Raw genomic sequence first — 126,463 nt, 5'->3', positions numbered from 1 at the left:
TCGTGTCTTTAAAATGACCAGACCATTGGTCTAAATACTCTATAGAGGTCTCATAAAAAGTTCCTGCCACTTCTTCAACATTCTTTCTACTTGCTAATCCTTCATCTTTAAGCGCACCAACAAGAACTCTTACCTTATGTGGTAAAAACTTGTGAGACAACTTATCTGAAAGCTTGTCTTTTAGCTCACTGATAGCTTCCATAACCTCTGTTGCAGAAATTAGCTCACCTTCAATTTTCAATACTAGTTTGTGGAAAGAACTGGCTTGTGTGAAGACGAAATTTAACCACACCTCTGAAATAGGATCTTCAAAGAAACGTCTTAAGGAAACCGAAATTTTGTTAGACTTAATTAGTATGATTTCAGTCCTTGGTACATGTCAAGCATTCTCTTCACTGCCGGCATGAGTGCTAACCACCTTATTTTGCTATACCCAAGGACTTGTTTGTACTCAATTTCCACAAAATCACAGAACTCTTTCAACTGTTCAACTCTGATTGTGTAGATATAAAAGTGAGAGTACACCTTAACAATTATGTTGTCTACATCAATAGGTAAACAATCACAAGAAGACTGTATTACATTATGTATAATATGAGCACCACATCCTATACCAATTAAGTCCCTACCCAAAAAACTGTCCCGTTTCCTGAAAGTATTGTTAAGTCCTTTCCTTGCTGACCCTCCAAAATTAATGTTTGTATCATCACCACAAAACCCGATGATTTTACTTGCAATATCATTTGTTACTAGCAGTTCTTCGAAACATTTCACAACAATGTCTGATGTTTCACCGGGTTGAAAATGAAGGTCCAGCAGTTTCACTTGAACACCGTCATAGGGGTCATAAAACTGAACAACAACCGGGAACACTTTAACATTCCCGTGGTTCGAGGCATCCGTTAGCAGTGTAAAGCAATGTGCCTGTCCGAGTTGTTGTTTGACTTGTTGTTCAGATAAGGGGGCAAACACTTTTGTAATTACACATTCAAATTTTGTCCGTGCACATCTGAATTTGGGCTCGAAACATGTTTGGAGAAGTTTTGAAGCGCAGTCACATGAGCGAAAGCTTTGATTTTCTTTAGCTGTATGGTAAGCTCAGGCTCCTTCAGCAGCTGCGATTTCCAAGTCCTTGGACGTAGGTGTTGCACTCTTGAAAAAACTCGTCATTGCTTTGCTTGAACTTGCAGTACTTTCAGGAGATTTATGTTTGGTAGCTTGCAAATGTTTGGTTATATCATGTCCACCGCCATGTGCAACGCTAAATGCCGCCCCACAAGACTGACATCGAACATCACTGTCGGATATTGTTCTCTTAATAAATGGGAATTTATTTTGTAAATCCGTATTAAATATGCATTTGCGTTTAGGCATTTTGCAGTCACAGATAATAAACCGAACATTCAAAACTACACCACATCAAGCCAGGAAGCAGGAACTATTGTGAAGTCTGAACGAGAAACGGAAGTTCGGACGTTTCGAGTATCGATATCGTAAACAATGAATCGTTATACATAAACGACTTTCTACCAGTTTCTACTGAAGTGCGGTGTTTAAAATTGTCAATCTGCAAATGGGGATATTTAAGAGTGCCCAGAATTTTCGAGGGGACAGCGGGACAGAATGCGAAACTGTCCCGCCGAATCCGGTACGTCTGGTCAGTTTATGTATAACACTTACATGACATGAATACATCCACAGCTATGTGAATAGAACATAATTAACTAAAACTAAATTTCATTTTTTGAGAAACAAGAATCAACAGAAGTGCTGATGTATATCTTTTTTACTTCCATAAAACTTGGTCTTACTGTGTTTCTTATCAATATCATCTGTCAAAATACGTAATCTCATTGACAGAAACATATAAATCTGCATCGTCCCTCTGTTATATTATGATTACATGAAATATTAAACTTAATATACTTAATCACAGTTGTAGTAAATTACCTTAAGCATTTCCTTTATTACGAAAGTAGTTACCAGGACTGCGTTTCTGAAAGGTTACCCCAGCATGTTGACAAACATTGAATGCCTCGTATGTTGAGTGCATTAAATTATGTTTGCCAGCTGTTGTTATCCATTCACGTGGTAATTTCTTCACATATGCAACTAGAGTGATGTTCTTAGCTACTCTGACTAGTTTATGGATAACCCATGCAGCAAAATAGTACAAAGTGGTAGCAGTGGTGGATGTGCTGGTGATCATTGGTTTAAGAGGAAGTACAGCTGGACAATCATCCGCTACTAACACTAATCAGAACGAAAAAATGGAAGGGACTCGACACTTCGAAAAATGAAGGTGTCGATCAAAGAAATACAAAGGACATGAAGTTCGTAGAAATGAAAGACTCCCCTAAAACTACCAGGGGCGGAAAAAAAAACAAGAGTTGACCAAGGGACGTTGGATGGGATAGAAGACAGTGAAGAGCCAGGCACAAGTAAGTGAAAGCAATGACAAGACATAGCTAAGCGCCTCGTGGACGTCAACCAACACTCCGAAATCGAGTCCCTTTTTTCGCCTTTCAGGAGAGGCAGGGTACAGCGTGGATGCATTATACCGCCCCCACAAAATGGTACAAAGTGACATCTGTATAATGTTTATGTCGACATCATTTGAAAACTGATGATCGCAATTTGTAGGGCTACAGTCTTCATTTGGCTTTTGGCAAGAAAATAATTCAAGGTAATACTCATCATATTCCTCATTATCCTCGTCATCAAAGAAGCAGAAGAAGAAGACCGAACAAGTGGCTGTGCGATTTGAGTCACGTAGCTATCAACTTGATTTCCAGAGGTAGTGGCTTCGAACCCCACTGTCCTCAGCCCTGAATATTGTTTACCGTGGTTTCCTATTTTCACACCAGGCAAAAGCTGGGGCTGTTCCTTAATTAAGACCACGGCCGCTTCCTTCCCACTCCTATCCTTTTCATATCCCATCGTCTCCGTAAGACCTATGTATGACGGTGCGACGTAAAGCAGATTATAAAAATAGAAGAAGAATACTTAGGCATTTTGTGAATATTGGGCTACACTTATCCTGTCTCACTTTTATAGGAGTGGTATAACACTTGTGGTAAACCACTTCGAACTAGTTTGCTTTCATAATCTTTACCCCCTGTGGGTGCGGTGGTAGAATAACACCCACGGTATCTCCTGCCTGTCCAAAGAGGTGACAAGCAGAAGCGGATTGGTGACCACGGGGCCCTTACCTGAGTGCTGGAATTTTTTCCACTTAATTGTGTCCTCAATTAGCGTCCGTGTTACGGATATTGGAATACTTTAATTACACGTTCTGTGCGGGGGATGTTTCGCTCTCCTTGCTGCAATTTTATTTTATATCAATTTACATGGTCATGACGCTTACAGTGTCAAGGATGACACAATGTGGACACACTCTGACCTCGTTATCATATGGCCACGATAAAATGTCCCGCTCATCCAATGCTCTCTCGCTTCTCACAGGGAATCCTAAAGACTTCCCGTCATCGTTATATAAAATAAGGCACAGTAGATATTTGTTATGTTCCATTCTCAACTTCCGTGAATTTACTGGTGAGTAAGGTGTTGGATTGGACTGCATATTTTTCTGGTTTCATTTTGGTAAATCGGTTGAACTTATAATAGATCCCAGAAAATCACTGGGCAGGGGAATGCAATATTTTGAAAATCTTCTCAACGTAAATGTGAATGTTTCTGTCGATGTCGCGAAAACCCGAGCTCATCAGGAGGACAAAAAGTCTGTGAAATTAGGCTTGAAGAATTGGAGACGATGGTAAATAATCACCATTGTCGTAAAGCAACTGTAATGGATTAAATTAGACCTAAAATGGTGAAGTGTATTGGGGAGGCGGGAATGAAATAGCTTAATAGAAAATTAAGGTTATCATGGACTTTTAGTAAGGTACCTTCAGATAGGACGAACGCAATATCTGCAAGCAAGGGGACAGAAAGGGCTGCAACAACTGTGGAGGTATTTCATTGATAAGTTGTTCACTGGCAGTTTGGAAGGGAGGATTCGATCAGTAGTTGAGAGTATGTTGAATGAAAACCAGTGTGGTTTCAGACCACAGAGGAGCTGTCAAGATCACATTGCCAATATGTGACAGGTGATTTTAAGAACGATACTAGAGCAATAAGCTGCCATTTTTATGTTCCGTATATCTAGAAAACACGCCAAAGTACCAGAGAAAAGTTGTTCGCCTTACAGCGGACTGCGGGATTGAGGGTAGGTTATTAAAACCAGCCAAAGCCATTTATCTTGACAAATGGGCAACGGCGAGAATTGATGCTAGAATGTTTTCTTGGTTCACCTTTGTTGTTCATAGTTTATATGGATTATCTACTGCTGGATGCTACTTAGGTTCCAAAATGGGTAAAATATAAATATGTAAATAAATGCTATGTAAATTTTAATCTTATACCAGTTGTATAGTATTATTAGAAGTAATTTCACATACCGTACTGTATATGAGTTGACTATGTTTGTAAGATATTATAAGTAGAATTTTGTAAACAATATAAATTTATTAAGGATGATGTGTGTGTTTATTAGAAAAAATTATTAGCGTAAATTGTATAATATTGTATTCTAGGAAAATTTTCTTCGTCTCCTGTTAATTTAAAATTTAGTGCTTGACAATAATGTATTTTAGTGTACCATTTGCCACCGAGGTAGACACCTCATTTGCAAATAAAGAGATTTTGATTTTTGAAAGATATAAAGTGACCAGGAGGAATTCAGTTATATCGAAATGTAGTAAGCATGTCGACGACTTGGCTTTAATGGCAATAAGTAGGAAATAAAAATTAACTTTTCCAATACTAAGGTGATATCAGTAGGTAAGAAACCTAAGAGAACGGAATGTAAATTTGGGAATACGTACTTGGAACAGGTAGATAATTTTAAGAGTTTAGGATGTGTGTGTCTTCCCAGGAAGTGTGCAGCGAATCTAATGCAATGAGTTCGCAGTTGCAATCAAGAGTATTCTGTTAGAAGGAAGTCAGCTCCACGACGAAATTATCTTTAAACCGGTCTGCTTTCAGACCAACTTTGCATTACGGTAGTGAAGACTGGGTGGACTCAGGTTATCGTATGCATAAGTTCGAAGTGAGAGACATGAGAGTAGCAAGTGTAATCGTTGGTACAAACAGGTGAGAATAATGTATGGAGGGAACTCAATGGATGAGACTGTACGCATGGAGCGACTACGGTGGTGGGATCATGTGAGGCGAATGGAGGAGGATAGGTTTCCTAGCAGAATGGGGGGTAAGCGAAATAGAGGGAGACCAAGACGACGATGGTTAGACTTAGTTTGTAATAATTTAAAGATAAAAGTTATAGAACTGAAAGCGGCCAAATTCTTAGTAAAATCACAGAGGGTTGCAGACTAAACGCTGAAATGCATAACATTAACAGCACGGCCAGCTCACTCGGCTGGACTGTTTTTTCCAAGCAACAGATGTTTAGGGAATTATTATAAAATAAATGTCATTAATTAATTGTGTTTGTGCAATTATTGCCAGTGATTTTTGTGTTAGCGGTTATAACGTGTGTCTTAGTACTTCTACGCTAATCATTGATATAGGCTACTGTATTTATAATCTTATGAATACAGTTGTGGGGAGTCCGCTGTCTGTAATGTCATTTATTTCGCCATATTTTTATATATTTATCCGTTTTCGGTCAACTCAAGATCGTATCAGTAGTGTTTAGCTTTCGTGTCTGTTTGTTTAATTGTCTGTTTGTCTAATTGTCTAATCTCGACAAAACTTCATATATAGAGTCTAATTATCCAGGGCAGGTTTCGATATACGTATCATTTAAAAATCCTTGAATAGACTGGGTTTACAGGAAGAACACAAGGGTTTTTTCAATTTTCTCTTGCACTATTGATTGTATCTCAATCAAACTTCATATTTATGATCTACTCATCCAGGAGCAGGATCAAATATGAATATAATTTAAAATACACTCAATACACTAAGGATTTATAGAAAGACGACAAGAGATTTATTTTCAATTTTATCTTACACTACTTATTATATCTCAACCAAATTTGGTATTTGGTGTCTATTCATCCAGGAGCAGGTTTCAATATACATATCATTTTAAAACCACTCAATAGTCTGAGGGTTTATAGGAAGAACAGAAGAGTTTGTTTTCGATTTCCTCTTACACTGTTGTAAATCTATAGGCTACAGTATATGCGAAACGCCTTAATTTAAAATAATATTGTTGTTATGAGAAAAATTTCGCTTACTCTTTAAACGACGGAGAACATTATTATTTTCCACGGGCTTCATACTATACTGCCAGTGACGGACACTCTCGCAGAATGATCCATAACAGGAGAAAATCAAACGACGCATTATGCTTCGCTCGGCTTGAAAATTCGCACCACCTAATGTAACTGAACACCGAGGAAAATGAGGTAGAACTTTTCCCTTTGGTGTCTGCCCGTCTGGTTATCTATCTGTTTGTATATTCATATGCATATGATGCATATGCATATGATGTCGTGGTAATCACATGGATTTGGTATTTATAGGAAGATTACTCTCGAATATTTTCGTGAACGTTAGGTTTATCGAAAGGCTGTATATTACAAACGTTTAAGGAGAGGTCATTTACGTTCCTTTATGTCATGCACGTATTTATCGTACGACGGATAAAAACGCAGATGAATACGAAAAATGGTATTTTTAGTCCAAGTCCCGTGGTACATCTCGTGCAAGGTGGGCAACGAGAAAAAAAAAACCTCTAGAGCCATTTTATTCTTTTCGGTAGGCCAGATATTAAGGGAGGTATCATCAACGTTAGACCGCCACGCCAGTGGTCAGAGATACTATATGCAACCTGAGAACCACGGAGAATTTCGCACAACTACGAACCAGGACTGTTCCGTACAATAAATTCAGAAATCGTCCTCATTCTCCCTCCCTCGACTTTGTTTAGCTTAATCATATTTCGCGTTACTGCCACGCGCTTTCGTGGGGAAATATTTTAACATATCGCATTAAACCTGTGAATAGAGCCATGTTACTTCTCATACATTCCTGAAGGAAACATGTAATCCGTTGCAAATTCACGTGCGAAGAACAGATACAAATGCTGGTTATATATAAAATTGCCCTCTTCATTTCACCTACTGATCACCTTTATCAGAACACTCCTCCGTAAAGCGACCACACTTACTGTACAAGTAGGGAGCTTCCACTGTGTCTTCATTAGCTAGAAAGAATCTCCGCGATCGCAATTTATAAAGCATAGGAACTTCCAGTGTGGGCTAGTCGCATTTCTGTTCCCCTACAATAATACGGTATCTTCCTTAATAAGGCAAGTGTGATTGAATCTGATATCCTTGAACAAATCTGGCAGGTCTGTACTCTGCAGGGTACTGTAATCTGAAATCTTATGGGGATACATTTCCACTACAATGTGGGCACCTACTAAGGGAGGGTTTCAAAAAATTCCACATCTAAGGGGGGTGAAACGGGGATAAAACCCTGAAAACCCAAATATTCATTACTCCGAAACCGTTCACGGGACAAAGTTGAAATTTCACTGAACGATTCCTCCTTTATGTACTAGAAATGAAATAAGATAATTTTAGAAAAATTTTCAGCCCTTAAGATTTAAATGGGGGTTAAGAGCCGAAAACGAAAGTATTTATATCTCTGAAATCGTTTGATATACGAGGTTGAAATTTCACATGATGATTCCTCCTTTTTGTCTTGCATTTCAAGTAAGATGCGTTCTTAATACAATGCACCAGTAAGGGGTTTTGACCGGGATGTGAGGCCTGATGAGAAAAATAATAATTTCTCTGAATCTGCATGATGTACAAAGTTGAAATTTTACATGGTGTTTCCTCCTCGCTGTCTTCAATTGTGTGTAAGAATTGGTCTTAAAACGATGCGCTCGTGAATTGTTCTGACCTGGGTGAGTCCTGATAACAAAATATTACATTTTCTGAAACCGTTTGACTTACGAAGTTAATATCTCACGTCATTGGCGCTCTTCATTCTTACATTTAAAATAACAAGTGGTTTTAAAACAATACGTCCCAAAGGGATTTTGAATATTGGTTATTAGTGGGGATGGTGGTGAGACCTCATGTCAAATATATTCATTTCTATGAAAGAGTTAAACTTACAAAGTTAAACATTTCACCAGTGGCGGCTCGTGATGATAAAAATAGGTGGGGCACGTTCAACATATTAGGAACACTAGGAATCAAATAAATTAAATTAATCTTACCTTTTTATTTCTTGCATATAAAACTGTGATTGTAGGTTCTATTTTTATCTTTGAACACTTGATTTATGCTAAGCTCTGGTATTGGTCGGCCCATTTCTTTAGTTAATAATCTGTTTTCGTAATTAAGCGAATTTGTTTGAGAGAGAGATTTATTAAAGAAATAAATCGTCCGTCCTCCAATGAGGGTGACCATTTGGATCCGTAATACAGTTTCAATTCGAATGGAGTTTAAAAATATCCAGAAATGAAGATTTAATCGTTGAAGCTGTTATCTTCTTTTTTCCCGGGGTTAGTGGGGGAGAAATGTCAATGTCAATCACGTCCTCAGGTACAGATGGAAATGAATGATTTGCGGAGTCCCTGTATTACTATTTTTTCTAACTCACAGAATGGAACTTTCAAGTTTTGTAGGAAGTTCGATGTCTGACTAGGGAGGGCGCCTCTTGCTCCGAATAGCAGGCCTCTGACAATCCACCGATCGATAGGTATTTTATACTTAGATGAAAGGTAAGGCAAGCATGGAATATAAATAGCTTGCTTTTCTAGGTCCACATCCCGAGCCTGATCCAGGTCCCTTTCAAAGCGAATGGTGGGATCTAAGACCACCTCTCTGTTGATGGCTACGATGTCCGCCCTCCGATTAGAGTCATCGGTAGAGATGCGGTGAACCTCCTCGTGCACCTCCCATCCACGCTGACTCAAGCCTTGAGCAATCGACGATCTTACACGGTGGTGGCGGTGGTTGCGCATTAGTTCAGTGCTCCGGCAGAATCCCAACACATGTCCAAGGGTTTCTGTCTCGTTGCAGCCATTTTGGTTGTGTTGAATGACTGCGGTGAGGTTGCATGTCATCTTCACTGCATTCATGTATTCAGAGGAGGACAGAGGTGATTTATGAGTCATCCAGGAGTTTGCTTTCGGGCAGTCTGAATATAACACTACTCCTTTTCCTTTATGTGGTAGCTGACACCACGACTGAAAGGATCGATTTCTCATAATTTCACGTAGTTTCCTTCCGTCAATCTTCGGGGGGAGACTTTCCTTTTATATATCAAGTCTGTGGAGTGCCATATCTTGTTCTTCAGGTAACTTCCTTACGTATAGTTAAGTAGCTCACTTGATTCATTTTAAAAACACTTATGCTCGCACAGGAATACACTCAGATACATCACACTAATCTTCACACATTTTGCAATGAACATCGACACCGATGGACACGATTAATCTAACAGACGTACAAGGTAAGCACAGGTTTGCTATAAACACTACTTTTGCGCGCGTTAATAATACATGTGTCGACAAGAAAGTAGCTAGGTGCTATCTAGTAGGCTGTAGGAGAAGTAAGTTCAATATACGAACTAGCGGTGAAGTGTCTCGTCGTAGAAATACTGTGACCGGGTCAATGGAATTTGCCATAACTCCCTTCACCCCTCACAACTCGCAGAATGAGGGGATGATGTTCAGGTATAAGAACGAGTCGGTCCAATCCAGGATTAGACCTTTACTATGTTGCCTAGTTTAGTCCAGGGCTGCTAGAACAAGAACAACCACGGTGAATCATAGCCTCTTGAACTCACTGAAGATGGTCGTGACACTAATCGTGCACAATGTTTTTCTGATTTTTATAATAGTTTTAATCGGTCGAAGGGCACGTGACCATGTGACCTAAAGGCAGAACCGCGCCTGCATTTCACATGAGTGGTGCTCCTCACTCTTAGATTTGAAGTAAGAAGAGGTCTTGAAGTAGTGTAGTGATTTTGACTGGAGGGGCAAGTCGTTGGTGAAGCTCCGTGACGAGAATAATTTCTCTGAAACCCTTTGAAGGGGTTGATATTTCACCTGATTTTTGATCATCTATGTCTTATTTATTTTTTTTTTTTTGCTAGGGGCTTTACGTCGCACCGACACAGATAGGTCTTATGGCGACGATTTCTTATATTTTGAATAAGGAGTAGTCTTAATACACCCCTAAGGCCCGGTTGTATAAAGACATCTGACTGGAGATCAATTAAGAACTTAGTTCTGAAAATGAACTGAGATTACGACTTCATCGCGTTGTATAAAACTGAACTCGGTTTACACATGTGTAGTTCAAATGTAATCGGAGTTCAAAAAATTGGACGTGGCAACACCGCAAAACAAATGAAATACGAAATAGCTCGGCCCGTTGGATAATACTTAAATAGTGGGATTGACCTGGCCGTGACTGTCAACAAATGAAATACGAAATTGCCGTGACTGTCGAAGAAGGAGAAGAAGATAATATTGTAATCTCGCGAAGTAAACATGGAAGGAACTTCACACAGAAAGAAAAGGGCGATCTGGTGGATATTGTACTATCAAGGTACTAACATATAATATAAAATAAAAGAACCTATATGGTGACATCAAAGTTGAAAGAGAAAGCCGTGACTTGTCAATGTTAAAGAGCTCTCCAACAACCATTTGAAAACTTACTGTAGCATAAAACCTAAGAGTTGTTAGGAACATACACATGGGTGACAGGGGATAATTTATTTGACTAGGTTTTTGTAGTGTGTCCCTTAACTTTAGTTCCAGTCGTTCCACAACATCTTTCGATAAACGAAATCTTATTTTGAACATTTCACACAATTCAATAATCGGATTCCGTCTGTGCCGAAAGACGCGAGGAGCTCGTTGTAAAATCAACTCTTCATCAGACGAAAAGTCGGAATAATCTGACATCCCTGCTAAAGAAAATGTATATGCTTTGTTTTGTAAACTTGAAACATAATAGAAAACTAAGTAAGAACATGTTGGTATAACAGTAGGCTATTGTTTATATGATATTCACATAACCTCACTTCTGAAAATATCGAGCGATCTTTAGCATTATTTAACTACTAGCATTCAATATATTTATAACGCACCTCGACATTATTAAGGTACGGTATTCTTACGCATATACGATACAAGGAAACACTTCTCAAGTCTTCAGGTCTAGTTCAATGTTTAATATGAATGATAATGATCTAAGTTCAAGGAGATTAACCGACGAATATTCGGCAGTCAAATCTGAACTTAGATCAAGACGAGATGATCTTAGGTTAGCGTTTATACAACGGAAAATCGAAGTTCAACTTGACTGGCAGCCATTTTTCCTCTTTAAACTCAGATCAAAAGTTTTATACAACCGGGCCTAAGGGGATTTGATCGGGGGTGGGGCCTGATGACAAATATATTCATGTTTCTGAAATCGTTTGACATACAAACTGAGGGTGAGTTTTACAGGTTCACCCAACGTTGAACTCTCCAAAACTGGAGACTTTTAAAGATAACTTTAATTTCAAAACCGTAGCTTTTGCATCCGGGAGATAGTGTGTTCGAACCCCACTGACGGCAGCCCTGAAAGTGGTTTTCCATTCTTTCCCATTTTCACACCAGGCATACAGTATGCTGGGACTGTACCTTAATTAAGGCCACGGCCGCTTCCTTCCTACCCCAAGGCCTTTCCTGTCCCATCGTCGCTATAAGAACTATCTGTGTCAGTGCGACGTAAAGCAAGTTGTGAAAAATAAAATAAAAGCTGTAGCAAGCACGGGTATCTTGCTAGTCAGTTATACTCTATTTCGTTCACAAAATTACCACAAGTATCGGCGTTACGTACAGTTCTCTAATACCTGGACTGAGGCAGTAGCTACTGACCAGGTAAGCGCAGATTAAGTTACATTGTAGAGATGAAAGATTGTGTTAGGTTCTTCCCAGTGTTCAGAATTTCCTCGTTATTAACAATTCAGTGGAACTTCAAACACATTGACGGATTCAGTTTCAAAATTTGTTGATTATTCTGCAAGGTGGTACAAAGAAACAATCGTATAGACTCAGCTACCGAGACGCATACCTTTTCAAGTGGTGCCATCTGGCTGGCATTGCTATCGATTTCGACATTCTGATTGTGATGCTATCTAGCAACGAAAGTGGATTTATAGTGGAATGAAGCTAATTTACTTATGTCACGTGACACTTCGTTCTTCTCCAGATATCTGTAATATACCCATAACAATAACATATGGTGTTAATATATTTGACCGTCCTTCGAATATTGACTACCTTATAGGGGATCATCAATCGGACACTACCACTGAGGCAGCTTAGTCAGGTGGTTTGCGTTAACTATTGGCAACATCGTGGTCACATGTCAAGTACCTCACGATATGCAGCTGAACGAGGACGATCGTGGGAATTGATGTAGAAGTTCTGAACGATTTTTCAGAGATGTATCATTGTTACCTGAATCACTGACTTCTTTTCCGCTGTATTGAAGGGATTTCAGTTCCATCCTGACCAATATTAATTAAAACAATATTGATTTTTCTTCAGGCAACACCATGCTGCTCTCTCTAGTTTTACTGGCGATGATTATAGAGTCATGGACCGTCTCCACGCAGTGTGACCGGTCCACAATTTTGAAATTCTCGGTGTCCAGTTGGAGGAATGAGTCGGGTCATCGGCTTGTAGCGGTGAGTATACGGGACCCATATTTCGTCCCCTTAGCAGGTTGGGACTTGTAGAAATTCAGAAATATTATGGATAAGGCTAGAAATTGGTATGTATAGTATCGAATATATTCTCCACTTATGGGAAAATTACAATTAAACTTTACAACGTAAAGTAGTCAATATTTGAGAAAAACATAAACACTATAAAAACCAAACTACCAAAAATGTGTTCGTAATTTCGTCCCTCACCAAATTTATGAAAATTACAATTAATTTTAATATATTTTTCCTTTCTGTCTTACCAAATACGTTCCCTATAATGAATTACTTGAAGGCTGCTACAATAACTCACGCCAGCCACCTCACTGTAGCGATTACACGCCAGGAACTACACAACACGACTGAAATGCAGTCCAGTACTGTATTTCGTACACATATCAGAGCTCACTCTTGGAATAACAGGCTCTTAATTCGAATGCTGCACTAACTCAGCTTAGCATGAAAAATGAATCCTCCTTGTATATGGAAACTGAACGTGGTGCACACAACTCACTCTCACAATAAAACACCGGGATGAGGTTACACGTGTGGGCGTGGCTAAACATTAGGTACTAGCGTTCAAACTGGAAATCCCTAGGGGGACGAAATTAGGCGCGAGGACGGGATTTGGGGTACCTAATGCACGTGCGTGAGTCAATCAAAGCTCATTTCGTCACATTTACATGCTATAAAAGAATCACATCCTCAGATAAAGGCTATTTGTTCATTATTATTACACGCACATACATGCATACCTACATACATACATACATACATACATACATACATACATACATACATACATACATACATACATACATACATACATATTCATTATAGACTGTTATGCCATTCAGCATTCAGTCTGCAAGCCTCTGTGAATTTACTGATCGCCGCCAAAATCCTCTCTTTGTCCTCGTTCAGTTTTATATCTCTTATCTTTAAATAATTGGAAAACGAGTCTAACCAACGTCGTCTTGGTCTCCCTCTAACCCTCTTACCCTCCATAACAGAGTCCATTATTTTCCTAGGTAAACTATCGTCCTCATTTCGACTCACATGTCCACACCAATGAAGTCCGTTTATGCGTACAGCTTCATGCATGCAGTTCATTTCTAACTTAGCCTTTATTTCCTGATTCCGGGTACCCTCCTGCCTTTGTTCCCACCTGTTAGTACCAGCAATCATTCCCGCTACTTTTGTGTCTGCTACTTCTGCTTCTAGCTTATGAATAAGATATCCTGAGTCCACCCAGCTTTCACTCCCATAAAACAAAGCTGGCCTGTAAACAGATCAAGGTAATGATAGTTTGGTCCGGGAGCTGACTTCCTTGTTCACAACTGCGAGCTCACTCCATTAGCTTTACTGCATCTTGATTCAATCTCACTTACTATACTACCAGCCTGAGAGAACATACTTCCTAAATAATTGACATTATTTACCAGTTCCAGTTTTGTATTCCCGATCTGACATTCAATTATCTTGGTTTTTTTTTTTTAACCTACTTCGTCTTAGAGAGGCTAATTTTCATACCATACTCGTAGCATCAAACACTAGGCTGCCTGCTTTCGGCACAATCTGCCATTAAGACCATGTCGTCAGCGTAGGCCAGACTGCTTACTATATTTTCACCTAACCGAATCCCTCCGTGCCACTTTATAACTTTCAGCAGATGATCCATGTAAAATATGAACAGTGAAGGTGAAAAGGTACAGCCTTATCTAACCCCTGTAAGTACCTTGGCCGTGCGGTTAGGAGCGCGCAGCTGTGAGCTCGCATCCGGGAGGTAGTGGGTTCGAATCCCACTATCGGCAGCCCTGAAGATTGTTTTCCGTGGTTTCCCATTTTCACACCAGGCAAATGCTGAGGCTGTGCCTTAATTAAGGCCACGGCCGCTTCCTTCCCATTCCTAGGCCTTTCCTCTCGCATAGTCGCCATAAAACCTATCTGTGCCGGTGCGGCGTAAAGCAAATAGCAAAAGAAAAAAAAACTGAGAAATTATGCTGTCAATTCTCATTGCAGCCCTATTATCAACATAAATTCATTTGATTGATTTTAATAATCTACCCTTATTCCTATAGTCCCTATTGTCATTTTTATTATTATTGTTGCGTGTCAGAGCGTTGATACAATATAAATATACATAAACATACACATTACAATCACACAAAATACACGGCATTTAACAGATGTACAGTATATTTCGTGCGGTCACACTATGTCCATCCAACCAGCAACGACAGCAAATCCTTCTTCGGTCGCTTGAACGAGGTCTTGAAGTGTATACTAGGGTTGCCACCTGTCCCATATTTTACAAGACATCCCGTATTTGAGGTGAAAATTTTGCGTCCCGTAGGCCTATTATGAACTGTTGTCCCGTAAAAACGAAGTCCTGTAACAATGTCCTTGGACTGCATTTCATCCCGCTCAAATCTGAATGTTGGATCGAAAATGATGCCTTTGTTAGATTTAATATCAATGACTACAATGTCCGCTCGTTTAATGGAACTCTATTCCTCCTTTCACTTAACCACGTAAAGTACAAGATAATACATATATGAAAGAAATAACACTCTGTTATAAAACAACTAAGCAGAATAACAAATTTGGAGAACACATAATAAAGAAGGAAAGCTCAACAAGTACGATAAATAGAAATCCGGAGCATAAAGGTAAAAAAAGAAAGAGAAAAGCCATAATGATAAAAAGTAACATAGAAATAAAATATAAGCAATGCATAAACAAAACCCAATACATAATAAAGTAATGGAAATACAACTGTGGCCATAAATACTGATCTATGTACATGAGTTAAAAGCTAAATATTACGTACGTTTACACTACAGGAAATGCCAATGTTACCAGCCTACCTACCACAACCACACAAACTATCATTCGTCACAAATCACACGGAACAATCAGGTTATCTCTACACGCAGTCTTGAATTCTTTTTATTGACTTAGAGCTGGGTGTGAATTTCAAAGTCTTGACCCAGCCACAATGTAGGATTTATTGTATATCGAACCAGTCACACAAGTAATCGGCTGCATTTACAACTTTCTACGTCATCTCCAGTGTCCGAATTCATTTAAAATATGCTTACTTTTCTAATCCTGTTATCCACTTTCCGTAGAGTGATGGTTGTATATAACTTACATAACTGAAATGCGCATGCTCGTTTTATACTTCCATTGGATACAGGTTCAAAAATATGCCCAATATATGTTATCAACGAGCATTTACGTATAGCATTACGTGATAAGGATATCAACCCAAGGTTGTTTGAGATTATAACAAAATGTGTGAGTGATTGTCTGTATTGTGTAATCAGCGTTCACATAGCATTAAGAAAGTTTGAAGATGGAGAATAAATTGCCCTGAAAGCAATGAGAAGTTTCAGTGAATTCACCATGTCAGAAAAATCGGATACAGTATTCATATCACCTGTGCATTTTCCTAAAAAATGTCAGGAACAGTAGGCAATGGAATGTCACTAACTGCTCATTTTGAACTTAATCTGAGTTTCAACGTGGAGGAAAACTAATCTTGAGAATGCTACAATTTATTATGCTCTATGGGGAAAGATAATTGGTTTAAGCGACGGAGAACGGGCTCGAAATTCTGAGTTTAGTTTTGTGCAAGTCCTTAGTGAAACGTGGACTTGTTCGAGGAGGTTAAATTTAATCTAGTATTTTATTCGAAGCAAATTCTACGTAAATGGCAAGTTACTTGTAAATTTTCTTTGATGCGTTTCGGAAAACCTGATAACTGTCCCTAATCTTGGAACCAACAGAATAAGAGCTGCAATATTTGGAGTTTTGCGCTTATATTCTGAAGAATGTTATCAACAATGTGTAGTTGTACTGTAGAAGCAGTTAACTCCTTAAGTCTCAGGGTCAGATATGAAGAAACTTATGTTACCAGATGGAAATCTGTAGGTGTGCTATCGAGAAAAGCATTCCTTGACATAGTGAAATCGCAAGAGGTTGAAGAAAAACTAGCTGCTGATGTAGTTCTTGATGTGCTAAATGGAAACTAGGAACGTGCATTAACTTAGTAGTGGTTACTTTTTTACATATTTACCACCAGGGACAGGTAAAACATTTCACTAGACACTGCTACGTATTATCAGAGGAAACAGGTTTTCTAGCTACACCAATCGTCTGCCGGAATAGCTTGCACACTTTTATTGTAGAAAGAAATATTTATCCTGCATTGCTTGTTATTGTCACTCATACCTGCAGCGTAAAGCCAAACATATCTGAAGAAACCACCCTCTTGAATACAATATAAGTTATGAAGGATGAGACTCCAGTAATGCATGTGAATGCATTGTTTAGCGAAGGTCTGACGTCTGAATGGTCTGAGCAACATATCGATAAATTCTGTTGCAAATTAATCGTACTAGGTGCGGATTTACATTCACTCGGTAATAACTAGCGGTTCACGATGTCTGACTGTTGTAGGAGTTGGCATAAACAAATTCAAAGTGGTGAAAATTACCTAGGAAATGCACTATGAATTCTTAGAGAAAAAAATCATCATCAATTTAAAAGTAGGAGAGGACAACGCTGGAATGACAATTATGACGCCTTCAAAATTCTATTCAGAAGTACCACACATATTTGAACAATATTGTACGGTGACACTGACGTTACTACTGTCAGCACGCAGCGCTTCAAAGGAAGGAAGGTTCCTGCCACAGACTAACAAGGATACCATAGCTGACTGTTTCGGAAATACAAACCAGTTTGAAGTTTATGAAGTAACTTGTAGGTCAACTGAATAAACTAGCGGACACTGTAGTCATTGATAGGAAATCTAACAAAGGCATCATGAGTGAGATGAAATGCAGTCCAAGGAGGTTGTTACAGAACTTCGATCATACAAACAGAGAGGGCGCTGCCGGCAGAACACGCGCCAGGACAAATATCAGTTTACTTTGGGTATTTATGCTGAATATGCTGAAGACCGACTCCAATCTTCAGACCTTAATGCTATTCTCGATCGTTCCAAGATGGCGAATCGAGTAGGCGGACATGTTGGAAATGAGGGTTTGTTTTGGTTTGTTCTTATCGTATGTAGTCGGTGTAATTTAATTAAATTTGACGATAGATGTTAGTTTATTTGTAGAATATAAGTGTGCGAGTATATTTATATGAGTATATGGACACTTAGGATCTGTAATTATAAACAGTATGTGAGAATGCGTTTGTTTTGATCAATTTGTGAGCCCGGTTTAAGTCTAACTATGGCAATGCCTCTCATACAACTATTATTAATTTCTCTACGGAATAAAACATTAAGGGAGACATGGGTTTGGAATATAAGTTACATGGTGATTATTTTGAAGCCGATGACAAAACTGTAGTGTGCATACATCATTTTGAGAATATGTCTGAGGTTAGGGTAGACTTCTCTAATTCCAAACGGTGAACCTCTTCATGTTCCTCAAAAAGTATGATGTAGATAGAATGTAAGTGATATAATGATATTCCGTCAGTATCTATGTGCTTTAAAGTGTCGATTTATTTAGATGCAAGTGTATTTTACAATAATTTGTGCTTGCCTGCTGAAATGTTTGATTAGATCTTGGAATATAAGAATATAACAAACCTTTTAAGTGTGACAGGTGGAGCAATCTGTATACTGTTACACAGAAGAAATAGTGACTTGGAGGGATTAGCTGGGTTTGTAACGCAGGGTTTAATACTACCAACACCTTGCGATTTATCCACTATCAAGCAGACTACACCGAACTGAAACCCGTCCATATGGTTAAATATCAATGTTTAGAGTGAATAGAGATTTTGCACTCATGTTCCTTAATGGATAGAAAAATATTATATCTTTAAGTGTCTGAATATTTCATTACTAAGGTTACCATCATTGTGTAAAATGCTGTTATGCCATATGTCAATATTTTGTTAGCATTACCAGGGCCGTTTACTAGGTTAACATACTCATTTCGGGTGTACTTGGGCTGAGTGGCTCAGACGGTTAAGGCGCTAGCCTTCTGATCCCAAGTTGGCAGGTTCGTCCCTGGCTCAGTCTGGTGGTATTTGAAGGTGCTCAAATACGTCAGCCTCGTGTCGGTAGATTTACTGCAACGTAAAAGAACTACTGCAGGAATAAATTCCGGCACTTCCGCGTCTCCAAAACCGTAAAAAAGTAGTTAGTGGGACGTAAAGCCAATAACATTATTATTTAGGGTGTACTTCCCTTTCATTGGGTGCTATACATAAGAAATTGTCCACCACTTCAAAAGTAAGGTAACAAATTATGTTTCATAATTCTTACGAGAACGAATAAATTGAGGAAATTCACACCTTAATTTATTTTGAAACATTCAAAATGATGTTATACATATACCGTAATTATAACAGTTTTATTATGCATTTTCCTCCATCGAGCGAAGTGAAATTTAAGAGAAAACGTTATTTGACTAAATGAAATTTCTAAATTATCAACTTGTTGTTCTCTTTTCTAGTAGAATATAGCCTATGTGATTCTAGTCGATTATATATGGTGCGTGCTTGTTGGCGAAGCGTTTTCATACGTAAAAAAGTTATTTTTCCTATGATGTTACATTTATCATGTTAAATTACCTCCATTTTACGCGATACTTCTGCGTTAGCCAATCCGAGCAATCCGGCAATCCGGCTACTTCGGCCGCCATGTTTTTGTGATATTATGGTCTGAGGATTGGAGTCGGTCTTGATATGCTCCGGCTGTCGGCGTAAGTGCGAAATTTCAAGTAATCATTGTCGATATACGAGACTTTTTCTGTATATTTGTAATGTATTGCAAACATAAAAAAAGCAGGTATTTTCGTAAATGTGATAAGGGAAGGACGTTAGTTTGCCGGAATATAGCAAAAATGGTCATATCTTGCTCTGCTTATTGCAGTCAGAGATTTAAAAAGGGGAGCAAAATACCTTTTCACAGGTAAGGAATAAAATCTGTAACTGAAAAGACAGTGACATGATTGCATACCGTATCTGGGCAGCCAGAGAAAGCGAGTAAGCATATGTCTTGTACTCTTGTCCACTATATGGATATTAACACGTTTACTTGTACCTTTAGGGAACTAACTAACTAACCCCATGGCACTACAGCCCTGAAGGGCCTACCAAGCGACCGCTGCCCAGCCCGCAGGCTTGCAGATTACTAGGTGCCGGGTGGTCAGCGCAACGAATCCTCTCGGTCGTTATTCTTGGCTTTCTAGACCGGGGACGCTATCTCACCATCAGATAGCTCCTCAATTCTAACCACGTAGTCAGAATGGACCTTGAACCAGCCCTCATATCCAGGTAAAAATCCCTGACCTGGCCTGGAATCGAACTCGGGGCCGCCGTGCAAGAGGCAGGCACGCTATTCCTACACCACGGTGCCGGCGTACCATTAGGGCGAAATGAAATATTGTACATATAATTTAGTTCTGACTTATACTACTTAGACCAAAGACAGAAATCCCTTCCAGGACTCACATAGTGGACTTATCTTACTTTGAACATTTTCGAAATATATTTCTGGACTCCACAGCACAGCCGTAAAGTCGCGCACCATGACTGTGCGTCTGAACCGGATGCTTGGAAATAGAGGGTTGGAATCCTGGTCCTGACAGTAGCCATCCTGAGAGTGGTTTTCCCGGGTTTTCCCACACCCTTTAGAGGAAATTGCCGAGATGGTACCCAATTGGAATTCCTGGGGCACCGACCTAAATCCTAGAACCTGAAAGCTAGTTATACACGCTAGGTTATCAGACAAACTCAAGAAACACATAAGTATACCTGGATGATGGCCAATATGTCCCAAGCCCCTCAAATCAATTAACAACAGCATCATTTATTTAATGTAAAGGACCGGGCTGAGTAGCTTCAACGGTAGAGTGCTGGCCTTCTGACCCCAACTTGGCAGGTTCGATCCTGGCTTTGTTCGGTAGTATTTGAAGGTGCTCGAATACGTCAGTCTCGTGTCGGTAGATTTACTGGCATGTTAAAGAACTCCTGGACAATATTTTCAAGAAGTACAGTTCTCTATGGTTTAACAACGCTCCTGGAGAAGAATGGTGTATGACTTACATGTAAATATTTGTTTCCGAATTGTATGGTACATTTATTGACTGGCTGTTTTGGTGGGTTGTAGCCTACATTATTTTATCGGCACACTTTATCTTGGTGCATTTATACCCTAGTACTGAATCGGTCGACCTCGGCAATCTTCGAGATTCGTACTGGCAACCTTTGAAACACAAACTATGAATCGCTTAAGCATCGTTGAGCGACATCTGGCGTACACTTAACGTACTAGTACTGTTGTTGTTTACACAGCAAAGCCAAACTATAGAATTCATGCTAGGAACAAGATTCGCATCTAGAAATGTTATATAATGTGTATGTGACACAGTTATTGGCTTAAGATAATAACGGTTTAGAAACTTCATATCGATCGATCATATTCTCGATTCGATTCAGGTTTCATTTTCATTCAGTTGGCTGCACTACCGTAACCGGGACAGTTCCCTCCTTACTCCTCACCCCCGTACACAAATGCACCAAGATAAAGTGTGCCGATAATACTTCCTGTCTTTCATCATATTGTAAATTGTTACAGTTTTAATGATAGTTCTGTGAATGGTGCATCTCATTAGGCTTCCTTAACTCAGTTGTACCGGTAGTTTGAAATACAGTAGCCTGAGCATTTATAAATGTTAAACAGCTTGTGGTGTGTGTGTGTGCTTATTCACATCTGATAGTGGCTGATAACCTACAGGTTAGGCCCTGTAAAACAATAATTATCAACCTGTATACCTGTACGGTATATCTACAAGCTAGATGTGAAGGTCTGTGAGTAAGTGTGATAGTGGTGGTGATAGCAGTTCTTAAGGACAGAACATCAAGGTTATCAGCTGCATTAAGTAGTATATTAGTACCTTCAAATTTTCTTTGACGATAATTATTCTATGTTTTAATGGGAACGGCTGCGTAATTATTGGCCACGTTTCTCGATTTATAAGACTTAATCAGATAAATATCTGCATTATTAAAAAGAACTACTTTACACAAATATTACGGAGGAATTTCAACTTATGAAACTGGGAGACAAGTAATTAAAATAGGTTAACTACGTCGTCTATTCACTCCCCCGCGTCGTTTAACTGATATGTAAACACATCGAAATATCACACATATAATGATATTTAACACTTTTCGTACAAGAAGGAAATGATATATTCCAAGGGAATTGCATTTATCACCGTCCGGCTCCCTGGCTAAATGGTTAGCGTGTTGGCCTTTGGCCACAAGGGTCCCGGGTTCGATTCCCGGCAGGGTCGGGAATTTTAACCATAATTGGTTAATTCCGCTCGTCCGGGGGCTGGGTGTATGTGTCGTCTTCAACATCATTTCATCCTCATTACGACGCGTAGGTCACGTACGGGTGTCAAATCAAAAGACCTGCATCTGGAGAGCCGAACTTGTCCTTGGACACTCCCGGCACTAAAAGCCATACGCCATTTCATTATTTTATTTTTTTTTTGCATTTATCACCATCTTCTATATTTTCGTAAATGTGATAAGTGAAGTACATCAGTTTTAAATCAGTTAATCATAAGGAGCACACTTAAATGGGGGTTTAAAAACACTCCGTGATGCTCTGCTCAAAGAAGACCGCCTTGTTTTGGCATACATCAGCTGATCGCTCAGAGCTTGATGTTGGTGCCACGCTTGGGCGGTTTGTATGCTCAAAGTTACTGAAAAGTTAAGGCACTCTGAGCCCTGATTTCGTGACTTGGTGCACAAGTAAAGAATTAATAACTGGGAAGTTATTGATATGTTGTTTTATGTGCGCGGAACAATCACAACTCTGTGAATATTTCAAAAGGTTTTTACTTGCTCTGCATGAAATATCAACTACGATTTTGAGAGATTCATTCCAAATAGTACAAAATTATGTGTATAACTTAAAAGTTATTTGAATAAATATAATTCCTCCGTTGGGTGAGGGGAAGGGAGTAGCTTTCCGAAAATTAATAAATATTGCCACATTTTTAAAAATTCCAATGAAAATTAATTCAAAGTGTATTCTTATTGTCCTTGCGGATTAATCAGTAGACTGAACCGTTGTGGTTTCCCTAGAATTAGGGCAGCTATCCTAAGTGGATTTTCTCTCTCTTTCTGAACTAACTAAAATCAACAATCATATACGACACTTTAAGGGGAAATGAAATCGGATTTTGGGTGAAAAAGTTCAAATTTTGTTTTCTGTCTTAAATTTTTCTTTACACCGGACTCTTTAAAATGACACCTTGAACATGACTGTACAGTAATGGTAACTATTTTATTTTTCCATTTATCTGACACGTGAGCGTGGCGTCAATGATGACTCCATAGCTGTCTCACTTCATTCGTGACTTCAAAGCTGCACCTTGTCAATGGGATGTTAATATGTGGTAAATGATTGTTGATTTCAATAGTTGGTGCCGTGCATGTGATGTTATTCTGTTTATATATATATATTTTTTTTTCCCTTGGATTTTGTTGGATTATCCCTTGTGGCTGTTTCGAATTTTATGTTATGGCAGTATCAGTAGTTTAGTACTCTGTGGAAACGCCTAGATTTAGTGGTGACGTTTTTAAAAGGCGTATGAATTGGCAGAAGTGAAAGGAAATCAATTTTCAGGACAGTGGCAGCATACAACGAAGGGAATATTACCAAGTGTCAGGTCCTGAAAAATTAGGGTTGAATGCTGGTTCTTAGACAGTTGATGCTATGCTGGATTCAGATAAGCTCCGACTCAGAAATGCCGACGTACGGTGACGATTTTATCCAGAAGAGCAAGCCAAGATAGGATAAGTGCCAAGAGATGCCTTTGAAGATGACGAAGGAAGTGGAGGTTGTGCAACAGGGATGTTTTAACTCTGAGCTCAGTTTTCCGTAAGTTAAAATTTTCATATTCAAGGAATTACATCTCAAATTATACTGACTCTGTTCTTCTCAACATTTCATAACCTGTTCATTACGGTACTACAGATGTACTGAAACGGGTTTATTCCAAAATCTACCACAATGAGAGTTTTAGAGGGAAAAATATTCATAAAATATGTTGAAAAGTTCATACCCACAGAAAATTAATATCCCACTCAGGAATAGTACTCACAAAAAATTATTGTTGCTGTAGAGATGTTTGCATGCAATTGTATGCAATGTCAAACATTTAGATTTGTGGCCGCAGTGGTTTATAAGAAAATGTTCCCTGTATTAGGCATAACTTTGTGAAGACAGGTGATTCCATTTCCCCTTAAGTTTTACTACGAGGTTCGGTGGACGGTATTGTAAACAACCATGTATATGCTCAATTTAATTACCCCGAGGAATTGTTTAAAAGCCTAACGCAAACCGAAATGCCTTCAACAAACATCAGCTGGAAGACGCTCTAATTACGTTACTGAGAAAATGAAAGTTTAATTACGCTGAAGAATTGTTTATCAGCCTAACGCAAACCGAAATGCCCTCCACAAACTTCAGCAGGAATGTGTTGTAATTACGATACTGAGAAAGTGAAATGAAATAAGAATTTTACTTGCAGAATTACAGCATAACATTGTAGAAGCAACTGTCAAAGATTTTGTTTGTAAGGGAACTGTTACCGTACCAAGAATATATGATGTGAGCGAACCTTTTAAGTTAACAAGGTCGTTTCAAATATGTTTTACATTTTCAATAATAATGACTTATGGCTTCAGGTGTGGCCTGCTTCAGGCTAACTACATGTTCGTGAGGTTGGGGTCCTACCTAAGATGGTTTTTAATAATGAACACCACAAACACACCCAGTCCCAGCTCTAGGCGAATTAACTAATTGAGGTTAAAATCCCCGACCTGCCCGGGAACGGAACCCGAGTTCCTCTGGACCGAAGTACAGAAAGCTAATCATACAGCCATGGAGCCAGGCAACCAGCGTTGTCAACCCTACAGTTTGAACCGTTCACTAACGGTTTTTAACCCTTTATGTACGGTGTACTGTCTCGAATGTTAAACCATACGCGCTATTACGGTTCAGCAACATTTTTAAATTAACATTTTTTATTATTGGAAATATTCAGATTTTGTATACATATCTTTTTTTGTTTGAACACACTTCATTTCCTGGATATACATGACGTAGCCTCTATTTAAATGTTGTGATTCACCTTTGAGGTGATCTGAATAGTCTGAAACGTGGGATTTTTCTGGCCGGGATTACGCTACTTCAGACTTTATCGGCTGTGAATGTCGCAGTCGTGTATTTGTTCACAAGGACACACGTAAATGAGCCCACACCGAACTCCGTCAACCGTTTCTTAACCAGCGTGAAGTGTGGCGTAACATCAAACATGTGGCCTCTAGTTGTATATTTGATAGATAACGTGATTTCGTCAAACTTATGTATAATATTGTGATGCACTTACAAATTATTTTGCGTGACAGTGAAGTGTTTCAATTTCTTATAGGTTGCCTTACTATGTATTAATTAAGTATATATTGTTTCCTTTGGTGTTTTTTTCGAATGTTACTTAAGTAAAGATGCGGTTAACTTCTGATTCTAAAAATGAAACAGGTCCTTCGACACGCAAAAATGTAAATGGGAGAGTATAGACAATGTAGCAAGTGGCTGCGTCCTCATCCAACTTGTGAAGAAAGGCCAAAGTGTTTATGTTGCATTTTCTTACTTCTAGTAATGCGTTTCAGTGAAGTATTTCTATTAGATATTATTGCTACTTGCTATTATTGCATTCATTCTATTGGATTCTAGCGTATTTGAGTGAATATTAGTACTGTATGGTTTTACGATTACTTAATTAGTGTACGGTCTTTTAATTTTCGGAGGTTGGCAACACTGCAGGCAAAAATCTCAATGACGATCTGTAATTCTCAGAATCAAACTTTTGACGAGATTTGTCTTTATTTGAAAAAGCTAGGCTTTATTAATCTCCAACTTTATGTAGTTCTTTCGCGAGGGCAGTCGCTAGATAGCAGGTTAGAACCTGGCAGAGGTAGCCTGATTTTTGAAGGGCAGAAAAAGTCCACTCGGCACTCCTTGACGTACGATGGCGGCCTAGAGTAAAGGTCTTTCTCTGGTGACACATTTGGTGTTCATTCTACAAAATTAATTGGAACTCAGCCATGGCCGCTCAATAGATATTCGGTTTATTCTTCCATCCAGTAGGTCCAGAGTAAAGGTCGATTCACACATCTCCGTGACGTGACGTGAAAATAAATCATCGTCGCCTTGTAAAAGGAAGCGATGAGTTCCAACACTTCCGTGACCTTCAGCGCTTCTCCGTCATCCGTGCCGGCAAAACGTATTTGGTCACAACGATATTTTCTTGTTTTCACGGACGTGATTCTACCTTCACACCTTCCCGCTTCTCAGATATCTTGGAATGCTGTGGTTGTCTGCGCAAGTCTGAACTTCCCGAAATGAAGGACGGACTGCTGACTGAATTAGTGAAGGCACACTCTGTTTCATATAATTTAGCTGATACGAAATACATGAGAGTGGCGTGAAGAAGCGTGCATGGGACTGAATAGGAGAGAAAATGGAAGATGAACGTAAATAATTATAACATACGGTAGAGTCTGAGGGATGTTCCACCATTCAACACATTGTAAAATGTATTAATTTATAAGAAGACCGGTTCTGACTCCCTTGGAGTCATCATCAGTTCTTGTTGAAAATCAAATCAAGGGGACTCTGATAACAATCATCATAATAACAAATTATATACCTAAAAGCGATTGCCTGTAAACACATCAATGGGTTGATAGCCTAATTCATTTCATTACTTATCAGATTAAAAAAACTCTGTGTGATATTTAATACAAATTTAATGAAGTTAGTAACATTACAGACAATCATGTATGCCTGTAGAGTATAATAATATCATAGCAATTAACAATGTTGTAAAAAATTGCCTTCTGAGAATTTGACATTTTAGCATTTCCTTCGGTGTAATTGCAGGTCTCCAAAACGTGCCCTTTCTTGTTACTGAAAGTTCGACCTCTCTTCAACAGCACACTGAACGTATTTTTGTTCATCCTAAAATTTCCGTGAAATTTCATTCCGTCCTCCATGAAACCTTACTGAGAGTAGAAAACTCTCATTCTAAATCTCTGTGTTTCCATATAGGATGAACCCACTCTTTCTTCCTTTCTTCCTCTGCATCCGAGATTACAGCTATCATTGACAGATGATCATCACTAAAACTCATCATGGAACACTAGACTACTCACGTAACTGCACTGAACTGAACCATGGGAACAGACGTCATAAATTCATTTCGGAAAGAACGGATAAGGAAATGGAGATGTGTGAATCGATCTTAAAACGGATCGTCGATATTGACGAGCAAGCAGCTAGATGACATTAACGTAATTTGTTTGCACATGGTAGATGAGACCATAAGATTATTATTATTAATATGTAGACTTCCACGACAGCTAAATGTCATGACAATAATTAATTTGGGGATATTAGGTTACGTAATGTTAATAATCTGCTGACGCGTTTCGAACCTCCGACCAGGATAGTCTTCAGAGCAGTAACAAGTTATGTACTGGCAACTGTCACTCCATAGTAACGAGACTCCAGATAGAGAAACCCTATTAGAAATATAGTTCACTAGCAAATGTACCCGTGCTTCGCTACGGTACTCTGCATTGTATACGAATATTGAAGTAAATACAGCACATGCAGTAAATGAGATTGTTTTAAAATAGCATGTCTCTTAGCGTTATTCGAGAAACAGCATGGAGTGGTCCCCATACGTTGTTTCCAATGTAAAGTGCTTTTTACGGATTTGTGATGATAACGACAGGCTCACTTGCCTACTGCCATTCACAATCGAGTTGGGAAGTTTACATTATAATTGCAGGCCCCATTGCCTACTGCGCGGTCACAATCGATTTGGGGAGTTTCCGTTACAATGGCAACCCCCTTTCCTACTTCCAGACATATTACAAATTGAGGAGTTTTTATTATAATAGCAGGAAACTTCCCTACAACCAGTGAAAATTGAGTTGTGTAGTTATCATTATAATGACAGGCCCCTTTTCCAACTGCCAGCCAGCTTACTGCCAGTCACATCAACTTGGTGAGTTTCCATCAAAACAGCAGGCCAGTATGCCTAATGCCAGTCACATTCTAGATGGGTACATCTGTTTATAACTGCGGGAACGCTTGCCTACAGCCAAACACAATCGGGTAAGGGGAGTTTTGAACAAAACTGCATGCTCCCTTGCCTTCTGCAAGTCAAATCGAGAAGTGAATTATTCATTACAATGGTAGGCCTGCCTTATTAATGCCAGTTACACAGAAATTGAGAAGGACCCCATTCCTACTGCCAGTCAAAGTCGGTGTGGTGAGTACTGATTACAATAGCAGACATACCCTTTCTCGATCGCTACAAAATCGACATCATTGAATATATATATAGTTCGACATACGAAAGTATGTGCTTGTTTACAATATTGCAGACCTTCATTTACAGATTAACTGCTGCTAAACGGTACATCATATCGAGAAAGGATTGTACCATAAGACGCCGGATTTAGTGGCCTAAATTGCTGGTCTTATGATATCTCATCTATTCATGGGTCAGATTGAGTTAGAAACGTGGAATAGGGTAAAATTTGTGTAAGATTATCTCACATTGCATTGCTTTTCGGATAATTAAGTGACAGCTACATACATAGCGTTTGGCTCATTTATGGCTATTGGGTGGACCAATTTTCGTGTAGAGTTTGATGATTCTATCTTTCCTATAAGTGATGGAGGGTATGAATTATGTATGTGAAAAGTCCAAATTTACTTAACATCGAGAAATAGAGAAAAATCAAATGTAAAAGGGATAGAAATACGACAAAATGTCGTAAGACCAAGGTTGTAGATCACTCCAAATTGAACGGGGATTGTGCCATCCGTTATGTGATAATACTCCCCGAAGGTCTGCACCATCATTAATATTGCCTCCATATTTCGATATTCTTCGGGATAAAAAGGGAAAAATTTTAAGATCTTGGAACTTTTCCGTCCGTTACAGGCTAAAACGTATAATTTTGCCAAATTTCAATATCCTTCTTCGACAGATTATGCCGCAATCTGAGGAGTGTAAAACTTAGGACTTTCAAGAAACTAAACCAAAACATATGCAGATGGACATTATTACCCCTTAAACGTGTACTTGTACGAAAATTTCGCCAAAATAGTCAATGTACAGGCACACAGTCGTTACGATTTTATTTACATAGATAAGGAACCTGCTCCACGTACAACACCTCTTGGGCTAACGCACATGAAAAAAAGTTTTAGAGATGGAATTCCATCACGTCTGGTCAATTTCCAGTCAGGTTGGTCTTGTACTGTATATATTGTGTAAGAGTAAAATCACCATTTCGGTTCCCTATAAACCGCCAGTCCATTCCGGGAACATGAAATGTTATTGACGATTAACACCTACCGTTGGACACGTGGATGCTAATGTAAAGTTTGACTCAAATATCTTCAGTAGTTTTCATGTTGTAAAAAATACGCTTTACACGCACCCGCTCTTGAGTTAAGTCCGGTGGGACTTGTACCGGAAAACGGTCCGTTAATGATATCTCCCTTATTAATCCTCGTATTGAAATGATGCACATGAGGAAAAAGGCTTAGAAATTAATTTCCATTAAGGCAGGTAAATTTACATTAAGTTTGGTTGTCTATATTTTGTGGGAATGCAAAATCACTGTTTCGGTTTCGTATAATCCCCCAGTCAATTCAGGGATTTAGAAACAATATTTGCCCTAAAACCCACCAAAGGACAAGTGGATTCTAAATATCAAGTATGGTGGAAATATATCCAGTAGTTTCCAAGTTATAGACAAACAGACAAACAAACAAACAAACAAACAAACAAACAGACACCAAAACTGAATATATGCAGATGGTCATTATTACACCTGAAACGGATAACTGTACGGAAATTTCGCCGAAATCGTCAATGTACAGACACACTCTAGAAGTGAAGACGTTTATTTCGATAGTTACTGCTTTGAAACTGTACGACATATCCACAAACGGACTTCACCATCAGACGCCCCTTTCAGTGCTCTACATGGTTGGTCCTATGACATCTTCTCGTATCTCCTATATTTATGGGTTAGATTGAGTTAGAGTCATTGAATGGGGTGAAATTTTGTACAGTTTTCACACACTACTTTATATTTTTGATACTCATGTGACAGCTAGAATCATAAAACTTGGCTATAACACGGCCAATGGTCATGTCAATGTGCGCGCCGAATGTCATGATTCTACCTTTCCTACAAGTGTGCCAAATGATAACATATATGTGTAAAAGTACAAAATCAACTTGAAATCGAGAAATACATCTGTATTTAACGTATCAGGGATAGAAATACGACGAAGTCATAGGCCAAAAGTTGTAGATCTCTCCAAAATGAAACGCCATTTGCTTTCTGACTTGTGATACGACTTACTGATTAGCCACCAATTACCCCCAAACGAAGATCTGAACCATCGTTAAAATCGCATCCATATTTCGGAATATTTCTGGGCCAAAATTTGTACATTTGCATAGCTTAGAATATTTTCCTCAAAGTAAAGAGTGTCCAGCATTCGGGATTAGCACTCGCATACATACGTGGTAATTAAGGAAGAAAATAATACAGTTTAGTAAGTTGAAATTAATAGAAAATGGATTATAACTGAGGACATCCGGATGACGACAAATATGTAAGTACCAAGTGAATGTATTGGAAAATCAAATGCTCCCCAATAAATTATGCCGGTGTGAGTTGTGGATATAAGAAAGCGGTAATCGGAGAGAAATTTAGGCGTAGGGATTCTTAGGTAATCAGATAAGAAGATGAATATTTGTGTTATTACTTAAGCTATTCGAGGACGGTTATAACCTCCAATGATATTCCGCCAATATCCCGCAGAATGGCCGATTGACGACTCTCTTGCTTTCTACTCGAGGAACAACCACGAATTTAAAGGAATGATGAGGAAAATGGCAATACGTTATTTTCCTGCTGGCAAGTAGTCAGAGACGTTGCCATGGTAACCCATATATTCGTTGTCGGTCTCTCGGTCACTCAATGCAGAGCATGGTATCGGCAGAAAATAGTAAATTTCTCCGTCATTTGAAGAGTAAGGTAAATTATGAACATAGCAAAAGTTGTTTATAATGAAGAGACCTTTCACATACGGTCCACAGAGTTTACAGAAAATCAATAGTATAAGAGAAAATGGAGGAAAACCGTTGTGGTTTTCCTATAAAACCCCCGTCTTTTCAAAGAATTTAAAATGATATGCATATCAAAACCTTCCCCGGGATGAGTATACTCTAAATATGAAGTTTGGTTGAGATCTATCCAGCCGTTTCGACGTGATGGTGGAACAGACAAACAGACAAACATACACGAAAAGTAAAAACCACCGATTCGGTCTTGAGTTGACCTGAAATGGATAGATATTTGAAAATTTTGCAAAACAAACGAAATTACAGCTAGCGGACCCCCTACAACTTTATTTAAAAGATTCCAGGAACTCCAGAGTCAAGGAGGAATATATTGACGAGTTAACTATGGAAGGCAGCCTTCCCTTCCATTTGGTTGAAATATGTCGATGACACGTTTTTGTTACCTGGCCCCACGGTGAATACGAATTATCCATATTTTTGGATCACTTGAACTGCATACATCTAAACATTAAATGGATACTTGCCGTTCTTGGATGTTTTGGTTTCTAGGAAATCAGATGGAACTTTAGCTTATTCGGTTTACCGCAAAACCACCCACACCAATAGATATCTTCATGGGTCCTCTCATCACCATCCTTGCCAAAAGCGTGCTGTGCTCAACACTCTTATCAGCCGAGCAAGGGAAGTTCGTGAGAAGGATAAGGTAAACGGTGAACTTGAGTTCTTAACCATAATATTCCTGAGCAATTGCTACTTAAGGAAGCAGATTGACGAATTGCTACATCCTAAGCCAAAAGACAGATTGTCACATGATTCTCGTCCTTTGAGTCTGGCCTTCTTGCCGTACGAACAATCTGTCACGGAGAGGATTGGCAATATTCTCAGAAGGCACAATATCAAGAACATTCCAAAGCCTAATATCATCACAAGCAATCTGTGAAAAGAACCTATTGGTTTAAAGTGTGCTGGAATATATATGATTCCTTGCTCCTGAGGATCGGTTTATTTTGGCCAAACATGTAGCAAAGCTCGCCAGGTGGCCGTGATCATTAAGGCGTTGACACCGAAGTTAGCCGGTATCGAGTCCCGTTGCTCGAAAACATTTTCACCATCATAATGTAGGCTGCAGGGTATGAGAGGTGGTGATAGACAATTTCTAATCACTAGATTGTGTGCCAAAAGCCTAGATTAAATTCCAAACCTCTCCGCAGTGTTCATATGGAGCGAGGGTATATGACTCTGTTGGTGTTTTGTCTGGCGGATGGGGACGTAAGACCTTGAGCAGGCCCCTTGGTGCTATTCGATAGGAGCAGGCTATGTGCCGGCATCGGGTTTCACTTCTCCCTTCCAACTACCATCCATCACGTCCTTCATTTCATCTCATTAAGTCCTCTGATGAGCTTGACGTCAGGAAGGGCATCCGGCCATAAGAACCCGCCACGAAAGATTCATCTCAGCTCATACCCGAGCCCGTAGAGAAACGGGACAAGGGTTGGAGAAACGTGTAGGAAGGTAGCAACGAGTGTTATAAAACACCGTAGGCACTTACGTCTTTGCCAGGCAGAGAAGTCTGCTGTGGCAGAACATGCCATACACAATGGCCATCAAAACATTTTTGATGCAACTTCTATCATTTATAAAGAGAAACATTGTATACCTAGTGAGGCGATAGAAATTGCTAAACATCCGAATAATTTTAACAGAGGTGACGGCTATATACTGAGTAGATTATGGCTGCCCTCCATAGTTAATTCGCCAGTATCTTTCTCCTTGACTTTGGAGACCTTGGAATGAACTATATTTCTAACAGAGTCTCTCTGTCCTGAATCTGGTTACTATGGAGTGACAGTTTATAGTACATTATTTGTTTTTGCTCTGAAGACGATCCTGGTCGGAGGATCGAAACGCTTCAGCAGATTATTAACATTTCGCGACCTAATATCCCCATATTAAGTGTTATTATTATTCAGATCATTAAATGTTGTATCACCAAGTCAAGAAATGAGTAATTATGTATTGAGCATAATTTCCGATGATGACTGCTATGAAACCAGCCAGATTTCCTGCTATCGAATGTTACGTAAAGTATCGAAGGTAATTTTGGAAGTTGACTGCTATGAAATAATTGCTGCAGTGGAATTTGAAGGTATGTTCAGCCTCAACGTGGTTTATTCTTCAAAGAAATAAGGAGGCTAAATTAAGTGTGCTTTATAGAGCCATGTTCTACACACACAGGAAAATATACGTACTTTCATGAGGACTTCATTTGCATACCATACACCACCAAACTTGTAGATGTCCAAGCCGTATATACAAGCAGATCAAAATGAATTGTTCACGTGTCTGTAACGAATTTCTTGTATCATGAACCTTTTACACGTGCTAAGAATGGTCAAGTGGGCTGGACAGGTCACAAAAGACGTACACTTGAATCAAGTACGAGAGGCATATTACATTATCGGCTTTGAATATTTCCTTTGACGATGGGGACAACCCAACTGGTCGTCATGTTGTCGTGCCCCACAGCGCGCTACTCTGCGAACCTTCCAGAAGCGCTGCGTGTTCCTGATAGCGAGCATACGGAGCAGTGACGTCATCCCGCTAGTGGCTTACTATCGTGGAAAAAGTATAGATATCCTTTATCCTTTGTCCTTCATAGAAACAAGCTATACCAACATTTAGCTTATTTCATTCTACGTTTAATTATGTGAAGTAGAAATTGTTATCGTATCCAATTAAAATTTTAACGCAGGTTGAACACAACGCAGGTTGAACACACACACAAAAAACAATTGCCGGTCTTTTCTTCCATTTCCAACGGAGCGCTCACTTTGAAAATTCACTACTTTAAAAGTATTGATATGATCTTCACTAAATTTAATAAGGCTTACAGCAACTTATTGTTGATTTGTATACCAAGCTTTTATTTAATCTGATATTTGTGAAGAAAGTTGTTGTAAAGTTTGTGAAACAACATTTTCTCATTACTGGGTGATCATAGCCGTAAACAATTCAGCTCATTATGAAGCTCATGAGAATGTCTGGCTAAAATTAAAACGGATTTTCTCTGCATGCAGTTGTTGATTTTATATATATATATTTTGTTATTTGCTTTACGTCGCGCCGACACAGATAGGTCTTATGGCGACGATGAGGCAGGAAGGGGCTAGGAGTGGGAAGGAAGCGGCCGTGGCCTTAATTAAGGTACAGCCCCAGCATTTGCCTGGTGTGAAAATGGGAAACCACGGAAAACCATTTTCAGGGCTGCCTACAGTGGGACTCGAACCCACGATCTCCCGAATACTGGATACTGGGCGCACTTAAGCGACTGCAGCTATCGAGCTCGGTATTATTAATTTTATATTGATTTATATTTAACTGAGTGGTTTTGAGGGAAGAAAGCCGTCTAGGTGGAGATTGTGGGCGCAATCCTGTTTCTACAATGTATTAATGACATTCCCTGCACTACCAAAACCTTCACGGCCATCTACGCCGACAACACGGCCAATATGGCCAAAAGCCGCAACCCAGACTTAGCAACACGTACAGTAACACTTAAAGAGGCTCGAACCCTGTCTCACCAAATGGAAAATCCAGGTCAATCCCCGCAAAACGAAGTCTGTTCTCTTCACTCGGAGACACCTACAACCTCAACAACACCTAACACCACACAACCAACCTATCCAGCGGGTCACAAGTCACAAATATCCTGGAATTACACCAGACGCAACACTCAGATTATACAATACAGCGATCTAGACAGCATATTCTAATGCTATACCCACTCATACATAAGCGTAGCACTCTCTCAGCGAAATGTAAAATGTAAAATAATAAACCTACACTACACTCATGGGCTTTATTACCCACTCCACTATAATTATACAAAATACAGTATAAGTCATTCAAAACTGCGCACTTCACCTAGCAGTTAAACACTACACCATCCCCACAGTAGAACTACACGACATCACACAAGTACTCTACATTCTAGATTACGCACTAACACTCACCACAAACTTCTACAACAATACCCAACATAACTGTAAACCACTCATTAAAAATGTAGGACAATACGAACCAGACCAACGAGATAAAATTAACAGACGCCCTAAATACATATTCCTAATTAAGGACATTCTCATCAACCCTGATGAAACAATCTACAGCCGTCATAATGAAGACCTAACACTTCAACCACATCAAACAGGATCAAATAACCCTTTAGGTCTTAATATAAATTCAGATAAAATCCCATTTCACCCCTACTTCTCCTTCAAACATATTTTCGGTTTAATTTTTATAGCCATAAGTAACCTGTAATTAATTAACACACACCAAACTGTTACTCTCACAACACAGATAAAGTCAACCTCTGCGGTGTACATGTTCACGTGATTAGCTGATACACCGGAGGACCGGGTTCGATTCCCGGCTTTGCCACGAAATTTGAAAAGTGTTACGAGGGCTGGAACGGGGTCCGCTCAGTCTCGGGAGGTCAACTGAGTATACGGTGGTTCGATTCTCACCTCGAGGTGGTTTGCAGTGGTTTCCCACTTCTCCTGCAGGCAAATGCCGGGATGGTACCTAACTTAAGGCCACGGCCGCATCCTTCCCACTTTTGTCTATCCCTTGCAATCGTCCCATCTCTCCGCAAGGCCCCTGTTCAGCATAGCAAGTGGGGTAGCCTGGGCGAAGTACTGGTCCTCCTCCCAGTTGTATTCCCAACGCCAAGTCAGAGGTGGAATCCCGCGCTGAGTCCGAGGGATAAACCAACCCTGGAGGGTAAACTGTTTAAGGAGGAAAGAAAGAAAGAAACAAACAAACAGATAGGAGTCGTTTTTACAACTGATTCCCCGTTAAGCTAGTCGCACCACATCAGCCGAGGTGAAGTACCACCAGCTGCCAACAATGCTGTAATTAAATAATATCCGCAATTACTTATTTAGCCTTAGCAATAAATAAGTAGCGTGGCCGTTGTAACCACAAAGCAACACTGGGCCTGGATAGTATCTGGATGGATCACCATATAGCACTACCACATCGTGCACACTAATTCACTGTGTCAACAAGCAACCCATGATCCTGGACACACTATACACATAAACAAGCACACCTTAATTGCTAGCAAATTATTAAATGACATCAAAATTCGCGAGATAAAATGTAAAGTCATTTGTGGTATTTGCTGAACGTCCAGAACTTAATAACTGCGTGAGCACACGGACATGTCCTTCGTCTCTAGAATGGTCGAACGGTGGGTCGAACATTCCAAAGACGTGTTGAAGTATAACAGTTCTAGGTAGCAACCGCTGCCACTATGAAAGCCGCATGTTCGTGTACTGGGATGCAGCACCTGTAGTGAACTCTATCATCGTATTCGAGCAGCTTTGGTCTCCTCGCTACGATCTAGGAAGTCCACTGCGTGTCACCATGTGGCACCAACAGGGGAGTGATAAACTAGAAGCTGTAAAATAATAATAATAGTAATCGTATGGCCTCAGCTACCGTGTGCAGACATTTCAATTTGACGCCATCTAACTGTCTGCTCGTCAATTTCGACGTTCCGTTTTACTCTAGGCCACCACTAGACGGCAGACCGAGTAAACCGAAACTCTCTTGGGCGTCTATGGCTGAGATTTAATGAATTTTGTCGGGTAAACACCAAATGTGTCACCAGAGATCTTTTACATGCCGACATCGTACGACATGGAGTGTCGAATGGACTTTTTTCCGCCCTTCAAAAATCCGACTGCCTCTGCCGGGTTTGAAGCCGCTATCTTGGGATCCGGAGGCCGACACTCTACCGCTGATCCACAGAGGCAGCTACTAGAAGCTGTGAGGTACCTACAGTACGTCCAGGATCCAGGGGTTCTGCTTGAGACCAGCTTACAGCAAGCAAAGGAGATTGATGCAGAGATAAAATCTACGAGCCATGTCTTCCATAACACAGTGAGAAATATAACATCCCTTAATAAAGTGGAGGGTGTACGATCTACATCTCGGAGCTAGAGGCGGCATGGCTCGTATTCGGGTAGAGCTGGGTTTCTCAATGGGCTTTCTACAGGATACATTCCTGACCTTGGTGAAGGATTCTCACACAATTTTATATGACCCTTGAATATCTACAGCCTGTTTCCAGTCACTCGACCGGGTCAGGAATGGAATTACAGTGACTCTATATGTACAGTGTGGCCAAGGCCAGTCCAGCCGCCATGTTTTAGCCAAGTACTCAGTCAGCTGATAGATGAAGGAGAGTGATATTATTATTATTATTATTATTATTATTATTTCAATAAAGAATAGACTAGGTCAATATTTTAAGATGTTATTTATTTTGCTTATGCGGTATGTATATAGGCCTTTCCGTATTTGTTATATTCAGAGTCTGACTACCTGATGTAAGACTTCAAAATTTAGAGTTATACGTGGTTTAGGCCTACAAGTCACAATTATTGAAGAGGTTAGAAATTCTTTCTTGGTAGCTAGGCCTATCATAACATTTATATTATAATACATGTGGCATAAAATAGTATAGTCATTGTCTTGAATAATATATGTGGTGACTGTAAAGTTAGCCTACATTTAATTTTTTTCTATTTGCTTTACGGCGCACCGACACAGATAGGAGACATTGTCAAGGTCTCTGATCCACTCATGCGCTCTGCGCTCTTTTCAGTGAACTCAAGTGTCAAGCGATATCTCGACAGAAATTTATGAATAGTTAAAAGATAGAGTTATAATAATGGTCGAGCATATACAGTCGTATAGAACTCGCTTATCATGTTAATTAAGACACTCTTAAACAAACTATAAAACTCGTGTCTTAATTATTGGCGTTATAGGCTTGTTGCATAATGTACTATTATTTGCGAATGACCACTTAGGATCACGCTGCAATTCATTTTTTCTTTGTCTGAAGTTTCCTCTTCTTCCAGTACTCCTTCATATGGGCGCTATGCTGTTTCTTCTATTCTATCAGTCCAGGCTCTTCCCCTCTTTGCAGTTCTTTCGACTTGAAACCCTTCCAAATTTTGAATCATGGTCCGAAATGTTTTCCTGTGTAACATCTGAACTTCCTGGATGTTGGAATTCTCTAAATCTTTACGAACTTCCTTAATCCATGCCGTCGTTATCTTCTTGTTCCACAGGTAGTCGAATAATTTTTGCTTAGTCTGTATTTGTCCATTCTGTACAAATGTCTGAGAAGTGATAACCTCCTCTGAAGTTTTCCCTATATTTTTGTAGACTTTATGTTTGGTCCGTAGTCTCCAGTTGGTTTCAGTCTGGATTGGGCCCAAGATTATCCGTAGTATTCTCCTTTCTAGGATCTCCAGCTTCTCCGAATTGTAATTCATATTTTAATATCTAAAGGATGCATTTTAAAGTTTCATTAAGAATTATTCTTTGTAGCTTAATACTTTTGAAATAACATGTAAATTATTCTGTATCCATGCGCCCAGCTCTATCAACAGTCAGATATTTATTTCTACAATAGTGTTTTCCTGTTATGATACTATTCCTTTGAGAACAAAGTATTTCCGTTTAATGACAATTACTTCAATATTTCTAAAGTTTTATTCAGCCAACTACATAAATTATGAATCAAATTTCAAAAACTGTTGTATATACGAAACCAGGCCAAAAAGGAATAATAATGATAATAATAATAATAATAATAATAATAATAATAATAATAATAATAATAATAATAATAATAATAACCACAAGTTTACAGGAATGATGACGAAAATGGCAATACGTAACTTTCCTGCTGGCAAGCAGTCAGACACGTTGCCATGGTAACTTGTAGGTTCGTTGTCGGTCTGTCGGTCACTCAATGCAGAGTAATTTTCTCCGTCATTTGAAGTGTAAGCTAAATTATGAACATAACAAAAGTTGCGTATAATGAAGATGTGTTTCACATACAATCCACGGATTTCACAGAATATCAATAGCATAAGAGAAAATGGAGGAAAACCGTGTTGGTTTTCCTATAAATCTCACTTCTATTGACATATTTTTAAATTATTGCATACCAAAACCTTCTCCTGGAAAAGTATGCTCTATATATGACGTTTGGTCGAGATCTATTCAGCCGTTTTGCCGTGATGGTGTAACAAACAGACACGAAAAATATAAACCACTTATTCGGTCTTGAGTTGACCTAAAGCGGATAAATATCTAAAAAATTTGCAAAAGAAGCGAAATTACAGACTTCGGACCCCCTACAACTTTATTTACATAGATTGCTATGAATTAATAAAGGCCTAGGTTTCATACAGAAATGACAGATGTCAATTGAAAGATATGGACTGTGGGACCATGACGGAATAGATACAGAAATAAATCACTCTCAGTATTTAACTTGGTAGATGTTTGTTATGAGTGGTAGTGAAACCGAATATGATGATACACATGTAAATGAAAATTATCAAAAGATCACCCTCCATTATCCGATAGGCAAGCAATCACCTTTACAGTCACCAGATTTATTAATTTCGAAACGAACGAGGAATCTCTTTCCCCCCGAACGGTTTGTTACAACATTTCCTAGCACTAGAAGACCCGTACTGCTCCCCAGGATTGATTTTGATTTGCCTGTCGTCGTCATATTGCTTTTCCTGCCATTTTTAATGCTTTTATGACCATTTAACAAGAAGCGCGTTATGGTATGCGGCAGTTCGTAGTTAGAATTAATCCAGTCTGGCGTCGTCATGTCGTCTGTTTGGTAAAAATCTATCCCTGTCTTCGCTTTTTTTTAATCCTACAGTTCTTGATGTAAAGCTTGCTGTTGTGTCGTAGAAGGCAATGGTATATTTTAATCGCAGTTCTTCTATATAAAAGGGTTGTCTTGTGAGCTCATAGGTTAGTTTGAAGGAGCGTTTCCTTTTTTAAGATACACGTCCTTCACTCTTTGTAGTGTGGCTAGGTTATCCTTCAATATGTGTTCCCAGATAATATGTCATGAGGTCATGATGGGGTCTGTTTATTTCTCGTATCAGCATGTAAGTTATTAAGAACGCTCTGCCATCTTTTGAATATATTGCAAGCTGGGAAAGTTTAGAGAATCAGAGAGTATCTACGAGGGGCGAACTATGTAGATTTACACTTTCTTTTTTGTACGTCGGCGTATGGTTCACATTTCACTTTTGAAGGTGGTAACGTATAACTGGTGTCTTGTTCCACCGCTTGGTAGCACCACGCGCAGAGAGGCCAACGAATGCACTCGTCATAGCCATTATATAACAACACTGTCAGCGCAGGAGCAGGCAACATGGAAAGCAACCGTCAGGGATAGCGCTATACGACTTGGTTCCTATGGAAAGAAAGTGTGGCCACTGCAGAAATTCATCAGCGCTTGGTGGCGGTCTGTGGAGAATATCCGCCGTCACGGAAAACAGTTTACAACTGGGTGAAAAACTGGGAAAAAGGGCGCACATCGGTGGACAAGGGAACCAGCTGGAAGGAATGTGTCAGTGTCAACACCAGCCAAATTGCACGGATCGAACAGGCCATCCGATGAAAGGGAGGCAGCCACGGGAATTAGTCGAAACACTCTGCAGCCACTTACAGTTGGAGAAGGTGTCATCCACTTGGGTGGGTTCCTAGGCTAGACGAAAAAGCAGAGGCGTGTGGACGTGTGCAACGCCATGACCAAAATCAAGCTGACTTCATGGCTAGGCTTGTGACTGGTGATGAGACATGGCTTCTGCAGCATGGCAATGCCCGTCCCCATATTAACCGATAGATCACCGCTGCAATTGATCAAATGGGATTCACGGTGCTGCCACACCCACCGTACTCTCCCGACGTGGTACCAAGTGATCATCACCTGTTCGGGAACATGAAGAAACCTCGGAAAACCATCCTCAGGGCTGCCGACAGTGGGATTCAAACCCACTATCTCACGGATGCAAGCTCACATCCGCGCGCCCCTAACCGCACGGCCAACTCGCCCGGTGTGCATACAGTTACAAAGAGATTATGTTGAGAAAGTGAACCTAACAACTGATGTGTAATGTACTTCATTTGAGTAGAAAAGATAAAGTGTAAAAATATAGTACGCCCTATGTAGCAGCGAATATTCTTCTTCTGTGATCAGAGGAAGAGTATATTGTCTGGCTTGACAGGTAGTAATCAAACATGGCTGCATGCAGTCACATTACGTAGGATGAAAATCACATATGTATATCAGTATAATAATGAAAGTGTTAGTCGCTTAGCAACCTGCTAAGTACAGAATGTATTGTGGGTTAGGAGCCTTTGCCAGCAGTTATTGGAGTGATCATTTAATGATTTGATTTTACCCCCTGTGGGTGGTGGACGCAGACGCAGAATACACCCACGGTATTCCATGCCTGCCGTAAGAAGCGACTAAAAGGGCGACCAAGGGATGATAGTATTAGAACTACATCTGACTTGTACCACCACGCGTGGAACACCATGGGTCGCTTTTACTTGCGTATAGTACCACTTTGTTAGGTACCAAATAGGTTTGTGATTAGTAGCACGCAGGAGTACCGTGCGATCAGCCTCCACTTAGAGTGCACTGCCGGCTTTTACAGTACCTATGATTGGTACCACTATATGAGCGACACCATGGCTCTGGCTTGCCTATGATTAGCACCCACTATATGAGGAACACCACGGGAAAGTACGAGTCCCTGTGGTTAGTAGACTTATGTGATGAATACCATAGGTTTGCGTTGCCTGTAAATGCCGCCGCAATATCTGTATTACATGTGCGAATTTCACTACCTGTGAGTAATACCGTAATGTGTGGAATACCGCGAGCCCCCGCTACTTTTGATTAGTACCGCACCATGACAAATACCATGGTTCTACTTTCCTAGCGACAAGTACCATTATGAGGGGCCGATGACTTGGATTTTGGACCCCTTTAGACTGCAAGCATCATCGATTCAGTCTTGTGCTTTAGGAACAGTTCCTTGGTCAGTAATACTATTGTTTTACGCAAATTTCTGTGAAAGTGAGTAACTGCGGGTCGGATCCACTGATTGTTTTAAATTCATATCCATCCATTCATTCTTAGTCCTAACGTTTTGAATTCTGGTCAGTGGAGGATATTGGACTTTTAATTTGTCATTATATTTCGTCTCATTTCGTACCATTAGGGGCCGATGACCTAGGTATTAGGCCCCGTTAAACAACAGGCATCATCATCATCATCATCAATTATTTGATTTTATGATTACCCAAAGTTGGATGAACTCAGAAACCTAACAATATTTCATGATTCACCGGCAGGTGATTCCGGAGAGAATGAAAGAATAATGGTGCAAATCTGTCCAGTAGAACGGACGGATGGATTTGCGAAAGCTGTATTTAGTAAACTCTTTTAATATGTAGATATTACTAATTGTGATGCCACGTGGCAAAAATAACGGCGTGTTTCACTTTATCATGTTCTAGGCTGATGTGCTGTCTGATGTATCAGACAAGGATGGTGTTTACATGACCGTGGAACTGCTGTCCGAGAAGTGCGGTGACAGCAGGGCTGTCGTCCTCAAGACACTGAGTAGTGCTGGACAGCATGAGGAGCAAGCGTCAGTCAGCTATAATGTACCACCAACGCAGCCTGAGGAACAAACGTCTGTCAGCTCTACTGTAGCACCAACAGGTTGTATCTCCAAAGCAGTAGGATGCGATTATTGGCCCAAATATTGTTTACAGTAGCCAGCTGGCGTTATTGGTCCATAGAAATCTATGGCGGTTAGGAGATATCATTGGTCCAGATATCTCTATAAGAATTGGGTGATATCATTACATTAGGCTGGACACATTTTTAAGTGTTAGGTGGTGTTATTAGCACAGACAACTCTATAGGAGTTATATGATGACATTTGTCCAGAAATCTCTAAGGTAGTTAGGTGGTGTCATTGGTCCAGACAACTCTCTAGGAGTTATATGATGACATTTGACCAGAAATCTCTAAGGTCGTTACGTGGTGTCATTTTTCCAAATATCTGTAGGTAATAGGCGGTACCATTGGTCCAGATGTCTCATTCAGCTGCTGCCTGCGGTAAGTATAGCTATAATACGTATAGTTATATTCCTGAAATATAATATAAATCTACAAATTTAGAGGAGGCGTCATCCTGTAAATCATTAATCAATTTCTAAATGTGTCTCATAAATGAGTTTTTCATCGTTTATAGTAATGACTCTTACTAGCGTTCTAGACGGCTTTTGTTCTTCTGGTGATTTAAGCTACAGAGTACCTATGTAGGTAACTCTTATAATGCTACTTTCTCGACCGTAACCTTGTGCTAGATAATTTCACTAGTACTGTTTTACGGAGGCTGTTATTGCTTGCCGGTGCTCTATCGAACTCCTATTCCGGCGATGCACTCATCAACGGTTCGAAGTCAACTGCGGTTGTTGCGCCATTCAGAGCTGTTTTAACACCGAAGCACGTAGACTAGATCTTTCCGCGTAACTGCCAGTGACTGATTTGTTCACATATTAACATTCAAAATCGCAAATGCTTAAATTATTCAGCCGTACATTTTGTATCTCTGTAATATTTTTTCACAGCCCGCCATACACAATGGTAGTTGCTTCTTCCAAGGGTTTTCCTTCTTAATAAATCACACTACGATTTTGTGCAATGAAATATCATAACACACCTTTGAGGAAGTTATTTGCATTTCTGTGATATCGTACGTTTGATTTTGGTCGAAGTCATCTACTGACTTTGTGTCAGGTAGAGCAAGCTTATGTCTAAAGGTGTAGAATATACTCACGAGCAATTAAATTATAGAAACCTATCCGGTAGCGTGTAGGACCTGATGATGGCGGAGATACGAGGAGGCATGGGAATGACAAGACAATGGTAGGGTTGGGAATTCGTCCCGATACACGACCGCTGTACAGCTTTCCATAATGCATGGACATTTATCGGAACATCCTCCAGAGCAATCAAATCGCTCTTAGCAGCATTTCAGGTGTGCTTGATAGGGCTGAGGTTAGATGAATTTGGGTTCAACGCAAACAGCATCACTCCCAAGCCATTTTAACTGAAGTACACAGCCACATTTCTGGTCCAATAAATGAGTGAATAATGTTGGCAGAGGGGTCTCTTGCAGTGTGGTGAAGGTGAACTACCGAGCTCGATAGCTGCAGTCGCGTAAGTGCGGTCAGTATACAGTATTCGGGAGATAGTAGGTTCGAACCCCACTGTCGGCAGTCCTGAAGATGGTTTTCCGTGGTTTCTAATTTTCCCACCAGGAAAATGCTGGGGCTGTACCTTAATTAAGGCCACGGACGCTTCCTTCTCATTCCTAGGCCTTTCCTGTCCTATCGTCACCATAAGACCTATCTGTGTCGGTGCGGCGTAAAGCAAATAGCAAAAATAAAAAGGTGAACTAATGGCTGGATATGTTCTGAGAGCTTGTTCGTGTATTTTTCACCGATGAGGGACGTGGACATATGTTCCAGTGGCAACATTTCATCCCAATGAACAGTCTCCACACGAGGATGCTACCATCGGCAGACTGAACTACACCATCCGAGTTAGACAGGACCATTGCCTCATGTTCTTGGAGATACACTTGTACCCTGATAACGGCGTGTACCAGTTGGTACTTCAACTCATCCGGCGAAGTGATCTTCAGTCAGGCTTTGAGAGTTCAATGGCAAAGTTCTTTTGCCCATGTCTGTAGTTGTGCCTTATTACTTGCAAAAAGGAGAGGTCTTCTAGGTAGACGGCGGCTTCTGTACCTTTTTGGGAGGAAAAAGTTTTGATGACTCACACATTGTTATTATCGAGGACTGAATTCGTGAGAGATCTGCTCTTATTGTCCGAGCTAGCCGAAGGCGACCCCTGAAATAAACACCTTGTACTTCACGCGATTTGACTGCGACGGTGTTGGTTGTCCTCGAGTGCACGTGCATTTTCGAATCTTGCAATAACTTTGCAGTTTTGTCTCACAGTTATTACAGTGTAACTGTGTTATAACTCTTTAAAAATGTTTTACACAGTTTACTATTTGCTACACAAAATTACATTTATTCTTGGAAAATCGTTTCACGAATGTGTTCACTGCGCATCTAAAAGTAGGCTGTCTCCAGAATTGCGCAAATTTCTCGCCGGGAGCCGTTCTGATTTGCGGACGTGTACACTCTTGCCTTACGTATCTGAATACAGGATGGCCGATAAAAAACGTGAGAGTTACAGCGTTGGTCAAACTGATCAGCAATATTTAAAAAAATACGTCGATATCTCGCGCCGATTGCAATTTATTAGCTGCTGAATTAACCAATCAAATCGCTTCGCGGGTTAATTCTAATGGGCTATACGACGCACACGTGGCTTGGTCGGCACGTGAGCCATGCCGAGAAATGAGCATCAAACACTAACACACCGTGGGTTTCAGAGAATGTCACCGTAGTGTGCTTGCTGTGGGCCGAACCTGTCAGCAGGGATGTCCTTCTTCAAGTTCCTCCCCTGGAGAAGTTTTTTCTTCCATGGCGCTCTCAAGCCAATCATGAGCAACGTACAGATTTAGCATCACTGCCTCTCAAAGTCCATCAGAAGTTCCCCGCGAAGCGATCTGATTGGCTAAATTCAGCGGCTGATAAAATGGTAACGGCTCTAGATATCGACGTAATTTTTAAAATTATTATTTTATTATACAATCTTCCCACAACAGGTGCAGGATGCCCAAGGACAAAGAGTACGTTAACAACAACAATGGATATAGGTACAGTAGATAATGAGATCGTATGAGCTTAAATGTAGGCAAAAGAGCTAGGCACAAAAAACATTTATTTGAGGTCCGCAAGTGTGGTTCTTGAAGAGAGTAGTAACGGCGACGTTGTTCGTAAAATCTCTATTCAGCCTAAAGGTATTGCAGAAGTTGACAAAACATTTAGGTATGATTCCTCGAGCACCTAACATCAAGCCCATTACAGAGATGGATGAGAGCTTACAGTATATTTTGCTTATGGAAGTCCACCGTTTCTTCATAAATTCTTCTTTTTCTCCACATCGACCTCTTCTGGCTGGTTTTGTTGGTCTCAAATCTAAGTGTTGGATCAATGATGAAACCTTCAGAACAGGATGGCTTGAAAGCAATAATGTTAATGCGTCGGTAGCTCTGTTGGGGAGACCGTATACTTCATCATATAAATTACAACCTTCTCCTCTCAAAGCGTTAGCTATTATTGATCTGCCTACAGTATGGCGTGAGTTGGGTAGTAATTCACAATGTGGACAGACTCCCAGGACCCACTAACGCTCAAATAGCTGGTTCACGTTGTTTCCGAACATCCTCTACGAAACACGACTGCACTGCACGCGGTTAATATCTTAGTTTCACAAACGAGATATAGCATGACTTGAAATTATATTCACACTTCACAATCAACTTTACAATGCACTGACAACTGTTAGTCTGCATTACGACGACTCAGTATTCGGCTGTCACCGAAGTAACACAAGAACTCGACCGAACAGATGCACGAAAACACACTCCGAAAATTTAATCCATTTGGTCACTGACGACTAAGTATCCATGGGACTGTTATACCTTTTTCAGACCAACTGTGGCCTCACTCTCCATACGACTGACTATCTCATTGTATACCATCCGTCTCCTTCCAACTGATTCCAATTGACTTACTGGCAAGTCTATCCATTCAACTCCTTCCAACTAACTGAACTCTCCAACTGTACTATCCCTATAGGATACAACCCTTTATATAGACATAAGTTGTCACACACACGTCATTTCTAAAAGAGTATATGATGTAACTCCCACCCCGTTACAAATGTTACAGAATGTGATGAAATACCCTCAGGCAACATTAGGAACTCCCTAAATATTATCTACAGTTACAGTTATCTACAGTTACTGTAACATTATTACACCATATTTTGTAATGTCAAAAGGTTTCACAAAACATATCCATATCTGATGTTAGGCAGCAACTCTCACTCTACATGGTTTTAACGCTAATATACAAACACACATATATACGCACAATAAATTAACTACAATGAAACAAACGATAATTATTTAATACATAGCAAAATCAGATTACAGAATTGAATCAAACAAAAATACGAGTTACAGATATAATAATAATAATTGTTACGATGTTTTGTGGGCCGGCAGAGGTGAAAGAAGGTGCTGGGATGAATAGGTCTCAACTTACGAAATTAAAGTTAATTTAAAATTTAACAAAGGTTATATTTTCTTTTCAAGATCAAGAAATAACAAGTATAACAGGTACTCAGTAGCATATCAACAAATTAAGAATGTACAATTGCAATTAGTTAATGGATTTGGGCTTCGAGCCCCCAGACACGCAATCCTTGAGCAATGAGCTCAACTTTAGCTATGTACAAAGTTCAACAAAGGGGCAGAAAACCCCAATCATGCCAAGGAGCACTAGCTCCCAATTACCCAGTTAAGCCTGCTCGAGGCACACAGAAACCAAATTTAAGAAAGAGCAACCCGCTCTCAAAGTTCAAGGATATTCAAAGGCCACACCAAACTCCACCTTCAAGCTGCCCTCCAGGCACACAAGAACAAGGGTAAAAATACCCAACATACTGAGGCCTATTCAGTAAAGAAACAGGACAATTACATGGCCCCAAAATACCAACTTGAGTGGAGGCGTAACTTGCACTCCTAATACACTTTTTTAAAAACTTATTTGGCACTAGGCCGCTTATGCAAGGGCTAATCCCATACTACGGAGGTGACACGATAGGAAAACTTTATTACATTACGAAGAGAAGGGAAACTGTTATGAAAACGTAGTCACCTCAAAACAATATGAGTGGGAGCTCGAGAGGGTAAGCACACTCTATCCCAATTTGTAGTTAGAGAGACAGAATTTATACCAAGTGTCTTTTACATTTTAAAGGAAAGTTACATGATAAAAGTTTCGAACCTGCCCCGAGGGTTAAACTGCTGAGCTAGCGAGAAAAGAAGTTATTAAAAGGCCATTACCTTATGGATGAACTGCTGCCCGAAGAAAGAGGCTCCTCCCGCCCCCTGCTACATAATCACACTAGGATAGATGTTACAGAAGTGGCCGGGAGACTAGAAAATCAGCAGTTTAAATACCCTCGTGGAACATTCGAGACCTTTCAAGAATGAGAACCCACACCCCCCTCAATTTTATTGGGTAGCATAAAGCAACATCTCCATATCGGAGAAGACATACGTTATTGGTCAAAAATTAATTAGTGAAATTCGGGATCGGATAAATTCAAAACAAGCGGAAAGAGAAGGGTTATACTGCCAACCCAAAAAATAACTGAAAGAAATTTAACAAAGAACAAACTTATGACTACAAAATTTCTTCAAAAAAGTTCCTTCACTTCGCACTAGGGTGCACAATTGTAGTTCTTAAGTAGTGCCATCTAGAAGAGAATGTTCACACTTCTTACTACAGAGAAAACAAAAACGAATCGAAACTGACATAGTTCAGAACACTTCAAAATTGACAGTAGGGACATCTTCTGAGAAATCTTAGAATTAATGTGGCTGTTAAAGTTCAGGCTTCCCCCAGTAGAGGAGTTTCAACTGGCGCAATGTTTGAATTACCGGCGTGGAGGTGTACCGCCCGGTACAGGCCTCCCCCCCCAAAAGTCCTTCCAAGGGGTGACACAGAAGAACACCAAATTTTGTTTTAAAACAAGGTCCAAGTTATGATGTTGATATAGAAATTAATTGCAGAAGGATTCACAAAAAGGTTTTCTTAAGGTGGTTTGATCCAGTTTCAAAATTCTTTGTAGTAACTTTTGATTAAATGTCTTTATACTGTAGTAGTTGAATTCAGAAAGAAAAACTTTTAATTCTTGAAAGGAAAATAAAAATTCTAAGTCCACCAGATGTTGCAGTCCAATCCAAAAATGTAGTAATTGTAGATATGGAATGTCCATGTAGCTGGATAAGTACATTAGTTGCCTATTACTTGATGGCAAGACCAGCCGCAGCAGCTTGTGTCCAGATGAGGCCGCTCGGATCCCTCAAGTACCCTGAGATACCGCTCTCCCGCACTATGAGAGGGGTAGTGGTGGTGAAGCACGCCGCACATGCGACGATTGTTTACAGTCCGCGGGCAGTTTGCCGGAGGAGCGCCGCACATCAGCCTTGGCCGGGAGGAGGGCTCCGGCTCGCCGTACACTGTTTGTCCTCACTGGAGTAGATCGGGCCCGTTCTCTACTACAGGAGCGGTACGGCGCCGCACGGTTGCGGGGGCACTGAAACATTAAGATCTCGGCGGCAGACTTTTGTTGGACCATAATGATTTTAGGGTACAGTCTTTGTGGTGAGGCAAAGGGGCCAGCGGCGTGGAGGTTTTATTTCATTTCAATTAGCCACTGGTGTGTTTGAGCAGGAGACGGGAGCATGATAATGACCATTGCGAGGACAGGATAGCAGTTTAACTGGTCGGGGGAGGTTGTACAAAGAATATTTTAATACAAGAGACCTAATTCAAGGGGCAGAATGCCTAAAAATGAAACATAAAAAATATAACCTTCCGAATTCTTTCAAAATGTAACAAAAATTTAAAAACCCGCTAAGTTAGCGCTGAAGTTACACCGGTTTCACCTGCGACAGGTGAACCCTAAATATCCTCTCGGTGGCTGGATTGCTTAATAATAAAGTAACGGGTGTAAGGAAATCAAGAATAATACATGGCCCATGAAATCTGGGGGCAAGCTTGCCCGCGGGAACAAAATTCTTGACCATAACCTGGTCGCCTACCTTCAAATGGGTGGGTCTCCGTCCACGATCATATCTTTCCCTAACCTTTTCATGAGACACTTTAAGATTGGCTTTAGCCTCCTTCCAAAGATCTTTAATATTATCAGGATCTATTGTCTCAGGTAGAATGTCACTCAGATACTAAAGGTTAGAGAGCGGCGTGTTTGGAACAAACTTGAACATCAAAGAAGCTGGAGTAAATTTATGGGATTCATGAACCGCCAAATTCAAAGCAAAAGCTAACCAATGCAGGGATGTGTCCCACCTGAAATGATCGTCGTGATGATAGGCAATAAGGGCCGATCTCAGATTACGGTTGACCCGTTCTGCTAGAGATGGTTGAGGATAGTAAGCAGATGTTGTTACATGCGATATGGACAGATCAAAACAGAATTTACGAAAGAGATTGGATGTGAAAGCTTTAGCATTATCAGACACAATATATTGACACGGACCGAAAGAAGCAAAAATGGAATTTAAACAAGTAATGGTGGACTGGGCGGTAGCCAGTTTAGTTGGAAATAACCAAGAAAATCTTGCAAAACCATCTACACATACAAGGATGAACTTGTTGGCATTCCCCTTTGACTGGGGGAATTGTCCTACGTAATCGATGTAGAGACGTTCCATGGGGCTCGACGCTTGATGAGAAGACAAAAGTCCTTGCTTAGTTGACATGGTAGGTTTACTAAGCCATCATGATTTACAAGATTTTACCAATTCACGGATTTCTCCGTCCATACCCTTCCAGATGAACATTTCACGAATCTTTTCTCGGGTTTTGAAGATGCCTAAATACCCCCCTAATGGGGTCTCATGGTAGTACTTGAAGATCATTGGTACAAGAACAGCTGGAACTACAACTTTCATTTTTTTATCATGCCTCGACGGGCAACATAAAACACCATTCCTCAATACATAAGGGACGACATGTTCCCCAGAAGAAAGGGTTTCCATAATGGGAGCCAGCACTGGATCTTCAAGTTGATATTTTTCAATACCCCTAAACAACATGGGAGCATCAGTCAGGATGGCATAAACCTCGGGTCGTATGGACTCGGGAGGTGACGAACTATCGACCAGTTCATGGGTCTCTACATCATTGGAAAACATACGGCTTAGTCCGTCTGCTACAACATTTTCAGTACCTCTGATATGCCTAACATCAAATTGGAAGGCAGAAATTCGGATGGCCCACCGGGCTATACGACCAGTACGACGCGGCCTACCTAAGACCCAGCTTAAGGCTTGGTTATCAGTTTCCAAGTCGAACTTGACATGTTCCAGATAGAGACGGAACTTTTCTAAAGCAAATAAGACTGCCAAACCTTCGAGCTCATAGATGGAATACTTGGCTTCTTGAGCCGATAGAGTCCTAGAGGCATAGGCGATGGGTCGCCTCTCTAGTTCAGTCTCTTGAAGAAGGACTGCAGCTACCGCCGACGACGACGCGTCGGTTTGGACGATGAATTTCTTCGAGAAATCGGGCATAGCCAGAACAGGGGCATTACAGAGAGCTAATTTCAGATCTTCAAAAGCGGCTTGTTGAGAAGGTCCCCACTCAAATTTGACGCCTTTCCTACGTAGTAAGTTCAAGGGCGCCGCTCTATTGGCGAAATTTGGAATAAATTTCCTGAAGAAATTCACCATACCAATGAACCTGGCGATACCTTTGATGTCCTTGGGAGGCTTGAAATCACGGATAGCCTGTGTTCTAGAGAGATCGACTGCAACACCATCGGGCGACACAATATGCCCTAGGAATGACATGGAAGGCTTAGCGAAGGCGACCTTGGACAACTTCACAGTTAACCCAGCCTTACGAAGGCGATTGAGAACTTCTTTCAGATGATCTAGATGTTCTTCGAAAGTCTCCGAAAATACGACGACATCATCAAGATAGTGGTACAAGTACTCAAATTTGATGTCGGAGAAGACCCTATCTAGCAGTCTCGTAAGTACAGCTGCTCCCGTGGGGAGCCCGAAAGGTACGCGCTTGTATTCATACAAATTCAAATCCGTGGCAAACGCTGTAAGATTTTTAGATTCTTCAGCCAGAGGAATTTGATTATAGACCTGATTCAGATCCAAGACGGTAAAGAACTTAGCCTTCTGAAACCATGGAAAACAAGAGTGAAGGTCTGGAAGGGGCACAGATTGTAACACCACCTTCCGATTGAGAGCCCTATAATCATTCACAGGCCTAAAGCCACCTTGGGGTTTCGGGACTAGAAAAATAGGCGAAGAATACGCCTACTTAGGGGGCCGAATAATACCATCCTTTAACATTTGATCGATGATTTCTTTCAATACCTTCATTTTAGGTGGAGATAGCCTATAAGGTGGAAAACGGACAGGAATCGAATCCGTGACCTCAATTTTGTATTCAATAAGGTCAGTAACACCCAGAGTATTCGAGAACACCTCTGGAAACGACTGACACAGCTTACGGATACTCTCAGCCTGCTCCTCAGGTAGATGTCTAAGATCTAACAACATCTCATCCTGGGTAGGCGAAATAGATGAACATGATACAGAACTACACTTTAACAAAGAGATTTTACCATTAGAAGCAAATTTGAATGTGCACGACCTACTCTGAAGGTCGAGCACCAGACCAGTGGGGGACATGAAATCTGCTCCTAATATAATGGGGCAGGACAAGTGCTTTGCCACAAACAATTTAACTTTCCAAGTAAATTTAGAAATCCGAATTTTGGCATATAAAAAACCTAAAATTTCTAATGGAGAAGAATTAGCCGAAACATATTGAACTGAAGATGAGCAATAGTCAGGAAGTTTACAAACAGTTTTCAATTTGGATTACCATTCAGCCGAAATAATAGAACACACACTGCCTGAATATAATAAAGCTGTTACAGGTTCATTATTTAATTCAATTTTGAGAAAAGGAACAGGTGCGGGGGTATCCGCCGCAATCCTAAGACATTCTTTGGGACCTTCAAAAGATAAATTTGAAGACAGAGTTTTCCCTGAAATTTCGACATGATTATTTGGGGCTGAGCCTCGAGAAGAAGGGTTCGCCGACTCAGCCGAAGCCCCTAGTCACTTATTATTATTGGCCTTGGTGGAAGTTGCACCAGAAGTTGAGCAGGAGGGAGCGCTGTTAGCATTAGGGCAGTTCTTGGCAATATGTGAAAACGCGCCGCATTTAAAGCAACCTTGGGATGAACTTGCTCCATTATTTGTCCTACTAGATTTGATCAATGGACATTTATTGCGAAGATGGTCAGGCGAACCGCAAGCGTAACATTTACGGGGTGTGATGGGTCGGCGAGTTCGAGGCCGAAAGCTACTAGAGGATGGAGAGGGTTCTTTCGCGACACGCAAGGTATCGGCGTATCTGACTCCTTCGGCTGGGACAGCCATAGCCTCTAACTCAGCGAAAGTTTGCGGACGCGATGCAAAACACAAGTATGATCTGTAAGGTGGTGAAATACCTTCTACAATAGCCTGAACAATTTGATCTTCAGGGAAATGTAGGGCAAACACCCTAGTGTAAAACTTGATGTCTTGTATGAAGTCTGCCAAATTCTCATCCAACCGTTGTACTCGGTAGTAGTACTTTTGAATGAGCGATGACCTAGCTCGAGCGGGGATAAAATTTGACAACAGATGGGCATGGAAGTCTTCTATGGATGACTGTTCAGCGATTGCCCTAACTATCTTGTCGGAGAGAACACCAATGGAATAAGGGTAAATTATCTGAAGGATTTGACACGTAGACAGAGAAAAAACAAGGGCATGATCTTGTAATTCAACTAAAAACCTTAAGAAAGCAATGACATCAGTAGTGGAGTTAACAGAAAACTTGGAAATACCTCTAAGTAACATAGCTAATGGATGGGGTAAACTGCTGAAACCAGGTGACATAGTAGAAAGGTGCCTAAGTGGCGGAGAAGCCGATTCCGAAGGTGCCCTATTTAACACAAAGGGTGGAATGGACGTGCGACGATCGGACTCAGTTTCTAATGGGGGAGTGGTTTTTTGAGTAACTGTTGTAGTTCCATTTTCTTCCCCTTTGGAAGAAGTTTCCTCGCTAACAGTGTTTACCGCCAGGGGCGGGTCAGTTTTGGGAGGCGTTACCCCCGATAACAAGTGTCCAACAGTACTGGACAATTTAGAAATGTTTTCAATGAGGGCACTAGCCTCCTTTCCCTGAATGTCACTCAACTTGAGAGACAAGAGATCATTAAGCCTATTATAAAAATGAAATAGTCGAGCTTGCACACGTTTAAGTTGGTTAGGGGATGGGTTCCCTTCTTCGAAAAAACTTACTACAGTTGCTAGCTCAGTAGTATTGTCATTGATCGTGGAGAGAGCATCGTCAATTTCTTTCTCTCCCAACGTTGGGGTGATAATAGGCAACTCAAGGGAATCTTTAAATTTATTAGCATCCAACGCAACCGTGCCTTCAGATTGAACGTTTCGGAGAGATAGTTCATAAATTGTTCTTTACGCAAATAGAAAGGATGGAGACCTCGCGAGGGCCGGACATGATGACAGAAAATGTTTTGAAAAAATAAAAATTAAAAATTCCAGCAGCTGAGAAAATGGTTAGAGTTCGAATTAAAAACAATGTTTAGCCGTCAAAGGGGGCTAAATTGAGACCCATTCAATCACGCTCTGCTACCACTTGTTACGATGTTTTGTGGACCGGCAGAGGTGAAAGAAGGTGCTGGGATGAATAGGTCTCAACTTACGAAATTAAAGTTAATTTAAAATTTAACAAAGGTTATATTTTCTTTTTAAGATCAAGAAAAAACAAGTATAACAGGTACTCAGTAGCATATCAACAAATTAAGAATGTACAATTGCAATTAGTTAATGGATTTGGGCTTCGAGCCCCCAGACACGCAATCCTTGAGCAATGAGCCCAACTTTACCTATGTACAAAGTTCAACAAAGGGGCAGAAAACCCCAATCATGCCAAGGAGCATTAGCTCCCAATTACCCAGTTAAGCCTGCTCGAGGCACACAGAAACCAAATTTAAGAAAGAGCAACCCGCTCTCAAAGTTCAAGCCTATTCAAAGGCCACACCAAACTCCACCTTCAAGCTACCCTCCAGGCACACAAGAACAGGGGTAAAAATACCCAATCTACTGAGGCCTATTCAGTAAAGAAACAGGACAATTACATGGCCCCAAAATACCAACTTGAGTGGAGGCGTAACTTGCACTCCTAATACACTTTTTTAAAAACTTATTTGGCACTAGGCCGCTTATGCAAGGGCTAATCCCATACTACGGAGGTGACACGATAGGAAAACTTTATTACATTACGAAGAGAAGGGAAACTGTTATGAAAACGTAGTCACCTCAAAACAATATGAGTGGGAGCTCGAGAGGGTAAGCACTCTCTATCCCAATTTGTAGTTAAAGAGACAGAATTTATACCAAGTGTCTTTTACATTTTAAAGGAAAGTTACATGATAAAAGTTTCGAACCTGCCCCGAGGGTTAAACTGCTGAGCTAGCGAGAAAAGAAGTTATTAAAAGGCCATTACCTTATGGATGAACTGCTGCCCGAAGAAAGAGGCTCTTCCCGCCCCCTGCTACATAATCACACTAGGATAGATGTTACAGAAGTGGCCCGGAGACCAGAAAATCAGCAGTTTAAATACCCTCGTGGAACATTCGAGACCTTTCAAGAATGAGAACCCACACCCCCCTCAATTTTATTGGGTAGCATAAAGCAACATCTCCATATCGGAGAAGACATACGTTATTGGTCAAAAATTAAGTAGAGAAATTCGGGATTGGCTAAATTCAAAACAAGCGGAAAGAGAAGGGTTATACTGCCAACCCAAAAAATAACTGAAAGAAATTTAACAAAGAACAAACTTATGACTAAATATTTTCTTCAAAAAGTTCCTTTACTACGCACTAGAGTGCACAATTTTAGTTCTTAAGTAGTGACATCTAGAAGAGTATGTTCACACTTTTTACTACAGAGAAAACAAAAACGAATCGAAACTGACATAGTTCAGAACACTTCAAAATTGACAGTAGGGACATCTTCTGAGAAATCTTAGAATTAATGTGGTTGTTAACGTTCAGGCTTCCCCCAGTAGAGGAGTTTCAACTGGCGCAATGTTTGAATTAGCGGCGTGGAGGTGTACCGCCCGGTACAATAATAATAATAATAATAATAATAATAATAATAATAATAATAATAATAATAATAATAATAATAATAATAATAATAATAATAATAATAATAATAATAATAATAATAATAATAATACACATAAAATAACAATAATATAAATAAAATAATAATAATAATAATAATAATAATAATAATAATAATAATACAGATGCATTCTTGTAATGGGATTCGAACCGTTACGGGGTGGAGTAGATCGATTGATCAGTTTAGAGAAAGATATGCAGTTGGGAGATGATCTATCAAATGATGGCATCGAATATTTTATTTCTTGGTTCCTATGGCTATAATCAATGCATTTCTACTGTGGAGACTCAACTAACGTGGAGTCCCTGATCAGCTGACATTTAGGAAAGGGTTAGCTCGATAGCTAATTGACGGCTACAGTTCAATAAAGCGGGGAGATGGAGTGGCATTCAAGGCACCAAAGTGGGATGTTATTGGACTACCTTGTGACATTCATCTGACACAAGTAGATATTCATAATCCAGCACAAGGCAATGGCTGGTGTAGACGCAGGCAGTGCATTACGAAAATGAGGAGAAACGCTCCAAGATTATCTGTTTGGCTTGTCGAGTACCACTTTGTGCAGTTTCTTGTTTTGCTCAATTTCATGGACAGTAAACTACCTAATAAACCAAAACATTCAGACTATCATTATGTAAGACTATAAACATTATGGTTGTAGTAGAAAATTGGTTACGATCAGTGTGTAAAGCTGTTTCTCCCCCGCCGCCTTTTTTAAAATTACAAAATCTGTTGATTTATATTTAAGAATACAAAATGTATTCATTTATGTTTAAGAATACATGTATATATATTATTGTGTTAGTATTGTTTATTTCTGAGCATCTCCTTATCATGATTATTAATTTGAAATGCTAATGTGATCACAGCATTATAGCACAGGGGAGACCACCGGGACATATTCTTCCCGCTAACTGTTTTTCAGAAACGACTCATAGAAAAATGTAGACAATGTCCTTGTCCATTATATAGTTAAATTCATTGATGTTTAGCATCAAATTTCTCTAAAAATATTAATGGAATTAATTTAGTCACGAAAGGGTTTTCTGCCACGTTTTACGTAGTTCACCATCTTCTGCACAAAGTTACTTTTATTATTTGTGATTGGATGTTTTAGGGATCCGTTCTGATTTGCGAACGTGCACACTCTTGCCATATGTATGTGAATACAGGATGGTCGGAAATAACGTGGTCATACTGATCAGTAATATGAAAATAATTACGTCGATATCTCGCCATATCACATCGCTTCGCGGGCGAATTCAAATGGGCTGCACGCGGCGGTGTTGCTAAAACTGCACGTGCCTTGGTCGGGCTTGTGAGCCGTACCGAGAAATGAGCGTCAAACACTAACACACCGTGGGTTTCAGCCAAGGCCACCTTAGTCCTTGTTCAAGTCCCTCCCCTGGAGGTGTTTATTGCTTTTATTGGCACTCTCAAGCCCGTCATCAGCCACCTGCAGATTTAGCAACACTACCGCGTGCAGCCCATTTGAAGTCGCACGTGAAGCGATCTGATTGGCTAACTTCAGCAGCTGACAAAGTGACAACGGCTCGAGATAACGACGTAATTTTTGAAAATTACGTATCAGTATCACCAAACCTCTAAGGCTCATATACCATGTTTACGTTGTTTCCGAACATCTGTACGTGACACGACTGTATTGCACACGCTTTATATACTACGACCTTCTTCGTGCTTCGTTCAACGAAAGGACAGGTCTGCAGCACGGATGAGAAAAACGTTACAGGAATTATACGTGGAACTAAATTCTACAGGATGTAATATCAAATATTTATATGATCAGTAAGGCGATGGAAGAAGCTCTAAAGAAATAAAACATAGTGATTACGACATAATTGAGTAGTACGACTTTCTATGAAGGAGCAGCTCAGCTACTTTGAAATTGGGGATATTAGAGACAAATATGTTGGCTCACTGTTGTATTTAATTAGAAATCACTCATTTGCCTTCAGTGACCTCGCATTGATTCTCTCTTTTCATCAACAGTTCTGCCTCTACCTGGCTACCGTCATTTTCCTGGCTTTGGATATTACAAAAAACTTCCATGCCAAATGACCTGGAAAGATGGAGTAGAGGCTTGCCGGAAGGAAGGTACGCGTATGTTGCTCGTGGAGTCTCAGGAAGAGATCGACACTGTCTACGGGTGGTCTGGATGTTGTCCATGGGTTGGAGTACATCGTGAGAGTTCCTCTGGACCTTGGATTAATGTCTTAGGTAAGTCAGATACCGCTCGATTGGGTATAGAATATAATATCTGATCAATGGGTCATTGCATACAGATTATTATTATTACTACTATTATAATTGACATGATATACGCTTTTGGGCTTATGCCGTGTCAAGGAATTTATGTTTGTAGAATTAGACTGCCATAAAAACATATTAATAGGGATTGTATACAAGCCGCCTAAAACAAGAAACACTGATGATTTTGAAGAGGCATTAGCAAATCTTATCTCGGCATACGATGACATTATAATCATGGGTAACTTCAGCACTGACCTTTTAAAGCAGGCTAGTGACTATAATTTCACCTTATTTTCTATAAGTACGGGTCGTGAAATCATCAATGGCAATTGTTATTATATATATATAATTCGCTGGGGCCATCAAGGACCACGTTAAGTCTTGTTGCATTTGACACTGAACTTGGCTTTCTTTAAAGCCCAAATTTCCCTCATTCTTTGTGAGTGGTCCTGCTTACGCTCCTCTGTCCAAGGGGCACCGTGTCTTCTCTTCGGTTGCTCGTCTCGGTTTAGCCCGTTCGTCAATATTTTCTTGCGGAAGAGATCTCTGTTAAGGGCGTCTTCAGCTGAGATATGTAACATTTGCAGGTCTTCTTTGGTATTTCTAAACCAGGGAATTGTGGGTTTGGGGTTTGAATAAAAAAAGTGAAAGATTTCTTTAGTTAACTTTCTTCCGTCCATTCTTTTCAGATGACCGTAAAATCGTGCCCGTCTTTTTCTGATTGTGTCGGTAATTTTCTCTATTTTGCTGTAGACTTCCTTGTTGGATCTCTTTTGATGGATTCCATTTCTGTACCTTGATCCCATGATTCCTCACACAATTTTGCGTTCTCTTTTCTCCAGTTCTTCAAGGAGTCCTTTGTTGGCATTTAGAGACAAGGTTTCGGCTGCATATAGAACTACTGGCTTCAGAACTGTTTCATAGTGGCGTATCTTGGTGTTCTGGGAAAGGCATTTTTTGTTGTAGATTGTGCGGGATGTTTGGTAGGCTATTTCCAGTTTGCGTACTCGCTCCTGAAGTGCTTCTTTGCCCAGTCCATTTTTCATGATGATCTCACCCAGGTATTTGAATTTGTCTACTCGGGTGATGTCCCCGTATTTTGTATGGAGTTTTGGTGGAGCCTCTTTGATGTTAGTCATTACTTCTGTTTTCACTAACGATATCTGCAAACCAGTTTATTCGGCAATTTCCTTTAAAATTTCAACTTGAGCTCTAGCGGTTTCTATGTCGTTTGGGAGAGCAGCAATATCATCGGCAAATGCTAAGCAGTCTGTTGCGATCCCCTTGGATTTCGTTCCTATTCTCAATGGACTGTAGTTGGTAATTGTTATTATTATTATTATTATTATTATTATTATTATTATTATTATTATTATTATTATTATTATTATTATTATTGCTATCGTATCAGAAATATCATTTACACAGTTCAATTATGTATACTCAACTACTGTACATAACAAACTAAAACGCAGATAAATATCAAAGAACTTCACACCAATCTCGACCAGAAACTAGCAACATCAGGTGCACACCATGTTGCATGAAAAAGATATTCTTTAGTGCAGGAAGATGGGCACAGTGAACACTGAAGCATGCGCTGCACAGTCACACTTGATGTTGGTTGACTTCGGATATGCCCACTCCCGTCCTCAGTCTCTTCAAGAACTCCTCATGACATGCATTTGGCAAACGTTCTGCAACTGTCATCTGTCCTGGTATGACGGGACCTTGGTTTAACAAAGCTGTAATCTTGCAGTGATACATAATCCCGTTAGTTCCTCAGACGTTCATGACTTCAGTATCTTGACTGGAGGTGTATGGCCATGCAGGGGTTGAGTACTTTGTTGATCCACTATAGTCCCTGCAGGTACTTTCCCTCGAATCCAAGGTGGAGCAATCCCTCTAAGACAATAGAATTTGTCATCTGGCGTAGACTTTAAGCAGCCAGTCACTAGGCTACATGTCTAATTGAGGGCCACATCCACCTGTCTCGCATGGGATGATGAATACCAAACAGGACATGCGTTTTCTCCGACGGAATAACAAAGTACCATTGCTTATGTACGGAGGGTTTGCAGTTGACTATTCTACTGTAAACCAGCCAATTTAATAAGTAGGTTATTCCTTGCCGACACTTTGAGTTTGCAATTCATGCAGTGCTTCTTAAATGTGAGAGTTCTCTCAAGGGATACGCCCACATATTTGGAGAATTTCAGTTCTGTAATTTGATACCAGACCATATTATTTTGAGTCCACGATGAGCTTCCTTGTGCTTCAGGTGGAAAGCACACAGCTGAGTTTTTGTAGGGTTAGGTTTTAACTAGTTTTCACTGTAATAGCTTGACAAGAATTCAAGGGCATTAAACATTTGTTTCAACTATTTGAAACTCTGCTTGGCCGGGGCGAGGTCATCAGCATACAGGAAGCTTCTGGTTTTTAAAAATACTGGATTATCATTCGTCTAAATATTAAAATAACGGAGCCAATACACTTCCTTGGGGTAGACCATTTTCTGTATTCTAGAACGGCTACGCTGTCCTTGAAAGTCGAAGAAAAAATTTCGGATCCGTAGAATCGTAACAGTGATTCTAGTTAAACCATTATCTTTCGTCAGATTTTAGACTTTGTCTAGATATATTTGATGGTTGACAGTATCATATGCTATTGCATACAGATTGTATGGTGTAATTTTTTAATTTACGCAGTTCATGGATTATTCTAATCACGTGCTGGTCATTAACCAGGAACGACGTCTGAATGGCCTAGTAGGTCGTCCAAGAGACGGGATACCAGTTGCTATGGAATAAGCGGACATACTCTCAGTCGTGGCGGGACAGACAGACATTGCGCTCAGGTGGAATGGACGGTAAAACGTACTATCGGTCCTTATCACTTAGAGAAGGGATCCCCTCTGGATCTATGTGTAAGGAGGGTAGCATCCAACTTCACAGAAGTTTTGCTGAGCACGTTCGTAACGTTTTAAGCAAGCCTCTGATTAAAGAGTCTGATGGAGTACCACTTCCATTTGATACACATTGGAGTCCTAGAAAACAAATTAGCAAGGGAAATTGAATTCAATGGAGATCTATCAATATCACTGCGGTTTATCGAAGTAAGAAGGTAGAACTGGCTGAGCCAAAAAAAGCGGGGATGCATACGGATGTGCTAGGAATTGGGTAAGGGGTGATTACGAGGAAAAATTGTAGTTTATGCTATTAACTTAATATGTGTTTGTAGCCATTTCTGATAACCCTTACTTCTACCTTGACAAGCTTCCCTCATCATTCATCATTCCACCTAATTCTTACCTCTGTTGCATCTTTATACTCAGCTGTTCCCCGGCATTCCCTTGATATTTCTACTACAGCATCATTGTATGCCACCCATTCTCCTTCTATATCCTGAACATGATGCCTGTCTAACGTTTGAAGGTGTTCACTAATCCCATCCATGTACTTCTGTCTAATTCCTCATCTTGGAAATCTTCTATACTTATTCATCCGCAGACAGATGAATTTTTCTATATCCTAGGCCTAGAGATACTTAGTTCACTACAGATCACAGGGTGGTCTTTATCCTAAAAAATCTGCGAAAAATCCGCACATTCCTAACATAAATATAAGTCGGTTTACACATATTCCATTAAATATCTTGTGTCCCTACCTTACAATCTGTATCAGTGAATAGCCTTGTTCTGGAAGAATAATTCGTGACTGCTATTCCATTACTAGCACAGAAGTCCAGTAAATAATTTCCATACCGATGAACTTCCCAATTTTCTCCATATTTACCCATCACCTTTTCGTAACCTTGAATTCTATATCTAACTCTCGTATTGAAACCGCCCATTAGCGCTAACCTATTCTTGCACTTGGCCCTATATACGGAGTCACGCAATACTTCATAAAACTTGCCAATTTTCTCCTTGTCTTCACCCCCACATGGTGAATTCACTGAGACAATTTTCTTCCTAATTCCTCCAACATTTGTATCTACTTACATCCTTCGCTCATTTGCGTGCCTAGTGGAAACTATATTTCGTAGTGCCTGGTGTGGGTTATTGTTGTCACCGCAGGCAACGGCTGAGTGTCCTAGGAAGTGGTCCTCAGGGTCTGGATACAAGTTGCCACGAAATGGAAGTGAGCATCTCAGATATATTCTGAGTCATGGCCCGCTCGTCTGCTCAGGCTGCTAGGACTGTTCAATCCACCGTGGTCTCTAACCTTTTAGAGAAATGTGTCTCACTTGGACTATGTGTAAGTATCTGATGATGTTTTCCTCCCAGAAGATAGCACATTAAGGGGAGTACGTACTGCCTATGCTGTCAATGGTAATTTCTCCATTTTACGTACGCTCAGGTAAAAGGTCCTTTGTCCTACAGATTTGAATCTTTATAGTGTTATTGTAGGAACGTTGTTCTTTACATTGCTGTCCTTAGTTTTAGGATTAGATGGTATGGTTACGTTTTAGGATTTTTTTCCAAATGTAGAAAATGTTCATGAAAAATTTGAGTAATAATATTTTTTTCTGGTCTCATATATTAACATATTTAAAATTACCTGGTAGCTTTTCAGAGAGAAGGTATGGAAGTATCACTGATAATTATTTCAGATTTCTACCTTTTATAGTTTTTCGACTGAGCGTACCTATATAAAGAAAAAAACAAAAGCAGAGAAAATTAACTTTAAAGTTTAGCTGACATAAATCTTACTTGAGATGTAGTCTAGAACCCTCCTGCTGCATATTCCTCATCCTACTTGTCCTCCAGACTCCTTTTCATTGCTCTCATTGACTTCCTTATCTTGTTTTCCACTATGAACATTTTTTTATCCTCCATTTCGGTCCGACGAACATCAAAAGCTTGAAGCGCACTGAGCGAATTCCACACTGGTTGGATCTCCAGCTGTTCTAGAACTTTAATTCTGCCTAAGTTTCCCATATTAAATGATAAAACAGCATCATGTACTCCTAATTTTAAGGTTTTATATCCAACAAAAATATTTTTAGGTACCGGTACACGGCTCCAAATAACACTGTTAAAAGACTCGTGGGATGGGCAAGATCCTTATAAATGGGTTTAATCAGAAGCATCACTCCTCCTGGAAGTCCATGGTGTTTGTAGGTTTCCTTGTCTTTATTATACGTGCACCAAGAACTACGACAAGCAACTCAGTAACCCGAAATAATATGCTAACATAAAAACCTTGAACAAAAATCTAGCCTAATATTGCTATAACTTGAAGTTGGATTAAAGTGATTATCTGTAAGAAATTATGAGGATGGACTAAACGTATTCAGATCCTAGATATTATCTGTACATCATACGGTATAATTCTTGGAAAACTTCATGTTAGTTTGTTCTCTCTTTCTGTCTAATCTTGGGCAAGTTTCGGTAATGATGCCGTTTGTGCTATTTTGGATATTTCTGTTGCTGTGGGCAACTTTTCTTCACAAGATTTCGACTGATGAGAAGCTCCAACATAGTCTATGCGGTTCACTAATGGACTTTTATTTCCCAGAACTTGAAAGTTATCAAGAAGTAAAACCCAGCCTACAGTCAGAGGAGGGCGTGGCATTTGTAAATGAGAGGGGCCATGCAATATCCAAATTATGGGCACTTGTAACGCGATTTCACTGAAATAAAAAATGGTGCTCTATTGTACACATACCAAAAAATATTAAAATGCATTAAAATTAAATTCGCAAATTTTTGCAAAAATTGAGGTACGTACTCCCCTTAAGCGAAATTCAATAAAGTTGCAGCAAAGCTAATGCTGTGATCTCACAGTCGCAATCAACGGTACTTGTGTTCTATAACAGGGACCTTGCACAAAGGGGAGTATCTTTTTATGTTGAAATGTCAGGACAAGTGTAATTTCTGAAATATATTGCAACCGTAAATTCTGCACTTGGTGGCTAGATGGGCATAAGACAAACGCAAGGCGTGTGCTTACCTGGAGTGTTACAGAGTGGGAGAGGTTTACTTGAAATAAGTATAATGGAATTCAAAGAGAGCTGATAAATTTATTAACAAAAAATGTTCTGTGAAGAAGATATACTGGATATGCCTTATCTTCGCCCTGGGCTGGCAAAATGCGTTGTGGTCCGGCTGCGGTTCTCGTTCGACCGTGGGACGCCTTGCGATTTAGATCTGGACGGTCTGGATGATCTGGAAGTTCTAGAAATTCTGGATGGTCTAGATATTCTAGAAATTCTGGATGGTCTGGAAGTTCACGTGATATGAGTGTTGGTCAAGCTTATATACTCCGCACTTGTTGCTCTGAACGTGTTTGAGTTATACAAACAGCTTCCGCACAGTTGAAAATGATTATAGAATCGGCCTCAGAATTGTTTGCAACACTTACAGATCGTGCACTCCAAGAATTAATTAATGTTAATACACACATACATACATTATCATTAAGGACTGGTATGCCTTTCAGCGTTCAGTCTGCAAGCCTCTGTAAATTTACTAAACGTCGCCACAATCCTCGATTTGCAACTAGTGTTGTGGCCTGATTTAGTTCAATGCCTCTTATCTTTAAATCGTTAGAAACCGAGTCTAACCATCGTCGTCTTCGTCTACCTCTACTTCTCTTACCCGCCATAGCAGCGTCCATTATCCTCCTAGGTAGCCTATCCTCCTCCATTCACCTCACATGACCCCACCACCGAAGCCGGTTTATGCGTACAGCTTCATCCATCGAGTTCATTCCTAAATTAGCCTTTACCTCCTCATTCCGAGTACCATCCTGCCATTGTACCCACCTGTTCGTACCAGCAATCATTCTTGCTACTTTCATGTCTGTTACTTCTAACGTATGACTAAGATATTCTGAGTCCACCCAGCTTTCGCTCCCGTAAAGCAAAGTTGGCCTGAAAACAGACCGATGTAAAGGTAGTTTCGTTTCGGAGCTCACTTCCTTCTTACAGAATACTGTTGATCGCAACTGTGAGCTCACTGCATTAGCTTCACGACACCTTGATTCAATCTCACTTACTATATTACCATCCTGGGAGAACACACAACCTAAATACTTGAAATTATCGATCTGTTCTAGCTTTGTATCACCAATCTGACATTCAATTCTGTTGATTTTCTTACCCACTGACATCAATTTAGTCTTCGAGAGGCTAATTTTCATACCATACTCATTGCACCTATTTTCAAGTTCCAAGATATTGGACTGCAGGCTTTCGGCGCAATCTTCCATTAAGACAAAGTCGTCAGCATAGGCCGGACTGCTTACTACATTTCCACCTAACTGAATTCCTCCCTGCCATTTTATACCTTTCAGCAGATGATCCATGTAAACTACGAACAGCAAAGGTGAAAGATTACAGCCTTGTCTAACCCCTGTAAGTACCCTGAACCAAGAACTCATTTTACCATCAATTCTCACTGAAGGCAAATTGTCAACATAAATGCCTTTGATTTTTATAATCTACCTTTAATTCCATAGTCCCCCAGTATGGCGAACATCTTTTCCGTCGGTACCCTGTCATATGCTTTCTCTGGATCTACGAAACATAAACAAAACTGTCTATTCCTCTCGTAGCATTTTTCAGTTACCTGGCGCATACTGAAAATCTGATCCTGACAGCCTTTCTGTGGTCTGAAACCACACTTGTTTTCATCCAACTTCCTAAGATTCTTTATTACTGTCCAGAAAGGTTTCCCTGCTGCTTGACCTAGCCTTTCCAGGTTGTTACCAAAATCTTCCCATGACTTCTTTTTGGATTCAACAACTATTTGTTTCGCTCTGTTTCTTTCATCTACGTACAAATACCTGTCTGCCTCGGCCCTTGTTTGGAGCCGTTTCTGATAAGCCATCTTTTTACGTTTACTAGCTGCTCTCACTTCATCATTCCACCAAGATGTTCACCTTTTCCCATCTTTACACACAGTTGTTCCTAGGCATTCCCTTGCTGTTTCTACTACGGCATCCTTGTATGCCACCCATTCACTTTCTATATTCTGAACCTGCTTACTGTCTATTGTTTGAAACTTCTCACTAATCATATCCATGTACTTCTGTCTAATTTCTTCGTCCTGGATATTTTCTATCCTTATTCGTTTGCAGACAGATTTCACTTTACCCTAGGCCTAGAGATACTTAGTTCACTACAGATCAGATAGTGGTCTGTATCATCGAAAAATCCGCGGAAAACTCGTACATTCCTAACAGATTTCCTGAATTCGAAGTCTGTTAAGATATAGTCTATTATGGATCTGGTACCCCTAGCCTCCCATGTATAGCGGTGAATAGCCTTATGCTTGAAGAATGTATTCGTAATAGCTGAACCAATACTAGCACAGACGTCCAGAAAACGCTTCTCATTCCCATTAGCTTCCATATCTTCCACACATTTACCAATCACCCTTTCGTATCCTTCAGTTCTATTCCCAACTCTCACATTGAAATTGCCCATTAGCACTATTCTATCCTTGATGTTGACCCTCACCACGATGTCACTCAATGCGTCATAAAACTTGTCAACTTCATCCTAATCTGTACCCTCACGTGGTGAACACACGGAGACAATTCTAGTCCTAATTCCTCCAACTGACAAATCTACCCACATCATTTGCTCATTTTGCGTGCCTAACAGAGACTATGTTGCGTGCAATGGTATTCCTGATATAGACCTATCCCAGACTCTGCCCTTCCCTTTCTAACACCCGTCAAGTACACTTTATAATCTCCTATCTCTTCCTCGTTATCTCCCCTTACCCGAATTTCACTTACTCCTAGCACACCCAGATGCACCCTCTTTGCTGAATCAGCCAGTTCTACTTTCTTTTTTTTCCATAAGCCCCATTAATATTGATAGCTCCCCATCGAATTCCATTTCGTTCTTCAAGTTGTTTCCAAGGAGTCTCTCGCCTGTCAAAAGGGAGTGGGACTCCGTTACTCCCATAGGTCCGAGGCTTGCTTAAAATGTTCTGAGCTCGGTAAATTAATGAAGCTGGATGCTACCCTACGAGCACATAGTCCAAGTGAGGATCTCTCCTCTAACGGGTTATGGACCACCGGTGAATTGTATAGTCCTAGCCGCCTGAGCACAAGGAGGGCCATGACTCAGAATATGTCCGAGATGCCCACTCCCATTCCATAGCAACTGGTATCCGACTCTCAGGACCACTTACTAGGCCAGTCAGCCGTTGCCCATGGTTCACGAACTAGGACGTGACTACAGTAATCCACAAACGTGAACAATTTCAATAATATTAATATAATCTGACTCGCGTTCTGAAATTAAGCACTTGAAAGAAGTTGAATACAGTAGAGCATCACTACAATTGAACACGCAACTACACATTGCTTCTGGAAATATTAGTATACTGAGTCCAATGTCAAATAGAATCGAATTCGTAACACAGAATATCCACTCAGAAAATTGTATAGTTGTATAATTTTGCACTGTCGAATGTCACTGGAATCGACTTAGGAAGTAACACAAATAACGCGATACTTGGTAAAATAAAGTTTTGTCACTCGGTGACTGTTCATAAGTTTACTGAAATTCTTACAATTTTGAAGGTGATCACTTCAAAAACGAAAACATTCATCCAGTGAAATTAGTCTCGTTCACTTTAGTTAATCACAAATTATATCGTAACACAAATGGAGTTAAGTCTGTTTATAGGCTGTCCTTGGTTCGACTGCACGAATATTAAATACTGTTTACAGCAAGTTCAAATATACTGTTCGTAGCTAGGAACCTATGGGATGTCTTGGAAGTATATGAGATAATCTCCACTTCGCTAAAATACAAGTTCAGTGAAGCATTCAAAGTACTATCTCAATCGTCTATCACTAGAGAAATCCTAATCTCAACTAAAATGTTATACTTTGTCAAAATATTTCAACCACTCGATGAAAACTTAGATTTTAATGCACTCTTCGAAGTCTATCATTCGAAGAAATATTATGATCAATTTGAAATGTAAGCACTAAGTCGCTTAGCGAAATATTTCAATCACTTTGAAACGTAAACATTGGGTAGAAAATAATACAAGTCCCAGAAACACATAACTTGATTAAAAGAAATGATTTGTCATTTGGAAATCAATCCAAGTTAAATTACACTGTTCAAGTTCACGTAGAAAATTTTTATCACTCGCGAATTGACAACACTGAAAATTTATATGTCCGGTTCATGTTACCGTGGAGTTAAAGTTTTCTAAGTAATGTACCAGGAAAAGTTGTTGGGATAAGGAGCATGAGAAAGGTCTCAGGTAGTGATCGATTCTTAGGAGCCGGTACAGAGAAAGTAGTTCGCAGAGCGAAATAATAGATGTTATTTTGCAAAATTAAAATTAATTAAAATGAGTGGGCGCATTAACTTACTTACAATCTTGCATTGAAACTGAGAAATTAATTGTAAATATCTTCTGTCATGTTTATTCTTGAATACGTCAATCAAAATTTGAGTTCTGAAAATTCATGCAAGAAATTGAAACTGAAAAATGAAATTTTCTTCATGAAATTCGTGAACTAAATATCGTTTCATGTGTCTCTAAAATCATCTGGAAAAACACTTGTAGTCTTTATAGATTATTCTCATGTAAGGCCTACAGTCTTTTTAAATCGTCCACTGGTAATGTCTGCAGTCTTTTCTAAGTTATTCACTTCACAATATTATTTGAATGACTTTAAGATGAAATTACTTTAAAGCACCTAAAGTCTGTTTAAATTATCACATTAAATTAATTATAACTTGAAATTAATTGTCACTTGAAAGTAAATCGGCACTTGTAACACTTGTAGTTACAGTAGCACTTGAAAAGAATGACCTGAAAATAATAAAGTGCTTGTTCAGGAAGTTCGCAAATGTCTAGTGTTGTGAATGGTTTCAAATAATCACTGCCTTTAATAGTTTGAAAATCTAATGCTAAATGCACTCATATCACCTAAATGTTTATGACGCTGGAACTGGTGAATGCGGTTCTACGAACAGCATCTGGAACTCCATTGATGTCAGCACCACGTTGTACCACGTACCACATCCCACGTTGTACCACGTTTCATTTCCCTCGCTGTATCACGTACCATATCCCACGTCGAGTCAGGTGTTAAGTTAATATGGGGATTAAACACTCGGTCAAGATTTCTGGTGTCACTTAATAGTGAAGGCACACGAGAAAGTTCAATTGACGATTGATTGCGAGTGTTAAAAAATAGCACTATGTGGTTAAGTGAAAACTAGCAAGTCACTGGTAAATAGTACCCAGAATTGCACTTTGAATCACAGTCTATTACGTAACTTCAAAGCAACAATCATACTTAGATATAATTATGGCTTTTGAATGAATTAAATCACAGTCTGAAACATCTATGATTTTGAAACACACATCACATTTCGAAGTTTCCACAGTTTTTAAGCAGTCACACTTCTTAAGTAATACGAATTTTTGAAAACACTGGTCATATAATTCAGACTATTTACACAAGAGAATAATGTTTCTGGTATTCAGAACATGTTGTACTAGGTTCGAAATGAAAGCATAAGTTCAAAGCTTATCGGAATGTCGAGTGTTAGTTCAGTCCATGCCCTACACACGCAAGATGTATTTAACTGTTTCAGTTATTACTAACATAAATATTAAGGGGATATTAAGTATTATTTTACTTCACTTTGGTTAATATTTTATGGAAATGCCATGAACTGTCCTTATGGTTTACTAAGTTATTTGGTATCACTGTTCAAATATAAGTAATATTTGGGAGAATTGTCCCCACTCGGCTACGACAATTACTAAGTTCCGAGTTCTCGAAATATTCTAAGTTCTGATAAGTCACTATCCAATGTCGAACACTCGTTCTTGCACACGTTGAAATTTTACTTAGTTCGGAGAAGTCACCGAAAACATTAGAGTTCGACTTAGGACACGCTGGAATTTTCCAAGTCCGTAGCACTGCAGAAATTTTATAAATTATCGTAAATATTACATGCCGGATATTTTCTAAGTCCCTACCACTGCCGAAATTTTACAAGTTACCGAGAATAATAGAGCACCGGTACAACTTAATACACGCCGGATTTTTCTAAGTCCGTAGTACTGCAGAAATTTTATAAGTTACCGTCTTAATACACGCCGGATATTTCCAAGTTCGTAGCGCTGCAGAAACTTTATAAGTTCGACGACTAACTTCGTGTAACGCGACAGAGTTTCAGGTTCGACACCTGCACGCGGTGACCGTACAACCCGTCATAGTCAAGTTGTAGATTGCAACTTGTTGAGGCTCTTATATACTCGAAGCGAAGCTGGCTCTCTGCTTCTCGGGAATAATATATGTTTCCTTTACATCTTAATATCTTGGAAATCTGTAGGTCGATTTTCTTGAAACTTTGGCCAGTTTACTTTTAAAATAGGGCTTCACGATGGTATGCTCCAGTATGTAGGATGTTAAAAGGTTTGTTTTTTTCACCTATTCAATACATATAAATTTTATAAATTAGGAATTTATTGTAGATTCCACTTGAGACATGTTTCGCCCTTCATTGAGGGCATCATCAGTCAAAATATCACCTCAAGGTAAAAAATCAGGTAACTGGTTGGTAGTAGACATGTACAAATTAATACATATTATTAACAACATATAAAAATTAAGTATGGGAAAAATTTTCACAAAAGTGATGGTTGAACATGTAGGTTTAGATGAAAAGTCAGCACCAATGCCTAAAAATAACAAAGTAGAGTTCTGCAGTGGTGCTCTGGAGAAACAGTTGACGCAATCATATGAAAATAAAAAGTTTAAAAAATATTTACAATAAAACAATTAAGGGAGAAAAGGTGTAGTGTTTGGCATCAATGTTAGTAACCAAAAATTGATGTCAAAGGTTGGTAACTATACAGTATTTACATAGTTCAATTGAACAGTTGAGATAAAGTTTTTTAAAAATATTTACATTTAACATTCAGCGTAAATGTTTGTAATAAAAACTAATGTTAATGATTGGTAACTATATAGTAATTACATTATCTAATTGAAAGTTGAGAATTTACAATTATATACATATTTACACAAGAGCAGCTGGTGCGCAAGGATAAAAAATTTTAGTACCAAGTGCGTCCTGATGTTTTAGAGGTTGGAAGAAAGAATTAGCATTGACATTTCAGAAATATGTAGAGCAGATTATTTTAGTTAAAAATCACCGGGGGTAGGGGAAATTTTTATAGCCAAATGAGGTTATATAGGCATCAAGCTGAAAGTTTTCCAGTTGAAGCGCCGAGATCGGGACGGAGACTGGTCAGTGTGGCTGGAGATTCATGGGTAATCCGTGCGTTTGAACGACAACAATGGTGACAGTTAAAGTGGGTAATTGCTAATTAGGAAAAATGTTGTGGGTTGAAACTTCTGCTTATTCTTTTAGTTGACTTCAGTAGCATCGATTGTGATGTGGAGACATCGGTGTGAAATGCCGGTGAGACAAAATGATATTGTTCCGTGGAATGTATATATATTGTATTGTATATATGTATTGAATAGGTGAAAAAAACAAACCTTTTAACATCCTACATTCACTTGCAATGCTCCAGTATGTCGTAGCTAAAAGGGTTTAGCAGATATATAAAATGTTCCAGCACTTTCTAGACTGGTGAGTGGCAGCACGTGGAGATTACGTCATCCGGCTTGCTGCGACGTAGCGCTCTCTCTCACACTCACATAGCTTGCAGCTGCGTCTAAAACATTCGCTTTGCACGCTGACTTCATGTGCTAGCACCTTCATTTCGCAAATAAATTACGAATTAAGAATTCAATGTGCCAGGCCGTGGGCATTCCTGGCACAGTACGAAGAACTTCATCAAACACTTGATATTCGGCGAAACCGTAATTTTTGCGACGGATAATGCCACCAGCCTGACATCGAGATGTCATTATTTTACTTCTCCTCCTCCAAACGTTTTAGATGTGGCCTAAACGGCATGGAAATTTGTATCATACTAACTCTAAGTTTTCCTTGAATTTCTTCAGGTTTTATTTAGTTCATAACTTCTCTGGGGATAGCGCTCATATTATTTGATCGAACTTAAGGAAAGAAATGAACGTTGTATGTGCTGATCTCTACTCGGAGTCCTCGTACTACGATGCTCCGCCTCCTAACCAATTAGAGCTCCCTAGTTCCGGAGGCTAATCGTTGCTCAGGGCGAGCAGCCATTAAGCGATTGTTAATTGAAGAAGAGGCATCGTGTGTGTACTTGGTGTCTCGTGCAAGAGCACTTTCCAGCCTGTGAGATGGAGAACGGATAAATATTACACGTGAGAGGGTTCGCCTTCTACCCCTCAGGATTTGTGTTGTGTGTATTCATCATGGGAACGTCCACAAACTGTATGGATTATTTATTTAATTTAATCTGCATTCATACGTGAGTACAAAATGGCGCTGCGGCATCCATGAAACAAAACAAAGAAAAACTATTTGGCTAGGTGTCGTGTGTCTAAATCCTTATTGCGTTGGACTGGTCATTCTCGGCTAAATTTTAATGATCTGCTTTTCAAAAAAAACCTTTCGGGTTAGTTGTTATTGTAGTGCACATGGTTTGATCACGTGCTGTATGTGTTTTTAAAATCGTGTGATATTGTTGTGGGGTGAAAGTAAATTATGATCTAAATTGTTAAAAGAAAGGTAGATGCTAGAGTACTATTTCTTATACTGGTTTTCAGTTCACCCCAACTAGGTTGAGTTTCGAACCACTTAGTTCTAACCAAGGAAACTGTAGTTTTATTTCATTTCCCCGGTCTTGTTTTAATACTTTTCTTTTCTTTCTTGATCCTTTCGACCAAAATATGCTTTTCTCTTTCCTTTTCCGGGCTTCTGTTTCCGTGGTTACCTTTGGTTTTGCGTTGTTCATGGCGTTCGTGGGTTACTATGACAACGGTTGATGATGGTGATTGTTGATTATAAATAATCTGATGGTGGATGATGGTTTTTTCTGATTTCCCCTGGACTTACTATCTTGTGTGACGTTTCTATTTAATTGAATGATTTCTCCTTGCCATTATTTAATTTCTTGCTCGCGTTTGTGATTTTCAAAATTTATTTTCTGTTTTATTTACCTCCTGTGTGAAGTGTTGTCGTGATTATTCTACCTGGACTCCTGGTTATCCCTGCCCTTGGATAGAACTCGGTGGTTAAAGTCGTTTTATCTTCAAAAAATAGAATTGTTATAAACAAATATTATTTTAATTATCCTATTTTCTCTAGTATCATGGGGCCGCCATGCCATTAATTTAAGTTAGGATTAATTCATTTTCTTGTGCGGTGGTCGACCACAATTAATCACGTTAATTTTCTTTGGGTGTTATAACCTAATTTAATTTTAACTGTTTAATTTTCTATTTTCCTACGTGGACGTTTTCTGTTACCATTTTCAATCATTTTATTTATTTAATAAATTCTATTTACAATTTTTACGAAAGGATTGGTGTTATTCTTTTAGAAAGATAGCAATTCGATACCAGGTTCCTGCTTTTCTTTCCGCGGGTTTTTAAGATACACTCTTCCATCTATTAAGGTAAGTCTCCTTCTGGTTGGTTTTGGTGATGTTTGAGAGTGTCTGTTTACGCTTCCTGTTTATTATTTTCTTGACGAACTAGCTCTTTAGTACCTGTTAGTTTGTTTTGACCTTATTTTACTGCCGTTATCGTAGTTTTTTGGGAGGTTGATCTACGTAACGGGTCAAGCCGACCATCCTGTCTCGACTCTGGTACATGACTGACTTTGACCTGCTAACTGGCCCTCCTTTTATACAAGAATCGTGGGAATTTAAGTCATCATATCCTGTTGAATATTTCCCTTGTTTCTGGTCGGATTCTCTTCCATCTAGGTGAAAATGGGGAAATAAAATTGATTAACACGGTAATGCTTTGCTCTTAATTTTATCTTGACCCAAAAAGTTATTAGAATGGAAAGTTTCGAATGTTCTACCGGCTGACGTAATCCAACTGTGACAATATAAGGTGGGATGTGACGTCACACGTTCCACGTCGCACTCTGCCTGCTGCTCAGCCAGCTGTGCGCTAGCGCACGGCTCGTAGTTCGAGTTCAATTGGTGGGGACTCTGACTTGGACCAGCGTTGTACCAACTTTAATACAGAAATCATTCACTTATTAATGTGGCTTTAATATTGGTCTAATATGGTATTATATTATTGAATAATGCACAATAGCAGAAACATAGTACGCATATTATCCGCAAATTTTTCAATTTTTAACTTTTAATTTTATGAACTTTATGAAGTTGCGCAGTCATATTTTAAACTAAATCTGTCCTCGCATTGTTTTACATTACGCTGCAATCACAAGGTAACTAGAATATAAGGTAAGCTACTCCGGCGGTTGAAGCTTCCATTGGCTGGAGCGCTCTGACGTCACGCGGTGTGAACGATAGCGAGTAAGGAACATAGTCGCAGTACAGAAAGCCTGTGAATTCTCGTGCCTGTGAAACATCTTCTCAATCTTTCATCAAATAATAGTCTGGTTTAGTCCGATTCGATAAGTAACGGCACTTCCAATAGATTTAAAAACGTGAAAATGCGTTAAATTTCGTCACATGCTGAGCAGGTAGAACATCAACTATCAAATACATGACATATAATACGATAAGAAATAAAATATTGCCATGCAACTCAAAATAATTAATTTATTTCCTGATGAAGTAAATATTTAGATTAAATGGCATAGGAAAATATGCATCATATCGACATCCTTATGGGATTATATTAAATTATTAAAACGTACGTGTCAGGAGACTTAATTACTTGATGAACCAGCCCAAAGCTTAGCCTTCTTATTGGCATATTTTCTCAGTGCTAGCTCCTTACTCTTTGCATTAAAATGCCATATCCTAATAAATGTCCTGGTCCTTACGTAGAGACAATTTATTTTGTCATGGAATACTGGAAATTTTGACTTAATAATAGAAGTAAGAGTTTTCACTTTTTTGCATCTGAATACAGTCTTACCGTGAAACACACCAAATGAAATTTCGAAGTGGGCTATATTTTTTAACCACTCATGACTGGGATGTGTGAGGCCCCCTTTCGAAATAACCGAGATCAAGTAACAGGTCTCTTCTCGCACGACATTTTTGTCTCTTTCTTCGTATTTACTGTATATCGGATCACGGATACTGTATTATTTCACGACCTTCGAAATATATTCAGAAATATAAGTTATTAGCACATAATTATGTTAATGTTATTGGATTTTATGTCCGACTAACTATGTTTTTGAGCACCTTCACCACCGGACTGAAACAGGATCGAACCTGGCAAGTTGGGCTAAGAAGGCCAGCGATCTACCATTTGAGTTGCTACTCAGCCCGGCTATTAGCACATAACAATAATTATAGAAAATATGATTTTCATTCAGTCATTTATATCTGACACCTTTTTACCGTACGAGCTGTAATAATGGAGATATTCAAGAGTTTATTACAAAGTGTTTCAATAAGCAAGCATTGCCGACGAGGAAGTATTGTTATGCCATCACAGTAGCAAACTAACTGGCTATGATGGTTGTTGTCGTTGTTGTCTTTATAGTATGCGAAATAATAATAATGTTATTTGTGTTACGTCTCACTAACATTTACGGTTTTCTGAGACTCGAGGTGCCGTAATTTTGTCCCACGGGAGTTCTTTTACGTGCCGACAATTTATAGCGCCACACACGTTTCCATAATATGTTGACTGCATTTTAATCAGTACAGTGGTTCTACTTCAGATACTGACAACACGGACACTGTTCACGTAATGTACCACTATAAAATTACTATATATCTGTGATCCGATATACAGTAAATACGTAGAAAGAGATAAAAATATCGGTCGGTCGGTCACTTGCTTTCTTGGCTTACGCTGCGTGAACCATCAACGATAGACCCCAAGTGTAAGTGTACGAAATGTAGAGCATAGGATCCTCTACAAAAAAGTCCCAGATGGCACAAACCTATTTCCAACCGGCTGCCCTCTAGAAGCGATTTTATGCTACAGTCCGCGGAAAAAAATGTAGCTCCTTAAAATTAAATAAATATTTCGATATTATCCTCGAGTTTCACATCAAAATAAATTATTTGACCTCCTCCAGTATTTTATAAGGATTACAATAACCTTGTCAGGACATTATTTGCATGAATGGTTCAGAAGTTATGACCATTTTAGACTGTAGTGGTAATCCGTGTCAGCAGGACGGGTGACCGCTGTCTCATACCACATGACGTCACGCAGAAGGCGGGCAGGGAGAGAAACAAGTGAGCGCAATGCGGGAAGAGACCCCTGTGCTGCAATCATTTGATCTACTCACGGTCCCTATCTCCGCGTTCAACATTTGGCCAATTGTAGAGTGTGGTGTAAAATGCCTGAAAATTATCTGGAATGTACAATTCTAATTCGTTGATGTTAGAAATTTGTCCCGAACTTAGTGGCACACATGTGTTACATGCTTTTCCTGCGGGAAATGGAACTGAAGAGTTACAGTAAATACCAGGATGGAAAGTGTGCATGACAGTACTTTGGATAAATACCTTTCCAATCACAGTACCAGAAGTGTTACTTCTGTATTCATATTCAAAGAATTTGGACACCACAAATGACTACTTCTGATCCCTGGACACCTTACTACTGGGACTCCACGGATGGAGGATATTCTTTTCGTAAAATCTAGGCCACCAGTTTTTGAGTGAAAGAATATCGCTTAGTGAAATTACCTTCACTTGGAACTTATTAAAGTTTGAAGTTGCGTTTGCAATCATTTCAACAAATTGCTTGATATGGTACACTCTATCGAGTGAGCGAATTCTTCTCTTCACTACCGCGTATTCCATATCATAGGGTAAAAATGAATGTCCACTAACAGAAAAACGATTAATAGTGAAGAATTGCTCTGAGGATGCCAAAGCCAGGAAAAACCTTACGACGGTATGATTCCTATTTTGCCGTGTGCAACCATCTGAAAAGACATGCAAATATTTAATGCTTTTTGGGATATTGTTTGTCATGAAATCTAATAATAATGAACACAACACAATCGTTTTTTTTACTGTTCCTTCATGGTAAACGTAGAATTTTGAATCACCGTCTTCAGGTAGTGTATATTAAAGAAATTCACAGTACGTTGACGAACTTGAACTAGTATGGTTGGTAGGCATAGATTTTGCATGAAGTCAATAGCAATTCCTGATAATTCCTCATTATCAATGCATTTCTCTATAATTTCACTAATGCGAAAATAAATCTTAGCTGCCCGTCTCTTGTGCACGACGAGTTCTGCAGCAGCTACCCGTTTCACTGTGTCACTAAGCATTGTATTTTTCGTTTTAGTTAACAGTTCTTCACATTTGGCGCAGGTGCCCGAAACAGAGTGAAAATCTCTCGCTGAATTTTTTCATAAAATACTCGTATTTTTCAGCTATGTCGTCATATTTCACTTGAAAATGTTCACACATAGCTTTCACATTATGCTGTTCGTACAAATAATGACGTTCTCGATAGCCACAATGGGTTACTTTTTGAGGGTAATAGTAAATATGTTCAACAATAGCATTTATTTCTCAACCACTTTTCGCACTGCCTGAACGGTAGGTGTCTTGCCGAGTGCGGGTAGTTTGCTAATCTCATGTTCGTCACGCCACTTTTCCGGTATTACAATTCACAGAATACCTGAAATTTCGCTATCTAAGCCAGTTATTAAAATCATTTTCTCCTTTTAGCGAACGTCTTCTTTCAATACCTTCGACAGTAATCAGTCCTTGGAGATAACAGCTGTGAGCATTCTTTGAGCGCATTTCATAAAAATGAGCGAAGATCTCTATCCTTGTGTTTTCATTAATTTTCTTAAATGACCCGTCGAGAACATCTGAAAAGTGAGAAAAATATTCTATGTGAACTAGCAATGCCAGCATTTTTCTTATTACTAATCAACGCAAAAGTGTACATAAAATGTATAATGGTTAGAGTTACCTACTTGCAATCATCACCAATTTGTTTCTTCAGCACTATTTTCCCACTGAAGTTCTCGTGCTCCTGCCCTTTAGTACATAACCTTTTAATCTTCTCGTGTTGACATTCCACATTCCTCACTCCCTCCTTTCGTTTTAATGTCCAGCAATCTCGCATTGATTCATTAGAAGACATGTTGCACGATAATGAGCTAAATGCGGTTTACTCTCTTCGCCGCAGGAGAATCAGTGCGAGAGCTCTTTCTCACTTATTTAACTTCTACCAACACTGAGTATAGAAACAACACTTCTCCACGACAATTGCTCTTTCTGTGCTCACTTTGTAAATTATGCTGGTGCAAAACTCCGATATCGATTGCGGAACAAGTGCCATTTCACTTTACCAACCGATAGAGCTATCCTCACAGAACAGTGCCGCACCCTTAACTCAAAATCGACAATTTGTGGACAAGTGTTGTTTCTGGAATCAGCGATTCATTTAATGCTAATGGTTCTTCTTCCACACGATTTTAGACAGTAGATATTTAGACAGTAGAAATACCTATCTGAAAAGATTGTAGGAGCATTGGAAGATACAAGGGGACGAACATGAAGAGCGAATGTAAACCAGCTCTTAGTGGCGATCCGTAAGGCCGGTGAGCGTCAATTCAACTGGAATTTATGAGGTAGGTACAGAGACTTGAACTGGCAAGAATTTTATATGATAGCCTCCTTTGCTACTGGATTCGGTAGTCAGGAGTGGAGAGGGGCAGGCTAGGGTGAATGTTAGCCGGGTGATTGGTGGCCTGTAAGAGGTTGCTGGCTGTCCGCGACGTGGTGTAGGGGTGTTCACATGTTCAGTGCAGTAGAAGTACCGGTAAGACTTAGACTAGTTTTCTTCACAGCATGTTTATTTTCGTGTTATATATATATATATATATATATATTTCTCCAGCGATAATGATCTAACTGGAAGAATTCTGTATGAATCAGGAGGAAATACGGGAACTATACGCCCCCACTAACTACTTTTACGGTTTACTGAGATGCCGAGTTGCAGGAATTTTGTCTCACAGGAGTTCTTTTTCATGCTGGTAAATCTAACGACGCTGGGGTGTCATATTTCAGCACATTCAAATACCACCGGACTGAGCCAGGAACGAACCTACCAACTAGGACTCAGAAAGGACGTAACAGTCTAAGCCACTCAGGTTGGGGCTCTAAATAAGGAGATGAAAGCCACGTTAGGAATAAAGTCGATAGACGGGGTTGTACGCATAATGCGGCTTTAGGATTGGGTGATCTGAGGCGAATGGAGAAGGAGAGTAATGGGCTCGATCAGGGAGGTTGAGGGTAGAAGAGGGACACTAAATTGATGATGTAAATTTTCAGTTTTAAATGATTTAGTAATAGGAGGTGTAGAATTAAATTGAGGCCGCAGAGTTAGTTACAGATATTGTGGAGATGTTTGTTTATTTCATAGAAGCTTGCAGACTGAACGCTGAGATGTATGTAAGGAACACAATTTTTATTTATGTATCTTGTTCCTGGAAGTGGCTCTGCTGTGGATGTCTTGATCCATGATGTTCATTCCTTGCACGTCCTTCTTGGTGGTAACAAGCAATTTGTCACCAGAGTTGCCTTTCCTATTGGGCTTGTTCAAATAGTTAAAAAAGTCTTAGTCAGTCTGCCGTTGGGCATTCTTGAAATATTTCCATCGAATTTAACACTTCGTTTGCGTATTGTATCTTAAATCCTGCTGCACGTTTAATATACATCTTTGTTAGTGCGCAATCGGTATCTGTCGGCACATCTTTTTGATCCAAGAGTTTTTCTTAAAATCTTTCTTTCTTTCTAGATATAACAATGTTTGTTTCTGGTTGTCAGTCCTAAGAATTATGAAACATACAGGCATACGGGATGGTGTAATAGTTTAGTTCTAATAGAAATCGCTCTCTTGTTGTATGTGCTTTTATGGCTCTCTTAGAGTTTCCTTTTTTATCGAGCCCGTTAGGCTGAAGTATCTCAGCAAGGGACTTGAATTTAACAACTTTATTTATCTTATTGTCCTTTGTTGTCATTAAGTATTTTGGAGCTTCTTTAATGTTGGTCATACTTGGGTTCATAAGGCACGTTATTCCTCCCTTTGGGCGCCCCAATAATCCTTGCGTCGCCAACACATGTGCCCAAGTATATCGCCCTTTTGAACTGACTTATAAAACAGACAATGTATTGGTTGTTAAAACTGCACAGTGCACCACAATGGGGGTCTACTTTCCACCAGACACCCACGACAGGACTATTATAGAGGAGTGAAGCACCGCCTTCCTTAATATAAATAAGAACGAGTCTCTCATACTAGCCGGTGATATGAACTGCAGGATAGATCGTGAGTCCACAAAGACAAAACTCATACTAGATTTTCTGGAAGCAGAGGGTTTATCCCTTCTCAATGATCCAGACAAACACACATACTTCTCACATAATGGGAGCAGTACAATAGATCTTGTCTTTTTAAACATAAAGGGACCTCACTTCATCAAACATATAGTACTTCAAGATGTAATTATCAGAAAGCACTTACCAGTCGAGACGACTTTCATCACGGACGTAAGAAACAATGTAGACTTCCAACCACAACGAAAGAAAAATCCCTGAACGATTAATAGTGACCGTCTAGTAGAGGAAGTAGCAAAAGCACCGGATCTACTAAACATAATACAACATGGAGATTTGAACGAAGTAATGCGTAGAATGGAAAAATTGTTAGAAAATTCAAAGGAATTAGCAATATCACATAAACGCAGAGCTAAACCATGGTTTAATGCTACTTGCTATGAGGCAAGAAGAAATGCCATTGATGCAGTGACTCGTACAAAAACTGACACAAACGTACAAAATTATTCGACATTAAGGAGATTTAACAAGAAGATAGTTAAGGAAGCGTATCAGCGTCAAATGGAAATCCAATTGGTAGGAAAGGCAGGAGAAAACCCATATAAGGCTCTGCAACCGAAATTTCCGAGGCACATGGCAATGGAAACAAGGACATCACATTTTGGCAAGGTACTGCAAGCAAGGGACTCCCGACCGATTAGGAGAAATACTAATGAAACAGATTTAAATATCCAGCTGTTCACAGAGGACGAAGTAGAAGCGGCCATTCTGCAGAGTAAAGATGGAAAGGCTTGTGGTCCAGATAATATTTTCAATGAACATCTTAAACAAACCTTAACAGTGCTCAACGCGATTTGGACAGCCATCATGAATCATTGCTCTATACGAGGAACCATCCCTGACAGATGGAGTTACGCCACTCTAAAAATGTTTTGCAAGGAGAAAGGAAATACTGGAGACCCCGATACTTATCGGGGTATCGCTTTAGAATGCATTCTGGTCAAGATACTGACAAAGCTTATCGCAAATAGATTGACTGACCTCGTGGACTGTAAAATACCCGAGGAGCAATTTGGTTTTCTCAAGGGAAGATCTACTCTACAAGCAGTTAAGTGTCTACAAGATGACATACAGGGAACGACGAGAAACCCAAAAGGAAAATTACATGTAGCTTTCATAGACTTTTCAAAGGCCTTTGACTCAATCAATAGAATGTTACTGTTGGAAAGACTGGAGCATGTCTTGGAAAGTGATACATATCTCATAGTTCTGATACGAAACATACTCGCAGAAAACTACGTACAGATTGATGACAATCTGACAAAATCTATTCCAATAGAGCAAACGACTGGAGTGCTTCAGGGGGACCCACTGAGTCCGATCCTGTTTAACATAGCGACCAAGGACGCATTAACAACAGTAAATTCCAGTAATGTAAAAATATATGTTTACGCGGATGACATGGCGATTGCGTCATTATCTCATGCAGATCTGCAAGCAGCCTTCAATAGATTAGTGGAATGGGTCGGCAGAAACTACCTACAGCTGAATGCGAATAAGACAGTAGTTATGAATGTTATGACATTCAGAAGAGGGGGAAGAATTCCATCACATGACACAATTTATTATAGGAACGAAAGATTAACGACGGTCGCATCCTTTAAATACTTCGGAATGACGCTACAGACTACAGGAACCACATACACACTTCACATCAAGGACAAGGTCGCAACTGCTATAATAGCAATGCACGACATTTCAGACATAAGGAACCTCTCTGTGGATACAACGATAAAGCTATTTAGAGTGAAGATCTCGCATATTGTGAGTTACGGATTACATCTAATATGGGACCATCTTTCTAACAGCAATCTTCTGGAATTGGAAAAGATCAAGGCAATGTATCTAAAAAGAGTACTCAGCGTATCTAAATTTACCCCCTCACGGTTGGTATATGAGCTGGTGCTTGTTGTTTAAAGCTTGTTGTTTAAAGGGGCCTAACATCGAGGTCATCGGCCCATATGAGCTGGTGAGAGAAAGGTTCTTTATAGAGGATCTTCGAGAATGGATATTATTAAATTCTACACCTGTGTATCAGAGTGCCTTAAAAGAAGTACAGGACAAGAAGAAAGAAATATGGAGCACGTTTTACATCACGGATGCTATGGTGACTCAAAATTGGCAACGTCGAAATTACGACCTGCGACATATCATGACGCGATTCGCTGTACATGGATTCCATCACAAAATATGCGACAAGACATCACGACCCTACTAATGACTGTACTTGCAAATTGTGCAAGAAACATTGCGATCGGTACCATCTTCGAGAGTGTACGGAAAGAGCAACGTCGTTGACATCATTTTGTAGCGAAGGAGCAATGTACGATATTGTATTTATTTCTTCGCCATTGGCTGCATTAAATTCTATTATTAATGTTGGTCATGAAATTGGTCTTTTCAAACGATATCTGCAGGCCGGTTTTCACTGCTATCTCATCCAAATTGAGAACTTGCATTCGATATTCTCTGACAATAGCTATTTATTTATTTATAGATTTATTTATTTATTCACTTACTCATGTATTTATTAGTTAGTCAATTATTTAATATACGACCCTGATTTCCTTTCCGGCGTGTTGGAGTTTGTATCACCAATTCATAGACTGTAATGAACCACTGGTCACCATGCCCCACACTGTACAGCTGACCTTTACCGGGACATGCGAAGGAAGATAAGTAATTGTGCTTAGCATAGTCTTAACTTTCAAATATCGACTCTCGGTGAAAGAGAAGGAAGATAGTATCAAGAGGGAGGATGGGTTGTAGGCAATACGACCGGGCGAGTTGGCCGTGCGGTTAGGGGCGCGCGACTGTGAGCTTGCAACCGGGAGATAGTGGGTTCGAATCCCAGTGTCGCCAGCCCTGATTATGGTTTTCCGTGGTTTCCCATTTTCACACCAGGAAAATTTGGGAGCTGTACCTTAATTAAGGCCACGGCCGTTTCCTTCCAACTCCTACGCTTTTCCTATCCCATTGTCGCCGTAAGACCTATCTGTGCCGGTGCAACGTAAAGCCACTAGCAAAAAAAAATATCAATACGAGAAAAGTACAATGCTATACTGTGAATAGCATCCTTCAGAGTCGAGAACATTACTTTGAAAGGATTTTCAAGTCATTCTCTTCAAATGTTAGTAACACCTTAAGACATTTTCGTTGTCAGTGACCATAATTTAGTTGGACAAAATAGTGAATTTTGTTAAATATCCCCTAACTCTAGAAATAATCGAAGGAATTCCCAGTGTGATAATATAATACTACAGTCAATAAGTTCGTGTACTGGCTCCTACTGTGTAGGCAGCATGGTTCACACTCAATAACTTGTTGGATTGGCACATACAGGTAGGCAACACAGTATACACGTGTGTACTTACTGCAGTCGATAAGTCCTTGGTCTGGCACTAACAGTTCGAGAATCACATACTCCTTTGACCAGTCTTTTCCCGTCTTTTTCCTATCGTGGTGATCTGGGTGATTTCAACTTGATCATCTCAAACGTTTTCCTAGCGGTTTTGCCTAATATTTTAGCAGAACTTAAAATGTATCCGTAGCTCAAACTACATTTTCAAGTTCCGCCGCTGACTTTCGACTACCCTTCACAACAGAGACTGTGGTTCTATTTATGCTTTATGCATGCAACTGCCCCTTGCAGGGACTAGAGAAGGACTGTCACGACAACATCCTGCTTTTTAAACTCTCCACACCAGTCCACGAACTTAATGTCTCTACTACGTATTTCATTTAAAGAAGCTAGTTTTATCCGAAGATCTCTCTCTGATTACCCAAGCGCTTCCCGTAAATTTCCTTTCTTAATCCAAGGCTACTTATTTCTATTCTTCTGCACCTCTGAGTTCCAGGACATTAAATTCTATACCATCCTTGTCCTTCATGTATCTTACCCTCCACAATGGTGTTTCATAGTCTTTCCTTAGAATTCACCTCTCTTGGCTCTAAACAGTCAGCAAGAAGAATGTTCATCAAATGTTTGTTGCTTATTCTGTCTTCTTTCCTCCAACTATTGTTACTACATTATCTCTTTTTGACAGTTAGCGTATTACCTCGGTAACACGACTTTACTCATCTCCATAACTCATTGAATTCTATTCGCAGTATGAGGAATATATCGACTGAAGAAAGAGGAATGCTATGCTGGAATTAGAAAACATACCTAGGGTTACACAATTTCATTCTGTAGAGAGCAGCAGTTCCTTAGTCATGTTAGATTAAGGAACTAAAATAGAAAATGTGGCTCATGTAAGTGGAATATTTTCCAGATTCAGCGGGGTCCCGTCGTCTCCTTATGGTCTCCCATTGGTGGAATTTCGGAATCAGAATGAAAGAAAAATTCACATTCGTAAATTCCTTTCACAGTCGCTCGATGAGACAACTAAATGGCTTCCACAGATAGTGAAAATTTATGTAATTTTACAGCCTTAGTGTTAGAAACAGAATTCATATATTATAAATCAAACAGTGAATGAGTTCCTGTAGTTTCCTTTTTCTTTTCCTTCCGCCATGCCGTGATGCTTTAATCACTTTATAGCTACAGCTATACGGAACTCACCATCCTTTCATGCACAGTAATTATGAAAAATTTCACCGCTACCTTACAGTACGGTAACAATTTATACTTCCATTTACAGGTCAGAAGATGAACTCAACAGACTTCTTCGGCTGGATACAAAACTATCCAAACGATCAAGACAATTGTGTGATACTGAATTCATCATCCCGTAGAGGTACGTCCAACAAAGCATGTGATGCAAGAAAGGATGTAATCTGCGAACAAATGCTGTAACTGCACAATGATCTGGTGATATAAGAATTTTCAGAAAATGTGTACTGAGGAATATGTATTCAATAAAAAAATATTTTACCATCAAGATACAATATTAGTCTTTCCGCACTTATTACGGTGAATAAAGAAGATACTTTATATCCTCTGCAAGTTATCCTTGCAGTTTTTAGAAACCAGTCCATGAAGCCTTTGTTCAGTCTGTGAAATAACAAAGAAAATATTCGACATTCTTCGATATAAGCATGCTAGAAAATATTCCGTGACAGTGCTGTAGTATGCCAATAGTCCATGTTCTTCTTTTAATATTTAATTGAATGGTTTTTGAAATTTTTAGAATCCTTTTCATTCATTACAATAATTCAGCTAACTTTGCAAATATCACATTAACAATCAGTATTGAATCATAATAAACATTCCGGTAAAATAGCACTTCTGTCCGTCCGTCCATCCATCCATCCATCCATCCATCCATCCATCCATCCATCCATCCATCCATCCATCCATCCATCCATCCATCCATAATATTCTTAAAATTTCTAAACAAGCCCATCTCCGTGTCGCATCAAACTCTTCTCTACCGACCATGACAAAAATACTGGATTCTGCAGGACCATGTGTTTATCCCCTCCCGTACACAGAATGACCGGAGGCCTACAGTAGAGGTCAGAAGCATGTCAATGAACTCACCTTTAAAACATGTCTGTGTCGAATTACTAGGTAAACATGAATGACTCATCTACTTATGACATCCTTTCACAGATCATTCTTCTTCATATTATTCCTATTCCTTCCCTTTACATCTCAATCGAAAGCGATATTTCGGTATGTTATTTAATTTAAATTTTATTTAATTACTGTATCTGGTACTTGTTATTCAAATGTTCTATCTCCATGTACTATGTGTTTTATACAGATTATATAATTTATTATACAGTATATGATATGATTATTCCTTAATATCTCAAGCTTTGATTACTTTATTAATACAATTGCTGTTATTATTTTTAATATTTTTGCATCTTATTATCATCAGTAGTTTTTATTTACAGTGTTGCATGTTTAGCCTGGGTAAGAGTAAGAATGAAAGTACATGTCTAACGTTTCCAGAATAATTAAAACAAATTATTGTTTTTATTATTTTTTAAAATATAATTTCCTTCCTCTTTCGTTTCTCCCTCTTTGGATTCCGTTGAATCAATCATTTCACTGCGTGTTGTTCTTTCCCGTAGTGTTCAGCATTTCTTCATTATTTCTTATCTTTGTTTCCTTTCATCTTCCTAGATAATAGGTTAGGTTTTTAATATAGATTTGTCCTGTAACCTTATATTTTCGTCTTTAGTTATTACTATAGCTGTTGATCTTGGTACATTTATTTATTTATGTTCCTTCATGTGTTATACTTCATTTTTTCAAGTGATTAATTTGTAACTGTGTGTGATTAATTTGCTCAAGTTTATTTTCATATTCAGTACATATAATCACTATCTTTTGCTTGTATATATTGGTACCCCTGGCACCAATAAATAAATATTTTAGATGTTTGATTATGTAGCGAATTTCTGTAAATATTAATTCTACTAGGTCTTTTTCAATTTCGTCAAACCAGTTGGGTATTGTTTTGCGGATACGGAGGAAGTCAAAGATTCGTTTGCTTGATCTATTAGAGTTCATTCTTAGAAGATGAGAGTAAAAATTTACTCTTCTTTCCCGCGTAGTATCTGAGAATTTTTCAATTTTCTTGTAGGGTGTTTCGTTGTTGATGAGTATTATATTGTCATCCCGAAATTTTTTTTCTCTGATCTTTCTTAAAATGTTCCTTCTTTTAGCTCGAGTTTCTCCATATGGTCTTTGAAATTCATGTTTAGATTTTCTGCTGCGTTTAGTACTGGTTTAATCACTGTTTTATAATATTTAATTTTGTAGCCCACGAAGGGGATTTCTTGTTATATGTATCTTTTGCTAGTCGGAAGGCCGGTTTCAGGTTTATTTTTCACGGATGCCATTGATTTGCAGTCCACATCATTTCAACTAATCCGTTCTCTGAGATATTTGAATTGCTTAACTAATTCAATCTTTTGTTCTTCGACTTTGAGGTGTTTATGTGGGGGTTTGCTGTTTGTCATAATTGTAATTTTTTTGAAGGAGATGTGAAGACCTATTGATTATTATTATTATTATTATTATTATTATTATTATTATTATTATTATTATTATTATTATTATTATTATTATTTTTTTGCTAGGGGCTTTACGTCGCACCGACACAGATAGGTCTTATGGCGACGATGGGATAGGAAGGGCCTAGGAGTTGGAAGGAAGCGGCCGTGGCCTTAATTAAGGTACAGCCCCAGCATTTGCCTGGTGTGAAAATGGGAAACCACGGAAAACCATCTTCAGGGATGCCGATAGTGGGTTTATTATTATTAATATTATTAATATGGTTATTAATTACCCTCACAACTATGTGCAGAGATCTGTACCCTTTACGTACAATCTCGTTTAGGTGATTAATTAACTGAAGATCTTTCCTTACATTAATACGTAGTCACTTTCAGCGGTCCTCAATAAGGATCTTTCACCCCATCAACGCAGTAATTAAAACGGGGAGGACTTTTCCTATTAGTGAAACTCACAACCTTACTTTCAACCCCGTTTATCATCGTACCATTGGCTGAAAATTTGGACTGAATTCTGTTCTTAATTGCATTTCTCATTATTATTTGGCATTATTTAGCCACCCAACATCCTTTTCATTTAATTTTGACTGAAAAATCTGCTTTGGTTCACATTACCGAACTTACTAATTTAGTTTTAACTTTATAGCACATTGTAACTTTAGTCTCCCTCTGTGGATGGGGGTGCTGCGATAATCCTTGCCTGTCGAAAAAGGCGAGTTAAAGGGACTCCAGGCTCTCTTAAATAGGGAGCATGGGTTGGCTACCAAGCGGCCCTTAGCTGAATCCTGGCATTGCTTCCGTTTACTTGTGACAGGCTCCTCACTTTCATCTATCCTTGGCTGTGAGCTCACATCCGGGAGAAAGTGGGTTCGAACCCCACTGTCAGCAGCCCTGAAGATGGTTTTCCGTGATTTCCCATTTTCACACCAGGCAAATGCTGGGGCTGTACCTTACTTAAAACCACGGCCGCTTCTTTCCCATTCCCAGTCCTTTCCTGTCCCATCGTCGCCATAAGACCTATCTGTGTCGGTGCGACGTAAAGCAAAATGCAAAAAATTCATCTATCCTATTTGACCTTCCTTGGTCAACTCTTGTTAATTTCCAACGCCGGCCGTATGAAGAAAGCGAATCCTAGGGAATCTTTCATTTTCAAGGATTTCATGACCTTTATATTTTCTTAGCACTGATTATTAACAGAGCATGCCTGTCCAGTTGTACTTCATCTAAAAACAATTATCACCACCACCACTACTTTGGTCAACATACAGCAAGTATAACTAAATAGCCTACATTGTGCCTAAAATTTTAATCCGTTTTAGAGTATTTAATCTTTAATGAAAGTTGTTTGGATTCCTCTTCACTTCTTTGAGCACTCCCTGCAAGGTAACTAATCACGACATGCGTCTTTATCATGTATGCATGCAGTCAACTCTCCTTAACTGCTGTACCTACTAATATTGGAAATAAAAAATAATTTTATCAGGGCAATTTATATATTGGTAGTATATTGAATTACTAAATACATCCTCAGGTGTTTCATGACAGACTCCACTGAAATAACAGGAGATTAATGTATAATTCACATCTCTACTAAATCTTGATAGTTTAGATTCAGGAGGTCAAATGGACTGTCTCGCTATTGACCTATCAATTTTTACATATGGTAGATTATGGGAGATTGCTGATGAAACTGAGGGATATTGGAGTAGACAAAAGAGTGGTCGAATGGATTGCTAAATTTCTAGAAAATTGACGTCAGACAATTAGAGTTGGTGAAATATTTTCTACCGAGCTCGATAGCTGCAGTCGCTTAAGTGCGGCCAGTATCCAGTAATCGGGAGATAGTGGGTTCGAGCCCCACTGTCGGCAGCCCTGAAGATGGTTTTCCGTGGTTTCCCATTTTCACACCAGGCAAATACCGGGGCTGTACCTTAATTAAGGCCATGGCCGCTTCCTTCCTATTCCTAGGCTTTTCCTATCCCATCGCCGCCACAACACCTATCTCTGTCGGTGCGACGTTAAGCAAATAGAAAAAAAATCTACCTTTGCAGGTTATGTTATACAACAATTTTGTTACTTTCATTGATCTGTCCGAGTCTTATCCTTGGCTTTGACAATTTGAAAATGACAGGTATGAGCGATGCTAGCAAAGCCATTCCTCATGCGGCCACTCCATGCTATGTATGGTGAGTAAATGTTGCTCATGGGGTCCGTTGGTGGATGAATTTCAGTGAGTTTGGCAGGCTGTTATGTAATAATATATTTTGGCCCAGTGAGGAAAGCAAAGGGAAACTACCTTACTCCTCACTTTCCTAGTAGGGCTATGCCGTCTATGACAGCTAAGGGTGGAGCTACTGAGCATCAAACCAGCTTGGGACTGAACATATACATACAAGTGTTATGTGATCCTGTAATGACTAAGAGGGCGGTCCCGCAATGCAGCGTTGTTGGGCCTTTATGTTTTCGTATGTACATAAATGATATGAGTAAACAACTGAAATCAGACACAAGGCTAGGTGTATTTGTGCTGATGTTATGCCAGTACTGTATAGAGCAGTGAAAGGGTTGCAGGATCATGAACGACCGCAGGGGGACTTACACAATGCTGTGATGGTGAATGGGATTAAAAAGCCTAGTTGTTAATTTCACCAAGAAGAAAAGTTCACTCAGTTTTAACTACACTGTTGATGGGGTGATGGTACCTCATACGGAATACTGTAAGCCCCTAGACGATAATAATCATATTAACGAGGTAGTTAAGAAAGTTTATAGATCTCTTCACATGGTTATGAGAGTATTTAAAGGTTGTAATAAGGATGTAGAGGAGAGGGCGTATAAGTCCCCGGTAAGACTGAAACTAGAGTATGGTTCCAGTGTATGAGACCCACACTGGGTCCACTCAATACGATAATTGGAAAAGTTCCAAAGGAAAGCGGCGCGATTTGTTCTGGGTGGTTTCCGCAAAGGAGTAGTGTTACAGAAATGTTGCGAACTTTGGTCTGGGAAGAATTGGGAGAAAGGAGACGACATGCTCGACTATGTGGTATTTTTCGAGCTTTCAGTGGAGAAATGACGTGGAATGACATTAGATGAATAAGCTTGAGCAGAGCTGTTAAAATAGTAAATATATTCTTTATACCAGTCCAGTTTTAATACTGCTAAAGGAAGATAGTCATCTTAACCACCTTCCCCATCGCAGAACCTTGTATGCCTCGCCTCGAAGTTTATGACCCAAGAATATATTTCTGATTTTGAGTTTCTTTTACTGCGTTCCAATTGTAAAACCTGCTCGTTGCTTACATGTTTAACCCAGAAGGCGTTTGTGCTGCCTCAAATCTAAGGTTTCCAACTTCTTAACTCTGTGCTGTATGTAACATGTACGTGTGTATTATATCTGTACCGTTGACAAATTATGTTTCTCGTTGAAGTAAAATGGTAATAATATCTCGATAGTACTTCATTCTAATCGTTAATTTTATCTGCTGTTAACCTGAATATCAGTTTAGTTTTTGGTTGAGGAACCTGTAAGTATATAAGAGAAGAGTCTTGGTCCGAGGGGCCTCAGAGTTAATATCTGATGCACACCCGAAGCGTTAACCTCTCTTTCCGTATTTTCCTGTCCTCACCTAACCTAAATTTAAAGACCTTGAATGCTGGTACACGCATGCACAGAAATAGTGTCCCGATATGAACAAAGCACCTCCTCGCTTAACATATTGATGCAGGTAGACAACCAGCTATAAGTTTTTTGTGATTGAAACGGACACGGTGGTGGATGTAGAGTACTGGTAATATACACACTGTGCCTTCACCACTTCCCATTCACTGTCTTCCCCTCGTTTACAGTACTGCAGCGGCCTTCAACACAACACAACACAACAAACACAACACAACACAACAAACACAACACAACACAACAAACACAACACAACAAACACAACACAGCACAACACAACACAACACAACACAACACAACACAACACAACACAACACAACACAACACAACACAACACAACACAACACAACACAACACAACACAACACAACACAACACAACACAACACAACACAACACAACACCTTCCCTCCTTTTCAGTACTGGAGTGGCCTTCAACACAACACCTTCACACTCTCCCCTCCTTTTCAGTACTGGAGTGGCCTTCAACACAACACCTTCACACTCTCCCCTCCTTTACAGTACTGGAGTGGCCTTCAACACAACACCTTTACACTCTCCCCTCCTTTTCAGTACTGGAGTGGCCTTCAACACAACACCTTCACACTCTCCCCTCTTTTACAGTACTGGAGTGGCCTTCAACACAACACCTTCACACTCTCCCCTCCTTTTCAGTACTGGAGTGGCCTTCAACACAACACCTTCACACTCTCCCCTCCTTTTCAGTACTGGAGTGGCCTTCAACACAACACCTTCACACTCTCCCCTCCTTTACAGTACTGGAGTGGCCTTCAACACAACACCTTCACACTCTCCCCTCCTTTTCAGTACTGGAGTGGCCTTCAACACAACACCTTCACACTCTCCCCTCCTTTACAGTACTGGAGTGGCCTTCAACACAACACCTTCACACTCTCCCCTCCTTTTCAGTACTGGAGGGGCCTTCAACATAACAGCTTCACTCCTCCCCGCCTTTTCAGTACTGGAGTGGCCTTCAACATTACTCCTTCACTCTCTTCCCGTCGTTTCAGTACTGGAGTGGCCTTCAACACAACACCTTCACACTCTCCCCTCCTTTTCAGTACTGGAGTGGCCTTCAACACAACACCTTCACACTCTCCCCTCCTTTACAGTACTGGAGTGGCCTTCAACACAACACCTTCACACTCTCCCCTCCTTTTCAGTACTGGAGTGGCCTTCAACATAACAGCTTCACTCCTCCCCGCCTTTTCAGTACTGGAGTGGCCTTCAACATTACTCCTTCACTCTCTTCCCGTCGTTTCAGTACTAGGGTGGCCTTCAACACTACCCCTTCACCCCTTACCCTTCTTTTCAGTACTGGGTTGGTCTTCAACACTGCCCCTTCACCACCTTCCCGCCTTTTCGGTACTGGAGTGGACTTCAACACAACACCTTCACACTCTCCCCGCCTTTTCAGTACTAGAGTAGCCTTCAACACTATCCCTTCACCCCTTACCCTCCTTTTCAGTACCGGGGTGGTCTTCAACACTACCCCTTCACCACCTCCCCTCCTTTTCGGTAGTGGAGTGGCCTTCAACCGAACCTATTCACCCTCTCCCCTTCTTTTTTTGCACTACCGGAGTGGGACAATAGTGATAATTTATGTCGGAACACCATTTATGTGCATTATGTGAGAATGAGAATGAGGTGTACTTGATTCACTGCAGCTTGATTCATCGTTGCTTCATTTAACATAACATGAAAGACCTGCAGATTATAAGCAGAACAACAGGTCAGATTCTAGATTATAATCTGTATTTGTATCTATCCATCTTTAAGGGTTTATCAGCAAAAAATCACAGTTACTATTAGCGCTATATTTTAAAAGAGAATGATAGTTTTTCTTGCCTACTTTAGAGGTAAAGTCAAAATGGTTATCACCCAGTAATCTTTGAGCTTCACTGCCCTAAGCGAGGTAACATAAAAGATTGATACACACAAAGGATACATAACTTTTCGTTGTTGAAAAAGTAAATTTTAGGTGGTTATGTGAGCGGCCAATCTATATCTGAGATGCTTGGAGCCTGTCAGACTGCAAAAGCTTTGCGTCGTGTTTAAAGATATTTATGAAAAACAGGGGTACCACCTGTCCGACAGAAGACCATAACGTCCGGTGAGAATGAAGAGGCTGTTATGGACACAGCTCGCAATAGTCATACACGAATACACAGACAATATCAGCCAGGCTTCCGTACTACGAATAGTAGGTGCATAAATATAATCTCTACCATTTACAGTTAAATCAAGAGCTCCAAGAGCGGACTTTCGAAACACTACTGAATTTATGTCACTGGCTATTAAGGGTTCTGGAAAAGATGCAGAATTCTTTCGGAAATTCCACTCTCGGTTGAATCGTGATTCTACAATATTGGTACAGTCAGCCGCCAATATTGGAGTGCTGGCAATCCCCAATGAGTGGGAAACGCAACCTATCAAGTTGTTACTGCACATATCGCATTCACAATTATATTTCAGTAATTTTATAACTTATTTGTGTTTTAACTTAACATTATTTTAGTATTTTATTTATATTTGTTGAAATTGTGTATAGAGAGCAGCTCTTCGCTTCCGGGACTGTTTTCTGGCGCAAGTGACTGGCTAGGGAACAGAGAAGCGCGTCAGACATGCCGCGAGTAACACGTGGAGACAACAGTCTCATAAAATAATGTAATTGCACAACAGTGCTAACATTTCAAGTGCAGCCAAACCATTGGCACAATAACAATTACGTCTTCAAGTGTAAAGTATATTTCTAGTGTTTTTTAGTGTCAGTGCGTACCTCATGTGTAAATATATAATTGTATATGTACAAGAAATACTTACAGTACTAGTGTGTTTTTTGTTCACGTACAACTGAATAAATAAGTGACTTGTGTGCTCTTTATGTTTTTACATACTGTATTTTCTTAATATCATTTAAGTGGTCCTCCGAAAGTACTTTATTATGTGGTTATCATATGCGACCACCAGAGGTAAGGTTAGATCGAAAAAAAAAACAGTTTCATCTCGATCAAACATTTTGGTCCTCCGGGACGGATACTTCGAGCTTTCATTTTATGTGACAACAAACATAGTTCATTTACAGTGACTGGATTAGCCCGACAATATTGTGTGATGTATCGTGGTGCAATTTATGACGCAATTCGCCACATGGCTGATTTACGCGCGAACTCACGCCGCTATATCAGAGATACCATCCGCGCCGGTCAAATCTTCCGCGCTGTGGACCGTACAACCTGTGGACTGTTGGCAGTAGCAACCCTGAGTCATGTCAAGATGGCTCCTTGATGACAACAACTACTTCCCACACCTTACAAGGTCAGATCCAATTCATATCTTTATTCCTATCCTTTCATTATGGCAGAGGAGAGTATTAAAATTCTAATACGCAAACGAGATGTAATAAATGGCAGCGTAACACGAATTAAAAACTTCGTAGATGGGTTTAACATTGAGCAGGGAATTGCGGCTATTATTTCTCGTAGAGAAAGTTTAGAGGAATTGAAACAAAAGTATGAGGACATTCAATCCCAGCTAGAAATCAGTGAGGAGGGAGAAACATACGAAGCAGATAGAGAAATATTTGAAGACGCATATCATCAGATAAAGGTCGACATAGACAGAATAATCACCCAGCATGAATTAACAGGTCTTTGCAGACACTCCAGTCAAGGGAATATCTCAGCAAGCAATAATTACAATGGGGCGCACATCAAATTACCTACTATTACACTGAAACCATTTGGAGGCGAGTATGAAGATTGGAGAGGATTTCACGATTCCTTTGTATCTATGATCCATAATAATCAAGATTTGCACGATATACAGAAATTTCACTACTTAATTAGCAGTTTAAGAAACGAACCTCTTTCAATTGCACAAAGTCTCCCTCTATCTGCTGAAAACTACAGCATAGTTAGGCAAAGGTTAATCGACGGTTTTCAAAACAAGAAATTAATTTCGTCAATTCACATTAAACGGATATTAGAGCAAGATTCAATCCAGAAAGAGAATGCCAATTCTCTCAGAGAGGCTATAAACACAAGTCAGGCCAATGTGAAGGCATTACAGGCCCTTGACTTAGATGTTTAAATTGAAGATTTATTATTGTTACAATTATTAATCAACAGACTAGACCCAGCGACTAGGAAGGCATGGGAAATACACACTTCAGGTTCTGAGTTAGAATCTCTGGAGGTGTTGTGGACATTTTTAGAAAAGAGATGTTTAGCACTTGAGGCTATCAAGCCAGGTACTCAAGTTCAACAGATTAAACAGTCAATTAGAACTACACCCAAACATCAAGTAAGCAATGTGCATGCTAGTGTTAATTACCAATGTGTACTCTGCAAGGGCTCACATTACCTATATAAGTGTGAGTCCTTCAAAAGGCTTAATGTCCATGAGAGACATAATGTTGTGAGAGATTATAAATTATGCTTTAACTGCTTGGGCAGTAATCATAATGTCAATCAGTGCCAATCAGACTCGTGCAAGATGTGCGGAAAATATCATAATTCACTATTGCACCATGACACCAGACGTGACCGCAGCAGGCCAATGCTTAGCTCACGGGAAACAGAGAGGGAACACAGCTCGCGCCAGTCAGTAGCTAATCACACAACCGGTTCAACAGATGTTACTCACTGCGCTGTCAAGGAATCCGATCTGTCTACAGTCTTGATATCAACACCAATAGTCAAGGTTAAGGACATTCACGGTAATATGCATGAGGCTAGATGTCTTTTGGATTCAGGTTCTCAAACGAATTTCGTGAGCGAAGAACTAGCTCAAGTATTACGCCTCAGGAAGCAAAAACATGTTACACCAGTAACTGGAATTAACGGTGCAGGAGTTCAAACCCCACACTGCATCACAGTTCATTTGCAATCTGTGGTCAGCCCTTTCAATATAGATGCCACATGCTTAGTGCTACCAAAGATTACAAACAATTTGCCAAGTAGAAAAATCGACATTTCAAGATGGAATCTACCCACCAATATAAAATATGCCGACAGAAATTTCCACATTCCAAGTAAGATCGATGTGCTACTCTGTGCAGACATATTCTTTAATGTTATATTGGAGGGCAAGAAAACTCGTGATGGGTATCCAACATTGCAGAATACGAAACTGGGTTGGGTAGTAGCTGGCCAGGCACCCATACACCAACACCAAGGGGAACATGCAACATCACTATTCATCCAGGTAGACCAATTAGACACACAACTTAAAAGATTCTGGGAAATAGAAGAACTGAATAAGCCACCAATCACCAAAGAAGAAAGTGATTGCGAAGAACACTTCACTAAGAACACAACGCGAGATGCTACGGGAAGGTTCCGAGTTCGACTGCCACTTAAACAGACTTCATCGCAGTTAGGAAATACATACCCACAGGCAGTAGTGAGATTCTACAGTATTGAGAAGAAACTTAATCGTGATCCCAAATTAAGAGAAGAATATTCAGCATTCATGAATGAGTATCTGAAACTTGGGCACATGAAACCGGTACCCACGTGCACTGAAGATGGAGGATACTTCATGCCAAATCATGCCGTATTCAAACCGACAAGTACCAGCACTAAAACTCGTGTTGTCTTTGATGCGTCTGCTAAAACTGACAGTGGCGTATCTTTGAAAGACAAGTTACTCGTAGGTCCTACCATACAAGACGACCTGCATTCTATTGTACTACGTTTCAGATCACACAAGATTGCTCTTGTCGCAGATATTACAAAAATGTATCGACGAATTCATGTTGACAACGAGGACATGAAACTACAACGAATACTATGGAGAAACACTAGCACCGAACCACTCCAGTGTTATGAACTCACGACAGTTACTTACGGAACGGCAAGTGCTCCCTTTCTCGCTGTGAGATGTTTGAAACAGTTAGCCGATGACGAGTCAAAGGAATTTCCACATGCAGCATGTTGATGACCTCCTAACCGGAACCAATACTGAATCGGAAGCCATTCGCTTACAGCAAGAATTAGAGACATTACTGTTAAGAGGAAGATTTGAACTTAGGAAATGGTGTTCTAACAGCAGTAAGGTGATGTCAAAAATACCAGAAGAAAATAGAGAAACCAAATCACCACTTCAACTCGACAATGCAGACACAGTAAGAACATTGGGAATACTCTGGCACCCTTCTACGGACCAGTTTCAATTCGACATAACTGTTAAAGGGGTTTCCCATGCAACCAAGAGAAGTGTACTCTCAACTATTGCTGCAATTTTTGACCCTCTGGGCTTATTGGGTCCAGTTATTCTCTCATGCAAGGTCTTCATGCAACAACTCTGGATTTTTCAATTAAAATGGGACCAAGACCTGCCAAGTCAGCTCCTTAACACTTGGAATGCAATATACTCGCAATTACCAGAACTTAACAATAAAAAAATTGACAGGTACATTTTAAGTAAGACTAAAGTTGTAAATTGTGAATTACATGGTTTCTGTGACGCCTCTGAACGTGCTTACGGGGCGTGCGTATACATTCGTGCCACAGATGAACAAGGGCTTATTTCATGCAATTTGATGTGTTCTAAACCAAGAGTCGGCCCACTTAAACAATTGTCAATTCCACGCTTAGAATTGTGCGACGCTCTCCTGTTAGCAAGATTACTTAAGCGAACGTTCACGAGTCTCAACCTGGATATGAGTTCTATTCATGCGTGGACAGACTCAACAATTGTCTTACAATGGATTTCGTCACCGTCGACACGGTGGAAAACATTCGTCGCCAACCGGGGGTCTGAAATTCAGGACACGGCTGAAAACTTCACATGGCATCATGTATCTACACAACAGAACCCAGCTGAAATATTGTCACGAGGAAGCGAGCCTCAAGCATTAAAATCACATGACCTCTGGTGGCATGGACCATCCTGGTTGTGCCAGCCTCAAGAATTATGGCCAATCAGTACTGCAGAATGTACCTCAGAAGCACTTGAAGCCAAACCCACTACATGTGCAATCAACAGCTGCGATAATGAAGACATCACTACAAGGTTTTCCTCCTTATCAAGAATGAAACGTGTCTTTGCGTACTGTAAAATATTCATCTACAATCTACAGCACTCTCATGCGAAGATTACAGGAAATCTAAGCACGGAAGAATGCAACAATGCGCTACTTTGCTGTGTACGATATATTCAACACCAGGAATTTCAGAAGGAAATTCAATATCTTCAACTGAAAAAAGAAGTTGACAAGATAAGTCAGTTAAAATCTCTCGCTCCATTTCTTGATAAAGACGAGTGTCTCAGAGTGGGCGGGTGATTACGTAATGCAGACGCAGCATATGACGAGAAATATCGGATTATATTACCAGCGCATCACCATGTCACGAAATTAATTATTCGTGACGAACACTTAAGACTACTACATGCTATCACACAGCTACTAGTTGCATCACTTAGAATGACGTATTGGATTCCTCACGCCAGGACAACTGTCAAAGGTGTCATTCGCAAATGTGTGACATGTTACAGGTTCAAGGCCGAGAGCTCATCGCAATTGATGGGCCAGCTGCCTGCTGAAAGAGTTAAACCCACTCGTCCTTTCCTATATAGCGGTGTAGACTTTGCGGGACCCTTCTTCATTAAACAAGGTTCTCCACGTAGTAACACGAGAGTAAAATGTTACGTTGCACTTTTTGTCTGCTTAGCCACCAAGGCCATTCACTTGGAACTTGTAAGCAATTTAACCACCGAAGCCTTCATTGCTGCCTTAAGGAGAATGATAGCCCGGAGAGGAAAGGTACTTCAACTTCGCAGTGACAATGGTTCATCATTCATCGGAGCCAGAAATCAACTTCGAGAACTTCACGAATTATTCCAATCAGAACAACACCAACGTGAGATTGATAATGTTGGAATCCAAGAAGGATTTACCTGGAAATTCATTCCTCCACGAGCACCAAATTTTGGAGGTCTTTGGGAAGCTTGGGTCTAATCTATGAAATTCCATCTTACTAGAGTTACAAAGCACGCTCACTTGACATTCGAAGAAATGGCTACTCTTCTCTGTCAGATTGAATCCATTTTAAATTCACGTCCAATCACTCTCCTGAACAATGACCCAAATGCCACCTGCTATCTTCCACCCGGACATTTCCTGATAGGAGAACCCATGATGGCCATACCTGAACCAGACCTAACCTTATCAAATACTTAAAGGCTTTCCAGGTGGAATCATCTTCAAAAATGAAGGGACATTTTTGGAACAGGTGGTCATTCGACTATCTGGGCAGCTTGCAGCAGCGCATGAGATGGAGGTCAGCCCAGCCCAGTGTATCTACAGAAAATGTTCTCCTAATTAAGAAGGACAACATTCCACCATTGGACTGGAGATTAGGCATCACTGGGCAAACATTCCCAGGCAAGGACGGGTTGGTGAGAGTCGTTGATGTCCGTACACCCGCAGGAGTTTATAGGAGACCTGTGTGCAAATTATGCCCACTCCCAATTGACTAGTGACCTCAGTGTAGTGCGTCGTCAATATTTTCTTGTGTATTTGTGCATATGTATTTATCTTTGCCTTGACAGTTTTTTTGAGACAGACCTCAATGCATTACTTGTTTTATTTTCAGGGTATTTAATTTCATTGTTACTGCATTGAATTTGTAAAATATGATCACATTTTAAGTGGGCCGGTATGTTACTGCACATATCGCATTAACAATTATATTTAAGTAATTTTATAACATATTTGTGTTTTAACTTAACATTATTGTAGTATTTCATTTGTATTTGTTGAAATTGTGTATAGAGAGCAGCACTTCGCTCCCGGGACTGTTTTCTGGCGCAAGTGACTGGCTAGGGAACAGAGAAGCGCGTCAGACATGCCGCGAGTAACACGTGGAGACAACAGTCTCATAAAATAATGTAATTGCACAACAGTGCTAACATTTCAAGTGCAGCCAAACCATTGGCACAATAACAATTACGTCTTCAAGTATAAAGAATATTTCTGGTGTTTTTTAGTGTCAGTGCGTACCTCATGTGTAAATATATAATTGTATATGTACAAGAAATACTTACAGTACTAGTGTGTTTTTTGTTCACGTACAACTGAATAAATAAGTGACTTGTGTGCTCTTTATGTTTTTACATACTGTATTTTCTTAATATCATTTAAGTGGTCCTCCGAAAGTACTTTATTATGTGGTTATCATATGCGACCACCAGAGGTAAGGTTAGATCGGAAACAAAACAACAGTTTCATCTCGGTCAAACACAAGTGTAATGGAGAGTGAATGTATGGCGAGGAATCTTGGGTGATGGCCCTATCGGACCGTATTTATTTCAGGGTCACTTAATAAGCAAACTCGGCCTGCAATGTCTACGCCATGAACTCCCGCTTCTACTGGAGATTTTGCCACTTGGAGAAGGTTCAGTTATGTCTTTTGTATTTCTTTCTGCCTTTCTTTCTGTCGTTCTTCTTTATATATATATATTCTCAAATTTGGCCTACAATGAACATTTTATTGTGTGTGGAAATAAGAGGCTATCATTCCTTTATTAAGGGTGATATATTTCAAGTACATTCTTACACAGTCGTGTTCGCATGCATACAACCGGTTTTTACAGGCCGGGGGAGCGGTATTGATTTTTCAATCGACCAGTCAGCTGTATCATGTGACCTATTTGGGAGATTTCAAGGCCAAATTCTAGAATCCGCTTGTAATATATGTACATAATTTCGTGTATCATTTGTATGAGTGTTGTAGTTAATTACATTTGTTTCTTTGATTATTGAAATGTGGTTCTGACCTGGCCACGTGTTCAACTTGTCGGGCCCAGGTTATCGTCACCGTTGTTTACGATGATTTATTTTGTGTTGATTTAAGCCTTTAGTGAATTTTATTTAAAATTTACATAAAAGTAACATTAAAGTACCAGTCACGAATGAAGAAGTGTGTAATACTTCATAAGTGAGTTCAAAGGTACCCGAATTTGTAAAGTTGTTAATTTCATTTTTGAGGCGTCAGATAATGTGAATTGATTAATAACACGTATTATTCAGTGAGATTTAGAAGGACTTTCGTGGAAATAACAATTATGAGAATGTAATTTAGTGGAGATAAGTCTTAAATAGACATGCTTTAGTAAAATGTTATTATAAATATTTTGAAGCATAGTTGAGGGGAACTGGCACTAGATAAATGTAATAATGTTAATGAAACTTATCCGCGAGAACGACGACTTTGTTACAATATTTCGGACATATTTTTGTGAAATTAATGACGCCACAATTAATTCATTTCGTCAGAAAACATGAAGTTTCTTTATGGAAATGCAGATGTTATCCCAATAACACATGAAAGTATAAGATAGCCTAGGATAGCCTAGCATGGTATAGGTGTAAATTTTCGAGCCATGGAAAGTTCATATATATTTAATTTTCTTATAAATTGTCAATAATCCCACCATTATTAAGAGGAGATTCTCCCAGCATAATTTAATTTCTCTATTTAAGCCCGATGTAGGCCAATAAGTATTTATTATGTATTTCAGTTAAATTCATGTTTCGATATGAGCGGAGAACGATGGTGTTATATCTCAGGCAACTAGCAGAGAAGACATTTTGAGTAAAAATCCATGAAGATTTTTTGTTAAAATTGGTTAAATTTGTGTTTTGAGTGCTAGTTTTAAATAAATGTCAAACCTGTTGTTTTAATTTTTTTTTGTGATTGTCGTCAGTCCTTATCTTTTTCCTGCCTTTTAAAAGCATTCAAAGCCTGACAGCGAACGGTCCACGTCTGGGAATTTCGCTCTGCGGCTGAGCCGACCGGGAATACAGGGGGCAATAAATATATATACAATAGTTACTAATCCAAAATAAAGGAATACAGAAACATTTACAAAGGACACAACTGTACGCAATATAAAATGTACAATACTATATTTTACATATTTAGAAAAAAAAAGAATAAACAAAATCATCACTTACAACATAACAGACAGGAAGGAACCAGAAAGAAGAAATGAGAAATACCACGACAGAAGGAAGGATAGGATAGGAAGATATCTAGGTTCCTTACCTTTGGGTAAGAGAAAGGCAGGAGAATGGAATATGGAAGAGTTCTTTATTCTGGTACTACGGAAAGGGACGTGGAGCGGTAATAAGGATACTAAATAAGGTGACATAATAAACCATTAGAAGCTTTGTATTATTACCTTTTGGTCGGCTACTTTCCTCTGATCGGGCGAGTTGACCGTGCGGCTACGGGCGCGCAGCTCTGAGCTTTTATGCGGGAGATAGTGGGTTCGAGCCCCACTGTCGGCAGCCCTGAAGATGGTTTTCCGTGCTTTCCCAATTTCGCACCAGGCAAAAGCTGGGGCTGTACCTTATTTAAGGCCAAGGCCATTTCCTTCCCGCTCCTAGGCCTTTCCGATCCATCGTCGCCATAAGCCCTATCTGTGTCGGTGCGACGTAAAGCAAATTATAACAAAAAAGAAACCGTTCCTCAGAGCAGAAAGAATTTTGAGGTTTAGTTTCCTAAGCAATTGGTTAGTGCTCACATTGAGACAGAAGACAGCGACTCTGGCTCTGACGATTGCACAGAAGAAGAAAGATTGTACACGGTGAAGGTTGCTGGGATTAGAAGTAGAAGAAGAAGAAGAAGAAACATGGATCACACTGAGGAGGCGTTTTCGACAGTCGTTAAGACAAAGGAAGCGTAGACGGTTCTGAGAACCTTTACATCTGCAACGTCAGAAAATCTGTAGACTAAACCAAGAAGTATTATAGCATGTCAGATGACCCAGTTTAAGTGTGAAACAAACAACAATTTAGTACCAACATATACTGGAGGCAGGGTGGAGCTCCACCACATTGAATGAAAAGCCGTTCTGAATGTGTTACATCCAGAAAAATGTGTAGGAAAAGAAGGAACTGTCTTTTGGCCCACCATGTCACCGGATATAAACCCATTAGACTTCTTCCTTTGGAGGCATTTGAGATAAACCGTTAACATCCAGAAACTAGAAAATCCCGACGCCTTCGACACTTCATCGTCAAAACCTGCAGACCAATAACACCGGCTGTATTACAAAATACCAGATTATCCATTGAGGAGCGTGGCCGGAGGTTCATAAATAAAGCAGGACAGCACTTCGAGCTCTTGCTAATGTAACTAAGCATTGTTAGTGCAGTTTCGTTCGCCTAACAATGTATCCTATCTTCCTCTGATCCTGATGACATATCGGCCTTTCTTAGGGCCACTTCCTTTTACTGAAAATGTGAATGCAAGAGGAAATATCATGTACATAAGGTAAGTTAAAAAACCCACACTTCTAACCCTACAGGTAATCAACTAAATGTTGAAAACATCCTAGGGATAGGAGCTACAAATTTTATGTAAATAAAATATAATAAAGTGTGGGAATATATTCTTTATTTATTCCTAAATGTTAAAATCGTTTTCTTAATGATTGTTATGAGGTCGATATGATTAACAGTTGAGGGTGCGAAATCAGAAAAAAATGGTGGGGTAGTGGGGGTGGGCAGAAGGAACGTAGGGCAAGAGAGGGGGTATAAAATTCCCTTGTAAGTTAATTTCTCCCTCCCCCAGAAAAATGTACAGTTTAAATCTTCTTGTTTGAATTTTGTTATAACAAGAATGATAAACATTAGAGAGTTATTCCATTCAGCTGAGAAGTTTATGAGAGTCTGTTTCTTCGTAAGAAACGCCAGACCGCGCGAGATTTGTTTTAATAGTGGAACCTTTCTCTGCTGACTGAACGAATTTGTCAGCTTGTACACTCCTAAAGTGAACATGTCCTATTGGAAAATTATCGGAAATATACGTTCCTCAAGAAGTACAGGAGTTGTGTAAGCTCGAGATACTTACAGCAATCACAAGAGAGGAGAGCTTCAAGTAAGTTACATTTTGCCCGGGTTTCAGATGGACTTGCCAGAGTAAAACTTGAAAAATAGGCTGCAGGTCTGGATTGCCACTGCTGCGTTGTTTTCTTGCTCAAGGTCTGGCAGTCGTTTGTATTATTGCTGATGTTTTTACGAAAATATGCACAGTGAACCCTACAGTGCATACTGATTCATTTCAGTAATAAATTACATGTTTTCTACATTTTCCCCGTTATTTTATAACGATAGATCCCCTCCTGGAAAGGCGGGGAACCTTTGAGATAAAATCGTCGGTGGGGGGGGGAATCCCTCCCTTCCCCCTGCGATTTCGCACCCTGTAACAGTTTGCCTTTTTCAACCACTACGAACGTTAATGTGTGTCAATGCATTGTTCGACTTAATCACCACTACGAGCACTAATGTCAGTCAATGCGGAATTTCACTTAAGCCCTTATAACTGCATTCGGTGTGGATATTTTTCAAGAATAAAAAATTTCCTGAGGGTATTGAACTAAGGAACTCATTACAGAAAGAATTATGTAAATAGGTTAATTTGGCTAGGATTTGAATGACAAAGAATACGCGTAAAGAAACAAAGCTATTTTATACTCTTTCTGCGGAACTGCATTTAGGCCGAAAATGATTTCCGATTTATTTAAATTCGGTATAGTTATTCAAAACTCAAAATTTGAAACATTTCCGGGACCTTCAGCCGTTCAACTTTCAGCACGTTGAGGAAATTGCTTAATTTTACAATCTTTCGTTGTATGGGGACCCATACTTTATATGTTAAGAAATGTTTTCAATATTAAAAGTAAATCAACAGAAAAAAAGAGTACCCATGCCACGGTCTCGAACTAGTCACATATATCGTACTTACGCGAATAATCCCCGCATAGTTTAAAAAAAGTTGAGGAACGAAATTGGGGTTGCGGGTTTTATTTGCTTCAATGTTGGGTTTAATTTTTTTCAAAATGAGCCTTCTTAAACATAGGGTGCGGGGATTATTCGGTTGCGGGGTTTATTCACGTAAATACGGTAATACTGGTATGCCATCTCTTACCATCTACTATATACTGCACCGCGTCACGAGACGTGTATATTACAGGTCATTACATTTGTTCCTTTAACAATTTGCTTTACAGGTCTCATGGCGATGATGGGATAGGAAAGAGATAGGACTGCTTAGAAGTGACTATGGCCTTAATTTGCCTGGTATGAAAATGGGAAACCACGGAAATCACCTCACACCTTTCACACATATATGTATCAGATCATTCAGAGAGTGCACTCCTGGCTTTCCTCACTTAATAATATTATGGAACTACATCTTCCTATTTTTGTGTGGGCTGTAAGTACAAACCTATCCATTTTATAGTGTTTATTGCGTGTAGATAAATGTTTTCAGGAAGTGTAAAAAATTTCGGTCCGCATAAAACTATATGGATAGGGGCAGTTGATCCACCTAGTACATATACTGTATATGCATATAACCATGAAACTCATTGCTTCAGAAAATGAACACCCTATGATGACGGTGATAAGGAGTTCAGCCAATGATGTTCCCTCTCGCACTCTCTGGGGAACATCCAAGAAACACTGTTCTCAATATATAAGATGAAACATTGAGAGCCTTCGTCATGTTCTGCAGTTATCATCTCTGGATTTCCTGGTGAGTATTTATAGGAAAGGCTAGACTTAACTGAAAACAATCAGAAAAAATATTAATTAACATCCATTGTTAGTAATTATTTCTGGAGACTTATGAGTATGGTCACAAAAAAGAAAAGAATAGAAAATCTCCTCGTCTAGGGAATAGACCAGGTGTGTCGGTACTAACGTGATGCAATACTCTCTGATTGTGACGGAGGTTCATTTTCTGTTGTATCAGAGTAGTGGGGTAACAAATATGATACGGACTCTCCTTTCAAATTAAAAATTCCCACCTTCTCGAATACAATGTAAAACCTATCAATAACTTACTATACGTTTAATAGATTGTATTTGCATTCCTCCCTGGTTTAACGGCTATATACTTCTGAACTGCCAACCACGAACTACTTAGATGTTCGTTCTTAACTTTAATTGGTTTCTTCTTTCAGTAACTGCACAATCATACTCTATCACTGATACCGAAGCTTCGGTTGTAAAAATTTATTCTATTAAAAGACAGAAAATAATACGAAGAAAATTAATACTGTTACTGTCTTTATGCCACACTAAATTCTCCTTGATGGTTTTCGGAGACTTTAAGGTGCCGGAATTTTGTCCCGGAGGAATTCTTTCACGTGCCAGTAAATCTACCGACACGAGGCTGAGGAGTATTTGATCACCTTCAAATACCACCGAGCTGATCCAGGACCACGTACAAAATTAAATAAAAATGTTTAAATAAAGTTTCAATAAATCAAAACTCACAAATTTTAAGCCTATTTTATCTTAGTGCAAAGATAACTCGTTGTAAACTGAGGTGACTCATTGTTACTGGCATTATACACTATTGTCGAATAAATGTGTTACAAACGTTAAGTGTTCTACAAAATTTGTGCATAATACGATCTCAGGTACAATACAAAACAAGGAAGTATAATTTCCTAACTACCGGCCGAGTTGGCCGTGCTGTTATGGACACGCAGCTGTGAGTTTACATCCGGGGTACAGTGGGTTCGAACCCCACTGTGAGCAGACCTGAAAATGGCTTTCCGGGGTTTCCCATTTTCAAACCAGGCAAATGCTGGGGATGTACCTTAACTAACGCCACGGCCGCTTCCTTCCCAGTCCTTGATATTTCCTATCCCATCGTCGCCATAAGACGTATCTATATCGGTGAGACGTAAAGCAAATTCCAATATTGATTATGGCTCACACGTCGAGCACTTGTTGAGCATCCATATTTGACGTAATGCGATTATGCGTATGCGTTCACATGTCGAAAATGCACATACCAGACGCTCACTCTACTGAATAACGCACCCCTCTAATGCTTCCACATCAGTGCTACAACTTCAGCTGAAATAATGTCCGACTCGTTGGCTGAATGGTCAGCGTACTGGTCTTCATTTCAGAGGATCCCGCGGTCGATTTCTGGCCGGGTCGGGGATTTCAACCTACATTGGTTAATTCCAATGGTCCGGGGGGCTGGGTGTTTGTGCCGTCCCCCAAATCCCTGCAACTCACACACCACACATAACACTATCCTCCACCACAATCACACGCAGTTGTTGCCCACCCTCATCGGAGGGTCTGCCTTAAAGTCTGACCTCGGCTCGAAATAGCCACACGAAATTATTATAGCTGAAATAATTTTGTGTGTGGTGTTCTGCTTGTGAGTTGGGGTAAGATCAGCTGCGAGTATATTAATAAACATTGTAAGGGTCGTCTTTCCGGTCTGCATAGCTCGGGCCAAACGACAAACAGGGGTGATTCAAAATTATTTTCGATGCGTATAACTTGGTAATATTCCTATAACCTAAACGTTTCTGCTTTACGATTCAAGTTCCATTCTCTCACCTCCTAGGAAGACGTTGTCAATGTTACCAACAAGATAGAAGGTCTTAATAATTCAGTGACTCCGCCTTTACAATACAGGACAATGTTATTCCTTCGTACTTTATTTCAAATGAGGGACGTTTTTCGTATCTTGCTTGTGAGATATCTTCAACCTAAAAATATTATAATGACAAACGCATGGTATTCTTATCACAAAAAAACATTGACTTATCATTAAAATGTTCAAGAGCCAAGATGGCTCATTCTGTCATATGTAAACACAATTCTAAAAACAGTTCATGTTGTTACAAATTGTCTTAAGACCAATTACTAAATAATGAAAATCCCATTGACTTTTGATACTAAAAATAAAAATGAATATTATGATCAGAGTTTTCTAAAATCGGAATGACCGGGCGAGTTGGCCGTGCGGGTAGAGGCGCGTGGCTGTGAGCTTGCATCCGGGGGATAGTAGGTTCGAATCCCACTATCGGCAGCCCTGAAGATGGTTTTTCGTGGTTTCCCATTTTCACACCAGGCAAATGCTGGGGCTGTACCTTAATTAAGGCCACGGCCGCTTCCTTTAAACTCCTAGGTCTTTCCTATCCCATCGTCGCCATAAGACCTATCTGTGTCGGTGCGACGTAAAGCCCCTAGCCAAAAAAAAAAAAATCGGAATGAAATCATGAAATTAGGTCGATGTTATCTTAAGTTGTAAGCCTGAATACATATGTATCTGGTTAAATAGGGCTTGCTTTTCTATGTGGAACTACTCAATATATTGGTCATGTAGCCCGACAATTCGTGCGATCCATATATTATTGGTGTATGAAAGATTTTCTCCTCCCTGCTTTTTTCTTTCTTTTGTCCGGCCGGCTCGTGTGTCCATGGGAGTTTCATCATTTAGTAATTGGTCTTAGGACCAATTTTAGGAAATTTTAGTAAATTAGTGTTATTTATTGAAGGTGTATTTATTGTATATTAAGTTTTATTGAATCGTCTTTAATTGGGCAAATAACCTGCTGATGACAAATAAATCCATATATCTTAACAACATTAACTGTTTTCAAAACAGTGTATACATAAAACAGATTGAGTCATCTTGACTCTTAATCATTTTAAGGATAAGTCATTGTTTTTAGTGTTAATAATGTCATGTGTTTATATTTATAATGGTAAACATGTCCTCTTTAAAAAATAAACTAAAAAGGAATAATATTGTACTGTATTGTAAAGATGCAGTCACTCAGTTATTAAGACCTTATATCTTGCTGAGGCTCACAATACGGATTGATTATGAAATTTATTTCTTAAGGGGTTACCAACAGGTATCAGCATGCTGCTCTTGATAACTCTGTCTGCGATGATTCTGGAGTCTAGTGCCGTCTCCAGGCAGTGTGATCGATTACCGAGTTTGAAATTCTCTGTTTCCAGCTGGAGAAATGAGTCAGGTCATCGGCTTGTAGCGGTGAGTATACTGTGCTCCTGATGGTTCGTTACTATTCATATCAAATACACAATATATATGCATATATTATTCTTCACTGTATTTTGTTAATAAAGAGAGTCAATGAAAGCACCGTTAATGCATTTTTATGCAAGAAACACCGAATGTTTCATTAGTCTAATTTATTTCAGGATGGCATAATACTATTTAGGAGTCATTATCCTCTTCACACAGCAGGAAGTCCGGCTCGTTGCTGTTTCTGAGGGACGTAATCCTGATTGAAATGCTCGCCTTGCTTTCACTTCTCCAAGTCCAGCCTCCCCACACAGCCGCTCCATGCAGCTACTGGTCACACGACACACCATGTCTGTTCCTTGGTTCGACTCCAGAATTAGTCTAGCAATTCACACAGTAAAACACAGTGAACATCTAAAGAGCAACAGCTAACAGTGTTAAACAGCAAGACAATGCTCCTCACCACAACCACCATTAACAGTGTTCCAAGCACACTCACGATACTTGCTCCAGTGCAGAGTATTCCGCTACGTACGCGACGATACTCTCACTTTCGGCAGCCAACTGCTAATACAGCCGCCCCCAGTTCAGCTACACACTCGACAACAGCTCCTCGTTCAGACTCCATCTGCACACTTTCGACAGCCAACACCCCTACACACTGACTCCAGCTCTGGGCCAAACACTGACTGACTGTACGCGGGTAGCCTACGTTTAATACTTCGGGTGATGTGTATCGGAATATTCGCGATGTGGCTAGACACGGAACACTCTTGTTGCACCTTGCAGAACACACGGGGAGCAGAACAATACACGGTAAGGCCGCCCGTGCCCTCCAGGCTGTCTGGGAGTTTCCCGGTCGTCTGAGTCATCAGTCCCTTCCAGGAAGTAGGGAATATGGCCTTGACAGGTCTAATAATAAGGGAACACTAAATAAGTGTCTGTGCAACACAACCTGGTAATTTTTTAAAGACTCTGAATTCCGTTTGGTACCTTACATACGTACATACATACATACATACATACATACATACATACATACATACATACATACATACATACATACATACATACATACATACATACATTATCATTATAGACTGTTATGCCTTTCAGCGTTCAGTCTGCAAGCCTCTGTGAATTTACTAAACGTCGCCACAATCCTCGATTTGCAACTAGTGGTGTGGCCTCGTTTAGTTCTATACCTCTTATCTTTAAATCGTTTGAAACCGAGTCTAACCATCGTCGTCTCGGTCTACCTCTACTTCTCTTACCCTCCATAGCAGAGTCCATTATTCTCCTAGGTAACCTATCCTCCTCCATTCACCTCACATGACCCCACCACCGAAGCCGGTTTGTGCGTACAGCTTAATCCATCGAGTTCATTCCTAAATTAGCCTTTATTTTCTCATTCCGAGTACCCTCCTGCCATTGTTCCCACCTGTTTGTACCAGCAATCATTCTCGCTACGTTCATGTCTGTTACTTCTAACTTATGAATAAGATATCCTGAGTCCACCCAGATATCGCTCCCGTAAAGCAAATTTGGTCTGGAAACAGACCGATGTAAAGATAGTTTCGTCTGGGAGCTGACTTCCTTCTTACAGAATACTGTTGATCGCAACTGCGAGCTCACTGCATTAGCTTCACGACAGCTTGATTCAATCTCACATACTATATCACCATCCTGGGAGAACACACAACGTAAATACTTGAAATTATCGACCTGTTCTAGCTTTGTATCACCAATCTGACATTCAGTTCTGTTGAATTTCTTACCTACTGACATCAATTTAGTCTTCGAGAGGCTAATTTTTATACCATACTCATTGAACCTATTTTCAATTTCCAAGATATTAGACTGCAGGCTTTCGGCACAATCTGCCATTAAGACCAAGTCGTCAGCATAGGCCAGACTGCTTATTACATTTCCACCTAACTGAATCCCTCCCTGCCATTTTATACCTTTCAGCAGATGATCCATGTAAACTACAAACAGCAAAGGTGAAAGATTACAGCCTTGTCTAACCCCTGTAAGTACCCTGAACCAAGAACTCATTCTACCATCAATTCTCACTGAAGCCCAATTGTCAACATAAATGCCTTTGATTGATTTTAATAATCTACCTTTAATTCCATAGTCCCCCAGTATGGCGAACATCTTTTCCCCCGGTACCCTGTCATATGCTTTCTCTAGATCTACGGAACATAAACACAACTGCCTATTCCTCTCGTAGCATTTTTCAATTACCTGGCGCATACTGAAAATCTGATTCTGACAGCCTCTCTGTGGTCTGAAACCACACTGGGTTTCATCCAACTTCCTCTCAACGACTTATCGCACCCTCCTTTCCAAGATGCCAGTGAATACTTTGCCTGGTATACTATTCAATGAGATACCTCGATAGTTGTTGCAATCCTTCCTGTTCCCTTGCTTATAGATAGGTGCAATTACTGCTTTTGTCCAATCTGAAGGTACCTTACCAACACTCCATGCTAATTTGACTAATCTATGAAGCCATTTCATCCCTGCCTTCCCACTATACTTCACCATTTCAGGTCTAATTTCATCTATTCCTGCTGATTTATGACAATGGAGTTTATTTACCATCCTTTCCACTTCCTCAAGCATAATTTCACCAACATCATTTTCCTCCTCCCAATGAGCTTGGCTGTTCGCAACACCACCAGGATGATTTCCTTTCACATTGAGAAGATGTTCAAAATATTCCCTCCACCTCTCCAGTGATTCCCTCGGATCTATTATGAGTTCACCTGAATTACTCAAAACACTGTTCATTTCCTTTTTCCCCTCCCTTCCTAAGATTCTTTCTTATTGTCCAGAAAGATTTCCTTGCTACTTGACCTAGCCTTTCCAAGTTGTTACCAAAATCTTCCCATGACTTCTTTTTGGATTCAAAAACTATTTCTTTCGCTCTGTTTCTTTCATCTACGTAAAACTCCCGTCTGCCTCGGCCCTTGTTTGGAGCCATTTCTGATAAGCCTTCTTTTTACGTTTACAAGCTGCTCTCACTTCATCATTCCACCAAGATGTTCGCCTTTTCCCATCTTTACACACAGTTGTTCCTAAGCATTCCCTTCCTGTTTCTACTACAGCATCCCTGTATGCCACCCATTCACTTTCTATATCCTGAACCTGCTTACTGTCAACTGTTTGAAACTTCTCGCTAATCATATCCATGTACTTCTGTCTAATTTCCTCGTCCTGGAGATTTTCTACCCTTATTCGTTTGCAGACAGATTTCACATTCTCTACCCTAGGCCTAGAGATACTTCGTTCACTACAGATCAGATAGTGGTCTGTATCATCGAAAAATCCGCGGAAAACTCGTACATTCCTAACAGATTTCCTGAATTCGAAGTCTGTTAAGATATAGTCTATTATGGATCTGGTACCCCTAGCCTCGCATGTGTAGCGGTGAATAGCCTCATGCTTGAAGAATGTATTCGTAACAGCTAAACACATACTAGCACAGAAGTCCAGCAAACGCTTCCCATTCCCATTAGCTTCCATATCCTCCCCATATTTACCAATCACTCTTTCGTATCCTTCAGTTCTATTCCCAACTCTCGCATTGAAATAGGCCATTAGCACTATTCTATCCTTGCTGTTGACCCTGACCACGATGTCACTCAATGCTTCATAAAACTTGTCAACTTCATCCTCATCTGCACCCTCACATGGTGAATACACGGAGACAATTCTAGTCCTAATTCCTCCAACTGACATATATACCCACATCATTCGCTCATTTACGTGCCTAACAGATACTATGTTGAGTGCAATGGTATTCCTGATAAAGAGCCCTACTCCAGACTCTGCCCTTCCGTTTCTAACACCCGTCAAGTACACTTTATAATCTCCTATCTCTTCCTCGTTATCTCCCCTTACCCGCATATCACTTACTCCTAGCACATCCAAATGCATCCTCTTTGCTGACTCAGCCAGTTCTACTTTCTTTCTTCCATGTGTTTGAGTCATCAGTCCATAGACTGGTTTGATGCAGCTCTCCATGCCATGCTATCCTGTGCTAAACTTGTCATGTCTACGTAAGTACTGCATCCTACATCTGCTCAAATCTGCTTGTTATATTCATACCTTGGTCTACCCCTACCGTTCTTACCACCTACACTTCCGACAAAAACCAACTGCACAAGTCCTGGGTGTCTTAATATATGTCCTATCATTCTACCTCTTCTTTTTGTCAAATTTAGCCAAATCGATCTCCTCTCACCAATTCGATTCAGTATCTCTTCATTCGTGATTCGATCTATCCACCTCACTTTCAGCATTCTTCTGTAACACCACATTTCAAAAGCTTCTATTCTCTTTCTTTCTGAGCTAGTTATCGTCCATGTTTCACTTCCATTCAGTGCAACGCTCCACACGATAATCTTCAAAACGATCTTTCTAATTCCTATATCAATGTTTGAAGTGAGCAAATTTCTTTTCTTAAGAATGCTCTTCCTTGCTTGTGCTAGTCTGCATTTTATGTCCTCCTTACTTCTGCCATCGTTAGTTATTTTACTCCCCAACTAACAATATTCATCTACTTCGTTTAAGACTTCATTTCCTAATCTAATACTTCCTGCATCACCTGCCTTCGTTCGACTGCACTCCATTACTTTTGTTTTGGACTTATTTATTTTCATCTTGTACTCCTTACCCAAGACTTCGTCCATACCATTCAGCAGCTTCTCGAGATCTTCTGCAGTCTCAGATAAAATAACAATATCATCGGCAAATCTCAAGGTTTTGATTTCCTCTCCTTGGATTGTGATTTCCTTTCCAAATTCCTCTTTGATTTTCTTTACTGCCTGTTCTATGTAGACATTGCAAAGGAGGGAGGACAAACTGCAACCTTGCCTCACTCCTTTCTGGATTGCTGCTTCTTTTTCAAAGCCCTCGATTCTTATAAGTGCAGACTGATTTTATACAGATTGTAGATAATTCTTCGTTCTCGGTATCTGATCCCAATCACCTTCAGAATCGTAAATAGCTTGGTCAATCAACATTATCGAATGCCTTTTCTAGATCTATGTACGTGGGCTTGTCCTTCTTGATTCAATCCTCTAAGATCAGACGTAAAGTCAGGATTGCTTCACGTGTTCCTACATTTCTTCTGAAGCAAAATTGATCTTCTCCCAACTCAGCTTCAACTGTTTTTCCATTCTTCTGTAAATAATACGTGTTAAAATTTTGCAGGCATGCGATACTAAACTAATGGTGCGGTAGTTTTCACACCTGTATGCACCGGCTTTCTTGGGAATAGGTATAACAATATTCTGCCGAAAATCGGATGGGACTTCTCCTGTCTCATACATCTTACACACTAAATGGAATAACCTTGCCACGCCGCTTTCTCCTAAGGCAATCAGTAATTCAGAGGGAATGTCATCAATTCCAGGTGCCTTGTTCGTATTTAGGTCTCTCAGAGCTCTGTCAAACTCTGACCTCAAAATTGGGTCTCCCATTTCATCAGCATCAACAGCCTCTTCTTGTTCCAGAACCAAATTATCTACATCTTTACCTTGATACAACTGTTGGATATGTTCTTGCCATCTTTCTGCTTTGTCTCCTTTCCCTAGAATTGGCTTTCCATCTTAGCTCTTAATATTCATACACCCAGATTTCCTTTCTCCAAAGATGTCCTTGAATTTCCTGTATGTAGCATCTACCTTTCCCAGGAACATACAACCTTCGACATCGTTGCACTTCTCCTTTAGCCATTCTTCCTTAGGTACCTTGCACTTTCTATCCACTTGATTCTTCAATCGCCTGAATTCTTTTCTGCCCTCTTCATTTCTAGCATTCTTGTATTTTCGTCGTTCATCAATCAGGTCTAGTATCTCCTGAGTTATCCACTGATTATTTCCTTCAGCCTTTTCATTTAGACCCTGTGCAACATGTTCCTTGAAACAATCCCTCACCTCTTTTCTTTCAACTTGTCTAGATCCCATCTTTTTGCATTCTTTCCTTTCTTCAATTTTTTCAGCTTCAGATGGCATTTCATGACCAACAAGTTGTGGTCAGAGTCCACGCATGCTCCTGGGAAAGTTTTGCAATCCAACACCTGGTTTCTGAATCTCTGCCTTATCATAATGAAGTCTATTTGATACCTTCCAGTGTCTACAGGTCTCGTCCACGTATACAGCCGTCGTTTGTGGTGTTTGAACCAAGTGTTGGCAATGACTAAATTATGATCAGTGCAGAATTCAACCAGCCGAGTTCCTCTTTCGTTCCTTTGTCCCAATCCAAATTCTCCTACTGTATTACCTACTGCCTACTGCCTTGGCCTACCACTGCATTCCAGTCTCCCATTACAATTAGATTCTCGTCACCTTTTACATATTGTATTAAATCTTCTATATCTTCATATGTTCTTTCAATTTCCTCATCGTTCGCTGAACTAGTAGGCATATAGACCTGCAGTATTGTGGCGGGCATTCGTTTGGTGTCTATCTTGACGACAATAATTCTTTCACTATGCTGGTCGTTGTAGCTTACCCGCTGCCATATTTTCTTATTCATTATTAAACCAACTCCTGCATTTCCCCTGTTTGATTTCGTGTTGACAATTCGGTAGTCGCCTGACCAAATATCCTGTTCTTCCTGCCAACGTACTTCACTTATACCAACTACATCTAACTTTAGTCTCTCTATCTCCATTTTCAGATTCTCTAACCTACCACAACGATTCAAACTTCTAACATTCCACGCTCCGACTCGCAGAATGTCAGTATCCATCTTCCTGATGATCGCCCCCTCTCGTGTAGCCCCCACCCGGAGATCCGAATTGGGGACTAATTTACCTCCGGAATATCCGATATGGTTGCAACTGCGGCTCGGCTATCTGCTTCATTGGGTCACGCAAGCCTCCCCACCGCGGCAAGGTCACATGGTTTGCAGGGGAGGCTTTCTTCCATAAGCCCCATTAATGTTGATAGCTTCACATCGAATTCCATTTCGTTCGCCAAGTTGTTTCCAAGGAGTCCCTCGCCTGTCAATTAGGAGTGGGACTCCGTTTCTCCCATAGGTCCGAGGCTTGCTTAAAATGTTCTGAGCTCGGTAAATTCATGAAGCAGGATGCTACCCTACTTGCACATAGTCCAAGTGAGGATCTCTCCTCTAACGGGTTATGGATCACCTGTGGATTGTATAGTCCTAGCCGCCTGAGCACAAGGAGGGCTATGACTCAGAATATGTCCGAGATGCCCACTCCCATTCCATAGCAACTGGTATCTCGACTCTCAGGACCACTTACTAGACCACTCAGCCGTTGCCCATGGTTCACGAACTAGGACGTGACTACAGTAACCCATAAACATGACCCAAAATTATCCACCATAATATTTATTAATACCAAATGCTGCGTAAGTGTTCTCTCATATGAACTCAGACCGAATGCACGGTGTTTTTGCTTTGCGATTCGGCAGCTGCAGTGGGGTAGGCGCGTGCTCAGTACCTGACCTTGCAAGCAGCCTGCACGTGTTCGACCTGACAAGCTTGAGTCGCCAGTCTGAACACAGCTGTTAATATGTTGAGACAGTTATCAATGCAACACCGAATTTTCGTATGTAAATGTACGAGTTTCATCTAAATAGTGGTGTGAGTAGTCATAACTCAAGTTACTTTAGCGCAGAAAATCTTAATAGTGTTTACGAAGTACCTCATTATGATATGAAGTTTGGTGTTTGGTGTGGTGTTAGTGTAGACGAGTAATTGCGCCTATTTTTTCGAGACGACAGTAAATCCAGAGAGGCACCAAGATGATATTTTGACGCCTTTCTTCCATCAGTTAACGGGAGCAGATAAATCGAGTGATTGGTTTGGACTAGATTTAGCCCGTGCTCACACCGCAAAAGATTTCATTCTTACAATCTCGGAAGTGTTTGCAGACAGAGTGATGAGTGCTGGTATATTTCCCCCTCCTTCTCCAGATCTAACAGTGTGTGAATTTTACTTGTGGGGTAAAGTGAAAGAAAAAGTGTATAGAAAAAATCCTCACACATTGGAGAAACTGGGGGAAACTGTTACGAATGAAATCAGAAACATTTCAGCGAGAGAACTCAAACGCGTCAGCCAGGATGTAGTTACCAGATACAATGCCTGTGTAGCCCAGGATGTGCGACACTCCCAGCATCCTTTAATAAGGTAATATTTCATATAAGATTGTTCACGCATTCAAAGCAGAGCGGCCGCGCGCGAGATAAGTTCGGCTGAGGCACCTGCCGTGACTCAGAGGACAGACACCGTGCATTCGGTCTGAGTTTGTATGAGGGAACCTGTACTATCTGCGCACATTTTAGCGATAGATTTACACCCTAGTGCTGAGCGGTCGACCTCGGCAATCTTCGAGATTCGTACTGGCAATCATTGAAACACTAACTATGAATCGCTTATGCATCGCTGTGCGACGTCTGGCGTACACTTTACGTACTAGTACTGTTGTATTTACACAGCAAAGCAGAACTATAGAATTCACTCTAGGAATAAGATTCGCATCGAGAAATGTTATATAATTTTATATAATGTGTGTGTGACACAGTTGTTGGCTTAAAATAACAAAGGTTTAGAAAATTCATATCGATCGATCATGTTATCGATTCAATTCAGATTTCATTTCCATTCAGTTGGCAGTACTAACGGAACCGGAAGAGCTCCCTCCTTACTTCTCAAACCCGTACACAAATCTATCGCTAAAAAGTGCGCAGAGAGTATATACCATATTTATGATTATACAGCATTTAACTTACAAATTATTTGTTTCCTTTTTGTAGATGATATAATTTCTCAAGCAAATCCTCGTACATATCTTGTTATTGTTTTAATTCATTGCTTTATGTAGTCTTTATTACTAATTTATTCGTGCTTAGAAGCGTAGAAAAGCAATAGCTGAATATTAAGGGGTATGATTTTATTCAATGTTCCATCAATTACCTATCACTGAGTATTCTGTAAAAACAATGGGTTAAAGGGAAAGCCTGCAAGACAGCAGTGAGACCAGCCATGGTGCATGGTGCAGAGACTTGGGCAACAACAATGGCACAAAGTATTAAATTGGATGTTGCAGAAATGAAGATGCTAAGATGGATGAGTGGTTTCACTAGAATGAACCGCATCAAAGATGAGAAAATCAGAAAACAGCTAAGGTGACAGAAGTATCTAAGAAAGTACAGGAGAGAACACTGCTATGGTGTGGACACATTATGCGAAGGGATGAAAGCTATGTAGGGAGGAGAGTGATGGATATGACTGTGGATGAGACTAGAAACTGTAGGAGACCAAGAAGGAGGTGGAAAGACAATGTATAAGAAGATCTGGAGGATAAGAAATTAGGGGACGGTGATGTGTGGGACAGGATAATGTAGAAAAGAGTTGCCAAAAACATTGACCCCGCCTGAAGCGGGATAAGATGATGAAGAAGGAAACAAATGTACGAGACTGGTACAGAGAATAATATCTGGTGTATCAGTTGCAACCTACCTTGTAATTTGTTCATTTTAATTAAGAAACTAGCATACAAAAATGGTAAGAGCTGCATCATACACTAAGATTAGATATATCGTTAAGGCTGTGAAAATTATATACACCTAATCGGACGAATAAGTTAACAGACATAAAAATAGCCTTTGTCTTTCTTGAATGAAATTGAGCACATTAACAGTCGCAATTTATGTTCATGAACAATTATTTATAGTCCAAAGAACATAGAAAAAATTAAATCATATTCTAATGCCTATTATTTATGGGAAAAATATCATCTCCAATTCCCCAAATCTGAAACATAACTTTTAAAAATAGGTCACTTTTACAACAGACGAGTTTTAATCAATTTCTTGCTTTAAAATCCAGTTCGGTTCAGATGTACTTCGACATGAATTTTTTGTTACATTTAAGGTTTACTATCGGTGTCTGGAGTTCAAGTCACACCGACACTAAGCAGCCATCTTTCACTGTCAGTCGTGATGTCAACGCTAAGATATGTGACAGCAAGCGCGTGTGCTATTGGCTACCACTAGCTGGCGCAATGTTACCGCGTGGCTTAGCTCCCTCTCGCGCTGAAAATTGCTCTTAAGAGATATTCCAAAAATCTTTCTTTTGTACGGTGGAAGAGTAAAAGTGGATTATAATTAGTATTCATATACCGGGTGAGTCAGCCGCGCCCGACGTTTTATGCTGTTAGGCATCCCATAGAACGTAACTGGTGTCGTTATGGTCTATTGTCCTTTGCTGTATACCAAGCACCAATCGCCTTTAATCACTCACTGCACCATTACATTTGCAGAAACAAGTACCGTATGCATCAAACTGTCATACGGCTATATAAAAAGTACGTTCCAATAATCAGCTTTCAGAAGAGTATGAAATGAACACTAAAAGCGATCGCATACTGACAGAAAACGTGTGTGGATTTGTGAAGCTGAACTAGTAGTGCTTCTAGTTGGCTTTTTGGAAACCTACTCGCTGGAGTCACCGTGTGTCATAGGTTAAATGCGATGCTGCTAATACAGCTGCATTTGGTAGGTGGGTTCGAATCCTACATGAGCCTGTACACATGTGTAACAATATGTGACGTGGAGGGTCACCTTAATTTTAATATAAAAGAATAATCTCTCAATGTTTCTCCATAAACAAGATCTCATGGGTGCCAGCCTTCAAGCTTATGGCTTGAAAACTATAGTTGAAAATTATTATTATTATTATTATTAATAATAATAATAATAGTACGTAATGAGAGATTAAATACTCCCAGAGGTGGGGTGACGGAACACTAACCATTAAGTACACACTAACTTTGAATTTAAGGATCATTAACAAGAATTTCAGAAAATATTCATTAAAACAACTATTTATTAGGATGAAAAACGTGACGGCGTATTTACGAAATCTGAACTTACGGAAGCAAAAGAAAACTGAATGAAATAAAATTTAAGAAAATGAATCTTTACGCGGAGACTTGCAGTAATTTATGCCATTAGCTCACCATTTGTAGACTCTGTTATGTGAATACGATCTATGTAGCAGCTGATGTTTGATGGACCTCTCGTACAGGCGTCGTCATCTCTCGTTGTTGGTACCAGTCCTATTTCTGATTCGTGCATAGTCCACTAGTTGTACTACGACATTCCTGTTTTTAACACATCCTACAGTACACCTTACATGAATTTGTAATGAGTCCTAATTTCAATAACAAAACCACCTTGGGTTACGTTCATGGAGAGAATACACTTATGTTCTTCCGTATTAGAGAACAGCAGCGTAACTGTAAATACATAACAAAATCTCCCCTGCCCTATACCAGTCAAAAGCGATCTCTCGTTGACTTTAACTCTCGTCATTGAGTTAAACAGGTCTCAATGAGAATAGTTTTGTGTATTTATCTACTCAGATGCGAAGTGAACTAAGTTAAGATCTTCAGCAGTTAAGACCTTCTCCGATGTCAAGGCGTAAAGTCCTCCTCCGATAATAGATTACAATTGTCCGATAGAATTCCCTCCAACTCCTGTCGTTGATGTATATAGGCTCCAATGTCACCCTCCATCAATCATATCACATGGTCCAGTAAGATCTAATGTATTATCCCTTCTTTTATCCATTGGTGTATATACATCATCTTGCTTCATAACGTCCATTCACATAGGTTGAACGTTCCCCTGCAATTCAAGCGTCATGTAGCGAACTTCGAAAAGTATGCGTTAACAAGGCTTTAACTTTCTCTTCAGTGTATGGAAGGGGTAAGGCCTCTTCCAAGCTTGATGACGTACATTTCCTGGTAATGGACTAAAATTAGCATGGGGAATCCGGTCACCTGATCTCGGCTATTGGAAATTTACTGCAAGCTATTAATATGAATGATGTTGTAATACTTTAGTCAAGAAGTCGGTCGTTCAGAATACGTTATAGCCGTAGTACAAAGAAATGAAATGATGATGTGAAATGGATGACTAAAAATCCTATATATAAACATAATAATTCAAAATGACGTACCACTGATTAAATATATACATCTTTCCAATTAATTACACAGTTTGCCAATTTAGTACATGCTGTGATGTTCCAAACATCACAACTACATCCTTCAAATAACCTCACAAGAAGAAGTCCAGTGGCGTCAAATCGGGCAATCTAGCAGGCCACGTGACAGGTCCCCTCCCTTTCCTATCCATGTGTCACATTCAGGTAGTTGCGTACATCTGCTCACATTTGTGTGGGAGCTCCGCCGTGTGGATAGCACATGGTTACACGCTCACGCTGGGGCACATCCTGTAGCAGCAATGCTAGTTGGTCTCCAAGAAGCTGTAGGTACCGGGCTCCTGTAAAATGATCCTCAAAGAAATATGTTCCAATTAGGTGATCACCTTTGTATAAAACACCAGACATTTATTCCCCATCGTGCCTAAAATGCTGCCTGCCTTACCCAGTGGGGATTTTCAACACTCCCGTAGTGCATATTATGACGATCCAAAGAGCCGTTATTATGAAATAGTGCCTCGTCTGAAAGTAAAATATGAAATACAGACGCTGGATCATTTACCACTTGCGTCAGTATCCACGCACAGAAATCAGCACGAGTTTCGAAATCTCGTCCGTGGAGTTCTTGATGTAGTTGCAGGTGATACGGGCAAAAAACTGGTATTAATATCCTTACAACAGACGACTGGCTGATTTTGGCCTGTCTGTGTGGAAATCTTTCCTGGTGCAGGCGCTGTGCTTCCTAGGCGTTCTGTCTTGCTTCACCGTAGATGAGGAGCACGTCAACATACTCATCTGTTGAATACATAGCGAAGAAATGAACACATTCAACATGCATGCTATTGGTCAAATGTGGCACGAATGGCCTATTATTTGATTGTCAAAGTTTAAAATGTGAATAAAGATATATATCCCTCGCGGGATTCGAATCCGCCTACCAACGCAACTTGCGTCAACACATTTGTAGTTAGTCCACTACACCACGGCGACTGTCGCCTCCAGCTTATCAGAAAGCTTACTTGGTGTAAAACAACGTCCCTCCTCGCAAACTCTCTTTTAATATAAAATAATAATCTCTCAATGTTTCTCCATAAACAAGATCTCATGAGCGCCAGCCTTCAAGCTTATGGCTTGAAAACGACAGTTGAAAATTATTATTATTATTATTATTATTATTATTATTATTATTATTATAATGATAATAATAATAATAATAATAATAATAATAATAATAATAATAATAAAAGTACGTAATGAGAGATTAAATACTCCCAGAGGTGGGGTGACGGGACACTAACCATTAAGTACACACTAACTTGGAATTTAAGGATCATTAATAAGAATTTCAGAAAATATTCATTAAAACAACTATTTATTAGGATGAAAATCGTGACGGCGTATTTACGAAATCTGAACTTACGGAAGCAAAAGAAAACTGAATGAAATAAAATTTAAGAAAATGAATCTTTACGCGGAGACTTGCAGTAATTTATGCCATTAGCTCACCATTTGTAGACTCTGTTATGTGAATACAATCTATCTAGCAGCTATCAGTATGCCATCGATTTTAGCGATAATTTCATAACCAACGGAAAGCTTATAATTGGCACGTACATTTTACATAATCCTTTGACAGTTTGATGTATTGTGTAAATACCTGTCGCATACATGTTTTTGCAAAATTCGTGCAGTAATGACGCAGTAAGTGCTTTAAAAGGCGACTGTAGCTTGGTATACGGCAAAGAAAAATCGCCCACCATAATCCCACTGACGTGCGTTGGGATATCTAAAAGCAGAAACGTCAGGCGCAGAGGACTCACCCCGTATTGTGGGAGTAATAAATATATAATTGTAATAGCTAAATACGCCAACAACTCATTTTTCAACAATTTGTGGGTTATCTCCCTCTCGCATTCTAGCATACAATTGTTGAAGTAAGCAAGAGGGGACATGGCAGTACAGTGCTTCCAATGAGTATACAGATATGTAGGGCAGATTTCTATCAACAAAGCCGTATAGTTATAGGAAAATAATAGAGTAAAAGATCCAGATTAAAAAGTAACAGAGATGAGAGCGAGGGAGCTGTTTATTGATTTTAATGTGCTAGGTGAGAATGTAAAAGTGCTACGCTGAAATCAGTTAAGAAAAGGCTAGATGAACAATTGGTATGGATTCTGCCACTTCGGCGACATCCCTAAGGGGCCATGAGTGGTAAATGAAAAAAGTAGGTGTTTGTACAGCCTGTTAGTTTATCCACAGTGGATTACAGATTGAACTTTGTCAGATCAGTTAGTAACTAATATAAATAATAACGGATTGAGTTGTGAAAATGTGATTATTCTGAAAATATTATAATCCATAAATACCTACTGAATATGAATTGAAAGAGTCTACATGAAGCAGGCCGAGTGGAAACTTATTAAATCTAACCTTTTTCGATCAATCACTATAGCGAAATCCACAGGATATACAAGGCGTGATCAAAAAGTCTCCGTTTGAAGGCGGTGAGCAGCGGACAAGCAACGTTGCGTGACTCCAATGCGGGTATGTATGCACAGGCATGTGGGCAAAGGGATTAGTGTGGCAGCCGTGTCGCGCTGAGGTGCGTGCGTTAAATACGACCACGTGAACTGTAGGAATGTTATTACCAAATGCGTCCAAACAGGACCAATGTGCTGTTATTCTGTTCCTGGCTGACGAAGGACAAACACCGGTGGATATTAATCGGAAAATGAAGTCCGTGTATGATGCTGCATGTCTGTCGAAAACCACCGTTGTGGAATGATGTACCAAGTTCCGTGCGGGTCACGTTGCGGCACAAAACGCTGGTCAATCTGGGAGGCTACGCAGAAAGTTCGCCAACTAAATTGTGAGAAACTCCAGAACCATCCTTTAGTCCTGATCTCAATTAATACGCCCTTCGGTCCTCTCAAAACGGGCTTGAAGTGGACGATGTGCAGCAGATGGTCACGGAATTCTTCACGCAGCAGGTCATGGTGTTTCAACCTGGTGCGTCGGTGGGAGGAGTGCCACGATGCTCTCGGCGATTTTGCCAGATTGTCATCCCGATTCAGGACTGTACGGCCGTCGAATGGAAACTTTTCGATCGCCCCTTATATTCGATGTGCCGTTCACATGGATGCAAAGGTAGTTCATAAACAAATAATTCGTACTCAAACATTTGTACTGTAACAGTAAATGTTGTTTATGTAGGCTAACAATGCATGAGACTGACACAGGGTGTGTCCGCTCTCTATATGAAGTGTTACAGAGGTGAGGTTAGCAATAAATAAGTATGAGGGAATTTTTCCTAAAATTGTTGAAAAGTTTATTCACAAAATAATGTTAAAATTCAACATCACATCAGTACAGAATTTATCGTGATGGCCCTCCTAGGATTGGGCTGGTACTGGTACACTGCGGTTTTGCAATATTCATTCACAACTGCGTCTTCTTCCCATGAAGGTCTGGAAGATCTCGAATTTCTGGAAAATCTCGAAGATCTAGAAAGTCTCCAAGATCTAGGAGCACTTGAAAAAAATGGAACACGACAATGCACTTTTGCCCTAATGTACCCGCTTAGGCATTCTACTTCTGCACAGACAAAGTTATTAGTAGTAATGATGTCCCTGAAATCTAATCGCACTTGAGAATTAGGATAGGATGTCACTGAAGTGTAAGTTTACACAGTCGGTAATACTAGACCGAGTTAAATATGAAATTTAACTCAACCTGTAACTTGAAATGGAATTGAACCTGTGATGCATCAGCCACTTAGGAAGAGATAATAAATATGTCACTTTATCACAGTCAAATATTAACAATAGCGGCTGAAGAATAACATAGAAAATAAAGTACTTCACTTGTGATTTCTTTCAAATTTACATATTTATTTGAAATAATTGCTAGTAATAAATCGTAAATAAAGAATTTGATCTTGTGAATTTAGCCCCGTTCACAAATAATAACATTGAAACGAAAACACAGCCTGTTCGAGAACTGTTCTGAGTTCGACGTATTCAGAGATACAAGTCCTATCCTAAGAAGCAAGAAGTGTTTTTACACGTAAAACAAAGTTTATTAAACCGCAAAGTCGTGACCAAGTCCTACCGAGAGCGTTATTCACTTTGGGGAAAAATCTATGTTCGATTGTAATGCTTAAATCCGTTAGCTATGCAAGTCACTTGGTTAAGTAGACGTAGAGTTTGACGTTTTACTGTCAGAAAAATCCTATCACCTTTTGAATTCAAACACTTGGTAAAGTAGATGCACACTTTGACGTTAGAAAAATTCCATCACCTTTTGAATGTCAAACACTCGGTTGTGTTTAATCACTTGATAATGTGGATGTACAGTTTGACGTTTCATTGACAGGAAAATTCTATCACCCTTTAAATTGAAACACTGAAATATGTTAAATCACTTGGTAAAGAAAATCGTACTCGTGAGAGAAAATATGCAATTTCTAATTGCTCTTGTGCTAATCACATAAACAGTTAATCACTTGAAATGCACGTAGATTAACACGTCTTAATTTGTAGTGGAACTTTCACTATCACACGCAAGCGGTGTTGAAATTTCTAAGTCCGATCGAGGCGTTGTAGAGTTAGAGTTTATCACGCGGTCTTTAAAACTCTTTTCGCGAATCGAACTGGTGACTTACATCACGGCGGCGGGGAATAACCATCAGCCGACCGTGCGGCCTCGACTGTGGTACAAATTAGACTGATTTTACAAGCAAATATGCCTCCCTTTTATACTAAATCCTGGAGAATTGAGGTTATTCTCTTTCATTAAATATCTATCTTAATCTTCGATGGATTTCTTTCAAACTTGGAAATGATGATCACAAAAAGTTGGTCCACACGACGGCATTGTTCATTTACTCGTACGTTAATCCAAACAAAGTTATTAATAATAGAATGTTTGGAATGTTCTCCCGGCCGACATAATTTGGCCTTGACCGTGCTCTGAAGAATGTGACGTCACAAGCTCCACGTTGCTCGCAGCTGACTTGCTTGCAGCCGGCTGGATGTTAACACTTGGCGCGTAGTACGACTCTGCACGTTGGGAACTCTGTCTCGGGCAAGCATTCCTGGTACATTTTCCCCTCTCTCCATGAAAAAGGAAATCCGATCCGGGTTTCCTTTTGCTTAATGTTCCTGATGGTAATAATTCTTTACGTTAGCTGCATTGTAGATTCCTTCCAAGTTTCCGTGCAATTTTCAGAGGTTTCAAATAAGGAGTAGAACATTTCAAATAATGCCATCATTTTGCATCTGCCGGATTACAGTCCTAG

General features: G+C 39.8%; 1 protein-coding gene across 1 annotated transcript; it reads left to right on the top strand.

Annotated features, from left to right (window-relative positions):
- Positions 1-5,163: 5,163 nt before the first annotated feature.
- LOC137500510 (uncharacterized) lies at positions 5,164-86,294 on the top strand. The gene is made up of 5 exons (XM_068227433.1): positions 5,164-5,269; positions 12,605-12,744; positions 42,450-42,657; positions 57,995-58,222; positions 85,307-86,294. The coding sequence occupies exons 1-5, from the start codon at positions 5,164-5,166 to the stop codon at positions 85,459-85,461; spliced, it is 837 nt and encodes a 278-aa protein (XP_068083534.1). The 3' UTR covers positions 85,462-86,294.
- Positions 86,295-126,463: the final 40,169 nt, after the last annotated feature.

Source organism: Anabrus simplex, chromosome 4, assembly GCF_040414725.1.
Source record: "Anabrus simplex isolate iqAnaSimp1 chromosome 4, ASM4041472v1, whole genome shotgun sequence".
NCBI classification, from domain to species: domain Eukaryota; kingdom Metazoa; phylum Arthropoda; class Insecta; order Orthoptera; family Tettigoniidae; genus Anabrus; species Anabrus simplex.
The sequence above is the reverse complement of the archived record's forward strand: the minus strand, read 5'-3'. Positions and strand labels throughout refer to the sequence as shown.

What these genes read in the sequence shown, in the direction of transcription:
- LOC137500510 (XM_068227433.1), top strand. Translation starts at nt 5,164, where the DNA reads ATGTATGGAGGGAACTCAATGGATGAGACTGTACGCATGGAGCGACTA. An exon ending in CGGGTCATCGGCTTGTAGCG is followed by an intron (nt 12,745 to 42,449) that starts GTGAGTATACGG and finishes ATCATGTTCTAG; the next exon opens with GCTGATGTGCTGTCTGATGT. An exon ending in CTCTACTGTAGCACCAACAG is followed by an intron (nt 42,658 to 57,994) that starts GTTGTATCTCCA and finishes TTTCATCAACAG; the next exon opens with TTCTGCCTCTACCTGGCTAC.